The following is a 121,896-nucleotide window of genomic DNA, read 5'->3' as shown; positions in this document are numbered from 1 at the left end:
TGCACAACCACTTTGACCTTTAGTAAGCATTGTGAGCTTTTTACCGCGCCCATCACTTTCACTCGTTCGTGGCCTTGCCTTTCAAAAATCCTTTGTAATCATTGGTAAATGCTTTACGTGTGTCCCTTCTTGCAGTGGTTTTCTTACCGCCTTGTTTTCCTCTGGTATTACGACAAATATAGCCTGTAGCAAGAACATATGCATTCAGTTGCTCATGCCTTTGCAAAACATATAAATGCACCGTGTCTTTACAGGTACAAAACTGCCCTGACTTCCAAATGGAGGCCACTTTTTAAGCTATCTTTTTGGCAAATGGAGGCCTCTTTTATTTTGGAGCCCAGGCTCATTTTTCCCTAAGTCAGACCTTGGGTTAAAAGCACTGAGATGGGCGTACTAGGAAATAATTATCCAATAAGTCCTACTGAGTTTGAATCTGGACCGATCTGTTTCTTACTCTCTCCCACGTGTGGGTCTGTGGCATTCATCAGGACCTATCACAGAAACCCTGACCTAAATGGTCAGTTGCCTATTCTTTTCCTTTACTAGTGGGGTCCACAATTATACAGCTGTTTACCAAATCCATATAGTTCTGGTACGGGGTGACATTGAACCTCTATCAATTGTTTAGCACCATATACACTCTGTCCAAGCGATTCTCAGGCCCCCATGGAGAACAAAGACCTGTTACCCTCTTAGTCACACCTCATCTGGAAGGATTCCCGGCTTCTTGCCTAAATATGAGTTCTTTCCCTCCCATGTAGGATTGAGTATAATAGTCGAGAGGAAGTGTGGAGGATTATAAAACCCTCCCTACCCCTTATTGTGTGACATGAATACACATACACCCCAAAATTAAGCAACATTTTAACTAGCAGTTATTAGGAACATGTGTAGACAAGCCCTGAGATTACCGCCTATCAGGAAACGTCCTGGGCTCCTTCTCGGATCATTTAGAGGGCGACTAACTACTGTTTTCTCTCCCTGTTGAATGATAATCTGAAATAACCTGGGGTGTCTGGTTTATTTGACTTTTGTAACTTTGGTGTCGCTTGATGTCATAATGTTCACTCTTCACATATTCTTCATTCTGATTTTGATGTCATTCCTAGTGTCTCACAATTAATCTCGGGCTTAATCTGTCCTGTGGTCCCTTATAAGAAGAATTAAGAAGAATGTAACAGAACAAGGCATGAAAAGCGTTCTCTGAATTATACTTAATTCTATTTTGTTACCGTAACCAATAAAAATGTTTAAAAAATATGAATGTCGGGTGTGTAGTTGAAACTGTTTCCACTGTGTAAATCTCCTACTCTTGATTTGCAAATAAACTCTGAATTTGTTCAATGGCCATGCTTGGAAATCCAATTTCCCCTTCAAAAAATATATTCCCTAACTATGTTCCTGCTTAAACGTGTGGAAACCAAAAGTATTTTAAATCCATGAGCTCACTGGACAGGTTCTTTAGGCTTCACTATAGTACATGATAGGACCTTGCCTACCAAGTGTGTTATGGTTCTTGCCCCACCAGCTCATTGCTCATGTCCACCACGGGAGAGGCACACACGGAGTCTCAATGCTTAAACATGGTGCGGTGCTGTACTGTAAGGTGGAGACTGTACCACAGTCCAAGTGGCTTTCATCCCTTAACAAACATTGTGAAATGAAACCTCTAAAATATGATATTTCTGCATGAATCCCCATAAAAACACAGCAGTAAATTACACAAAGAAATACCATGGCAGATTCCCGAGGTTTGTGGCCTGCCCACAATTATCATAGTAGTCCCTGGCTCTAGAGTGCAAACTGGCATTAATGAAGGGTTGGCATACCCTGGGATGCACTTGACTGACTGGGATGTAGTGCAGAAGGTACATAATTGATGGGCAGGGCATGATCAGGGTCATTGAAGAAGGGATATGAATGGGCTGTGGCCATCTCTCACTTTGCCATCATTTAATGACTAATATGGGATTACTCTAGTCTGATATTCTTTAAAATACCACACACGTCGTTAAGCAGTGTACTTTTTAGAGTGCATCTTTAATAAATGAATCCCAGCAGGCTCATCAGATCATCCTACTCCTCATTATCCAATGTGAAAATCTTGTCTCCTCTGATCTACCACGACCCTGAGAACAATCTGCCAGTCTCTATCCAGATCTGACTCTGCTCACAACAAAACAATTTTTTAATTTTGTTTTAAGTTCTGGCGTTTGCTAAGGCCTTTTGATTTCACTAAAAATGCATGTGTATTATACTTACTTACAGGGGCTTTCCGTCGGCCTGGTCATCAGTTGGTCTGTTATTGTGTCTTTCGCGTTTGTCTCACACCCAATACAGCGTAGAGCATGGGTTAGTGGGCCAGCCCACTTCAGCCATTGTCTACTTTACTGTGAGTGACTGCATTCTGCACTTTCACGAGGAGCACGTTACCCACAAAGTAGTTCCCTTAAGTGCCAGGGACTACTATGATAATGTGTGGTTTTGTGACGGAAATATTTTTGGATTTAGCCATTTTTTTTAGATTGATGAGGAAACAGTTGCTTCCCCAACAGTAACGTTTTGCAAAAAACATAAAAAAACAACCATGATTGGCAAGCAAAAAGCTGGGGCTAACACCAGATTAATTGCCTTTGCTTGTTAAAATGGTGTGCTGGCATGTTTTGAGGCAAGGTAGCTGCATACTAGAATGCAAATGTACATCTGACAGCTGTACTAGAATATTACACATTAATGAGGATTTGACATCAGCATCCCTTGCATTTCACTTCCAATCTGCCATTTGCATTTACTTCCACCTCGTCTAAAGATGACTTTAGATACTGAAAAAGAACTACAATGTGCACTATTTTTACCTTAGTACATTTTTTATGTAGATTTTTTCTGGAAACACAGGGGATGGTCTTCGAGACTTCCTGGCACTAAGGACTTAGGCAGTGTGCCACCCAGAATCAATTGTACTGCAACCATTCCACAACCCACTGAGCAATATTCGAGCGAGATGTATTTCAGGTAATGATCAATGCCACAGGAATAGTTAGTGGAACCCCAAGCTTTCTTTCATAAATGAACTACACACTGGAGAAGACAAGAAGACAAGGAATACATATATAATATTTATTTAAAATCAGAATCCTCATCTAATGCACATGATGAGAGTTATAACCACAAAAAAAGAGAAATAAAACGGCAGCAGCAACATTTCACAAAAGCATAATTAAGAAGAACCACTCCAACATGGTGGCAGTGGTACCTCTGTCAATCCTACCCTCATTGTGCTACTTCTCGGCGGTCACCTCATTCTAACACAGCAGAAAATAAAACCTATTTTGAGTTTCATGGATGGTACATACCTGCATGCCTGTTTGAACAAGGATCTAATGGTCAATAAAGTTGCAAGGTCTGTGATTCTCCTCTCATGAGGCCAGCTGCACAGATAAATCAGTGAGCGAAGGCTAAATGCATCCGGTCCCCATCACCTTCAACTGGGACCCGAGATTTGATTCTGCTCTGCCTGTTCCAAAGTCGCCTGACAATTAAATACTGCAAATCTATTCACATAGGCTTGATTTCAAAGTTTAGAACACAATAATAAAAATGTTTTTTTTTTCATATTTATCACACACATTAAGCATCACATCATAAGTATTCACTTTTTCACTGATTGGCTATTACATGTAACACAAGCAGGGGAATACCCAGAATAGAAAAGACATAGGGGGTTATTCTAACTTTGGAGGAGGTGTTAATCCGTCCCAAAAGTGACGGTAAAGTGACGGATATACCACCAGCTGTATTACGAGTCCATTATATCCTATGGAACTTGTAATACGGCTGGTGGTACATCCGTCACTTTACCGTCACTTTTGGGATGGATTAACACCTCCTCCAAAGTTGTAATAACCCCCATAATATTCATAACAACCTCTAAAACTAATTTACCACCATCTGTTTCTGTCAGTCTGTTGATGTACTTTAAACAATTGCACACGTAGCCTAGTCCACGTACTTTCAATCATTGTCGGAACCACTGGGCGGCAAGAAAACCAGAGCATCTTGGAAAGTGTGTCCGTAAGCTCGGAGCCGGTAGACCCCATACATCATGACGTGCATGTGTTCGGGTGATATTCCAGTAAAAGAGACGGCTGTATCGGAGCAGCACTCTTCCGACACCTGCTGCGGGTGGCTCTCCATCGCCTCCTGGATAAGAGTTCCAAGAGACTTCGCGTTGAAGACCTCTTTATTTTCGGAGTCTTCTCCGTTCTCTGCGTGTATTCCTCCATACTTCAGACATATCGCCAGCTGTTTATCAGCAGACAGTGTCCAGATCATTCCTGCCTCTTCTGGGCACTTCTCGGGGTCCTTGAAAACCATGTAAAGGTGACGTAATGACTCTATGCTCAAGACAATACCGCCATTCATATCCACGTACTCGAGTTCCCCAGATTTAATAGTATGGCCTACATAAAAAGTTTGTGCCGGATCTTTCGAAACCAAAAAATACTTCAAATTTTCTACAACTGCAAACGTTGTGGGAAGTACCATAAAAAACCAGTTGTAGCTATCTTTGTAATTTTCATATGCATACTGATAGGCCATTCTCATCATTTTCCACGCGTCGTCTGTCTCCAGGGAGATAGACTGGAACACCTTTGCATTTTCAGAACTGAAGAAGTCTGCCTTGTCGCAGTGTTTGCTCCAAGTTTCCTTCACCGCTGCCCAATAAGTGATCTCTCTTGGCTTTACAAGGATAAGGCAGTACACGTGAATGCTGTGGCTCAGTTCAAGGCGTTCGGGCAGTAACAGTTTGGACACTTCTTCCTCGCGGGGTGCGTGGATGTGACGGTGCGTGTGGTGCTTTTTGGGTGAGTGACTTGTACCCATCTGCCCGAGCATCGTCACCACTGCACAGAAGATGCCCCCGAACATGAGGCCTTTCAGAAAAGATCTACATTCAGGATTCATCTTTGTCTGAAATTAGAGGATGAGATTAATGTTAACATACAGATCAATGCACTTCATCAATTTCTTTGGAAAACACAATCCTGTGTAAAGCACAAGTCGCTGTGGCCAACAGATCATAAGAAACATGGGGCCAGATGTATCAACCAATTTTGCATTCGCAAACGGTGCGAATCGCAAAATCCGGCTGTTTGCGAATGCAAAAATGCCTTTCAAGATGTATGAGTAGGAAATTACAAATAGGGAATTCCTATTTGTAGTTTCCAAAGCACATGTACCAAGCATTTCCTAAATGCGAATTGGGCATTTAGGAAATGCATTTACCACCAAATCCAATTTTTAAAAGAGCAGTTTTGAAAAATGCATTATAAATTAATTTTAAAAAATGACATGTAGCGCACACGTGTGTGCTTCACATGTCTGCAAATATTTTTTTAGGGGGGACAGAGGTGGCCTTAGGCCCCCAGCACCTGGGGTTTGCATTACCTAATTTGCGAATTCCTAACTGGAATTTTCAAATTGGGAAATGCAAAACCATTCGCACCTATGGGCCTACAGACCCATAGGGATGAATGGAGTCGCATTCTCTAATTGTGGTTCGGTAATAGCGATTGCGAATTTTAAGAAATCACTACTACCAGATCGCAAATTTCATACATCCCATTTTGCATTTCTTAAGGAGCGATTTCATAAATTTCACTATTTAAAAATGCAAAACGGATCTTTGATGCATCTGGCCCATGATCCATAACGCTACTGCATCATTTAAGGCTGCCTATGGTTAGGAGGCAGTCTCTCTGTCTCTTAAAATAGCGACTGCCCAAATTTAAGGTTATTGTTGGTAGTGTTAGTCTTGCAGACTGGGCACCAAGGTGTAGCCAGAGAGGGGGAACTGGTGGTCAAAATCATATAAAATGTCATGGTGACCGCCACCAAGAGATTTCTCATCCGGGTTCCCGGAGGGCATAATGAGGCACTGGGTGAAGTCTAGTGACAAATGACATTATATGATAGCCGATTTGCACTTGAATAATACCGGTAATGGACAGTATCTGCACTGATGTAAATGAGCAGCTTTGGGCTACTGTGCTTACAACAGTCTAAAAATACGTGACTGAGTGGATGGTACCCTCATTACTTCTGTGCTCCTTCAGATTGTACAAAAACACCACTCGTATAATGGGTCTTCGCAGAGGAGCCAACGATTGAATGGGCACATATTTTTCAGTATGTGAAAAACTAAGCAGCCTGATGCTAGGTGTGCATAGTATAAAAGGTGTGAACTGCATGGGAAAAATACTTAAGTGCTCGTCTCATATATGCAATTTATACCGCCAAATAAAACACATTTGCACTTAATTTGCTACTGTGACCATGAACGTCATTTAGGGGTCGCAGTTGCAACCCCGGCTTGCCATTTACTACTCCTGGCACTGCCTTTGCCACTCCAGGCCTCAGAGGTTGCAACGTCTGTGCCATGAACACGGTGGCATCTCGTCCTTAGGAACACAGTGGCAGCTAGTCCTCGTGGCCACAGTTTTCTGTCAATTTTTTATCACACTAATAGTGAATAATGCAATATTATTCACTATTAGTGCAATGAAAATGGAGTACATTTAGCTGGAATATGCCCTTCCATGGCAGTTGAGGTAAGCCAAAAAAATGCTTTTAAATGTATGTTGTGTGCGTGCTTGCCGGTGAGAGTGTGTCTATGTGAGAGTGTATCCAAGTGTGAATTTGTAAGTATGTGTAGATATGTGTATGTGAGTGAAACTGGAGGTCGAAGGGTGTGTGATGGCACTTCTGCTACCCCTGACATTTCGGTGAATCAACGTCCGTGACTGTGACTCGCATTAGGAGAGGACCATTAAAATTCCTAGAATTTCCCCCTTAGGAATGACCGTTTCTAGGGGTCTTGGTAAATCCTGGGGCGGGGAAATAAATTAAATGTTTGATTTGGGGAAAACCAGTGCAACAATTGGTGTTCCCCGCCGTGTATTTCCGAGTTTCACATGGAGGTTTCAGCTAAATTCAGCGTCCAAAATCTCCATGTAAAACCTCACAAATTATAATCCCGATAGACCCAATAGCTCCGGTTTCTCGCAGTCACAGAATTAACATGTTATAATGACAGTCTGTTGGTGTGTGTTTTTTCATATTTCTCAGTATTTCTTGCTCTGGGACTGCACTTTCATGTTGGTATCAATGGTCTCTTTTTTCCTGCATAAATCTGGATATGTATGCAAGGCCAAAATTTGAAACTTTAAATTGATACTAAACTTGTAGAATTTATATAGAAAACAAATCTAAACAATATTTGAATTAAAGCAATCCACTTCGGCGCCTGGTTACCCTCAAAGCTCCATACAAATCCATCTTAAATTACATTACATTTCCACATCAAAAGTCTGCAAACAAGAAACAATGTATGCAGCACTACACACTTAGCATTTTCAGTAGCTGCACAGTGACCCCATGTCTCATGCAGTCAGGGCTCGCTGCACGTTAAAGGGGCAGGGCTGAGCGTGGGGGGGACAAAATCCTTACAGTAAAAAATATAATAAAAAAATAAAAACGTACCTGCGCGCCGCGCCACTGCTCCTCCATCTCCATAGCAGGCACAGGCTCCTGCCATGCGGCCAATCCTGACGCTGCTCAGAGCAGCGTTAGGATTGGCTGGAGTGCCAAGCCAGGGCGCTCCCAGGCAGACTGGGAACCTGTGCCTGCTCTCTCCAGCCTGGTAACACAGTGCTGGGCCGGAGAGAGCACAGTGCGCATGTGTGTTTGGCTGGCCCGAGACGGACGGCCAAACACACACATGCGCACTGAGGGGAGTGCACAATGCATTCCCCTCGTCCCATTGACCCCTCCCTTTTAACAACGAAAGGGTAATAAACACAGTTTATTATCTTTTCATTAAAGTTTCGCAGCTGTTGTTGCTCGTGCAGGGGGGAGGTTATGCTCCTCCACCATAGCAGAAGAGCCGCCGCTGGTCGCATGTGACCTTAGCCAGTCCTGGCTTTGTAGTCCGCCACCAGGAGATTTAGTTTCATATTTCATGTTGTATTTATGGCCTCGATAATTTGAGCGTGCAAGGCGTTTTGCCCTTTTTTTAGTCGACAAGTAGCTAAATGTGACCCACATGCTGGAGTGCAATCTAGATCTAAACTATGGGAGAGGGGCTAACACGGCAAACAGTGGTGAAGGAGGCATTACCAGAGCTGAGTCAAAACTGTAGTGCGTGGGACTCTCTTTGCTCTTCGTGTGACATGCATAAAATGGAGACTCATTCTTCTTGACTATACCTTACATGATGACTAGGTCATTTTTTCGTTTTGAAAACCATTTTATTGACTTTACAACCAAGGTGGTAAGCGCACTCCACATATCATATGCACAGTACACGGTGCCGCGAGCAGTATTACAGCACTTCATTATGGCAACGATATCCAGTTATGAGACAGAGCAATAATGGGTGTTACACCAGGGCCAGCTGAATAGGCCATTTTAAAGCACAGTGGCTCAGTAAAGTAGTTCTCAGCATGGCCAGTTTTAAGTCATGTTTGGATAGATTTGCTGTAATGAAAACTGAGCACATGGTATTATCTATGGTAACCCTACATCACACATGGACCTTCATTGGAGTTTCTTGGGGCGTGGAAGGTGCTGGCTCTGGTTTGCATTTAGTACTCGTGATAGTGCCCTCACTACTCCTTGTCTCATGGGTCTTGAAGGAAGGGGCAGAATCATAAAATAATGTTCTTTAGTATACACTCCTTTCCTTCCACCTGGCCACTGGACAGGAAAGAATCGACTGGTGAAAGGCTTAGCTTGGGATAGAAGGTGAACTTATAATGCCACTGGCAGTCAGAGGGTTGTGATGTAGCTTCAGTTGTGCCTGCTTTTTAGAAATCAATGTACACCACAGCACACAACCTATACTCCAGTTTGTAGTATACCCATGGGCACTAGTAGGTGCAGATTAATGAATAGGAATCCCTTGCTTGGAAATATTTGCGTACAGCGCATGAAAACTAGCTTAAGCCTATGGAATGGTTTTACAGATAGAATTGTATTTTTCCATCATGTTCGTGGGAGAGGCATGGACTAAAAACTTTTTGGAGGAAGGAATGTTGAGTAGTGGAATAACATGAGACTTTCAGAAAAAATGTTGAATACATGAGGCCAGATTCTAACCGGAGTGAGGGGGCTAAATCAGAACAATTGATTTTGTTTTTGGAAAATCAGGAGTTGTCATATATTGGGAAAAGGCTCTGGTGCAGAGAACGTAGGGCCAAATTTACTAACATTTTGCCACACGGTTGCGCCACTAGTTTGGTGCAGCCACCAATCCAAAATGTTAGTAGATGTCTACAAAACCATGCAAGGGGCGATTTGCGTTTGTAAAGAAATGCAATGCACTGAACTTGCACTGTATTGTGTTATATTTCGTTCTGAGAGGCGCTCTATTGGTAGAGTATAGTCATTCCCATCCAGCCACACATGGATTTCACGCAATCCCAGATTTACAAAGGTTTGTAAACCTGGGATTGCCTGAAATTGCTACTCCTTCCAGAGGATGGTCTAACAAGGAGAACAATCTTTTTTTTTTCTCCTTATTATTTCGTTTTTTTATGTGTGCTAAATTCTGCAGCGCACACAGAAAGAGGAAAATGCATTGAGGGAACTTTTGTGCAGGAAGGTATGCCTTCCGGCACAAAACCAATTCTTATTTTAATGCAGGCATCCTTGCACCAAAGGGTGTCTCCATTGAAGCTGGGTATGCCAGCACTATGAGAGAGCAGAAGTGTGCTATATCTTTGTAGAAATGGCATATTTATGCTCTTTCCCTTTCATGCAACACAGCACTGCAAGTTACCGTGCATTACATGAAAGTTTAGTAAACCTGGCCCCTAATATCTCACACAGTGGCAGGCTCAAAACGGTACAACAGATAGGCCCTGTAAAATAAATCCCAACCCCATTTCATTTTCAGAATTAGAGTTCCCCCCCTTCTGAGCAGAAAGCAATAACTCCAAGACAGAAAATATGTGCTCTTAGTATTATTAACTTTAAGCTCTGTCTCTCCTGCTAATCTATTCCTCTCGCTCCCACCCACTTAAACAACTGTTAAAGACATGCCATATCTAACCCTGATGGTCTCCGTCACCTCAGAAGCCCATCTCTTCTCTTGCTCCCTCTTCAGCTAAAGATAGCTGTGAGGGGAGCTTATGTGAGGTGTTAGAAATGGGGTCTCTGGTTGGCAGTCAGTGTGCACTTTGTCCAAGCAGGGACCCTCACTCTATTTATCTCATTCAAACAAGACCAAAATGACAAAAAATACAACATGGACACGTAAAGTTATGAATTTTTCAATTAAAAAGAGTCTTACTCCAAAGTAAACAATGGATGCATTGATGTTACACAAAGTACCTGGTTTGTGTCAAACATAAAGCCGCACAAAAAATCAGCAATGCATCGATTCCTTACTTGCAAGTGCGTTGCTTCTTCTCGAGTCAGATAGACGATGTGTTGTTTTTTTTTTCTCTCCTGCAAGAGAGCGATGCGTCGATTTCCAAACTGGCACCTCGGGTCCAGGCAGGTTCACATCGATTTTGACACCCATCGACGATGCGTGTGAAATCCAGCTGTATGGTGATGAGGAACTGCGCTGCGTGGGGCTGGAATCAATTTTAGCAGCCGCAAGCGGGTGTTGCGTAATTTCTCCAGCCGCGTTGCAGGTGATGTCGATTTCCCAGCCATGGTGCAGCTGGTGCATTGATATCTCAGCCACGATGCAGAATGTGTGTCATTTTTACAGCCGCGTTACAGGTGGTGCATCAAATTTTTCCCCACACTGCTTCTGTGTGGGGATTTCTGCCTTGGTTCAACCAGCTTCACCTTTCAAGAGTCCATGGACTGGAGTGGGCACCACTTGGCAGGGTAGGAGTTTCAGCAGCGTCTAGTTGCTGGTAGAGGAAGTCTTTGATGGACCTGAGAATTAAAAACAGGAGGCAAGCTCAGTCCAAGCCCTTGGAGACACTTCAAAATCAGGAATATACCACAAAGGCCAGTCTTTGTCCTCTTTCAGGCAGAAGCAGCAACTGCAGGCCAACCAGCAAAGCACAGTCACAGGCAAAGAGGCAGTACTCCTCCTTAAGCTCTTCAGCTCTTCTCCTTGTCAGAGGTTCCTCTTGAATCCAGATGTAATCTGAAAATCTGAAAATCTGGGGTTTTGGGCCCACTAGTTATACCCCTTTCTGCCTTTGAAGTAGGCAAACCTCAAAGGAAATTGTCTGTTGTTGACAAGATCCTGCCTTGCCCAGGTCTGGCACACACACTAAGGGGCTGGAGACTGCACTGTGTGAGGGCTGGTACAGCCCATTGAGGTATAAGTGTCAGCTACTCCCTCCACTCTATCCCAGATGACCTATCAGGATAGGCAGACTACATCTCAGCTCCCTTTGTGTCACTATCTAGTGGAGATTCAAAAACAGCCCAACTGACAGTCTGACCCTGACAGGGAATACACAAGGCGGCAGAGTCACAGAATGGCTTAAGCAAGAAAATGCCCACTTTCAAAAAATGGCATTTCCAAACTGACAATCTAAAAACCAACGTCACCAAAAGATGTATTTTAAAATTGTGATTTCAGAGTCCCCAAACTCCACATTTCAATCTGCTCCCAAATGAAAACTGCACTTAAAAGATATTTAAAGGCAACCCCCATGTTAACCTATGAGAGAGAGATAGGCCTTGCAACAATGAAAACCGAATCTGGTCGTATTGCACTGTCAGGACATGTAAAACACATCAGTACATGTCCTATCTTAAACATACACTGAACCCTGCCTATGGGGCTACCTAGGGCCTACCTTAGGGGTGCCTTACATGTATAAAAAGGGAAAGGTTGTGCCTGGTAAGTGGGTACACTTGCCAGGTCGCATTGGGAGTTTAAAACTGCACACACAGACACTGCACTGGCAGGTCTGAGCCATGTTTACAGGGCTACTCATGTGGGTGGCACAATTAGTGCTGCAGGCCCACTAGCAGCATTTGATTTACTGCCGGTGGGCACTTCTAGTGCACTTTACTAGGGACTTACTAGTAAATCAAAAATGACAATCATGGAAATGCCAATTACACATACAATTTACACAGGGAGCACTTGCACTATAGCAATGGTCAGCAGGGGTAAAGTGCCCAGAGTACCAAAACCAGCAAAAACAAAGTCCAGCACACAGTCACAACATGGGAAGACAGGGGGAGACCACGCCATGAATGCCACATCTACCAGGAGGTCTGCTTTTAGACACTGAAGTGGGTGGGCTGCCTCGCACCTCCCAAGGACTTTCCCTAGTATCTTGAATAGCCCACCCTTATGTCTAATTCTCAGCTATCCCCATCCCTCGCACTGTTATTCATCACCCTGAAATGTGCCTTCTTCCCTCTCTTGATCCCTCCTACCCTCATTATTTCTGAGTTTCTTTCACTCCCCAACTTTTGGGCCGATGCCAGTGACAGGTACATGTAAAACACTGTTGCTCGGCTTGGTGGGATCCTAAATGTTTCAAAAGACCAGCTATACCTCCATCTTCTTCTTCACTCCATCATGTTTTGTGCCTTCCCTTACTCTCTGCTTTCTCTCATATTATATACCCCTCCCTCATTGCTTTAAGGCAGCATTATGTTGATACAAAGAGCTATGCACATAAGAAACATTCCAGCTAACATCTCTTTGAACTACAATTGTAAGTCAACATTTTCTTTAATTTAAAGCACAAAGTACTAATAGGCAGCAGCATTTGAGAATCAGTAGCTCACTCCTCCTCTTGCCTGCACTTCAAACTTAAGTGTAGCGCCAATATCCCAGCAACACAATAAAAGCATTCCTAAAGTGTCACTTCCCATACCAAAATGATTTCTATGTAGACTACAAAATTAATCAACCAAGTACAATAATGGCATGTGTAAGTGACCATTTAGCTCACTCATTTTTGCTCCAGCTCATGCTTGGATGCAATTACATATGTACCACAACAGGAAAGGGACAATGACCACTGTCACTCCATAATACACAACACACCTTTATGTATTATTCAGAAAGAGTTGAAATGCACTAAAAGGGCCAAGATTAACTGATGCATTTCATACTTTTTAGATCTCGTCTAAAAGAAAGATTTTAGGTGTATTGATGCAAAACACCTTTTTTGGCTATAACAGGAACGTACCTTGACCTTAGAGCCCACCCACTGCTTGCATTGGTTGGGTTTACTGGCACTCTTGCTTGCTTCTTATTTCATGTCTTTCCATCATCTTCTTTCCTTTTCTTTTGTTTGTCACTTCTCTGTAACATAACCTTTTTACCATAATTTTGATTAGCTGACTTATATCCTTCCACACATCACTTTTCATTGAGCTCTCCATGAACGCATGAGTTTTTGAGCTCTTTCCCTTGTGTTCTGCTTTCCTGCCAAATATTTGCCCCTCTGCGCTCAGTGTTTGTCTCCCTCATGTTGCAAGCTCTCTCCTGCTTTCCCCCCTGCCAAACTCGTTCTTCCACCCAATGTTGCTTTCTTGCTTGTGTGCTTCTCTCTTACACCTGTGTTGCTCTCCCTTTTGAGCTGCCTTTCACGTGCTCCACCCACTCCGTATTGTTCCGCACTCTCTCAGTCGTCCATTGCCGCTCACACCAAGCACCTTTTCCATTAAAAAAAATATTTTTTATATGTGTTTTGGAGAGGACCAGGAAGCAAATTGTTGCCGACCCTGCTGCACCCCCTAAAAATAGAATTTTTAAATGACTTTTTATCACTTTTATGTCTTTCCTAACAAGCCGTCTAGTTGCGAAAGTCTTATTGTGAACATCACAGTGGACTTATGCCCACCCCTTGCTTACCATTGGTTGGCTTTATTGTCCCTCTTATTTGCTTGCTTCTTATGCAATGGCTTGCTGTCCTCTTTTTCTTTTTTGATTTGCCCATCCCCAGAGCCTCTTTACAATCTTTTTGATTGGCTGACTTGTTTCCTCTCATTGGTCACATTTAGGGAACTACTTATTTCTTTTTCATTCAGCACTTCATCACCCCGCCCCCCCCCCCCCACATTCCAAATCTCTTCCTCTGTTAAAGCACAGCAACTGGGATATTTTTGCTTGGGTCTGACTGAAATGCAAAGTTTGAGTTGTTTATGTCTTATCTCCTCCACATGAAAGTACAAACTTTGACACAAATACTGTTTTGGCTGTGGGGGAAGGGCCATCACGTGCACTCACCTAGCTGGCTTCTGAAGCAAAAGGTGTACTTAGCATGAAACGTCTTTGTGAAGCTGAAAAATCTGCTCCCTGAGCTACTACAGGAAACCAAATTGCTGAATCCTGCGGAAAGTAAATTAGGCTTTGGCAAGCATTTCACTTTACATTCTGACACTTCCTTATTCTTTTTTAATCATGCTCAAAGTTTCCTGAGTGAAAAGTATTTGAAAAATAAACTATCCCATTTCTAAAGATTGAAGAATTGAATTCGATGAACAGTTTTAAGATATCATAAGATATGGGTTTACTTTTTTAAAACAATATTTATGGATAAAGCCAGCAGCTCGGCACTCTCATTATAAATAGTACTCCTGGTTTTATGGTATTTATGTTTTGTGACACATATTTTGTTTTTGCTGATTTTATCTGATCAATTTTATTTCTCAAAATTTATTTTTGGTTTTGTGAAAAGAATGAAGCAGAAACTAGTAGATTTCCTCATTTATTTAATCGATAAATGTATGCTCTTAATTGAATGCCTGACAGGTTTCAATGACATGAACACACATACTGTATATGATAAATCAATACACTTCTAGGAACACATGAACATTTTAGTTTTAACCTAGTGCATATCTGCTTCTGTTTAAGTCGCATTACTAAAATTCCTCAATTTTTTTTTATCCCCGTTACCTGTCAATCTGTACAGTTATTGGCCTGGCAGCCATTTAGAATCACTCAAAAAAAACCAATTTCTATTTCATATTTAAAAATGATTACAAACAGGAAAATGCATTGTGTTCTGTCTGTATGTAGCTGTAAAACTCAGTAAGATGGAGAACTGGGAGCCTTAATTATAAAGGTGCAACCTATTGGCTTTGATAATGCTTGTTTATGTATTGATCTATCTTGGATCGCTAAATGAAGCGTCACCTGCATTACTTTGTAGGCATGTATGAATAACAGCACATGCCATTATGCATGCAGATGCCTCCGAAATTACAAAAGCATCTTTTTCTTTTTTCTTTTTTAGTTTTCGCCCAAACAGCGCACATGCACTGTCTGCGAAATCTATTCTTGACCAAAAACAAAGCTTAAAACAGGCTTACAGCTTGTTCATTACTTACCATTGCCTACTATTGGTTGGCTTCCTCATAATTTTTGTTATGTTGCTTTTGATTGGTCAGTGCCTCCTGCTGATTCTTGCTTCCTCCAGATGCCTCCAGTGTGTGTCCCTTCTGTGAGCAAGGACCTAGTACAGCTTGCTGTCTACGGCAAGTTTCCTTCCACAGGCTGCAGGTCCCTGCAGGTATTTTTTTTCACTTATAAGAATGGGTGGGTCTTCGTTCCCTTCCCCATCCCTCCCACCATCCAAGCTCCTGCCCCACCCTCTATCTGTTGTATTTATGTTCCCTCCCTCCTCCCCTTCACATCCTTCGAATTGCTTGTACCTTCTACAGTCCATGTTTGGTGCTCCCTTCTTCCATGCACCTCCCTTATGTCGTCTTCCCTATGCTCACTCCTCCTGCTGTCCATTATTGCTGCTGCCCCCCGCTGCCCTTGTGTTGCTTTTTTCCCCACTTCCAATTGTTGCTGCTCTGACCCACCTCTCCTGCACCTTCCTCATCTTGCCTCCCGCTGCCAGTTGTTGCTTCTTCCCTTCTCCATGACACCTTAGTTGTGTGGACTGTCCCATTTGGTGCCTTTTTTAACATACTGCACAGCAGCGTGGGCTACTGTGCAATATGGCTTAAAGACTATGACCCAGTCAGCGCAAGCCGTGTCATAGCACTTTTTATCTGTACTTTAAGCAATGTTGTACAGGAGCCTGCTCTGCTGTGCAACATGGCTTAAAGTACAGAAAGAAAAGCATTTGCAAAGCCAATAGCTCTCACATATGTCAGAGCTATTGACTTTTCCAATGTGTTGAAGCTCTATTGTACACCAGCATGGCGAAAAGTTAGGGGACTTGAGTGTGGTAGAGTGGAGTAGTGTTGTGGAGTGGTATAGAGTGGAGTGCTGTAGCATGGAGTAGATATGGTAGAGTGGAGTACATGTCATAGACCAGAGTGCTGTGGAGTGGAGTAGAGTCGTGGGGTGGAGTAGAGTGGCGTAGGGTGGAGTAGAGTGGAATAGAGTTATGGGGTGGAGTAAAGTGGCACAGAGTTGAGTACAGTGTCGTGGAGTGGTGTACAGTGGAGTGGACTAGATTAGAGTGTCTCAGAGTGTAGTGGCATTGAGTGGTGTAAAGTGGCGTAGAGTGTTGAAGAACAGAGTGGTGTGGAGTGACAAAGAGTAGAGTGGTGTGGTGTAGAGAGGAGTAGAGTATCAAAGAGTGAAGTAGAGTGGCATTGTGTGGAGTAGAGTGATTCATGTGATATGTGTCAACTTCAAGCTGCTGTCTATGTGTGTGTGTCAATCAAAAAAAGCTGAAAACAAAATGTGTGTATATGTGAAAGTAAATGACACCCAAATCCTCCCATAGCCATCTGGAGTGAGACAGGCCAACAAACTGTGACCAGCCCAGCTGCCGCTGACCAATGAAGACATAAGAACAGAGAGTGAAGTAAACACCAAACAATGGTAAGTAAAGAGTGGGCTCTAAATCCAAATCCTTTCAGGTTTGTTTAAGATACAACAGCTCTCAGAGAGACAGCTCATGCATGCTGCCTCAGGTGAGACCTAAGAAGTGCTATAATGTGGTCAATGCTGACTGCGTCAGAGCGCTTTTTTTGTTGGCTTATGCCACCTTGTGCTTCTGTGCAAAATGACTGAAAAACATTGACAAAGCCAGGCAATCGTGCATATGGGCAACCTACTGGCTTTGACAATGCTTGATGTTTTTCTTTTGGCAATGTTGCTCAGCATCTTGCCGATGTTGCACAAGACCAAATGTAGGTCCCAAAGGTGTGTTTTTATTATATCCCTCTGGCCAAGCCCTGTTGCTTTCTCAAATCCACTCCTGTCTCCCCACTCCTCGTGGGCACTTGGATTTTGTTTCTTTTACCTTGCATGATTTTTGGAAGGCCGGCAGCTGTCTTTTGCTGGCAGGCACTCTGCTACAAGAGAAGCACTTTCCCCTACTTAAAATTTCATTTTTTTAAAATGTAACATTCCAAGCCGAGTCTGCCATCTTAGATCAATACATTTAGAAAATCCCAAAATACACAATTATGTAGACATATGCACTTGAGTAGTGATGCATGCACGAGCATGCCACAATGCATATGCGTGCATATCCAATAATGCACATGCACATCTACAGAATGAAGCGACTTGTGGCCTTGTCATGCGTCTTTCTTTTTGTTGCGAAAGCTGCACAACATCATCAGAAAGCATTGCCTCTGTTTGTTTTTTTCGTAGGTACTGTCATATGTTACATGCTGTAACCTTAACTTTTCTTGAAACCTATTTTTTTCATTTAGCAAAAATGTTTTGCTCTACATAGAGCTTGCTGTGGGAGACTATATAGTTTTACAGCACTGAGAATGTTCTATAGTGATACCCACATGATCGGTCTCAGAAGTCTAAAAGGCTATCATACACCCTGTTAGAATTCAGACCCATGTACTACGAGTTTTAGATTCCTGGAGTAGGGATCTAGGCCGCCTATTACAAATGTATATTTTTACCATTATTTGCCATTGCATATATATCTTTTCATCCCGCATGATGGAAAATAAAATACAGAACTTTTAATATCTGTGGTTTAATTTCATTCACAGTTCCAATTTCACATATGGAAAATTAATTATCTTTTCTTGTAGTAAGACACACTAAGTGGCATATTTACAAGCCTCTACCCCGTTCCTCCACCCTGGCATAGTTTGTTTTACGCTAAGGCAGCATTAAAGAGGCCTCATTTACAAAGTGGAGCAATGCATGCATTATAATAACGACCGCCATGGTGTGCCATATTGTAAATAATGTGCAATCATGGTGTTGTTAGGAGGGTGCAGGGGGACGCAAGAAAAGTAGCACATCAGGATAGATGCACCACTTTCGAGTGAATATGCCCCCAAGTACGCACCAGGGTCAAGCAGAGCTAAGCTCCATGAAGTTCAGTGGTGAACCAAAACTAAGGGCTATCATGCTTAAATATCTTTGGGAGGGCATGAACACTTTCAGTCCGAGCTGACACCCTCGGCCCAGCCAAGGCACCCACGTCAGCTGATGGTGGTAGGCAGTGGTGTGCCTGCCCACGTGGTATGCTAATACTTGGTAAGTATGACACTTATTTTGTACGTGTGTGTTTTTCAAATAGACCAACAGAGGGTTAACTCAAATAAAACAGATCAGATCTTCACCACTTAGGTAAATCTCTTTTTCATAGGCTGACATTTGGTAACATGTAAAAAGATTACGAGAACGAAAAAGGAGAATGAGAATTTACCAATTTACATGCATTGAAGTTGATGATGGTTTAAGGAAGAGAAAAGCAGAATAACATAGTTCTAGTTTATAAAAAACCTTGGGACTGCCACCAGAATTGGAAGGGTGCCATATTCAATTAAAAAACACAGTAGAGAGCAACGAATGCAAACCAGAAGTGAAGGGATTTACTGGAGATGTTTGGAATTGCACAAACTAAACCACCACTGAAACATAACTAGTTTCTAAATGCACTTTCTATGAGCTCACTGAAATATTCCTTCACTAAAAATGAAATTACAGAAGGGATACTTATCAAACAAACTACCAGAACCGATAGTAAGTCACAAATGGTGGAGCTTTCCAGGCTACACCTTTTCCATAAAATGTTATGAATGGAAAGTTAATGTGAAAGAGCGTAGACCTCAGGGAAGCCCATCTCAGAACCATTTTAATCAGCATTTGTTTTTTTATTGCTGGTTCCTTGCCAGCACAGGCCTCTGCTTGGAAAATAGAAGGTTTATATATTTTAAACAGGTTCTTCACTTCTGAGGCTGGAAATTGATTATAGACCTGTGACCATCAGAGGTGTAGGGCCAGGGCAAAAACAACACCACTACCCCATTCCCTGATTCAGGCACCCCCAGCTAGACCTTACGCTCCGGGTTAGCCATTAGAGACCCTGGTTAGACCCTTAGCCTTCTCCAGCAGGCCCTTAGAATGTCTCTGAAACTCCAAGCTGGCCATCAGACCCAATATTACTATCAGAGACCCTCAGATCTTCAGACTCAACTGGCTGGCTCTTAGAAGCTCTCAGCCTGCCTTTAGATACCTTTAGTCTTCCCTCAAAGAGGTTCAGATGCCCTAAATTGTCCTTGGTTACCTGCAGATATGCCTCTGAGGCAGTCATCACACCTGCAGGGCAGTGGCCCACATCTTTTTTATTTAATACCCCTAACTGATCTGATCCTTCATCATCCCCAGATTGCCATCAGAGACCCTTGATATGCCTTCATAAAATCCCCCAGCAGGCCCTAGATAACCTCAACCAGCTCCTAGAAAGCCTTGTACTCCCTTCAGACATTCCTAGCCCACTCCAAGTCCCTCAGCCATCCATCAGAAATTAGACATCGCCATCTGACACTTAGACAGACCCAGTTTCACCTAAGTCAGCATTCAAACATCACTAGTTGGTATTTAAAAGCCGTTGGGAGACCCTGAGCCTGTCTTTAGTCACCCCCGTCTGGCCCTTACATTCCTTCAGCTGGTCCTTAAAGACCACTGATCTGCCCTTACACACTCTCAAGGAAACCCTACAATAGTTATGTGGCATCCTCTGAGATCTTCAGCCAGCCCTTTGTGCTCATCTCCACACATAACCACCTGATCTTCAGCATCATCCAGCCTTCAGACCACTCCCACCGGTCCTTAGATACCCCTTCATCTAATCTAGACTCAGAGATCTGATTATCACTGACCAATTATGTACTGGTCATCAGTGACTGGAGAGGCAGGTTACCCCTGCCCCCATTGTCCCCCCCACCCACTTGACTGCAGAGCACAAGAAAAGCCACATCTGGAGGCCCGAAAGAGGCATAGAATGTATCTACTCCAGGAAGGAAAGCCTAAGTAAGAACCAGTGAGGTAATGTTTTATGCCTGTCTGAGTGGTTTGGGCTGTGCTGTGGCTAGCTGACTGCATGTGCACAAATGTCTGAAAGGCTTTGGGAGCACAGTACAGAGTCCAAGGCAAAGACAGTCAATGTGTGATTTAAAGTGTAGGAGGTTTCTAAAAGCGGAGGTGGAATGCTACTGCATTATGATGTAATATTCTTGACAGAGGTGTGTCTTTAGCTCTTAAATTAAACAGGGTTGGGATAGCCCTGGTAGATACACGGATACTGTTCCAATGCTAGGTGTATTGCTGGAGAAGTCTTTGCCTTGTTTTTCCTTTGTTGCAGTTCTTTGTCTTCAGTCTGATGGTGTCTTGGCTGTGGGTGTGCTGAGAGCCACTGAAGATGGTGAGCCTATCAGCCAGTTAGGCAAGGCTGTGGTGGCTTTATAGATGTATATATGGTACAGGCTGCCAAGGGGTGCCTGTAGATTTCTATCACGTTGGAGGTGATGTAGTCCTATTTCTACAGAGGTGTGCTGTGGCATGTAGGATGTCCTTTAGAGAAGGCACTGTGAAGACTGAGAGGGTGTGGAGCAGGGCATTGCCTCCACAAGGGCATAAACCATCTCTTTCTGGGTGGAATGATTTCACTTTCTTAAGTAGATAAAGTTGGTACCATATCTTCTTTGTTTCATTTGCGATAAGTTCTTGAGCATATTACGTTACACCATTTCAGTAGGGTAACAAGAGTAGCTGTGCTTGTGAGGACTGCCTCCAAGGCCTCTATCATGCAAAGTCTGGCATGGGTATCACCCCTGAAAGGTGAGAGAATGCTGTGGCCATGGTTCCCCACCTGACAGGAAGGGCCAGACCCTTTAAGGATCCAGGAGGGGGACTTCTGGGCATCACTCCTCATTGAGCCATTGGCGGGAGGATTCCTAGAAGGCTACATATGTAAAGAAGCTAATCTTTACTAGGCATGATGGTTCAGCTGGAAAGACGTTTCTGGATAAAGAGCAAATAGGCTTTGCTTTCGGGGCAGTCAAACACAAAGCCTACTCTGGGAGGGGTGTTACATACACCCACCCAACAGGTTGACTTGCAAATCTACATTCCAAGGGGAGAAGCTCCAAAAAAGCCCACCACCCTTGGTATGCAGATCTGGCTTCCCTCACAAGGGCATTGCCGACCCGCCTCCCACCCCTCTGCCCCAGGGCCTATTTGGCACCTGGACTGGTGGGAAATATCATATTCAGAGAAGTGTGTCCACCCCTCAGGTCAGTCCCACCCCTAAGGTGAGCTCCCTTACTTTTCAGAATCTGCCATCTAAGTGTTGGCAGGTTTAGGAACTCTGGGACAGGGTTATGCCGACTTCCCACAGAAAGTGGTCATATAGGGAGAGTAGTGACCCCAAGGGGCAGTAGCCCATTGTCTACTACTCTACACTCCACAAAAACACCCATAAATCCAGTATTTAGGTGGAGCCCCTGGCACCAGAGAAGCAGATCCTGATAACCTAAGAAGCCTAGGGACCCTGAAGAGCCACGAAAGCAGAAGAGGAGAAAAGGAGCAGCTGACCCGGTACCAACCCCGCCAGCCGGTGTTCATCCCTCGTCAAAATCTTCACCAAAGTCGACTCGACTGTCAGCTGTGTCTCCAGAAACCCGGGAGGACTACCTGCCTTCGAAAAAGATTCAAGACCTCCTTTGAACAGCTGTCCTGTTCTCCAGCAAACTCCAAAGAAGGGACTCTGAATCTTCTGGAACTGCCAGAACCTGACACCCCAAGTCACCACTGCACCCACCATCTCTAACCCGAGTTGAAGTGGCCCCCGGTGCCAACATGCTTCCCCAGCCCCCCAGAGTCTGAGTCCATCATGTTTTCACCCCTCCTGGACTCCTCAATGACGCCTGCAGCCTCTTCACGGATCCCCCTTCTACTGCAACCGCTCCAGTAATAAAAACTCGACAACTGAAGACACCGCTGCACCCGTCGCCCTGAGCCATGGAGAAGATGGGCAAAGGTGCCTATCTGTGCCCGAGTATCGTGAGGCCTGAGCCCTGCAGTGGGTTCAGCCAAACTGGCTTCCTGGACAGAGCCTGCAGCCTCTTTTCGCAGTGACCGATCTCCGTTGAAATGCATTGGGCACCCAATGCTGATTTGCACCCTGCACCTGGCCGCCCCCATGCCGCTGCCGCTGTACTATTGGTGCTGCCTTGGACCTTGCCCACCACTCACATCAACTCCTTGAGGTTGGTGTTGTAAGTCGCTGTACTCTACCTGTTTACAGAACTTGTTTTCCCTCCCACAGGATAACATTTCAGAACTCAGAAATTGCACTGTGTCCACTTTTGAACAAGAAAATAATTTATATTTAAAAACGTACTTACCTGAATGATTTTTCTCTAATCCCTAAACATATATAAAGATACTTGCTATTTTTATAAATTCGTGTGGATTTCCTTCTTGAGTCATGTTAGAAATGGGGTATTTGGTTGGCAGTCAGGTTACCCCCTGTCCAAGCAAGGACCCTCACTCTAGTCAGGGTAAGTCACACACAATCCAAATTACCCTGTGCCCACCCTCTGGTAGCTTGGCACTGAGCAGTCAGGCTTAACTTAGAAGGCAATGTATAAAGTATTTGTGAAATAAATCATACAATAACACAATATAGCACCACAAAAATACACCACACAGCGTTTAGAAAAATATATAATATTTATCTGGATATTTGTAGGTCAAAAACGATCAGAGATGCAATCAGAAAATGTAAAGATATCACTGAAAAGTGATATAAAGTGTCTTAAGTCTTTTAAAAGCAAAAAAGTCTCTTTCAAGCACAAAGTACCTGGTTGGAGTGAAACATCTCTGCAAAGGGCCGCAGAGGAGGAGATACGTGGAAAATGGTGTGTGCGTCGGTTTCGCCCCTTCACACACGGACTTGAGTTGTTATTTTCCACGCAGGGAAGATGTCGCATTGATTTCCGGCACACGGACGGGTCTCCTCTTCGGGTTGCAGGGTTTTCAGACGCCCCGGGGTCTGTGCGTGGAATCCTGGGCTTGTTGACCAGCTCTGCGTTGTTCCGGTGGGCGATGCGGGGAAATTTCTCCCTCACGGCAGGCGCTGTGTCACTTTCCCCTCTGGAAGTCGGGCGCCGTTGTCCCAGGTGGGCCGTGTGTTGAAGTTCCGGTCGCACTGCAGGCGCTGCGTCGATCTTTTCCTTGCGAAGTCAAGCGGCGGCGTCCCGGGTCGGCGTGCGGTGAATTTTTCACTGCAGCACAAGCTGTGCGTCGAATTTTTTACAAGGAGTCCAGTTGCAAGAGAGAAGTCTTTTTGGTCCTGAGACTTCAGAGAACAGAAGGCAAGCTCTATCCAAGCCCCTGCAGAGCACTTCTGCAGCAAAGCAAGAGAGCAGCAAGACAGCAGGGCAACAGCAAGGCAGCAGTCCTCTGTAGAAAGCAGTCAGGTGAGTCCTTCAGGCAGCCAGGTAGTTCTTCTTGTCAGGGTGCAGGTTCTGGCTCAGGTTTATTCTCCCGGAAGTGTCTGAGGTGGTAGGGCAGAGGCCCTATTTTTATACCCAAATGTGCCTTAGAAGTGGGGGAGACTTCAAAGAGTGGCTTAGAAGTGCACCAGGTCCCCTTTCAGTTCAATCCTGTCTGCCAGGGTCCCAGTAGGGGGTGTGGCAGTCCTTTGTGTGAGAGCAGGCCCTCCACCCTCCCAGCATAGGAAGACCCATTCAAAATGCAGATGTATGCAAGTGAGGCTGAGTACCCTGTGTTTGGGGTGTGTCTGAGTGAATGCACAAGGAGCTGTCAACTAAACCCAGTCAGGCGTGGATTGTAAGGAACATAAAGATTTAAGTGCAGAGAAATGCTCACTTTCTAAAAGTGGCATTTCTAAAATAGTAATATTAAATCCAACTTCAACAGTCAGCAGGATTTCGTACTACCATTCTGGCCATACTAAATATGACCTTCCTACTCCTTTCAGATCAGCAGCTACCACTTCAACAATGTATGAGGGCAGCCCCAATGCTAGCCTATGAAGGGAGCAGGCCTCAAAGTAGTGTAAAAACAAATTTAGGAGTTTTACACTACCAGGACATGTAAACTACACAGGTACATGTCCTGCCTCTTACCCACACAGCACCCTGCTCTAGGGGTTACCTAGGGCACACCTGAGGGGTGACTTATTTGTAGAAAAAGGGGAGTTTTTGGCTTGGCAAGTACTTTTAAATGCCAAGTCGAAGTGAAAGTGAAACTGCACACACAGGCCTTGCAATGGCAGGCCTGAGACAAGGTAAAAAGGCTACTTAAGTGGGTGGCACAACCAGTGCTGCAGGCCCACTAGTAGCATTTAATCTACAGGCCCTGGGCACATATAGTGCACTCTAGTAGGGACTTATAAGTAAATCAAATAGTCCAATTTGGTGTGATCCAAGGTTACCATGTTTAAAGGGAGAGAGCATATGCACTTTAGCACTGGTTAGCAGTGGTAAAGTGCGCAGAGTCTTAAAACCAGCAAAAATGAGGTCAGAAAAAGAGAAAGAGGAAGGCAAAAAGTCTGGGGATAACCATGCAGAAGGGCCATTTCCAACAAGTCATATATCTAATTTATTGACTACTGTGTGTATTTGTGGATGTCTTGCACTCCTCTGTGTTAAGGCTAAGGCTGCTCGACCACACTACTTCCAAATAGAGCACTTTGGGATGGCATAGCAAGCCCTGTCCACTCAATGGGGAACCCCTGGACTCTAGTGATTGATATACCACATAAAGAGCCAGCTTCCTACACCAGGGCTTTATATAGATCTCCCTTCAACAGGTCGACATCAGAATGATATATCCTTATGCCTAGGTATTTAAAAGTATCACATTGCCATTGAAGGCATGCCCTAGGGAGATCGTGCCTCTCAGGCTCAAGAATGGGGCAGAGGGAGAACAAGGAGAACTTGGACCAGATGACTTTTAGTCTGGATATTGCCCCGAACTCCTCCAGCAGTGTCATTTCCTTTGGCAGCGAGGATTTGAGGTCTCATAGGTAAATCAGTGTGTTATCTGCATACAGCAAGATTATATGGCTAACACCCTGCGCTATAATGCCCCATTCCTCTGCTGGCATACGCAGCCAGCAGGCTGGTGGACAGCGGCTCTATAGCCAGGTCGAGGAGGAAAGGGGACAGTGGGCAACCCTGTCTACTGCCCCTGCCGATATCAAAAGTGTCAGAGATGTACTGACCAGTCTTGACTTTGGCTCTGGGAGGGTTTTAAGCCACCTTAAATATCCTGGTCCAATCTGCATTGCCTCAAGTGTGACAAATGGATAGTCCCCTTCTAAGGTGTTGAAGGCTTTCTTAACATCAAGCGACATCACCACCGATACATCGGCGGCATCCAAGTCAATTCGTAGAATTCACAGTAGTTGACAGACATAGAGAAAGGTGCAGAGGCCCAGTATGAAGTCTAGATTTAGCATCAAGAGTGGTGTATATTATCTTACCTCCAGAGGGTCTCAGTTTAGCTTTGGGAAGACCTCTATGGCTGCCTCACAAAGCGCAGTGGGAAGGTGCCCAGCACCGCAGCGTAAACCTCCAGGAGCTTGTGGGTCAGAATAGCGGGCGGAGTAATACTCTATTTGGGAGGCTGTCAGTGCCATGCCTTTTACTAGGAGTAATTTGCGAGATAGCCAGATGCAGTTTGTTAAGGTGGAAAGGTGCATCGAGGTCAGCCACCTGAACTGCATTATGGCTAGAGAGGTGGAGCTCTTGAAGGCAATTGCGCAATGTGGCACTGGGGAGGACCCGGTATGTTGCGAAAAGGTAACTATGAAAGCTCACAAAGGCTGCAGTGATGTTGCCCTATGTGCTAAGAATAGTGCCATCATTTGCTCATATCACACCCAAGGGGGAGGGTGTGAGTGCTCGTCATGTATAAGCCACACCAGCATCTTATCTGTGTCGTCTCCTTCCCCGTGTAACCTAGAAAGGTATTTTCTATAGTCATGCCTCCCTAGCCTTTGCTATAGATCAGTGATTCCCAACCTTTTGACCTCTGTGGACCCCCACTTTATCAGTACAGGAACCCGGGGACCCCACTTAATCATTATTGGAATCTGGGGACCCCCCACTGAGTCATTACTGAAAGCTGGGGACTTCATCTGTTACATTTTTTAAGGAGCTGCGGACCACCTGAGGAGGCTTCGTGGACCCCCAGAAGGTCCCTGAACACAGGTTGGGAACCACTGCTCTAGATCCCTGTGTTCCCTACATAACCGTAGTAGGGAATTAAGATCATCAGGAAACCGCAGTTGTTCCGTCTCTAAGGCATCCATGTCCCGTTCTTAACCTGAACAGTAGTTAGCACCACAGACAAGTGCCATCTAATGAGGTAGACATTGCAGTGCAAGACCAAGTTCAGAGTAGTCAATTAAGTGGAAGGCAAAGCTCAGATAAGGTGTAGGATGAAGGCACCTAGAGACCTCTCGTTTTATTTCTGCACGCTCTCCTAAAAAAGAGCTAACAAATTAAATGTAGCTCTTCGAAACCTGCTGAAAACATCATTTAGTCTGATTGATGGACATTTCTTTTGCCTAAGTGCCCTGTCACTCAGGAGTATACTGCCAGAATTCTGACTGTGACCCATGTCTTTAAAACCCTTACAGAGACATTCTTGTTATGTATTGTCATACCTTTTCGTACACACAGACACAAATTCCCCGCAAAAGATGCAAGCAGATGAAGAATCAAGCAAGCGAACAAGGGGGACCTTAAGGGTATGTTCTGCCATCTCCCCTTACGTTTCCGCTGTAATTTCAACCCCCAAATCGTGTCATGCGTGCAGTGGTGTCAAATAAACCTTCACAAATGCTAGCCAGTAAGAACGTACCTCCAATAGGGGACCAGTGCAGCACAAGTTACAAGGAGTTCCCCTAAAGGAAGCGGAGAAGGCAGCATTCTGAGCCAATGCTGGCCTTTGTGTGCTCCATGCAGCATTTCCTCAAAGCTACAAGTAGAAACATTGGAACACTGAAGCAGTCTAATCATTCAGACAAGGCAAGATGAGACACGAGGGACAGAGAGGATGAAAGGACAGCTGGTGGTACCGAAATTCTTTGTCTCTGTTCTCGAGAAGAGTTATTTGAGAATCTTCTCTCCTCCATAGGAGCAGTGTCTATGAGATGGCCACCCTCCATGTCTGCGTCAGAAGTGGCAAGGATGGGGCAAAACATCTAAAGACCATTTTATTGTGATCTGAGGAAAACACTGCACACTATACTAGAGACATCAATGATACACACAGAGGACTCCAAAGACCCAGTATGTAAGATCTCAAGTATCCGATTTCCATTAAATATGTTCCAGAGGATGAACTTTTATCCAACAACAGGTCCACCCACCACTACCCGGCCAATCCAAGCTTGTAAAAATTCCACCATCTAAACATCCAATTAATAGAACGTATATTCATACAGAAAGTGATTTAGAAGAGAACTATACCAAGACAGTGAGAGTAACAGTACCTGATTTCCATCCAAACTTCTACCAGATAAAGGTTTCAGAGTCTAATAATTCAGTGTCAAAAATCGAGGATAAAAAAAGTCTGAATCCCAATAAATGACCAACAAAGTATCATTATCACTAATGTTCCAATAGTAATAAAACATAAGCCAAGGGAATCCAAGCGAAATAAAATTATTTATTGGCTCAGGTCAGTGCTTAATTTGTGCTTTTTGTTCCCTGTGCGGAGCACCGGCACTTATTTTTGGGGGCCGGCATTTATTTTTCTGCCTCAAGCATTTACTGCGAGCAAAAGGCACCCATAGGAAAGACGGAGGAAGAGAAAAACGAAAAAGTGTCACAATGGGAGAAAGCAGAAAGCTGCAAGAGTGAGCTGAAGGGGCAGGGAGTGGCTGTAAATGGATTGAAGAGGCCCGAGATGGCTTTAGGATTACGCTGCTTTAGTATTCCCTGTTCCCACATTTAACTGCAGCAGCCGCGTGTTTAAGAGGAGGGCTTTGGGCACTGGCACATTTTTATTTAAAAATTAAGCACTGGCTCAGGTATATCCGAGTACGTGACCTAAGCAAACTACAAAGAGCCTGCCTCGCAGAGCATGGGCAGAGGAACAACTGAATCTTGATTGGTTGTGAAAAAAAGTTACACTCGCTCTGTGGTGGAACAAATGACTTGAGAGGACAAACCATTGAAAAACACCCTCGTTACCACACACTTTTCATATCCCAACCTTTTGTGTCCTTTGATGTAATCTGAACAGTCCAACTAACTCAACAGAAAGAACTCGACTGCTTTACCCTAATCACTTCCTTTTCCCGTTTTTTTTAAACAGGACCTAATTGCTTGTAATATTAAGAGGCAAATGAGCATATGTGAAACAATACTTAAAAAGGGTACGTAAAAAAAGACACGGTAGAATCATGGACTACAAACAAAGGGAAACATTATGGGCATGCATAATGGGAAAAGGAGATAAGAGATAAATAAATGAGTATACGAATTAATTGCAACTACCAAATGCAAATGTAAAAGGGAAAACTAATTTCTGTCTATTGGCCAATGGCAGATTCGGGGGCAGGCTGTGGGATATGACAAACAGATTTATTAATGTTCATGCGCAGATTTAACCCCCTTCATGGCCTCGCACCTGTTCATGCGTCTTTTCCTCATACTTTTCATCTTCAGAATCTGAGTCGTCACTGTAGTCTTCTTATGAATCCCAGATCACAACTCTCATACTCTGAGCCTGGGCGTTTTGGAAGTACGTTTTATCCTGTGCTTGAAAGGCAGCCGGCTCCCCTTGACCTACAAGATTTTGGCTCCTTCTGGCTTCTCCTTCCTATTATTTCTATAACTCTGCAATTCCTGGGTGTCTCTACCACCTTGCATCTGGAAAGAAGCATGGTAAGGAAGGGTGTTGACCTTCAGCCAGTCTACATTTCTATTTAAACCTTGCCCTTTATAGACCCAGCCGTCCCCTTCAATGCCCCCTTCGATTCTCATTGTTGTAGGAACTTTCCAATACATTCTTGCCAATCATTCCCCCTCCACTAGTGATCATCCTCACATGTAGCTCCGCACCCCCAAAACTCAAGGTCCTGCCCCTTCGCCCCACCAACAGTCCATTCTTTTCTCAGCTTCTTATGTTTCCTTGCTGTAGGATGTATTCAGGGACATCTTAAGAATTTTGGGGACACTGGGCCAAACACATTTCGGGGACCCCCGTTCGGGACAGCTTTGAATTTAGGATCCAATTTCACCTGGCCCTCTTTGGCCAGGTCGCTGACAGTGCACAGGCGCACTCGTCCACATTCGAAATGAGTTTACATCTAATATTCAGGAATAGTGATCTGTTTTCAATATTGTAACACAGCAGCAACTCGCTTATACTACTGCAAATAATCTCTATGACACCCTTCAATTTCTCATATGTGAGGTCCTGTATAAAAGAACCTTAATAGACTCTGACACATCACCCACATTAAAAATAAATAAAAGGAAAAACATATTTAAAACAATCTGTTTAAGAATTATTCAAGGTCATTAGGACAAAACTCTCTTCAGAACAGAGCTGGCTCTAAGGGGAAGGGAGCGGAGCGGGTTTCGGAAAGGTTGGGGACATGGGCCAGAGCCCACTTTGCCCATCCCTTGAAACGTCTCTGGGTTTATTCCTTCTCTCTGAAACCTGTCATTCTCCCTTCTTATGTAAGTGAGTTTGCTGTCCCCATTCTGTTTTCTGGTGAAAGATAATCTTAGCTATTTTGTTGTGGCATTCTACAATTTAGTGTTCTCTATTGTTGATGGTCACCTCCTATCCTAATACGAAGCCCCCTTCCAACAACAGAGGTGTCTGATTTGGAGACTTCTTCTTCCAGAGCTCGGTTCTGGGGGTACCTTACATTTGCTGACTGCAATGACAGTTATTAACAAATGCCTATAATTCTTCATAAATAATGCCTTAACATGAGATTTTCATATCTATATTGGATGTAATCATATCATGAGTATTTCCGGCGGTGGTTCATTTCCACTTTCTTGGGATCAATGAAGTGTCCATGTTTAAAGCTCGAGCTTCAGTCTGCAAACTTAAGCATCAAGAGAATGTCCATGATGAACCAGAAGTCCTTATTCAGATTATTTAATTATATAATGTTTAAATTGAGGACAAATGGCTTATCAGTGCATTTTCTGGACTTGTAAGATGGACCTTGGCTTTCTGAGGTCAGACTTTTGATATGTCTGTTGTCTTTACTTTGCCTTCTCCTTCCTGCATGTAGTCTGTAACTAGTGTCCCTAAGAAAGAATCCTGTCTTTCATCTCGTACTGTTCTAAATGTTGTATTTTATTTTGAATGTGTTTAAAACACTAAGGGGGTCATTACGACCCTGGCGGCCGGCGGAACACTGGCGGTAACACCGCCAACAGGCTGGCGGTGGTCCGCCAGTGTATTATGACCGTGGCGCTTTAGCCACGGCCATACCGCCGGCCCCTCCACTATACCGCCAGACTTCTGCCAGGCGGTCATAATCCCCAGGGAAGCGCTGTAAGCAGCGCTGCCCTGGGGATTATGAGTCCCCAACTGCCAGCCTGTCCATGGCGGTAAACACCGCCATGGAAAGGCTGGCGGTAAGGGGGACTCGGGTTGCCCCGGGGGGCCCATGCACTTGGCATGGGCAGTGCAGGGGGCCCAAGGCACAGCCCCATCACGCATTTCACTGCCCGAACCCACTGCACATCAACATTGTCGCAGGCTCTTTTATGAGCCGGCTGCAATGTTGAAGTGACTTTTCCGCTGGGCCGCTGTTTCTGTCCGCTGGCCCAGCTGAAATGTCAAAATAGGGAACCGCTTTGGCGGTCTTTTTGCAAGTTGTAATGAGGGCCTAAATGCCACTTAGTCGACTTGAGTAAAATAAACATAAACCCAGTGCTTAATTTGTGCTTGTTGTTTCCGGTGATGGGCACGGCACTTATTTTTGAGGGCCGGACCATTTTTTTCTGTCTCAAGCATTTATCGTGAGCAAAAGACACATATGAGAAAGCTGGAGGAAGAGAAAAGTGAAAAGCGTCACAAAAGAAGAAAGCAGAAAGCTGCAAGAGTGATCTGAAGGGGCAGGGAGTGGCTATAAACGCATTAAAGAGACCTGAGATAGCTTCAGGCTTATGCTGCCTCAGTTTTCCGTGCTAGCACATTTAGTTGCAGCAGCCGCGTTTTTCAGAGGACAGCTTTCGGCACCGGCACATTTTTATTACAAATTAAGCACTGCATAAAGCTCAATTTTAAATAGTCTGCTTTAAAATGCTTCTGCTTTCAAACTTGCTTAATAAGTTGTAATTCGTGATGTTCACCATTTTCAGATGATTAGTGTACAGAGGTGTATGAGTGATTTGCATGTTTCTGCACACTTCACCAACTCTGAACAAGGATCGACAGCAATAGTATGCCCGATTTTGAGTAATGAATCGCTTTTGCATGTTGAACATCGTGAGATGTTTTTGCATAGCCGTGGAGTGGCAAAATTATCATTATGTTCGTTACTGGTGGGGGAAACTGCTTAGGTTTACAGCGTTTTCGTCTACGGGTGGTTATGTGGTAGTGGGGACTGTGGTGTTGCAATGTCAATTATAAAATGTATTTCAACACTCTGTTAATCTTTCTGATGACAAAAGGGACTTTAAGGAAAACAAGATAAATAATAATTTCAAAACAACCAAGAAAAGGGAAAAAGGTAGCATACATGGCTATAAGAAAGCAGACATTAGGGACATAATAATAAATGACTTTCAAGACAACATTATTTATGAAGGGAATTAAAACCAGAACAAATTAAAAAATATAAATGGTTTTTTTGACCAGAAGGACAAGGTTAGCGGGACCGAGGGCTATTCATCTGAAATAACGCTGCGATATTGACCCTTTGGTGTTGCCAGGAGGTAACAGAACTGCCTTAGGTCACACCTTCACTGTGTGTACCTTTCAGACTGTTTTCTCACGAAAATGAAGGATAAGTACTGTTGTGTTAAGTGGGACACTGGATGTGTATTGGTGCATGGGGTTCCTTTCATTCTTAAATAAATCTTGGAACTTGCTGAAACCAATCTGCCTTCTTGACGGTTCATTTTCTACTAAAGAACTATACAAACATCTTCCATGAACAATAGATTTTAAGAAACCATAGATTTAAGCTTTCACTAAATTATGGTGCAAATATTATTCCCAGTGCTGGTCAAAGATGACCTTTCAAATCAGAGTTATTGAGCTAGAGTCTTTCCTATTCAACAGAGACCATTAGGTTCTCTGGAGGCCAGTCCTCCTGCATTCTGTTATGATGCAGTAGTCACAGTATGCTAGCCTCAAATCTTTTAATTCTTTTCAAACACTTGATGTCCTGCAGCTTTATAATCCCTGGGCCCTTCCGCTCTCTCAATCAAATTAAGCATTTATTTTCAGGGTTTACCATGATTCTTCATTAGATACTTTAAAAACTTTTGTAATTGAAATAGTTCTCAACTCTTGCATTCTATAATACCAAACTGATGGTAGTGTGTCGTTAGGATTCACTGTGTGATTTCTTCTGTTTCCATGCTTTATCAAAATCTGCGACCCTCGGATTAAACTGGTGATGAAATTCTAGAGGATTTCTTGGAACTGAATCAGTACTCATCGAATGAAAAAGATAAAGGACTAACCTTGTTCTTTGTTTAGTGTTGTGGACCCACCCTTGCTCGTTACTCAAAATTAGTTCAGGTTCTGACAAAGGGAATTTAGGAACTGAGAGGTTGCGAGTACTGGGAGTGGGGAAAGTAGTGTGCATTAACATCTTATTTGGTGAAAGAAGCTGTAAAAAATGACATATTTTAGTATATTGCTAAATTATCAACAAAAACTGTTTAATGATCTAGATATTTTGAGGGTACTTTTCCAATATACACCTGCACTGGTGTATGCTGTGAGAAAGGGAGGATTCTATTCCAGTCTGGTGATACTCCATTGACCCGCCTTCCTTGTTAGCACCAAACACAGTCTAATAATTCTTTAAAATCAAGAAGTAGTAATGCAGCTAGGGACACTCTAAAAATATGGACAATTATTCTTAAAAGGCTGGTTGGAGAGTGGAATTCCTCAGCTGAATACTTAGAACAATAGGTCACTCAGGAAACATGACAAGGCACATCATCCTTTTATGAGCTTCTATACCCAGACAGATATTTCACAAAGAAGAGGAGAAATTCCTTTTAAGAAATTAGTAATGCTTAGAGTCAGAACTCCACAAACAAGGGTGAACTAGGGAATAGCGAAACCTAACTCCACATATTACTCTCAGATCCCGTCTAGTACTAGTACAAGGGTAATTTCATGAACCATAATTTACTGACCACTGCAGGACTGAAATTATACCAACTTTTGAAACACAGGAACCAGGAAGTCGGCTATACAGTACACATTTGCTCAGCCAAAGACAGAAGGTCAGAAACACAAGTTGGGAAACTCCAAAGCAGCGTACACCATGACAAATCTTGTTGACAAAACAAAGGCTGCAACACTACGAAATATGATCTTAAATTGGAAGCGTTAAAAGACAAGCAGCACCATACCTGTTCCACTGTATTATAAATCTTCAAGAAGGTGTCTGTTCCTGATGATGGCATATACGATGAAGGAGTGCAACTTCCTCTTCGATGGAAAAGTAGAGACCATGCCATTGAAACTCCACAGGCACTTCTGGCATCCACATTTAGTAAACCCTAACAGGTGGAGCAGCAAGACCACAATGTTTGTCTTTGGTATGTTCCTTATAATATATGCCATAATTAGCCTATCTTATTTTAGGTTTAAGCCTATAGTAACTGATAAAACCTTGCGAAAAGGGAAGCAGCCCTCAGCAGTTAAAACTTATTGTTCTGTAGCCATTTTAGTTATAGCTTCATGCACGTTATTTTAGCCTACTAGGCCTGCCGCTGTGCACTTTAACCTAGATATATTTTATTCGGCTTTGTTTATTATTTTAACAATAGCCACTTTTGCGGTCTTGTTTTATTTCTTTCCATCTTGCTGTTTTTGCTTATGCCAGCACTACATTCTCAAACAAGACATTCTTGTTAACTCTGTGCTTCTTTCAAGGCTGCAGTAAGATAGGTTGCCGGTGAACGTGGTAAAAGTTTTGTCTCTGGTGTTCATAGAAAAACACACATCCTTACGTAGGGACATTTTCCCAGAACATCAGCTGTTTTATTATATAAACACGTCCCTGTCTCTTACACGTTTGAGAGAGATTTCAGCCAGAGGACTATGACTGTATGCTGATTGCTGAACGCTTCGCTACAGCTGCTTATACAGACTTCAGGCCTTTTCTCAGGTATGGGGGATGGTGTCTTCCCAGGGGAACCTGAAAGGCAGAATTAGAGCTGAACATGCTGTGCTTTATTATACCCTAAGTAGGAATTAATCTATTGACTCTAGTGGCAATATGGTAGCGTTATTCTTATGCTTCACTCTCCTTGTCACAATATTAATTCTGTCATGCTGTAACGTCCTGGTTATTGCAGTACATGCTTTGCTATCTAAGATGCAGTCCTTCATTAAAACCTTATTAACACATATACTGCCTCTTTTTGTCATTGTGTGTGTGAGACTAATGTAACTGAGAGAAAACAGATGAGACCTGAGTCACCACGATTTCCTTGAGGAGTCAATTGTGTCATGCGCTCGGTCCAATTATCCCTGCTCCTTGGTAAAGATGAGGCACTGCTAGTTAGCCGGAGCAAAACCCAGATTGGGGTGACAGGTGTCACCTGCAGTGGGTTAAGACTCAGTCTCCCACACCGCGGGCAATTTTGCAGCACAAATCCAGTAGTTTTAGTAGAATAATGAGAGCCTACGCGACATGGCGCCGCCAACGTTTGGTCAGGCTGTAATTTTCAGGTCCTCCTGAGTATCTCAGTCTCTCTATACACAAGGACACCTCAGTACTATATATGGAGACGTTTGTAGTATTGAGGATTTTCTCCTCAGCTAAGTAGGGAACACCTATCTGACGCTAGAGGTTGTTCAAGCTTGAACTCTAAAAGGATAATCCCCATTTGGTGTGCTTATCTCTGAACACATTTACCATTCAGTATGACGAATACACAACAAGTAGCAATTACTGTCAATATGAGGCCACTCCTTACTGCACATTTATTGGCACATGGCCTAACAGCCCAGGGGGGTGCAGTCACATTTGTTGTAGACGCGCACACAGCCTACAGAACAGAACTCTTTTATTCTTGGGTCACATTTCCAGCAGTTGATGGGAACACAAATACATTTCATCACTATACACCTGCAAACGTACCTTCATAATACAGAGCATATGCATTTTTAGAAATATCTCTAACTTATCCAGAACATAGTAATTAGCTTGATGGCGCCCTACCCCACACAAGTTTTCACATTAGTTTAGGTCCTCTAAGTAATGATGATCCTACCTGGCCTTTATTGGCCACATATACACCTCACCCTGCTGCAGCAAACCTAACGGTAGGTGAAGTCCATCGCTTATACGCTGAGCTGACGGCAATATACAGACGCTTAGTACAGTTTGTATTGCAAACATTAAACACAAACTCAGCACGTGCTGCTCCGGCGCAACCACATGCAGTAACACGAGGCATTAATCCTGCAACTCTACATTCGATCATGTGTAAGGTACCCACCAAACGAGAATAAATTCAGTTTTGGTTAGCTCAAAAAATAAACACACTGGGACCTCAGGATAAACACAGAATATAAAAAATGTGCCTGCCATTTGGGATGGTTCCCACTGTAGATAACTGTAATACATGGGGCATGGTATTTGCCACGCTCTATACTACCGCACACGGTACACCGACACTTGCCAATTTACCGGAAGTGTTGAAACAAATTCAAGAAGAATACAGGGCTATCCCGGCCCTGGATTTGGGGATACAATTAATGGCCAACTTTGTCACAGTATCCTCAATTATTTTAAGTAACCGTAAAGGGGAAGCGGTCGCACTAGCAGTGCGCATGCAGCTCCGGGAGGTTCCTCCACATGATCAAGAATGTGAGCTGCCAAAGATTATCGCTGAGACCTACTCTAGTATTGGTCGAGATAGTCTGGGGGCCAGACCAACAAAACCACATTTTCAAGGTAAATCTAATAAAGATTCTACCAAGCAAGTTCCTGGGGGTAATAAGAACACTGGGATAAAAAACAACGAACACCTAAAAAAGAGAGGGGAGAATCTCCGCATTCGGAGACCTCACAGAATAGATATAAGCTCAGAAATAGAGATAATGTAAAAACGCTTGACAGATATCAATATACTGATAACCGCCAATCTAGTTCCTTTCAGGTCTCATCGGAAAAACGCAATGAGAGGTAAGTGGTCAGAAAGAAGAACTGAGTACGTGAAACCGAGACAGGAATCACTACGCTCATCAGAGGTTCCTATTAAAAAGGAAGAGAAACCTCCCCAACAAAAACCCTAATTTAAGAAGAAAAAGGTGGCAGCAGTTGTGGTTCGACATGCTACTCAAGAAGAGGGTTCTCTTGAAGAACAAGGATTGGGCACTAGCGCTACTAGACAGCACGGCAGAGGTCACAATAGTTTGCTGTAATCTTCCAGAGCATCTGAAGGTGAAAGCAACTGATGACTTCCTACAAGTGGAAACTGCGGACATGCGTCTCTCTGTGCCTGACAGGGTGTACAAAGTAAAGTAACGTTACAGTTAGAAGGGGAAATTGAACACACAATAGACGCAATCTTTTGGGATCGCGTGGTAAACATATATATTTTGTTGGCTGAACAAGATGGGCCACCTGAATTTGTCCGTACCTACCCATAGGGGTTAGATGTTATTAAACCTTCTTTCTCGACCCTTGTTCCCGAGTAACTCTCAGAATCCTACTCCATCGATTAGGCATTGGCGCAGGCACTCGCGTCATATCACAACCACGTAGGATGGGACAAAGATCTCCCTACCATGTAATGCAGATTAAAAATCAACCCCAACCTCAACCCCAATATCCAATAAAACATGATGTTAAAGCACCTGTGAGGGAAATACTCACACAATTGGAGTACCAGGGCGTAATCGAAACCTGTGTCTCACCTATGAATAATCCCTTATTCCCAGTAGCTAAACCGGACCATTCGTACAGAATAGTCTTAGACCTCAGACATTTAAACAGTCCTACACGTACATATGCTATACAAAACTCACATAGCACAGCACTTATAAACAAAATAGTGCGCAAATAATACAAAACAACACTCGATACGGTTTCTTCTGCCAAAATATAGCGCCTACGAGTAGAGACTTAACAAGTTTCAATGTACTAGGCTCCCAGAAAAAATTCTGTTGTTTACCCCAGGGGTATAAGAACAGTCCAGGACTGTTCTCGGCTCGTCTGACTTCAATATTATACAACATTGACCCTGAGGCATTGTCCTATGCGGATGATCTCTATATCAAGGATGATGAACTATTGCAACATTTAAGACGGGTAGCCCACATTGTTGTAGGATTTGCCGAGTTCAACTACAAATTCAATTTGAAAAAAAACAACAGCCTTCCTTAGCGTTCTGTTTCTGGGATATTTGCTATCAAGTGAAGGAAAGAGTCTAGCGCCACAATTCTTGGAAAAATGCGCACAATTACAACCTCCAAATACCATAAAAAATCTCCAATCTATATTGGGTATCCTACATTTTGGCAGAACTTACATTCCTGATTATGCATCACACCTAAAACCCTTATATGATTTGATACGTCCTTGCCTTGGTGGCTAGCAATATCAGTGGTGGTGCAATGCATAGTGCGTAGGCCTGTTCCCTGTGTGTGAGGGTGCTATGTATGCCAACGGTGGTGTTGGTGCAGTCATTGACCCAGTGTATCCTTTGTCTCTCTCCCACCCTTCCTTGTTTTGTCATCCTGTCCTTATGTGCATTAGCATAATCTGGTGAAGAAGTAGAGGCACAGGCGACAGAGCTAGCTGCATCCCACAGGACCCTGGAGGCAAAGTCCACCGACGCTGAGGGCACCAGTGGGAAGGAGGGTGAGGGGAGCACCACGGCGGAGACTGGAGGGGACAATACAGACTCAGATACCTCCTCCGATGGAAGCTCCCTGGTGGTGACGGACACTTCTGTGACCACCCCAGCTACAGGTACTGTCGCTACCCTGTGTGTCAGCACCGCCCTCCCAGCAACCACTCAACGAGTTTGCCGTGCCCGCTCACCCAGGAGTGTGGGCATCTACTTCGCCCCAGGCACTTCAGGCCCAGACCCAGTGAGCCCTGGTTCCCTGAGTGAGGAGGCTCTTGAGCTCCTGAGATCCATCTCTGTAGGGCAGTCAACCATTGTGAATGCCATCCAGGGGCTGGCAGCCCAGATGCAACAATCTAATACATTCCTGGAGGGCATTCACACTGGATTGGCGGCTCAAGAGAGATTGATCCAGGCTCTGGCCTCCTCTCTGATGGCAGCCATTGTCACCGTTCCCACCATCCCACCTCCAACTTCCCAGTCCCATTCTCCTCAACCCCACCCCATCCCAAGCACACAGCCAGATGTGCATGCACACAGGACAACACCCAAGAGTGTCACAGGCAAACACAAGCACCACACTTCATCTCACAGGCACTCACACAAACACCATCCAGTTGCAGACACAGCAACATCCACTATTTCCACTGTCTCCCCCCTTTCACCTCCTCCACCTCCCACCTAGTTACATCCACACTCACACCTGTATGCACTACATCATCATCCACTACCTGCATCATCACCACAACAAGCAGAACACACACCTCACTGGCAGACACCTCCACAACATCCATGCACATGTCCCCTGTGTTCTCTCCCACTGTGTCTGTTCCCCCTCCTAATGTACACAAACGCAAGCACTCAGACACCCAACAGCCATCCACCTCACAACAGTATACAGCCCATGCACCCAAATCCAGCAGACAAACACCTCCAACAACCACTCTCTCATCCTCCACTCCCATTACTCCTCCCTCTTCCCACCTCATGTCCCAAGAAAGCTTTTCCTTTCCACCATTGACCTCTTCCCTACCCCTACCCTCGTCCTGCACTTATGCCCAGGGTATCTAGAACCCAGCCAAGCACCTCAGCCACACAGTCCACGGGCCCAGTTCCCTCCGCACCTACTCATGGTGGAAAGGATTCCAGGCCACAAATACTGAAGGAGAAGGAGCCTGCACCAGCAGGCAAGAAGGGGAAGGAGCCTGCACCAGCAGCTGTCACAGAGCCCCCACCACCAACCGTGGTTGTGCAGACATTGCATGGTGCAGGGGCTGTGCAGGAGCCTCCCACTACCACCACCACAGTGCAGCCATCGGAGGGAGCAGGGGCTATGCAGGAGCCTCCCACTACCACCACCACCACGGTGCAGCCATTAGAGGCTGCAGGGGCTGTGCAGGAGCCTCCCACTACCACCACCACAGTGCAGTCATCGGAGGTTACAGGGGCTGTGCAGGAGCCTCCCACTACCACCACCACCACCACACTGTAGCCGTCACCACCGGTGGATGGAATGTGATCCTGTCTCCATGGGCTGCTGTGCTGCCTGTCCCCTCCTGAACCAGTGGGGAAGACACCCACTCGAGAGACTGTGGCCTATCACTCCCCAGGACAAAGCACTGGGCATGTTGCCCCCTCCAGAACCATTGGGGAAGACACCCACTCGAGAGACTGTGGCTTATCAATCCCAAGGACCAAGCACAGGGCATGTTGCCCCCTCCAGGACCAGTAGTCTTGTTTCCGCCTCCGGCTGAGGCGGGCCCCCTCTCCCCCTGAGGTGCCTGCGTATTTGCCAACTGATGCCCCTGCAGTGTTCTCTCCGTATTGATGCAGGTAACAAGTGGGGCCTTGGACTTTACCCTGTGGCCATATGGCCCACACGAACTGAGGACTGGGCAGTGTCCCTTTTTTGTACATTTGTACATATCTGTAGCATTGGCAAAATTATTATTTATACGGTGTTGATCTTATTACAATCACTTTAGTAAATTCCTGTTGTCCTTGCATTATTCAGCCGAGCTACGGGGATTAACTTGTTTTCTTGGGCAGCTGGTTGTGTGTATGGTGTGTGTGTCTGGGGTGTGTATGGTGCGTGTGTGTGTCACTCTTGTTTTCCTCCCCCCCTCCCTTGTGTGCTAGGTGGCTGTACTCACCGTCGTCATCTTCGCCGGCATTGGTGTTCATGGTGGAGCAGAATATAGAATATCATCGGGAACACTTGCAGTTCTGGTTCCATGGCGGCATGGATCTTCCCTGTGTCTCCAATGGTGAGTCCTTTCACTTCTGTGCAGTGTTTCCGCCAGGCTTTGGAGGTCGTTTGTACCGCCCCGGAAAAGGTGGCGTATTGCGTAGTCATAATATGGTGGGCGAAATTTTGTCTTCCGCCTGGCTGTAGGCGGCTACCGCCGTGGTGCCTGTTGTTTCCGCCCTGGTGGTCGGTGTGGTACATTGGCTGTCTTTTGGAGATCTTTCCACCATGGTCATAATTTGGCGGTAGTTACCGCCAGCCTGTTGGCGGTATTACAGCCACTTTATCACCGACCGCCAGCGTCATAATGAGGGCCTCAGTTACACTCATGGTCATTTTCCCTCACTCACTCACATTCATTCTCACACGTACTGTTCCTTACTATCACTCATTCTCACTCACTCCTTCACTGAGTCTCTCTTGCTTTAACTCACACACATAGTCACACAGACATGCACTCAGTGCTGGGGTTTCACCAGCTCTGAACATTCTCACTGATGGCAGACACAGGCATCTTCAGTCACCTGTGTCAGCAATCAAATAATGTCGCTAGCTGCATCAGTTTGTTGCTGAAACCGAAGTGGGTCTGCATGTCATTTTTATTATACCAAAAGTGAATAACCATTCACTCTTGACTTAATAAAGATTAACCAGAAAACAAGGAGGGTATAATGTAGCTGTTGAACTCTTAAAAAAGAGCCACCCCTGGCCCAGGGGCACCTATGTATCAAATTCATGGGCCCAGCACCTGATGCAATAAACACACATCTGATACAATAAGAGACCCAAGTTTACGGAAATTATTGGGATTTGAGTTATCCCTTTGACAATTGGGCATAATATGCAGATTTTGGTACTTTAGAACTAAACCAAGACAATCAGGTGATGACCTTTAGTAACATCAGTAACACTAAGAGAGAGGGAGACCGCGTGCAAGGTATGTGTGCGCTTGTCCAGCCTGCAGCAAGGCGGGGATGTTTTGTTTACCAGTCAAGCAAAGGATCTCATTTGTGTGAGTCAGTGTATTCCCACTACATACTCACCTCTACAGAGTAATATGAAATAGTCCTTATTTACACAGCATAAACTGCCTGGAAATAGAATCAACAATATGTTGTACTCAAACCTGAGAACCAAAAAACATCAGCTTGATAAATGTATTTTCACAAGTCATTCACTGTTATTTTTACTTAAACATTACTTGACATCAACTGTACTAAGGTTGTCGGACAGATCTCTATGAGTGTATGATTAAGGCGGGCATTTGAGCTTTTCATTAACCTGAGACATATACAGCCCAAAGGGTTAGCTCTAGGATGCTCTGCTGTGAGTGGTAAAGCTTGTTAGCCAGTAACAAAGAGAGCAGGGATGGGCACTGAAGCACTGCCACCCGCAACTGTCTATCGAAGACAATCTACCGAAATGACAGCATGCAAGCAAGAAACAGAAGTGGCTCTCTAGGAGGTTCGAGCAAGGAGATCAGACAGCACAGGGCACTCTTTGCCTACACCCAATAGGCAGTGAAAAAATCTGGTTGCTGTATAGGGAAAACAGTGCATGCCTAATTGCCAATAGACTGTCCCCAGTAAAGAGTCCTGGACAGGAGAGAGAATGCATCTGCTCCATTACTCAAGTCCACCAGACAACAACAAATGACATATAAATCAGCAGCTGGGGTGTCCAAGGTTCAATGCCTCTCAGTGATTACCACAATATACTAACACTGACCTATTTTCAGGGACTGATGGAGGCTCCCTAGACCTGCCATTACCTGCTGAGCCTTGACTGCAAGTCAGTGAGCCTGAGGAGTTGCAGTGAATGGAGGATGGTGCCGTTTTCAATTATAGACAAGGCTACAATTCACATTTATGATTCACACATGTGAAGGCTCTTTACCACACCTAACTTACCTTCATTATTTTGCATGTCTCTTGCTTAGTATTTTTTTGTTAATGTTTTATATCCAGGATACTGACACCGGTTGTATTACCAAAACCCTTGTCCTTTTGTACCTGGCGAATGTGGCCAGTAATTGGTTTGCTTCCTTTCTGATCGTCGTACGAATTACAATCTTCAGTGATTTATGTCAAAACAGTAGAACATCTACAAAAAGCAGCGCAGTGCGTTTTACTTTAACAACTTTTTAGAGCGCTGGTATGAAAGCACTGAACAGAGTGTGATAAGATACAAAAAGAAGAGGCAAAAGGAAACTGCATCAGGATTATTATGAATGTGAATCAGGAGCAAGTAGGTGCTTGTTAGCAGTAGTGTAGCACCAAGCCATGGGCCCTGGTGCAAGCAAGGAATAGCCCCTTTGACTGCTGTTGTGGTAGTAAAATACAGCGATTGTCTGGGTTCAGGGAGGCCCTCAGGTCCTTGGTGTAACTGCATCTGCTGCACCAATGGTAGCGATGTCCCAGCTTGCTAGAAGGAAGCAAAAGAATGTAAAGAAGAAACAATGCGGTCGGAGAGAAGGGGGTGCTTATGGGCAAGGCCTGAGAAGTCCATGAAGCAAAAGTGAGTGAAGGGAGAATGAGTAGGGAGTGCCTAAATGAGGAGGTGGGATTTTGCTGGCACCTCCGAAAAATGTTGTAAAGTAATACATAAAAAACAAAAAGAGACAAATGAGCATAATGAAAGCCAGCATAGAGAAGAACTGGATGGAGAACTAGGAGCAATTGTTAGGAAAAGACTAATGAATAATTGAAAGTAGGCTGCAAGGGTGCTTGAAGTTTAAGAAAGAGGAAAGAGAATTAGTGTAGGCAACATAGCTCAAGAGTGGAGATAAAGTGAAAGGCCAGCCAGTCAGCCACTTTCTCAATATTGTCCATGCCTCTCTTTCCCTGCAGGGAGAGGAATGAAAATGCTTGTGAAGAGAGGGCTTCTAAATCATCCTGCAACCCCATCATGCACAGGTCAGGGCTTATGACAGCTTTAAAAGAGGCAAAAAATGCCTCACCGCGTTTCTTCACCAAAAATGGCTCTTTCATCAGCAAAATGCAGAACAGGGGAGTAGCCAGAAAATTACAGTACTCCCCAATTCGAATAAAAGCTCTTATGGCACCAAGAAAACAAAGCAAGTCATTGTGACCCACCCCAGAAGAGCTTGCTTGTCTTTTCCATCTAAGCATCTATCCATTCATTCCTTTATCCTTTCATCCACCTCCTGATATTCACCATTCCACCTTTGCAATCTGTCATCCATTCAATCTTTCATCCATCATCCAGTCTGTCACCATTCCATCTGTCCACCCTTCCATAGCCAAACCTATCTATCCATCTACAAACCGATCCATCACACTTATCCGTCCACTCAATCATACATCCTTTCACTCATACATTCTCCATTTCAGCCATCCATTTATCCAACCTTTCAACCATCCATTCATACATCCTTTGACTCATCCATCCACCCTTTCGATCCATCTAACCATCCTTTTACTCCATCCATCCATCATACTTACTTTGGCTCATCGATCTATCCACCCTTTCAGTCAGCCGTACATGCATCAATCCACCCTTCGTCCCATCCTTCCCTCCATTTACCTTTCACTCAGCTATCCACTTGTAACTCACGCATCCATCTATTCACCCGTCCATCAATTCATCCTTTCGCTCATCTATCCATCCTTTCATTCAGACATCCATCTACCTTGCCTTTCGCTCAGCCATACATTGTTTTACTCATCCATCTTTACATACATCCTTTGACTCATCCATCCATCCATACTTTCACTCCATCCATTCATCCGCTAATCCATCCATTTGCCCTTCCACTCATCCATCCTTTCACTCACTCTTCCATCCATCCATCCTTTCTCTAATCATCCTTCGATTCATCCTTTTACTCCTCCATCCATTCACCCTTTCACTCATCCATCCATCCACCCTTCCTTTCCTCATACACCCTCTCTCCTTTTCAGTCATCCATTCTTACCTCCATCCTTTCACTCATTCAACCATGCATCCACCTTTCCTTCCTTTCACTCACTCACCCTGCCAAATTAGTTATGAGCCTTTGACGGCTGAGCTGCAGACAGAAGAGGCCCACCAAGAACCCCAGCGCTGTAGTGATGCCGGGGATGCAGGCAGAAGCTTAACTGCATAATTACCTTTTAATCCATTTGTGCCATTGTAGCAGCTGATTCCTTCCGTCTCTTGTGCTGATAAGGAGCACGCTGTGTGCTCAGTTTAATAATGTGTTTTCAAAGTAAAACCAAATATAGTACTAAACATGTTACTGTAAAGGAGAGCAGCCCCCTAAACCCCTCATACAGGCGGCCCCTCTGTGATAAACAACAAGTTGTTGCCACCCACTCATTCCTTCTCCCCATCAGCCTGGCCCAACCCCAGCCACTGAAGTGAATGGAGCTTTGCTAACTCCTCCCAGACCCCAAAAGCAACTGTATCAATTGCTTTCTAATTCAGCACTTCCTCTCCTATGATGTCACTGCTGTAGCTTGTGCCTGAAGGTCGAAGAAAACCTCACCCCGCTGGCACTTGCACAGCAGGACATCTGCAAAGTTCACTAGAGTTCACTCAAGCGATTTGCACACTGTCTCGGAGAAGTAATTTCTTTTCAGCTCTCTTTGTTTATTTGCCTGTTCTTACTTCTCCGTCTAGGGTGGCAGGGCAAAGCCCCTTGTGCCTATTAAATCCACTCTTTGCTGGTCTTCAGCTGTTTGCAGAGCTAGAGTAGGGTGAGTGCCTCTCAGATCTGTACAAGTATGTCTTTGCAGATTATAGGGCACAGGCATTGGTGTATTTAAATTTGAGGAGGCCTCCTTGCAAAGTACATGGAGGGGACCAAGTCAGGAGCTCTCAGGCCAGAGGCCCACCACCTGTACAAAGTGTACTGTCCTGACAAGCCCCACTGGAGTTCAGGAGCCCCCTGCACTGCAGGGGCTAATGTTTCACCACTGGGCACTGGAGGAGAAGGTCTACTGTCTGCTCTTCTTTTTGGTGCACATCTTGGTCTTTAGTTTTGCAGTTTTCCTGCTTGAGATCTTATCTTGGTTGCACAGTTTGAAGGGGTCTTCTTGTTGATTGCCTTGTAGAAATTGCAGGAGGTCTTGTGATGGGGGCTCGAAGCGGGAGGCACTGGAGTATTGTTTGAGGGAGGGTGTGATACTGTTGAATTTCTGAAGTTCTTTGAACATGTGGGTGGCAGAATGGAGGATGTACTTCTATGTGATGAAGAGGGGTCAAAGTATAACTGTCAATAAGGTATTGATTCTGTCTAAGTGAAACAGAACTAGGGGTTGTATAGCTGATTGGAAGTCTGTTTCAGGAAAGAAGGCCTTCAATTATCAGAACAGAGACAGTTGTTGCCAAGTGGTTTTTGTCTAGTGTTTGAATTGTTTCTTGAAGTTGAGATTAGTGTACAAGTGAAAGCAATCAGTCAGTGTAGCTAACCAGGTTTGAATTGGTTGTGCTTTGGTTTTGAGTGTAATAAGGACAAATTGTGTTTTGTTGGGTTGAGTATGAAGTAGGTTCTTGAAATCCATGTTTGGATGTTGGGGAGGTAACTTCTTAAGTTTGGAACAAATTTTCATGTTGATTTGTGTCATCTGATCAGCATAATGGTGGAGTCTGATGTCTTTTTTCTTCAGTGGGGCGCCAATTACAGGTTGAAGTATACAGGTCTATAAATACAGAGGCATTTAGGATGCCTCAATGTATGAGAATGTCCTTGGAGTGGGATGACTTCACCTTGTCAAACTAGGCTGTACTTGACAGAACGCAGGAGAACCACTGAAGCATGCAGCCTTTGTAACCCATCCTCGAGCATAGGGTGTTGATACTTAATAGTATCAAAGGCTTCTGTGAGGTTGAGTAGAAGTATTGCCACTGCCAGTGACTTCTAGAGTGTCACCAGTCACTTGAATTGTGGCGGTCTCTGTTGAACCCTGACCTGAGGCTTGGTTCATGACCTGAAGAGAGCTCATTGCTGGCAATACATTTATATGTGGATGCAGGGATAAGGCCATTTTATAAGTAGTGCCGGTTAGGGATTGGAGGAGGTCTATCCATGTAGAGGATGTCAAAGGTAGCCCATTTAGGTAAGTTAGAAGGTGGAATAGCAGTATTAATGATAACGGATTCTATGCCATCTGCTGCCTTCTTTCTTGTTACTGAAAAATGAAATTATAGTTCTACCTTTGTCCTTTAAATGGCTGGATGGGGGAAATATATCTTGGGTGCATGAAGAGTTTGATGTGAGGCGGTCTTCCTTGCATTGAAGGTTTCATTGATGAAACTGGTATAGGATGTGATCTTATTCTCTGTGATGAGCCACTTACGAGTGGTGCAGAAGATTTTCTGTATTGGTATTTCTTCTAATAGCTTGGATTAATGTCATTTTATGTCTTGTCAACATATGGTATGCTTGTTGTTAGTGAGATCTTGGTTGTACCAGGGCTTTTGAGAGCCGAGGTTTGGTGTGGTGATGGTTTCTGTTGTTACCTTGAAAAAGAGACTGAAGTTGTGGAGGGATGCTTTGACAATATGTCTTGACTGGATGCCTTCTGATGGGAAGGGGAAGCTACTGCTACCAATGCTAGCTGCACCAAGGAGGTATGAGCTCTGAGTGTGATTTTTTTTTTTAATATGTTTTTATTGTAATATCAACCAACAAGTAACACAAAAGAAAGATACAGGTGATTACAATGTGTTCCAGGGTGTAGTACAATACAGTCTTCCATGGTTTGCCACATTTGCTATTCCCATGCAGAAGCCTCCTCACCCATGCATACACGGCTACGCGGGAGCCCCCGCGCACGTGAGTGAGAGGCTGAGAAGGTAGTGTTCATTTGGAGCGCAATGTTAGCAAACCATGCAAAATAGTAATTGAGAGATTGAAAGTACAGAGGAAGGGCACAATGAAAAGATCAGGGTCAGGCCGAGCGAGCGCTGGGGGAATGGGGGAGGGGAGAAGGCAGGGGAGGAGACAGAGGGACAGGAGGACCCAGCCGACCACTCTTGGTCCAGCGATCCTGCCTCCGAGCCAAAGCCGCGCAGCCACGCCCGCCGCACGGGAGCGAGTCGGGGCGAGCCGGGGACCAGGTCCCCAAGCGGGGAGAGACCGATGGTGGAGAAGCCCAATGGGAAGAGGGGGCGGCCACGGCAGCGGGACCAGCCAGGGCGGACGATGTAACCAAGTGCTTTACCTCCCTCAATTAGCTCGCCATTGGTGAACCACTGTGATTAATTATTTTTTTTAATTATTTATTTTGGCGATATGACTGGGCGCCACCCTGTGAGCGTGTCGCAATTATGTATGCTGGTTTACAACTTTGTGGTATTTGTGAAGATAACCGATTGTGTTGGTGTATTAGATGCATCTTTTAAGCGCCGGGCGTTGCCTGGTAAACCATATGTTCAGGGAGGTCGCTTGTCATCTTTGCTTTCTACAGCTATCACGAAGGAATTCCAAGTGTCCAGGCCCTTGACCAGGATCCCTTTTTCCAAGAGGAGCTGCAGCGTTTGAGCCTCAGCCTTAGCCCATCGCAACAGCTCAGCACGCCATTGATCAATGCCCGCGGCACCTGGTGCTTTCCAGTGCATAGCTATGAGGCGTCTATACATCACCAGTGCTAGGGCAATACATCTGAGTGTTTGTTTCTGATTTTTGGGACTCGGACCTATTCCCCGTAAGCATAATTCAGGATTGGGAGACAGTGTAATGTCTGTCCACTCGGCTAGCAAGGTTATTATGTCGGTCCATGCGTGTCGGATTGGGGGGCAGTCCCATGTCATGTGGAAGAAGGTGGCCTCTGTGGTTCCGCATCTGTGGCACGTCTGTGGCGATTGAGGGAACATACGCGTTATGCGGTGGGGTGATAGGTATGTTTGGTGCACATAATTGAACTGGGTGTAGCGGAAATTAGGGTTAAGTGATACTTCATAAATCATTTTCATAGCTTTGCTCCATGCGCGTTGTGATAGGGGTTCTCATAGCACACAATCCCATCTATTTTTTGCTTGTTCCTGTCTATGTTCAATATGAATGGTGAGGATTTTATATGTTCTCAATACGTTTATTGGGACAGCTATGCTTTCTAACAAGTCATGAAGTGTAGAGGAAACATTAGGTTCTGAGTTACCGCATTTCCAACAAGATCGTATTACTTGTCGTACTGCTCCAAAAGCTATAAAACTACCTTGTCCCAGATTATATTTGTCGGCCAGTGCCTCATATGTTAGGAGCAGTTAGTGCGAATCGGCCCCAGACCCAGTACGCAGTGGTCAATAAAATGAATGTTTAGGGCACTCGCAGTTCATGAGGTAGAGCAATACCTCGGTATTGCCAAGATCCGAGAGAATCGTCTGTGTTCCTGCGACGACAGGGTTTCCGAGCCAGACAGATATCCATTGCAATTCAGCAGCTGCATAATATAGTTCGAATCTGGAAGCCCCTAATCCACCCAGTGTAAGTGGTTGATATATTTTGGATAACGCTACGCGCCGACGGCCACTGCCCCATACCAGGGCTATTAGTAAGCTATTCAGGGGGTTGAAAAAGGAGGTGGGCAGTGCCAATGGAAGGGCCATGAAGAAGCACAAAAGGCGTGGTAATATTATCATCTTTGCTATGGCGACTCTGCCCATAGGCGACAGTGGGAGCGAGCACCAAAAGGGCAAGGAGCCTCTCATGGATCTGATCGCTTGACCGAGGTTGCCGTCCCTGAGGTCCTGGTCATTGTGGTATATATTTATTCCCAGGTACCTAAAAGTGGTGTGGCACCACTTCAAGTAGCCCGGATTAGAGGACATCCTGTGTATTTCAGGAATCGGGTGCATGGGAAATATGCATGATTTTGACCAGTTCACCCTCATCCCGGCCACCAAGCCGAATTGATGCAGCAGCTTCAGCAAGTCGGGCAGGGATTCCGTGTTCCGTGTAATTACGGAGGAAAATTAGTGCATCGTCTGCGTACAAGGACACTATCCGGTGTGCGTGGCCGTCACAGACGCCCCACGACAGGGCCAACGCCCGGAGACGAGAGGCCAATGGCTCAATGGCCAGAGCAAACAAGAGTGGGGATAATGGGCATCCCTGCCTGGTTCCTCTTTCTATATTGAACGACTCAGAGATAGTGTCGCCTGTCTTGACCCTCGCCGATGGACTAGCATAAAGCACCTTTACCCAATCAATATATGTCTGTCCGAAGCCCATGCGACGGAGAGTTTCAATCAGAAAAGGCCATCCTAGGGTGTCAAACACTTTTTCTATGTCTAGTGACACTGCTACTTGGTGATAATTGCCCTCTGGCGAGTTTGCCATTAGGCGTAATAAATTCCATATGTTACTAAAAGTATTGTGGCCAGTTATGAAGCCGGATTGGTCTTGATGAACCAGTTCTGATATCCATGGGAGCAAGCGGTTGGCTAAGATTTTACAGAGTAATTTGCAGTCTGTGTTCAGCAACGATAATTGCCTGTATGAGCGTACATCTAGTGGATCGCGGCCAGCTTCAGGTAGTACCGCTATCAGCGCCTCGCGGCAAGTGTCAGGTAGCTGGCCTCGTTTAGGGCCTCCGTTAACATTGCTAGATATGGGGTTAATGTTTGACCTGGGAATGTGCTGTAATATTCAATGGGAATGCCATCACTACCGGGTGCTTTGCCATGTGTTAATTGTTGTAGAGCCCGTTGTATTTCTGTGAGATCTATCGGTCTATCTAGATCCGCCACCTGAGTGGCAGTTAGGCGGTTTAAGCTAATACCGTTAAAGAACACGCTTAATTGTGCTGCGGAGGGTGGGGGTGGAGCCTTGTATAGTGAGCCATAATACTCTCTGAAGGCACTGTTTATATCTGCTTGGGTATTTACTATTAATCCTGTGTCAAGGCGGATGGCAACTATGGGGGAATTCCGACGTTCGTTACTTATAAGCCATGCCAGGAGTTTGCCTGATCTGTCCCCTTCTGCATGTGTACGGGCCATGTAATGGCGATAATCACAGTGTCTGAGCCGACTATCTGTCTCGATCCATTGAGTACGTATGCTAGAGAGCTCCGCTTGTGTGATCGTGCCCTTTGCAAAGTTGCACTCTGAGGAGTGAACCTCTTGTTCTAGTTTGCGGAGCTCTTGTGTCAGTGTTTGACGTACTCCCACTGTCATTGATATGCATGCCCCCCTTATGACTACCTTGTGTACATCCCACTCAATAGCTCTGGAACTCGTTGTCCCATCATTTTGGGTAAAGTACGAAGAAATGTGTGTGGCTATCACTTTTCTGAACGGAGGGTTATAAAGTAGCTGGGTTTGAAGACGCCAGGTTGGAATACAAGCGCATGGTCTACCCCATCTAATATGTACAATGAGTGGGCAGTGATCCGAGATTACCCTGGCAGTGTAGCCCACGCCTGTTATTCTATGCGTTAAGTCCTGTGAAGTGAGAATGAGGTCTATACAGGTGTGGAGGAGATGCACTGGGGAATAATAGGAGTACTCCCTGTCGTGTGGGTATAGATGTATCGAGCTCTGAGTGTGATATCAAACTTACTGGGGCATTCTGCCTTCTTCCTGTAACTGTGCTTACTGTTAAGCTGAGGGGATTAGTAGACCCGTGGACTTCTGTAGGAAATGTTGTTACTAGTTGCGGGGACTGAAACCCTACTTAAGTAGCAACCACAATTTCTATTAGGGTGAAGTTACAAGCAACCCCAAATTAACCTGTTTTCAACCCTGTGGTAGCTTGGCACAAAAGCAGTCAAGCTTAACCTTACTAGGCTGATAGGCCCTCTGACCAGGTACCCATGCAGAAGTTCTAAAGGGCTGAATCCAACCCCCTTCTGCTGCACATCCCTGTAAGCAAAGAACAGGCATGTCAAGAGGATGTCCCACTTCCACTGCAAGGGCTCAGAGAGGCCAATGATCATGCTTTTGAGGGTCTTGTTAAACCTTCCAACAAGCCTATTGGTTTGGGGATGATAGAGTGTGGAGAACTTGTAGGCTGCCCCACACCCATCACACATGGACTTCATGTATGCAGCCATGAAGTTGGTACCTCAGTCAGATTCTACCTCCTTAGGGATCCCTACATGAGTAAAGATTCTAATCAGTGCTCTGGACACTGCAGGCATAGTCCCTGTCCACAGATGTATAGCCTCCATGGCTGCCCGAGAGAGTAGTCAGGATGAACCTGTTGACTAGGGCTGTCTTGAGGTCCAGATGTCCAACAGTGTTGATGCCCACCCTTTCAAAGGGAAAGGGGGTACCAAGAACTGGAAGGGGAACAAGGGGAGCCATGCACTTCCCTTTTGACTTCCCACTGGCCAGACAGGTGGTACATTACCTGCAGAACACACGTGAAGTCTTCTTCATTTGGGGCCCATAGAAGTGGGTGACAAGCCTGCCAAAGGTCTTGTCTTATCCCAGATGACCTGCCAGGGGGGAATCATGAGTCAACTCCAGTAGGAAGGCCCTAGGAAGGCCCTGTAGCACTGGGGGACCACCAGCACATGGGTTGCACCAGGCTGAAGAATCTTAGTCTTGCTGTACAGGAGACCATCTTCCCAGTAATTCAGGTGATCACCAGGGGTGTCGCCAGCTGCCTGGGCCTTGGCCTACCATCATAAGCCCTCCAGAATAGGGCACACCTTATGTGCTCTGCAGAACGACTTCGTGGTGGGTCCTCCTTCCCTCTGTCAATTGGTCATTTCAGGTAGGTTTCCCAGTGCAACTATGTCCTCCTTTGTGCGTTCCGGGGTGTCGTCCTTAGGTTTAGCCTCCTCCTTGACTGCCGGAATATCTGGGTTTACCATGACCCTTGTCCTTCCATTTGTTTGGAAGTTACCTAGGCCACTGTTACATGCTGCAGGCCCTCCTTGCTACCCTCATGGGTGATCATGGGCTGTGTGTTCAGGCACACCCACTCAGGCAACCCCAGCATCTCCAGGAGGAACTGGTGTTCCACTTCTTTCCAGATGGGGGCTCCAGGTCATTACTGAGCAGACACTCCACAGGCCTGGATGGACTCACAGCTACCCTCAATGAACCTGAGGCCCGCCCCCTCATTCAAAGGGAATCAGAGCCATTGTGTAGTGACACTCATGGTTGTCAGCTACTACAACCTGGTGGGGTGCACCAGGGATTACCTGCTCTGAGAACCTCAGATGACACTTGACGAGAGTCATGCTGGATCCTGTGTCTCTCAGAGCCTTCACCCTGTATCCACTGATAGTGACCCACTGCCTGTTCTTCTTAGTGTTGTTAGCCATGTGGGCCCTTGGCACCATCTCTTCGTCACTCAGTGGCACAAGGGCAACCTCTGCTCTTCTCCATACTGACTGAGGGAACCTCCTCCCAAAGTGCTACACTAGCCATCCCTGGTTTTTGCCCACCAGTAGGGGCTGTGCCCGATTGGGACACTTGCTACCACCTTCGCAGTGCCCAACCTGATGGCATTCATAGCACTTAGCGGTGAATGCCCTGAGGATGTATGATCAGGGAACACATTCTTCTTCTTCTCAGGTGAGTATTGGGAATCCTGTCCCAGGGAACTATGTTGTGGTCCTTTAGAGAATTCCTTGTTTTTAATTATATCTGCCCCTCCTTTTTCTGGTGGGGACCATGCCCAGCCTTGTGGTGATCCTCCATACTTTCTTATGGACCCTGGAGCTGAGCCAGCAGTCCATCTCCTTAGCAAGCTCCCTGGGGGCACTGAGCTTACTATCAATCAGGCGTTGGTGCAGCTTTCTTAAACAAAGAGTGAACATGTGCTCTCTTGCCACCAAATTGTAACGTTCATGGTAATCTTTCACTTCGCTGCTCTTTACCCAACCATCCAGTGCCTTACACAAGGAATCTACACAATTCACCCAGGACAATGGGGCAGCTTCTGGCTGTCCCTAAACCTCTGCCTGTACCTTTCTGGGCTGAAGCCATACTTCCTGACATGGGTATTGTTAGACCTGTCAGCTCTTGGTGTGGTTTCCCCTGTACTTTTTGCTTCTGACCTCCTGGTTTTGATCCTGTGCTGAATTTATATTTTGCTTGCATTAAGACTCTGGGCACTTTACCTCTGCTGACCAGTGCTAAAGTGCAAGTACAAGTGCTCTCTGTCTAAATTGGATTGGTGATTGGTTTCTCCATGACTGGCATATTCGATTTATTAGTAAGTCCCTAGTAAGCTGCATTGTGTGTGCCCAGGGCCTGTAAATAAAATGCTACTAGTGGGCCTGCAGCGCTGACTGTGCTACCCACATAAGTAGCCCTGTAAACATGTGTCAGATCTGCCACTGCAGTGTCCTTGTGTGCAGTTCTGTACTGCCAGGTCGTCTTGGCAAAGGTACCCACTTTCCAGGTCCAAGCCTTACCTTTTACTACATGTAAGTCACCCCGAAGGTAGGCCCGAGGCAGCCCAAGGGCAGGCTGCAGTGTATTTAAAAGGTAGGACATGTACTGGTATGTGTGTGTGTTTACAAGTCCTGATACTGAAATACTGCTAAAATAGTTTTTCACTATTGCAAGGCCTATCTCTCACATGGGATAACATAGAGGTTGCCTTAAAATATCCTTTAAGTGTAATTTCCCATTGGGAGCAGGTAGAGATATGGGGTTTGTGGCCTCTGAACTCACAATTTGCAAATACATCTTTTGGTAAAGTTGTTTTTTAGATTGTAAGTTTGAAAATGTCACTTTTAGAAAGTGGGCTTTTTCTTGTTTAACCATTCTGTGCCTTTGCCTGGCTGCTGAATACACATCTGCGTCAGCCTGACAGTTAGGCTGTTTGTGAATTCACTCTAGACAGACACACAAAGGGAGCTGAGGCGTGTCCTGCATATCCTGATGTGTCTTCCTGTGCTGAGTGGTGGGAGGAGCTGACATCTGAACTTGAATAGGGCTGTGCCTGTCCTCACACAATGCAGTCTCCAAACGCCTGGAGTGTGTGTGAGGCTAGGACAGGGAGAGACAGGGTCTTGCGCACTACAAAGACTTTCTTTTGAAGTTTGTCTACTTCAAAGGTGAAATGAGTATAAGTAGTAGACTGCTGACCCCACAACTTCAGAACACTTCTGGAAGGAGGACATTCTGCCAGGGAGAAGAGCTAGATGCTTGAGGAGGACCTGCCACTCTGCCTGTTGCTTTGCTGTGCTGGCCTGCTGCTGCTACGTCTGCACTGGGAGTGAAAGGACTGGACTTTGCTTTCTACATCCTGCTTTCCAAGGTTCTCCAAGGGCTTGAACTACGTTTGCCTCTTGTTGTGAAGTCTCAGGGACATCAAATACTTCATTTGCCAGTGCCTGGGCTCTTCTGTCGAGAGTCGTGACTGACCAATTGGTGCCATATCCAGTCCCCGGGCCCCTGGAAGTGGAAGCTTGTGAACCTGAAGAAAAACCCATGCACCGAGCCGTTGCAGCAGAAAAATTGAAGCAGCGCCTGCACTGCGGCTGAAAAATTGGTGCAGAGCCCATGAAATTGATGCCTCGCCTGCTTAAGATGCAGATCCATTGTTGTGTGTATCTGGATTTTCCACGCATCGTCCCTGGGTGTCAAATCTGCACATCCACGCAAGGAACTGAGGCTGCGTGTCCAGAAATTGACGCATCGTTCTCCTGCAGGGAAAAGAATCAAAGCATCGCCTACCTGCCGAGGAAAGAACTAATGCACCGCTTCACTTGCGAGTAAGGAATCAACGCATTGCTTGCTTTTCTGATGCATCACCCCTCCTGTGGCTTTATTTCTGATGCATACCAGGCACTTTGTGCCAAAAAAACGCATCCATTGGTTTCTATAGAGGAAGACTTTTTTAACTTTAAAAAATTATATCTCTACTTGTGCATGTTGGATTTTAGTCGTTTTGGTCTTGTTTTAATTCAGATAATTATTTGATTTTTTCTAAACTGGTGTGAAGTACTTTTATGTTTTTTTCATTGTGTTACTGTGTGTGGGTAAAAATACTTTACACATTGCCTCTGAGATTAGCCTGTTTGAGCCAAGCTACCAAGGGGGTGAGCAGGGGTTATCTTAGGTGTGTGATTCCTTTACCCTGACTAGAGTGAGGGTAACCTACTTGGACAGAGTGTAAACTGACTGCCAACTAGAGACACCATTTCTAACAGGTTTCCTTCAAGGGGGGAGGTATCTCATCCTGTCTCGCTTCTCCAGGGACAGCAGGGGTACTCCCTTCCTTCACTATGTATGTGCCTCCAGAGACTGGCTCCTCAATCCTTCTCAGGGACTCTATACATCTTATGAGCAAACGTAAAGGCTTCAAACCACTTGTCAATCTTATCTCCCCCTCCCCCACAACGAAGTTAGCCTCCAGATCTTTTGGAATGTGGCCCTCTTGTCTCCAAAGGGCACTGCATGTATGCAAAATGTAAACATAGAAGATGCTAATGGCCATTCAGTTAAATATTACTGAGCGATCTTAGGATCACACTGCAGGTTCCACTGAAAACTCTCAGGCTCTAACTATTACGCAGTAGTTCAGGACACAAGTGCTGATACCAGGTAACACCTGCAAAAACATTCCTTGCTTCATTGATGGAGGGGAAACAATTGTTACTTGCATGTTAGCATCTAGCTGCTTTTTTCCTTGTAACTGAGGCATCTTTGGTCCTCCATTGGTATTTCTGCTGTTACAGGACCTCCGTTGCGTCAGATGACCTCCAGAAGCTTGTCTCCACTGCTCGGCAGTATTCTAAGCCACAACCATGGCTTCTGGGGCTGGTAGTGCAGTGCTGTAGGGTGATGATGCAGTCATGGAAATCAGTTCAACAAAATATGAGGAGTAGTGAAAGTGACATCATACACCCTTTGATTGATTACTGGGGAGGAAGCCTTCTTCCATGCACTCTTATATACTCCTGATGGGCTAGTAAAAGGGCAAGGAGCATAAGCTAGTTCTTGCTGCTACCTACGTGACCCAAATGGTAAGGTTTGCAGCTGCTTCTTCTGGTTAAGTGGCGGGAATAGTGGTGCATTGATGATGGGAGCATAGCATGCCAGGTGTAGGGGGTTGGGGCAGTGCAGGAGAAATTGTGCTGACTCAGCTATCCTGGGGTCAGACCTATAAACGAGAAAATGTCTGCTCTGCTGCATACCTGACTGTCTCTGTGCCTGCCCCCAGCATAGCTAGCACATTGTGAACTGACTTCTTCTGTGTGATGGACACATTCAGGGTGAATTTCAATCTCCCCAATAAGAAAGATACAATTCGATTGACCAGTTAAGATGCTAATGAGCTTTGCTGAGCCACAGATTGCTTGTACATGGATAATCACTTTGGGAGAGTTAAACATTTAATAAGGTGCAGGATGATGATGCTGTAGTGCCGGGGAAGGGAGCTGCAGTATTTGTGTGATTGTAAAAGTGCTTGGTTGGCATCTGTAGCAAATGGATTTCACCTATTTAGTCCCCCTGGACTTTTCTCTTTTGACTGCTCGCTTTTTAGATTTTACCGTGAACAGTTTCACCACTTGAGTCTTGTGGTACATTCAGAGTAACTCGACTGAGAGTGCTAACCACTCGTGTCTGCCTCTTAAGATAGTGTAGCTGGGGTAGGAGGCTCTGGGCTGGTTTCATATGAACATGATCACACACCTGTGAGGGCTGAGCATGTGTGACTACCATCTTGCTTAGCCTGGTACCTGCACAAGGTAGCCTGTTGCAAAAGGGACTCTTCAAGGATTGGTACTGACCTGCGGTAGGTCTTATAATGTGAATGGGCATTCATAGAGTAGGTCTGTAGTGCTTACTAAAGGTCTGTTCTGCCTACGTTGTATTACACATTATACGCAAAATCTGCACTAAAGAACTGTTTTGCCCCACTTAGGCCTAGAGGGTCCAGCGGGGTATCAATCTAGGGGTAAACATGTACCCCGAGTATAGGTATACAGTCCCTAACATCAAACATGGAAGCCTTACGGCACTTTAAGATTTGACTCAAGTCCCTGGTTCATCACATAATCAGATTCCTCCTGCTGTGGATCTGAGTAATTAACCGATCCCTAGCAGAAGAATCAAAGACCTCTCCACACAACAGAACCATTAATAGTGTAAACAGACTAGAGAGGATATCTGCTAATTAGCTTGCAGCACTGCACCTGGACAGAAACAGCACAGGCCTACAGAAACAAAGGAGGAGGGCCAGACCTGGAGCTAACACACAGTAGGGGCTCACCTGGATATTTTGGAAGGAAGGGATTCGGAACCTGTGTCAGGTAGGGGCAGAAATGAAACTCTCATGGGATCTCCTTGCACAGACATCTTGAAGTCACCATACTGGATTAACCCAGAATGCTTTGTAGGAGGGTTTAAACTGGGGTGCAGTGATGATGCTACACCCTAGGATTAGCCAGGAGTGCCTGCCTCTAGAGCTTAAAACCCCCACATAAAACCTGCAGGAGACTGACAGATGAGAGAATACTGGACCTGGGAGAAACAATGATAAAAGAATATCTAGCTGGAAAGAGAAGCCACCTGATGCCCTGTGAGGATGGACTAAAAGCTTTGACTCCAGCTCACTCCCATGTATCTCTTTGGGGCCAGTAGTGCTGCCCCCCCCACCCCCCATGCCCCTAAAGGATCAGTTAGAGGAATGGACCTGCTGGGTGACCCTCAAGTGTTCATCTGCCAATCCCTGGACATGGACACAACACCAAAAAGCCCCTTTTACCCAACATCAAAGAGAGGAGAAAGGCAAAGACTGCTTTACAAGTGCTGTTCACACAAGTGGTGACTGCCTGGTGAGCACATGCTCTCATTGTACCCATCATTTGTTTTTTCATCCTTGGAGACCTCCTGAATCGCTTATATTATAGGGAGGACCTGGTTTGGCAGTTCAGGCTGGGCTGTTGCCATAATGAACAGGGTCAAGACTAATTTGGATATGGCTGGGTCCAAACTGAGATGGCATGGTAGGCAAAAAAGGATGGATTGCGATGCAGCCCTAAGTGATTGCCAGTGGCTAAGATTAAGTCAAGCATTCTATCCATCACCTTGTTGTTTTTGCATTTGATGACCTAAGTGCGCCAAGTAAGCCCAGACATGGGTTCTGGGCTCACTGTGCCACTGAACCAAACTATACCTGGCTGAAGAGACCATAACAAAGGCAAAACCGGTCCTGGGTTGCCTGTGTTCCAGTTCAGGGAGGACCTGGATTGGCAGTTCAAGCTGGACTGTTCCCATGAGGGTCAAGACTGATTTGCATATGGCTGGGTCCAAACTGAGGTGGCATGGTGGATGAAAAACGATAGATTGGGATGTGGCCCGAAAGATTGCCAGTGACTGAGATTAAGTCAAGCATTCCATCGATCACGTTGTTTTTTTGCATTTATCAACAGATCAAACATTATCTCAGTACCCACTATATCCTTACCTCGACACCTTACGACATAAGGGCAGAAGTATTTCAAGGCTCAATCATTTTTCTCTTCTTTAATGTTTATGTTAGCCCACTCTTATAACTCATCACATTTTTTCACCTCTAATGTTATAACCACACCGATGATACTCAGATTATCCTAAAAGTGGAAGAACCTAATGACCTTAAAGTCTCAAATCTGGATGACTGCTTCAAAGCCTTTGAACAATGGATGATAACAAATTTTAGGTTAATGCATCAGAAACTGAGATTCTGACATGAGGATATTGGAAAAACTATGATTCATAGACAATCAGGTCTGATTAACTGGAAGCACTACTAACAACTTTGAATTAAGTAAGTAAGTAGATGTTATCATGGACTTTTACCTATGAAGCCTGAGGTTAATCAAGTAACTAAATCTAAAACAGATGCCATATGAACATTATGGAACATTTCCCTGCATCTGGAGTTCTCACAGAAAACCCAGGCAACTGCCTCACTAGTCATATAACGGCTGGACTATGCTAAGGACCTGTACCATGCAGTTTCAGTCTCAGGTATGAGAACTGGCAGGACATTACCACCTTTTGCGTGGTTTACCAATAGATGTAATTTAAGGGTTGCCAGGGGTCCCAGTTGCAGTCCCTAGCTTGCCTTTTACAATTTCTGGCACTGCTTTTGCGATCCCTGGCATCAGAGGTGTGAGAGGTGACAATTTCCGCCCTCCTTTTCGGCCCATTTTGTATTATTCTAGTAGTGAATACTGCTGACATTCTGGAAGAAACGAGCACCAGAGGTACGTACACCTTGTGCCAGGTCCAGTTATCCCTTATTAGTGTAGAAGAGGTGTTTCTAGCAGCTTAGGCTGATAAAAGGTAGCTATGGCAAAGCAGCTTAGGCTGAACTAGGAGCCATGTAAAGCTCCTACTATACCACTGGTGTCACTGCACACAGATCACTACCTATGTACAGCGTCACAATGGTAACTCCGAACATGGCCATGTAACATGTCTAAGATCATGGAATTGTCACACCCATAGGTATAGGGGCAACACAAACCATATACTCCAAAAGTGGAATGCGAACCACGAATGGACCCCAAACCTATGTGAGCGTGTAGAGGGTTGCTGGGACTGTAAGAAAACAGTGAGGGTTAGAAAAATAGCCCACCCCAAGACCCTGAAAGGTAAGTGTAAAGTGCACCTACTACCCCCAAAGAGCACAGAAGTTGTGATAGTGGGATTCTGCAGGAAGAACAAACACCAGCAATGCAACAACAGTTGATTTCCGGACCTGAGTACCTGTAAGACAAGGGGACCAAGTCCAATAGTCGCAACAGTGTCGAGAGTGGGCAGGAGCCCAGGCAATGCCAGCTGAGTGTGCAAGGAAGCTGCCACCTGTTGGAAGAAGCAAGAAAGAAGAGAGCTTGGAACTTCTCCTTTGGAGGATGGATGTCCCACGTTGCGATGAAGCTTGCAGAGGTGTTCCCACGCAGAAAGACCGCAAACAAGCCTTGCTAGCTGCAAGGGTCGTAGTAGAGGTTTTTGGGTGCTGTTGTGGCCCAGGAGGGACCAGGATGTCGCCACTTGGAGGAAGAGACAGAGGGGGGGTAGGGGGCAGCAAGTCAGGGAGCCCTCACAGAAGCAGGCAGCACCCGCAGAAGTACCTGAACAGGCACTTGGAAGAAGAGTGAACCGGAGTCCATGCAAAGTCACAAAAGGGTGTCCCACAATGCCGGAGGACAACTCAGAAGGTTGTGCACTGCAGGTTAGAGTGTCGGGGACCCAGGCTTGGCTGTGCACGAAGAAAATCCTGGAAGAGTGCACAGGAGCCGGAACAGCTGCAAATCACGCGGTACCCAGCAATGCAGTCTAGTGTAGGGAGGCAAGGACTTACCTCCACCAAACTTGGACTGAAGAGTCACTGGACTGTGGGAGTCACTTGGACAGAGTCGCTGAGTTCCAGGGACCACGCTGGTCGTGCTGAGAGGGGACCCAGAGAACCAGTGATGCAGTCTTTTGGTGCCTGCGGTTGCAGGGGGAAGATTCCGTTGACCCACAGGAGATTTCTTCAGGGCTCCTGGTGCAGGGAGGAGGCAGGCTACCCCCAGAGCATGCACCACCTGGAAACAGTCGAGAAAGCCAGCAGGATGAAGCAATACAAGGTTGCTAGTAGTCGTCTTGCTACTTTGTTGCAGTTTTGCAGGCGTCCTGAGCAGTCAGCGGTCGATCCTTTGGCAGAAGGTGAAGAGGGAGATGCAGAGGAACTCTGATGAGCTCTTGCATTCATTATCTGGTGAGATCCCCAAAGCAGAGACCCTAAATAGCCAGAAAAAGAGGTTTGGCTACCTAGGAAGGAGGATTGGCTACCAAGAGAGGTAAGAGCCTATCAGAAGGAGCCTCTGACGTCACCTGCTGGCACTGGCCACTCAGAGCAGTCCAGTGTGCCACAGACACCTCTGTTTCCAAGATGGCAGAGGTCTGGGACACACTGGAGAAGCTCTGGGCACCTCCCCTGGGAGGTGCAGGTCAGGGAAGTGGTCACTCCCCTTTCCTTTGTCCTGTTTAGTGCCAGAGCAGGGCTGGGGATCCCTGAACCGGTGTAGACTGGCTTCTGCAGAGATGGGCACCATCTGTGCCCATCAAAGCATTTCCAGAGGCTGGGGGAGGCCACTCCTCCCCAGCCTTCACACCTATTTCCAAAGGGAGAGGGTGTTGCACCCTCTCTCAGAGGAAGTCCTATGTTCTGCCTTCCTGGGCCAGGGCTGTCTGGACCCCAGGAGGGCAGAAACCTGTCTGAGGGGTTGGCAGCAGCAGCAGCTGCAGTGGAGACCCCGGAAAGGCAGTTTGGCAGTAACCGGGTTCTGTGCTAGAGACCCGGGGGATCATGGAATTGTCACCCCAATGCCAGAATGGCATTGGGGTGACAATTCCATGATCTTAGACATGTTACATGGCCATGTTCGGAGTTACCATTGTGATGCTGTACATAGGTAGTGACCTATGTGCAGTGCACGCGTGTAATGGTGGCCCCGCACTCACAAAGTTTTCTTTTTCTGGTGGGGACCATGCCCAGCCTTGTGGTGATCCTCCATACTTTCTTATGGACCCTGGAGCTGAGCCAGCAGTCCATCTCCTTAGCAAGCTCCCTGGGGGCACTGAGCTTACTATCAATCAGGCGTTGGTGCAGCTTTCTTAAACAAAGAGTGAACATGTGCTCTCTTGCCACCAAATTGTAACGTTCATGGTAATCTTTCACTTCGCTGCTCTTTACCCAACCATCCAGTGCCTTACACAAGGAATCTACACAATTCACCCAGGACAATGGGGCAGCTTCTGGCTGTCCCTAAACCTCTGCCTGTACCTTTCTGGGCTGAAGCCATACTTCCTGACATGGGTATTGTTAGACCTGTCAGCTCTTGGTGTGGTTTCCCCTGTACTTTTTGCTTCTGACCTCCTGGTTTTGATCCTGTGCTGAATTTATATTTTGCTTGCATTAAGACTCTGGGCACTTTACCTCTGCTGACCAGTGCTAAAGTGCAAGTACAAGTGCTCTCTGTCTAAATTGGATTGGTGATTGGTTTCTCCATGACTGGCATATTCGATTTACTAGTAAGTCCCTAGTAAGCTGCATTGTGTGTGCCCAGGGCCTGTAAATAAAATGCTACTAGTGGGCCTGCAGCGCTGACTGTGCTACCCACATAAGTAGCCCTGTAAACATGTGTCAGATCTGCCACTGCAGTGTCCTTGTGTTCAGTTCTGTACTGCCAGGTCGTCTTGGCAAAGGTACCCACTTTCCAGGTCCAAGCCTTACCTTTTACTACATGTAAGTCACCCCTAAGGTAGGCCCGAGGCAGCCCAAGGGCAGGCTGCAGTGTATTTAAAAGGTAGGACATGTACTGGTATGTGTGTGTGTTTACAAGTCCTGATACTGAAATACTGCTAAAATAGTTTTTCACTATTGCAAGGCCTATCTCTCACATGGGATAACATAGAGGTTGCCTTAAAATATCCTTTAAGTGTAATTTCCCATTGGGAGCAGGTAGAGATATGGGGTTTGTGGCCTCTGAACTCACAATTTGCAAATACATCTTTTGGTAAAGTTGTTTTTTAGATTGTAAGTTTGAAAATGTCACTTTTAGAAAGTGGGCTTTTTCTTGTTTAACCATTCTGTGCCTTTGCCTGGCTGCTGAATACACATCTGCGTCAGCCTGACAGTTAGGCTGTTTGTGAATTCACTCTAGACAGACACACAAAGGGAGCTGAGGCGTGTCCTGCATATCCTGATGTGTCTTCCTGTGCTGAGTGGTGGGAGGAGCTGACATCTGAACTTGAATAGGGCTGTGCCTGTCCTCACACAATGCAGTCTCCAAACGCCTGGAGTGTGTGTGAGGCTAGGACAGGGAGAGACAGGGTCTTGCGCACTACAAAGACTTTCTTTTGAAGTTTGTCTACTTCAAAGGTGAAATGAGTATAAGTAGTAGACTGCTGACCCCACAACTTCAGAACACTTCTGGAAGGAGGACATTCTGCCAGGGAGAAGAGCTAGATGCTTGAGGAGGACCTGCCACTCTGCCTGTTGCTTTGCTGTGCTGGCCTGCTGCTGCTACGTCTGCACTGGGAGTGAAAGGACTGGACTTTGCTTTCTACATCCTGCTTTCCAAGGTTCTCCAAGGGCTTGAACTACGTTTGCCTCTTGTTGTGAAGTCTCAGGGACATCAAATACTTCATTTGCCAGTGCCTGGGCTCTTCTGTCGAGAGTCGTGACTGACCAATTGGTGCCATATCCAGTCCCCGGGCCCCTGGAAGTGGAAGCTTGTGAACCTGAAGAAAAACCCATGCACCGAGCCGTTGCAGCAGAAAAATTGAAGCAGCGCCTGCACTGCGGCTGAAAAATTGGTGCAGAGCCCATGAAATTGATGCCTCGCCTGCTTAAGATGCAGATCCATTGTTGTGTGTATCTGGATTTTCCACGCATCGTCCCTGGGTGTCAAATCTGCACATCCACGCAAGGAACTGAGGCTGCGTGTCCAGAAATTGACGCATCGTTCTCCTGCAGGGAAAAGAATCAAAGCATCGCCTACCTGCCGAGGAAAGAACTAATGCACCGCTTCACTTGCGAGTAAGGAATCAACGCATTGCTTGCTTTTCTGATGCATCACCCCTCCTGTGGCTTTATTTCTGATGCATACCAGGCACTTTGTGCCAAAAAAACGCATCCATTGGTTTCTATAGAGGAAGACTTTTTTAACTTTAAAAAATTATATCTCTACTTGTGCATGTTGGATTTTAGTCGTTTTGGTCTTGTTTTAATTCAGATAATTATTTGATTTTTTCTAAACTGGTGTGAAGTACTTTTATGTTTTTTTCATTGTGTTACTGTGTGTGGGTAAAAATACTTTACACATTGCCTCTGAGATTAGCCTGTTTGAGCCAAGCTACCAAGGGGGTGAGCAGGGGTTATCTTAGGTGTGTGATTCCTTTACCCTGACTAGAGTGAGGGTAACCTACTTGGACAGAGTGTAAACTGACTGCCAACTAGAGACACCATTTCTAACAGGTTTCCTTCAAGGGGGGAGGTATCTCATCCTGTCTCGCTTCTCCAGGGACAGCAGGGGTACTCCCTTCCTTCACTATGTATGTGCCTCCAGAGACTGGCTCCTCAATCCTTCTCAGGGACTCTATACATCTTATGAGCAAACGTAAAGGCTTCAAACCACTTGTCAATCTTATCTCCCCCTCCCCCACAACGAAGTTAGCCTCCAGATCTTTTGGAATGTGGCCCTCTTGTCTCCAAAGGGCACTGCATGTATGCAAAATGTAAACATAGAAGATGCTAATGGCCATTCAGTTAAATATTACTGAGCGATCTTAGGATCACACTGCAGGTTCCACTGAAAACTCTCAGGCTCTAACTATTACGCAGTAGTTCAGGACACAAGTGCTGATACCAGGTAACACCTGCAAAAACATTCCTTGCTTCATTGATGGAGGGGAAACAATTGTTACTTGCATGTTAGCATCTAGCTGCTTTTTTCCTTGTAACTGAGGCATCTTTGGTCCTCCATTGGTATTTCTGCTGTTACAGGACCTCCGTTGCGTCAGATGACCTCCAGAAGCTTGTCTCCACTGCTCGGCAGTATTCTAAGCCACAACCATGGCTTCTGGGGCTGGTAGTGCAGTGCTGTAGGGTGATGATGCAGTCATGGAAATCAGTTCAACAAAATATGAGGAGTAGTGAAAGTGACATCATACACCCTTTGATTGATTACTGGGGAGGAAGCCTTCTTCCATGCACTCTTATATACTCCTGATGGGCTAGTAAAAGGGCAAGGAGCATAAGCTAGTTCTTGCTGCTACCTACGTGACCCAAATGGTAAGGTTTGCAGCTGCTTCTTCTGGTTAAGTGGCGGGAATAGTGGTGCATTGATGATGGGAGCATAGCATGCCAGGTGTAGGGGGTTGGGGCAGTGCAGGAGAAATTGTGCTGACTCAGCTATCCTGGGGTCAGACCTATAAACGAGAAAATGTCTGCTCTGCTGCATACCTGACTGTCTCTGTGCCTGCCCCCAGCATAGCTAGCACATTGTGAACTGACTTCTTCTGTGTGATGGACACATTCAGGGTGAATTTCAATCTCCCCAATAAGAAAGATACAATTCGATTGACCAGTTAAGATGCTAATGAGCTTTGCTGAGCCACAGATTGCTTGTACATGGATAATCACTTTGGGAGAGTTAAACATTTAATAAGGTGCAGGATGATGATGCTGTAGTGCCGGGGAAGGGAGCTGCAGTATTTGTGTGATTGTAAAAGTGCTTGGTTGGCATCTGTAGCAAATGGATTTCACCTATTTAGTCCCCCTGGACTTTTCTCTTTTGACTGCTCGCTTTTTAGATTTTACCGTGAACAGTTTCACCACTTGAGTCTTGTGGTACATTCAGAGTAACTCGACTGAGAGTGCTAACCACTCGTGTCTGCCTCTTAAGATAGTGTAGCTGGGGTAGGAGGCTCTGGGCTGGTTTCATATGAACATGATCACACACCTGTGAGGGCTGAGCATGTGTGACTACCATCTTGCTTAGCCTGGTACCTGCACAAGGTAGCCTGTTGCAAAAGGGACTCTTCAAGGATTGGTACTGACCTGCGGTAGGTCTTATAATGTGAATGGGCATTCATAGAGTAGGTCTGTAGTGCTTACTAAAGGTCTGTTCTGCCTACGTTGTATTACACATTATACGCAAAATCTGCACTAAAGAACTGTTTTGCCCCACTTAGGCCTAGAGGGTCCAGCGGGGTATCAATCTAGGGGTAAACATGTACCCCGAGTATAGGTATACAGTCCCTAACATCAAACATGGAAGCCTTACGGCACTTTAAGATTTGACTCAAGTCCCTGGTTCATCACATAATCAGATTCCTCCTGCTGTGGATCTGAGTAATTAACCGATCCCTAGCAGAAGAATCAAAGACCTCTCCACACAACAGAACCATTAATAGTGTAAACAGACTAGAGAGGATATCTGCTAATTAGCTTGCAGCACTGCACCTGGACAGAAACAGCACAGGCCTACAGAAACAAAGGAGGAGGGCCAGACCTGGAGCTAACACACAGTAGGGGCTCACCTGGATATTTTGGAAGGAAGGGATTCGGAACCTGTGTCAGGTAGGGGCAGAAATGAAACTCTCATGGGATCTCCTTGCACAGACATCTTGAAGTCACCATACTGGATTAACCCAGAATGCTTTGTAGGAGGGTTTAAACTGGGGTGCAGTGATGATGCTACACCCTAGGATTAGCCAGGAGTGCCTGCCTCTAGAGCTTAAAACCCCCACATAAAACCTGCAGGAGACTGACAGATGAGAGAATACTGGACCTGGGAGAAACAATGATAAAAGAATATCTAGCTGGAAAGAGAAGCCACCTGATGCCCTGTGAGGATGGACTAAAAGCTTTGACTCCAGCTCACTCCCATGTATCTCTTTGGGGCCAGTAGTGCTGCCCCCCCCACCCCCCATGCCCCTAAAGGATCAGTTAGAGGAATGGACCTGCTGGGTGACCCTCAAGTGTTCATCTGCCAATCCCTGGACATGGACACAACACCAAAAAGCCCCTTTTACCCAACATCAAAGAGAGGAGAAAGGCAAAGACTGCTTTACAAGTGCTGTTCACACAAGTGGTGACTGCCTGGTGAGCACATGCTCTCATTGTACCCATCATTTGTTTTTTCATCCTTGGAGACCTCCTGAATCGCTTATATTATAGGGAGGACCTGGTTTGGCAGTTCAGGCTGGGCTGTTGCCATAATGAACAGGGTCAAGACTAATTTGGATATGGCTGGGTCCAAACTGAGATGGCATGGTAGGCAAAAAAGGATGGATTGCGATGCAGCCCTAAGTGATTGCCAGTGGCTAAGATTAAGTCAAGCATTCTATCCATCACCTTGTTGTTTTTGCATTTGATGACCTAAGTGCGCCAAGTAAGCCCAGACATGGGTTCTGGGCTCACTGTGCCACTGAACCAAACTATACCTGGCTGAAGAGACCATAACAAAGGCAAAACCGGTCCTGGGTTGCCTGTGTTCCAGTTCAGGGAGGACCTGGATTGGCAGTTCAAGCTGGACTGTTCCCATGAGGGTCAAGACTGATTTGCATATGGCTGGGTCCAAACTGAGGTGGCATGGTGGATGAAAAACGATAGATTGGGATGTGGCCCGAAAGATTGCCAGTGACTGAGATTAAGTCAAGCATTCCATCGATCACGTTGTTTTTTTGCATTTATCAACAGATCAAACATTATCTCAGTACCCACTATATCCTTACCTCGACACCTTACGACATAAGGGCAGAAGTATTTCAAGGCTCAATCATTTTTCTCTTCTTTAATGTTTATGTTAGCCCACTCTTATAACTCATCACATTTTTTCACCTCTAATGTTATAACCACACCGATGATACTCAGATTATCCTAAAAGTGGAAGAACCTAATGACCTTAAAGTCTCAAATCTGGATGACTGCTTCAAAGCCTTTGAACAATGGATGATAACAAATTTTAGGTTAATGCATCAGAAACTGAGATTCTGACATGAGGATATTGGAAAAACTATGATTCATAGACAATCAGGTCTGATTAACTGGAAGCACTACTAACAACTTTGAATTAAGTAAGTAAGTAGATGTTATCATGGACTTTTACCTATGAAGCCTGAGGTTAATCAAGTAACTAAATCTAAAACAGATGCCATATGAACATTATGGAACATTTCCCTGCATCTGGAGTTCTCACAGAAAACCCAGGCAACTGCCTCACTAGTCATATAACGGCTGGACTATGCTAAGGACCTGTACCATGCAGTTTCAGTCTCAGGTATGAGAACTGGCAGGACATTACCACCTTTTGCGTGGTTTACCAATAGATGTAATTTAAGGGTTGCCAGGGGTCCCAGTTGCAGTCCCTAGCTTGCCTTTTACAATTTCTGGCACTGCTTTTGCGATCCCTGGCATCAGAGGTGTGAGAGGTGACAATTTCCGCCCTCCTTTTCGGCCCATTTTGTATTATTCTAGTAGTGAATACTGCTGACATTCTGGAAGAAACGAGCACCAGAGGTACGTACACCTTGTGCCAGGTCCAGTTATCCCTTATTAGTGTAGAAGAGGTGTTTCTAGCAGCTTAGGCTGATAAAAGGTAGCTATGGCAAAGCAGCTTAGGCTGAACTAGGAGCCATGTAAAGCTCCTACTATACCACTGGTGTCACTGCACACAGATCACTACCTATGTACAGCGTCACAATGGTAACTCCGAACATGGCCATGTAACATGTCTAAGATCATGGAATTGTCACACCCATAGGTATAGGGGCAACACAAACCATATACTCCAAAAGTGGAATGCGAACCACGAATGGACCCCAAACCTATGTGAGCGTGTAGAGGGTTGCTGGGACTGTAAGAAAACAGTGAGGGTTAGAAAAATAGCCCACCCCAAGACCCTGAAAGGTAAGTGTAAAGTGCACCTACTACCCCCAAAGAGCACAGAAGTTGTGATAGTGGGATTCTGCAGGAAGAACAAACACCAGCAATGCAACAACAGTTGATTTCCGGACCTGAGTACCTGTAAGACAAGGGGACCAAGTCCAATAGTCGCAACAGTGTCGAGAGTGGGCAGGAGCCCAGGCAATGCCAGCTGAGTGTGCAAGGAAGCTGCCACCTGTTGGAAGAAGCAAGAAAGAAGAGAGCTTGGAACTTCTCCTTTGGAGGATGGATGTCCCACGTTGCGATGAAGCTTGCAGAGGTGTTCCCACGCAGAAAGACCGCAAACAAGCCTTGCTAGCTGCAAGGGTCGTAGTAGAGGTTTTTGGGTGCTGTTGTGGCCCAGGAGGGACCAGGATGTCGCCACTTGGAGGAAGAGACAGAGGGGGGGTAGGGGGCAGCAAGTCAGGGAGCCCTCACAGAAGCAGGCAGCACCCGCAGAAGTACCTGAACAGGCACTTGGAAGAAGAGTGAACCGGAGTCCATGCAAAGTCACAAAAGGGTGTCCCACAATGCCGGAGGACAACTCAGAAGGTTGTGCACTGCAGGTTAGAGTGTCGGGGACCCAGGCTTGGCTGTGCACGAAGAAAATCCTGGAAGAGTGCACAGGAGCCGGAACAGCTGCAAATCACGCGGTACCCAGCAATGCAGTCTAGTGTAGGGAGGCAAGGACTTACCTCCACCAAACTTGGACTGAAGAGTCACTGGACTGTGGGAGTCACTTGGACAGAGTCGCTGAGTTCCAGGGACCACGCTGGTCGTGCTGAGAGGGGACCCAGAGAACCAGTGATGCAGTCTTTTGGTGCCTGCGGTTGCAGGGGGAAGATTCCGTTGACCCACAGGAGATTTCTTCAGGGCTCCTGGTGCAGGGAGGAGGCAGGCTACCCCCAGAGCATGCACCACCTGGAAACAGTCGAGAAAGCCAGCAGGATGAAGCAATACAAGGTTGCTAGTAGTCGTCTTGCTACTTTGTTGCAGTTTTGCAGGCGTCCTGAGCAGTCAGCGGTCGATCCTTTGGCAGAAGGTGAAGAGGGAGATGCAGAGGAACTCTGATGAGCTCTTGCATTCATTATCTGGTGAGATCCCCAAAGCAGAGACCCTAAATAGCCAGAAAAAGAGGTTTGGCTACCTAGGAAGGAGGATTGGCTAAGAGCCTATCAGAAGGAGCCTCTGACGTCACCTGCTGGCACTGGCCACTCAGAGCAGTCCAGTGTGCCACAGACACCTCTGTTTCCAAGATGGCAGAGGTCTGGGACACACTGGAGAAGCTCTGGGCACCTCCCCTGGGAGGTGCAGGTCAGGGAAGTGGTCACTCCCCTTTCCTTTGTCCTGTTTAGTGCCAGAGCAGGGCTGGGGATCCCTGAACCGGTGTAGACTGGCTTCTGCAGAGATGGGCACCATCTGTGCCCATCAAAGCATTTCCAGAGGCTGGGGGAGGCCACTCCTCCCCAGCCTTCACACCTATTTCCAAAGGGAGAGGGTGTTGCACCCTCTCTCAGAGGAAGTCCTTTGTTCTGCCTTCCTGGGCCAGGGCTGTCTGGACCCCAGGAGGGCAGAAACCTGTCTGAGGGGTTGGCAGCAGCAGCAGCTGCAGTGGAGACCCCGGAAAGGCAGTTTGGCAGTAACCGGGTTCTGTGCTAGAGACCCGGGGGATCATGGAATTGTCACCCCAATGCCAGAATGGCATTGGGGTGACAATTCCATGATCTTAGACATGTTACATGGCCATGTTCGGAGTTACCATTGTGATGCTGTACATAGGTAGTGACCTATGTGCAGTGCACGCGTGTAATGGTGGCCCCGCACTCACAAAGTCCGGGGAATTTGCCCTGAATGATGTGGGGGCACCTTGGCTAGTGCCAAGGTGCCCACACACTAAGTAACTTTGCACCCAACCTTCACCAGGTGAAGGTTAGACATATAGGTGACTTATAAGTTACTTAAGTGCAGTGGTAAATGGCTGTGAAATAACGTGGACGTTATTTCACGCAGGCTGCAATGGCAGGCCTGTGTAAGAATTGTCAGAGCTTCCTATGGGTGGCAAAAGAAATGCTGCAGCCCATAGGGATCTCCTGGAACCCCAATACCCTGGGTACCTCAGTACCATATACTAGGGAATTATATGGGTGTATCAATATGCCAATGTGAATTGGTAAATTTAGTCACTAGCCTGTTAGTGACAAATTTGGAAAGCAGAGAGAGCATAACCACTGAGGTTCTGGTTAGCAGAGCCTCAGTGAGACAGTTAGGCATCACACAGGGAACACATACAGGGCACATACTTATGAGCACTGGGGACCTGCCTGGCAGGGTCCCAGTGACACATAGACTAAAACAACATATTTACAGTGAAATATGCTAGGCAAGATGGTACTTTCCTACACAACCCCCCCCCACCAACGAAGGACAATAAGACTAGCCATGACCTGATGAGTCTTCATTGTCTAAGTGGAAATATCTGGAGAGTCCATCTGCATTGGAGTGGGTACTCCCAGGTCTATGTTCCATTGTATAGTTCAATGATTCCCAACCTTTTGATTTCTGTGGACCCCCACTTTAACATTAATGGAACCCAGGGACCCCCACTGAAGCATCTTTGGAATCCGGGGACCCCCCGCCTGAGTCATTACTGGCAGCTGGGGACCTAATTTGTCAATATTTGTTAATATTTCTTAATGTTCTAAGCAGTCGCGGACCCCCTGAGAAGGCTTCACAGACCCCCAGGGGTCCCCGGACCACAGGTTGGGAACCACTGGTATAGTCTATTCCCTGTAGAGATATGGACCACCTCAACAATTTAGGATTTTCACCTTTCATTTGTTTTAGCCAAAGTAGAGGTTTGTGGTCTGTCTGAACAATAAAGTGAGTGCCACACAGGTATGGCCTCAACTTTTTCAGTGCCCAGACCACAGCAAAGGCCTCCCTGTCAATGGCATACCAACGCTTTTCTCTAGGGGTCAACCTTCTGCTGATAAAAGCAACTGGTTGATCCTAGCCCTCAGAATTCAGTTGTGATAAGACTGCCCCTACCCCTAATTCAGATGCATCAGTTTGAACAATTAATTTCTTGGAGTAACATGGGCTTTTTAGGACAGGTGTAGAGCACATGGCCTGTTTGAGCTCCTTAAAAGCTTTCTGACAGCTAGCTGTCCACAATACCTTTTTAGGCATCTTCTTACTAGTGAGATCATTAAGAGGGGCTGCTATGGAGCCATAGTTTTTAATGAATCTCCTGTAATAACCAGTGAGGCCTAAGAAGGCTCTCACCTTGGTCTGAGTTGTAGGGGGAACCCAATCCATGATTGTCTGGATTTTCCTCTGAAGTGGTGCAATCTGTTCTCCACCTACCAGGTGTTCCAGATAAACCACCTTTCCCTGCCCTATCTGGCACTTTGAGGCCTTGATAGTGAGGCCTGCCTTTTGCAGGGCCTCCAAAACTTTCCAAAGGTGGACCAGGTGCTCATCCCAGGTGGAGCTAAAGACAGCTATATCATCTAGATATGCTGCACTAAAAGCCTTCAACCCTTGCAGGACTGTGTTCACCAACCTCTGAAAAGTGGCAGGTGCATTTTTCAAACCAAAGGGCATCACTGTAAATTGGTAGTGCCCTCCTATAGTTGAAAATGCAGTTTTAGGTTTAGCATCCTCAGCCAATTTGATCTGCCAATACCCTGCAGTCAAATCAAAGGTGCTTAGATACTTGGCAGATGCCAGTGTATCTATAAGCTCATCTGCCCTGGGTATAGGGTGAGCATCAGTTTTTGTTACCTGATTGAGACCTCTGTAGTCTACACAAAACCTAATCTCCCTTTTTCCATCTTTTGAGTGAGGCTTTGGTAGAAAGCACCACAGGACTCGCCCATGGGCTTTCAGAAGGTTCAACCACTCCAAGATCAAGCATTTTCTGAACCTCTTGTTTTATGCAGTCCCTGACATGGTCAGGCTGCCTATAGATTTTACCTTTGACAGGCAACCTGTCTCCAGTATCAATTGTGTGTTATCACCAAGATGTGGTGCCTGGCACAGTTGAAAAGAGTTCAGAAAATTGTCCAAGGAGATTTATGCAGTTGTCTTTCTGTTCTGCAGTCAGACAATCTGCCAAAACTACTCCCTCCACTAAAGCATCATTTTCAGTGGTGGAAAAGTGATCAGGGAGAGGGTCACTCTCTTCTTCCTGTCCCTCATCTGTTGCCATGAGCAGGGTGAGATCAGCCCTGTCATAGTAGGGTTTTAGGCGGTTGACATGAATCACCCTAAGGGGACTCCTGGCAGTGCCCAGGTCTACCAGATAGGCAACCTCACCCTTTTTCTCAACAATTAGATGGGGTCCACTCCATTTGACCTGGAGTGCTCTTGGGGCCACAGGCTCCAATACCCACACCTTCTGTCCTGGTTGGTACTGGATTAGAACAGCCTTCTGGTCATGCCACTGCTTTTGTAGCTCTTGGCTGGCCTGAAGGATTTTACTGGCCTTTTTCATGTACTCAGCCATTCTGGATCTTAGGCCAAGTACATAGTCCACTATGTCCTGTTTAGGAGCTTTTAAAGGTTGCTCCCAACCCACCTTCACAGGTGTTAGTGGACCTCTTACAGGGTGTCCAAAGAGGAGTTCAAAGGGGCTGAAGCCCACTCCTTTCTGGGGTACCTCCCTGTAAGCAAAAAGGAGGCAAGGTAACAGGACATCCCATCTCCTCCTGAGTTTTTCAGGGAGTCCAATTATCATACCTTTGAGAGTTTTATTAAACCTTCCTACCAGTCCATTAGTCTGTGGATGATAAGGAGTGGTGAATTTGTAGGTTACACCACATTCCTTCCACATTGCTTTCAAGTATGTAGACATGAAGTTGCTACCCCTGACTGATACAACCTCTTTTGGGAAACCCACCCTGGAAAAGATTCCCAGGAGGGCCTTTGCCACTGCAGGAGCTGTAGTGGTCCTTAGAGGAATTGCTTCAGGATATCTTGTGGCATGGTCCACAACCACCAAGATAAACCTATTGCCTGAAGCAGTAGGAGGGTCAAGGGGGCCAACTATGTCAACCCTTACCCTTTCAAAGGGAACCCCAACCACAGGTAGTGGAATAAGGGGAGCCTTTGGTGTGCCACCAGTCTTGCCACTGGCTTGGCAGGTCACACAAGACTTGCAAAAATCTTTAGTGTCCTCTGACATCCTAGGCCAGTGAAACAGGGGGACAAGCCTTTCCCATGTTTTGATCTGGCCCAAATGCCCAGCCAAAGGAATGTCATGTGCAAGAGTTAGGAGGAACTCTCTGTACTGCAGGGGAATGACCAAACTCCTGTCTGCTCCAGGTTTTGGGTCCCTTGCCTCTGTGTACAAGAGGTTGTCCTCCCAGTAAACTCTATGTGAGTCACTGACATCCCCATTTTGCTGTTTGACAGATTGGTGTCTGAGACCCTCTAATGTGGAACAGGTTTGCTGTGCCACACTCAGCTCTTCCCTGGGAGGCCTCCCTCCACCCAGAAGCTCAGCAGTGTCTGCTGCCAGCTCATCTGGTGGAGGTTCTGCACAGGGAGGAAATTCTTCTTCCTCAGAAGGAGAATCATCTGTAGAGGGAGGGATAGTGGGTAGGGATTTACCCTTACTACCCCTAGCTTTAGGGAGCACTTGGTCTATTGTTCCAGGATCCAAGTTACCCTGTCCTTTTTGCTTTTTGGCCTGAGCCCTTGTCAAAGCACAAATATGCCCAGGAATGCCCAGCATTGCTGCATGAGCCTCCAACTCCACTTCTGCCCAAGCTGATGTCTCTAAATCGTTCCCTAGTAGACAGTCTACAGGTAAATCTGAGGTAACCACAACTTTCTTTGGACCAGTAACCCACCCCCCCCCCAGTTGAGATTCACAACAGCCATGGGGTGGCTAAGAGTGTTGTTATAAGCATCTGTCACTTGGTACTGCTGACCAAGTAGGTGTTGTTCAGGGTGCACCAGTTTCTCTATCACCATGGTATCACTGGCACCTGTGTCCCTGTAGGCCTGAACCTCAACACCATTTATTAGGGGAAGTTGCTTGTACTTATCCATATTAAGGGGACAAGCAACCAAGGTGGCCAAATCAATGGCACCTTCAGAGACTAACACAGCCTCTGTGGTCTCCCTAACAAGACCAACCCCAACTAAATTACCAATAGTGAGCCCAGCTACTCCCTTGGATTGGCTATTAGTAGGTTTGCTCCCACCACCACTGCTATTACTAGGGGCACTAGAATTTGCAGTAGGGGTTGTGGTAGTGGGAAGTTTGGTGATTTTCTTTGGACAACTGGCATCAGTTGTCCAATGGCCTTTGACTTTACACAAATAACACCAAGGCTTTTTAGGTTGATTATTGGAAGAGGATTTGGACCCACCACCCCACCAGAGGATTTTTGTGGGCCTGATGAAGACTCAGTTTTTCTTTTGTCCCCACCCTTGTCAGAAGACTTACCATCCTTCTTTTTGCCATCCTTGTCACCCCCTGTATGAACTTTTCTGTTCATTCTTGTTCTGACCCATTTGTCTGCCTTCTTTCCCAATTCTTGGGGAGAGGTCAGATCTGAGTCCACTAGATATTGGTGTAACAAGTCAGACACACATTTATTCAGAATATGCTCCCTCAGAATAAGATTATACAGACTTTCATAGTCAGAAACTTTACTGCCATGTAACCACCCCTCCTAGGCCTTCACTGAACAGTCAACAAAGTCTATCCAGTCTTGTGAGGACTCTTTTCTGGTGTCTCTGAACTTAATCTTGTATTGTTCAGTGGTTATGCCAAATCCATTCAAGAGTGCAGCCTTCAAAACCGCAAAATTGTTAGCATCACTTTCTCTAACAGTAAGGAGCCTATCCCTACCCTTTCCATTGAAAGATAGCCACAATATAGCAGCCCACTGCCTTGAGGGCCCCCCTGTACCATACAGGCCCTCTCAAGTGCAGCAAACCACTTGTTGATGTCACCCCCCTCCTTGTAATGGGGGTCTATCTTGTGCAGATTCCTGGAATCATGCTCTCTAACAGGATTACTATCAGGAATACTGCTACTGCCACCATGGGGTCCTAACTCCAATCTCTGTCTCTCCTTCTCCAGGTCTAGGGATTCCCTATCTAAGGCCAGCTGTTGCTGTTTAAGCTTCAGTCTGGTCTCTTCAACCCTCAACTATTTGAGTTCACTTTCTAACATGTTGTCTTCAGGGTGGGTGGGCTGGGAATGCTTGGACACAGAAGATAAATTGGAAACCACAGAGGGGGATCTGTCTCTAACTGACTGAACCCTAGCAACTTGGCCTCCAGGAATAAAGACTCCCCTACTGTGATGGAAACCTCCATTACTACCAACATTACTAGGTGTCCTGCTAGGGGGCAGATCTGGTACAGAGCTCTCCCCACCTCCCTCAAGGAGATCCCCTGAGTCAGAATGGGAACCTTCTATTAACCTCTCATTTGAAGTGCCTGCTTGGGACTCATCATTCACAATAAGCATGTTAAATAGAAACTCTTTGGTAGGGTTCTTTCCTATCACTAAACCTCCATCTAAGCAGAGACTTCTTAGGCTCTTGTAACTCAAATTGTCATAAGTAGTATTGACCATTTTAAGAGTAGAGTCTTCTACATACATGATAGTAAAAGGTTTAGAAATAGAGAGAAGAAAGAAAAAGTTTCAGAACTTTTTAAAGAACAGAGAAAAAAACTTTTTCTAACTTTTGAGAAACTTTAGAAGTTTTTAGAATACTTTTCAGCACTTTGTAAAAAATTTGAGAGAAGAAAAGCAAAACTTTTTGGTTAGGTTTACATACACTGAATTGTATTGTATATTATTCTCCTATGAAAAGTACATACTGACAAAGTAGTAAGTAGTTACAAGTACTTATCCCACCACTGCACAACCAATGTAGGAGGCTGGCCTGACTTGTAGTGAGTACCAGAGGTACTTACACCTTGTGCCAGGTCCAGTTATCCCTTATTAGTGTAGAAGAGGTGTTTCTTGCAGCTTAGGCTGATAAAAGGTAGCTATGGCAAAGCAGCTTAGGCTGAACTAGGAGCCATGTAAAGCTCCTACTATACCACTGGTGTCACTGCACACAGATCACTACCTATGTACAGCGTCACAATGGTAACTCCGAACATGGCCATGTAACATGTCTAAGATCATGGAATTGTCACACCCATAGGTATAGGGGCAACACAAACCATATACTCCAAAAGTGGAATGCGAACCACAAATGGACCCCAAACCTATGTGAGCTTGTAGAGGGTTGCTGGGACTGTAAGAAAACAGTGAGGGTTAGAAAAATAGCCCACCCCAAGACCCTGAAAGGTAAGTGTAAAGTGCACCTACTACCCTCAAAGAGCACAGAAGTTGTGATAGTGGGATTCTGCAGGAAGAACAAACACCAGCAATGCAACAACAGTTGATTTCCGGACCTGAGTACCTGTAAGACAAGGGGACCAAGTCCAATAGTCGCGACAGTGTCGAGAGTGGGCAGGAGCCCAGGCAATGCCAGCTGAGTGTGCAAGGAAGCTGCCACCTGTTGGAAGAAGCAAGAAAGAAGAGAGCTTGGAACTTCTCCTTTGGAGGATGGATGTCCCACATCGCGATGAAGCTTGCAGAGGTGTTCCCATGCAGAAAGACCGCAAACAAGCCTTGCTAGCTGCAAGGGTCGCAGTAGAGGTTTTTGGGTGCTGCTGTGGCCACGGAGGGACCAGGATGTCGCCACTTGGGGAGGAAACAGAGGAGGGGGCCCAGCAAGTCAGGGAGCCCTCACAGAAGCAGACAGCACCTGCAGAAGTACCTGAACAGGCACTTGGAAGAAGAGTGAACCGGAGTCCACGCAAAGTCACAAAAGGGAGTCCCACGACGCCGGAGGACAACTCAGAAGGTTGTGCACTGCAGGTTAGAGTGTCGGGGACCCAGGCTTGGCTGTGCAGGAAGGAAATCCTGGAAGAGTGCGCAGGAGCCGGAGCAGCTGCAAATCATGCAGTACTCAGCAATGCGGTCTAGCGTGGGGAGGCAAGGACTTGGACTGAAGAGTCACTGGACTGTGGGAGTCACTTGGACAGAGTTGCTGAGTTCCAGGGACCACGCTCATCGTGCTGAGAGGGGACCCAGAGGACCAGTGATTTATCAACCCATTTCTCATTTCAGCATACAGTTGGGGTACTATTAAATCATGACAGTTAGTGGTATCAAAATGTAGGTTCCCAGCACTATTGTGTGTTTTTGGCACGGTATGCTCTTCAAATGAACACATAATTTTACATGTAATACCCGGAGAACTGATTCATGATCCCCTTGCTTATCATGTTGGCACCATCATACAAGTGGTATCTAAAACAGACACTTCTCTACGCTGTGTTTTTATAATAATTATGTGTTTATTATGGAACTTCATCTTTGTCAATTAACCACAAGTCTTCAGGGTTAAGGACTTGTGTCATCACTTCCTGGGAAAACAGAGGGTCCAAGGTCATATTAAGTCACTGCCTGTGATGTCATTAAGGTCAAGGGTGTATGATGTCACTTTCACTACCCCCTAGCATTTTGGTAAGTTGACTTCCAAGGGTATACCCCAATATTTTTGCCCTGTCTGTTTTTACTGGCTATAGAGCTCACTGCACGTTACCCTTGCCAACCAGTGGTAAAGTGCCTGTGCTCCCCCTTTCAACATGAAGAAATTGGCATACCCCTGATTAGCATATTTAACTTACCTATGAGTCCCCAATATATGGTACAAAGTGTACCAGGACCTGTACGTTAAATGTCATTAGTGGGCTGTAACACCCATTGTGTCATCCACCACAGCGACAGGGCAAACCTAGGTGCAGCCCTACCATTTTTAGCCTGGCCATTTCAGTTTTAAACTGCAAATTAAAATTGTCATAATAACCCTATTGAAAGGCCGAAACCTTCCATTTAAATATTAATACCCCTGAGTAGGCCTTACTGCCCATAAGGCAGGGTGTATGGAATTCAAAAGTAGGACATGTAAATGTTTAATGTTTAACACGTCCTTAAAGTGAAAAAGCCTTAAAGTTATTTTCACTGTAGCAAGGCTGGCTGTTCCACAGGAAATAATTGGAATGAAATATTACTTTAAATTATGTTATCTCCAGCTAGGAAACTACTATAAATGTAATTCTCTGACTTTTTAAAATATTTCTTAAAAAGCCCAATTCACTGGTGAATTTGTATTTTTATTAAATATTTTGGCAAGGGTACTTTTAGAACGTTACCTTTCCCTGTCTTAAGCCTCTGGCGGGCCGTTTGCTTGAGCTCCATCTGTGACCTGGCAGCTGAGTACCCCCCTTGATAAAGTGTAAAAACTGCTCCCAGAGCAGGACAAAGACTTGGGTGTGGGGAGGTGTTTTTGTTCCTCTGGCAGGATGATGATCTGGGCTGTGACCAGAAACTTAATTAAATTCAGAGGCCTAACCTCTCACATGCTAATTTTATCTGACACCTAGGCAGACCATTCCTTTGTTCCCCAAGCCAGGCGGGCACCTATCCCAAAGGGACAGAAGCTGCCCCCTGAACTGATGTAAAGTGACCAAGGGGAAGGGGTTGCTCATATTTATTGCCACATCTCTGGTGTGGTAACACAGGCTGAGCACAAGGGGATAGTTTAGCCTTAGATGGACACTGTGGATTGGTTGCAGTATGGCACTTATGAAGTGCTGCAAAAGTAGGTAGGGTAACCCCTGGAAAATCCCAGGTTCAACATCTTCCAGCATGGTGTTCTCCAAGCCTGCTGCCACACATGTACTAAGCACAGAACAGCATATCGCTGTGGTTGGACACGGGCATTAAGACTACGGACCACATGGAAGATAAGATACATACTGAGCATGACGTATCAAGACGCACCACTTGTCAACATAGTAAATGCTTCCACTCTTTGGTCCACACATGGTCCACACATGGCCCGTTGGTAAGCCTTTAACTTGCATCCCAGCCTAGATGTAACAGGCGGTAATAGAGGTTCTGTCAAAAAAAAGATGGATTGCCCCACCCTTGCCTTTGTCAGCCTAGCTGCCCTATTTTTAGCTTGCACCTGGAGAATGCCCCATTGTTGGAGCCACCTTCCTCTTCACTATCTGTTCCACAAAAGGTTGTTACAAAGGCTCTTGGCTGCAAACAAAAAGGTGGTGGAGCTGCCACTTAATCTAGGATGACAATTCCATAACCTGATTTATGTGCCTCACCTCTACTAAAGACAGCTCGCCTAAGTTCACAAAAAAATATGTCTAGTGTCCCGTAGAGCCCCAGTGTCGGATAATATAGGTTATTCCCGGCACCAGAGGTAAAAATTAAACAGAATTTCCACCACCGGTATGGTGCACTGAAATTCTGCCGGCAGCACTCAGAATCAAAGTAGTTTACACGTTTGTTACAAATTAAAATTACCTAACAGTCAGTGCATCAGTGTCATGCTTCAACTGACGAATGAATTATGTTATATAAAAATACATTTTTTTTAGCATTGCTTGTTTTAAAACGGCCCTCAATAGTTCTTTGTCGTGCGCCTACCTCACCCACCCAGCTGACTGAGCGGATAGACTGACGCAGTAACGCGGGACTTGTTTTGATCTTCTGAATGGACTTTATCTAGGTACACAGTAATCCATAAACAGCAGCCACTTACCTCGCGCTGCCACAAGCACGCGATGTGTGCAGGTCCATGAGCAGTTAGCTGTCTGCTTTCAGTCGGAGCACCTGGATCCTGCTCCCGCCCCCGCCCACCTCCCTCTCCCGGAATCAAAGGTGATTTTCCTTAACTTTTCATACATCCGCCTCTCCCGGAATCGAAGGTGATTTTTTTTAACACTTTCTACATTCGCGTTATAGCAGTCCCTTTGTTCAGAAAGGCAGCACGCGCGCGTGTACGCACCGTTGCTGTAGCTGGTATGGAAGACACTGGGGAGTAGGTCTGTGTGGAGGGCAGACAGGATTTTAAGGGACAGATTTAAGGAAAGTGGTGCTGCGCCGGTGCAGCACCACTTTCCTTGCGCCCCTTAGCGCCCCCACAACCGCCACCATGTGTGTGTCATATTTAAAATAAGGCGCACCATGGCGCAGGGTAGGGGGCAATACCGTCATTTTTTTACGCTATTGATGTACTCTGCAGGAGTAGTGCCAACATTTTGGCACTACTCATTCAGAGTAGATAGTGGTCCATTATAAATAATGGTATGTTCCCTTTAAACGTGGCTGCTCAGGTGTTAAAAGTGCTGAAAAAAATGGAGCAAGGAAATCTCCTAGATTTCCTTGCACCATTTTTTCGGCCCCCTAACTGGGGAACGACCCCTTGCATACAATATTACTGGTGCAGGCATAACGTGACACAAGGGTTTACAAATATGGCAGGGGGAAAATGCCTCTTTAGCGCTGCCTTACCGTAAAAAAAATGATGCTATGGCGGCACTAAGGTGGCGCTAGGGGCTCTTTAATATGCCCCAAAGTGCGCTGGGTCTCAGACGCAGTAGAAGGGTCGACCTTTAGCATGGGCAAGCTGGGCTCCAATATTCTGAGGAGTGCATGGATCTGTGTGCATTAAGGTTATGCATATAGCAGCGCCCTTCTCATCTTGCTCCAGGCTTGGCCTTGTCCCTGCTTTTTAGTTTCTGTCTGCTTTGCCAGTTTAAAGTGGGTTTAGTACTTCAATATCATACCATGGGTGAACTTTTAACATCCCTCTAGCCTCCTTCTTTTCCTTTCCATCACTCTATGACCCCTGCTGACACAGATAAACAAAACCATCATCTGGGTGAGGCAGCTAAGCCATTGGGGATTTTGAAGCGTTGGGGGAGGTCCTGGGATGTTTGGGTTCAGTGCTCATCCAGGTACTGGCCAGTGAACACTAAAGGGACCCCCTGCTACCTCATTTAATTCACTACCAACAAAAAGGGTGCCAAATTTCTCTCAACCCATACCCCGGGCACTATCTTAGCGAAGGCTGGCTCAGCCCAGTCGTATTTACAAGGGACATTGAAAGAGTATTCCTGTCCTTAACTTTACTGGGCAACACTGACGATTTCTAAAAAAATTATGTAATACATGTACAGCAGTGCTTTATATGTGCCGGTACTGCACAGTACTGAGTACCAGCACCTTTTTTTTGAGAGGGAGAGTACCTGCACTTCTCAAGATAAACGTAATACTTTTAATTGGACAGTACCAGCACTTCTCAGAAACAAGCAGGTACTCTGATACAGAGCATCTGCACTTCTATTTTTCCATTTCAAAAACTGACGTACAGGTCATCCATGTCAGTGATTTAGTTCCTGTTTATATTTCCCACGTTTACTCCTTAATATTGTTAACTATTACTAAGATAATGTGCTTTTGTTTTTTGTTTTTCCGTGTAGCATATCCTTACTCTTGTATAGAGCATACTTTCAGCTGACTCGCCGTTAGGTGTCTCAGGCCACGATTAAGAGCTTTGGAGTGCACACTGAGGTAGTGGGTCAAAAAAGTGTTCAGACTACATGGTCATGTAAGCCTCCAGCTTGAGAGCTCAGTAACAACTGACTAACCTGCAGTTGAAACCGGAACCTCCAGACGAGAGTTCGGTGAGGAAGAACGTGGAATGCAAAATAGGAGTAAACAATGCAATCTACACAATGGTAAACAGAGAAAACGTTACAAATAACCTCACACACTATGGGGGTCATTATGACCCTTGCCGACAGCGGTAAAATGGAGAAAAGTACTGCCAACAGGCTGGCAGTACTTTTCCCCATATTAAGACATTGGCGGTTTGGCTCCAGCCAAACTGCCAATGTGCCACACTGTCCGCCACGTCGGTATTATGACCCCGCCTACCACCATGGTTTTCGTGGCTCCCTTTCCACCACGAAAACCATGGCGGTAAGCACTATCAGTGACAGGGAATCCCTACCCTATCATTGATAGAGGTCTTCCCTGCCCCCCTCCCCACATTTCCCTCCCAACCCCTCCTCTCCAGACCCCCCAGCACATACACGCACTTTCATGCACACACGAACACACGCATACACTCTCATACCCACATCCATCCACGCATTTATACATCCATTCACACACACACACACACACACACACTGATATACATTCAAACACACACAAATTCACACACCACATACATGCACTCATACATGCACACATATACAACATGCATCACACACCTGCATACACGCACGCACAGACATACACACCCCCCCACACACACACACCAATACTCCACCTCCCGCCCCTGTCGGAGCATCCACTTACCTGTGTGCAGGTGGTCCTCCGGCAGGAGATGGGATGGGGCGCTGCGTCTAGCAGCAGCGTCCGCCAGCAGAACACCGCCAGGCTGTATCATGGGTCATGATACGGTCTACAGCGGTCTAATGGCGTGGCTCTGCTGCTGCTGGTAGCAGCGCCACCTTACCGCCATCCGCCAGAATGGCCGCAGCCGGATTTCTGCCATCCTTCTGGTGGAAATCCAGCTGTGGTCATAATACGGCTGATGGATGGTAGCCGTGGCGACGGTCTTTTGGTGGCCGCTGCCGTGGTGGTAGGCGGTTTTTACGGCAAATGTCATAATGGGGGCCAATATCTTCTTCCCACTTATAAAATAAACAAAAATACATTGAAAATTAAATTATAACAAATTAAATTAAACTGTAACATAAAAATCCTTAAACTTATTAGGTGCCATAACCGGGTGCCCAGGTGACACTCTGAAAGTAGGTGTAGTCGACACTTGTAGCTAAATATCAGTTACAGCCTCTTGCCATGCAACATCAGAGACTTGAGGGTTTTAAAGTAAGGAAGACAGGGGCGGCTCCTCCGTTACGGCAGAGGAGCGTTGCCCCCGCCAGCAGCGCTATCAGAAACAGTGTCCTGGGGCGTAATATCAGAATGTAAAGTTCTATTTACATCTCCTCTACATTTACAAGTACTGGAATCCCCAACAGAAACCATATGAAAGCCCCTTGGGAAAATGCATTCCTAAAATCAGAAATTGTTTTTGCCTGCTCCTGTGTTACCTTGACTAGACTCCTTTTACTTAACCAGCCTTTCTATCAACAGGACATCACCTTTAGAGACTCCCTCAACTCTGATAGGAGCTGTAAGTTTGTATTTGCCTTTGCTTCCTTGGTAAAATTTTTTTAATCAAACAAAATCTCCTACTTTAAATTTATGATCTTTAGTCCTGGTTTTCCGGTCAAAGTACAATTTGTGATTTCCATATATCTATTTAACCTTTTCTTTAAACTTTTTTATTGATTTTTGATAATGAAAAAGCACAACAAGAACAGACAAGCAGTGCATAAAGACATTTCAATAGGAGGATGATTTCTAGTCTTAAATCATAGCAGTACATTCAGGAGTGACAGAACGTACATCTGAGTTGCGATATCAACTGAGCAAGGCACCCAGAGGTCCAGGGTGCCCTGAGGCCAAGTTTGCTAGTCAGGTGCAACACAGAGTTACACATTTGGCTATCATAGTTTAATTGTTGTTATATAGAGGGTCCCACATCACCCCTCATCACCAGAACCCCCCATTAAATCATTTTCATCCTTATCAACAAAGTTATTAAGAAGAGACCCCCACAACATGATCGCATCTAAAGCACCCCTGTCCATATGAGTGGTATGCATATGTACCTTTGCCGCCACCGCCTGCTCAAGTAGGTCCCTCTGCCATGAAGACATTAGGGATGCTCAGGTACCCATCCAGCCAAGGGCCACTCTTCTCTTGGCCAGCAACAGCGCCAGCTGGGCCATCTTGTGATGCATCTTTCATCCCCTGGGCTGCCCCACTACTCCAAAGAGGCAGGCTAACGGGGGTCAAAGGAATCTCAATGTCTGTTGCTTCTATTATTTTTGGCACCTCTTCCACCAGATCCCCAGAATCCTTGGGCATGTCCAAAGAAAAAAGCTGGCACCCAGCTCCCCACATCGTGTGCACTGCACCCCCTATTGGGAGTTATTCTATTTAAGTGTTTGGGAGTCACATAGGCACGATGCAAAAAGTTGAAATGGAGCAACTTACATCTATGGTTGCAAGATACTTTCCTCACTAATGTGCATGTGCGTGCCCATTCGACACCTATAACAGGTTCCCCCAGCTCCTTTTCCCAGGCTCCCCCTAAAGCATATAGGGGCCAATACCATATTGTTTCTAATTGCCTTATAGAATAATGGGATGAGGTGCCTCCCCCTCTCCCATCGGAGCATGCAGCCCAGCACGTGGGATGGCCGCGGGGCAGCAGGGATCCCAGCCCAGACCTCCTGGGCAACTCTTTCCAGTTTGGCATAATGTAGGAATTGGCCCGGTCCCTCCTCAAAGGTTTCCTGAGCCTCCTGGAATGTGAAGAACACCTCCCAGGGTTTAGGTACCCCACAGTGTGGCACCCCCCTGCCCTATAACATTCCATGGACATGTCAGTATTGATTGCCTGAATGGTGCATAGACCCAAATACGTAGCTCTGTATTGAATGGTGCCCTGTGTAGCACCCTTCCCGCAACTGCCTCCCAGATTGCCTCAGTCTGTTTCACCAGATATGGGACTACCTCCCCAGACCGACCCCCGCATCAGTAAATGCACCAGCATGTCGTTCCTCAGCATACCTAAGAACAGCCTCTTTTCCTAGTTGTCTGTCTCTGTAAGCCACCTCACAGCATGTTGTTAAGTGGCTGCGTAATAGTAATGTTGCATGTCAGGTATAGCGAGATCGCCTTCTTCCATATCACGTTTGAGAACTGATAAGGCCACTCTACTTCGACATCCTGCCCAGACAAGTGAGATAAGCAAACTATCCTGTTTGCAAACAAATGGGGAATGGAGCTGGAACACAGCATTCTGATCCAGGTAAAGGCAGCATGGAAGAAAAAACATCTTGGCCACTGCAGCCCTACCTATCACAGACAGCGGAAGTCTACTTCAGAATGCCATGGAACCCTCAAGATTTGCCATGACTCTGTCCTCATTTAAGCGTTGATACTTGTCCTCGGTGTGGGCCACCCACATACCGAAGTATCTAAAGCCCTCTGTTTCCCAGCAGAGGCCAAGTTCAGGCAATCGGTCAGCAGGCACACCTACCAGATTGCCAAGTGGGAACATGAGTGACTTCCTGAGGTTGATTCGAAGGCCAGAAACCCTGCCAAAGGCATCCCGAAGCCCCATCAAGATTTGCACCACCCAGCACGAGGTATGAACATATACCAGTGTGTTGTCCGCATATAGAGAAATAACATGTGTGGAGTCCCCGACCTAAATCCACCACAACTCTAGTTCCCCATGCAGGAGGATTGCCAAGGGCTCAATGGTGAGAGCAAACAGTAGCGGTGAGAGAGGATAACCTTGCCTGGTACCCCTCTCCACTTCTCATTCCTCAGAGAGGTCAACCCCAATCCTAACACAAACCATGGGGCTAGTGTACAGGAGTCGCACCCCGCAACACAGCTTTAAGGAATAAACACTCCACCATGTTGAATGCCTTTACCAGGTCAAGTGAGACCAAGGCTAACTCACGGTCACTAGCTATTGTTTCATGCAACATGTGTGAGTCTCAGGAGATTGTGAGTAGGTCTGCATGCCGGCATAAAGCCACATTGGTCTTCATGTACCAGTTTGCGGATCACTGCCGTCAAACGCAACACCAACAGTTCACTCACTATTTTGATATCCGTATTGAGCATTGTGAGTGGCCTGTACGATGAGGGGTCAGTAGTATTTACCCCAGGTTTTGGCAAGAGTCAGATGATAACCTCCTTCATACTGAGTGGCAATATCTTGCTGTCTCGGACCTCCCGAAGGACCTCCAACAATTTTTCCCTCAGTGTAACGGAATAAGCCTGATAAATTCTGCAGGCAATCCATCCCCGCCTGGAGCCTTGGATGTATTGAGGGTCCGAGTAGCCGCTCCCAATTCCTCCGTGTCAATCTCACTCTTCAACTCCTACATAAGTGCTGGGTCCAGAGTAGGCACCCCACACCCCCCAAAAATGCCCCAGTCTGCTCCGGAGGACCCGCCTCTCCGGCACGGTATACACCCTGGAGATGCTCCATAAAGGCCCCCAAGATATCCTGGTGACCAGTCCCCAGTGCCACACCAGGAGTATGAACATGAAGCATGGGAGGAAGTTCCTGATCCCGTTGTAATATCTATGCTAGGAGTCTCCTCAATTTGTCCCCCTTTGTAGGAAGGTAGCCTCTTTCTAGCCTTGTTACCCCCACTTTTGGCCTGTTTGTGAGTATATGTCAGGATGTTTTTCCTGTCTCACTGGGATCCTGCTAGCCAGGGCCCAGTGCTCATAGTGAAAACCCTATGTTGTCAGTGTGTTTGATATGTGTCACTGGGATCCTGCTAGCCAGGACCCCAGTGCTCATAAGTTTGTGGCCTATATGTGTTTCCTGTGTGGTGCCTAACTGTATCACTGAGGCTCTGCTAACCAGAACCTCTGTGTTTATGCTCTCTCTGCTTTTAAAATTGTCATTGCAGGCTAGTGACTAATTTGACCAATTCTTATTGGCACACTGGAATACCCTTATAATTCCCTAGAATATGGTACCTAGGTACCCAGGGTATTGGGGTTCCAGGAGACCCCTATGGGCTGCAGCATTTCTTTTGCCACCCATAGGAAGCTCAGACAATTCTTACACAGGACTGCCACTGCAGCCTGAGTGAAATAACGTCCATGTTATTTCAGAGCCATTTTACACTGCACTTAAGTAACTTATAAGTCACCTATATGTCTAACCTTCACTTAGTGAAGGTTAGGTGCAAAGCTACTTAGTGTGAGGGCACCCTGACACTAGCCAAGGAACCCCCACATTTTTCAGGGCAAATTCCCCAGACTTTGTGAGTGCGGGGACACCATTACACGCGTGCACTACATATAGGTCAAATACATATATGTAGTGTCACCATGGTAACTCCTAACATGGCCATGTAACATGTCTAGGATCATGGCATTGTCACCCCAATAACATTCTGGTATTGGGGGGACAATTCCATGCATCCCCGGGGCTCCAGCATAGAGCCCGGGTACTGCCAAACTAGCTCTCTGGGGTTTTCTCTGCAGCTACCGCTGCTGCCAACCCTCAGACAGGTTTCTGCCCCCCTGGGGCCTGGGCAGCCCAGTCCCAGGAAGGCAGAACAAAGGATTTACTCTGAGAGAGGGTGTTACACCCTCGTCCTTTGGAAATAGGTGTGAAGGGCCTGGGAGGAGTAGCCTCTCCTGGCCTCTGGAAATGCTTTGAAGGGCACAGATGGTGCCCTCCTTGCATAAGCCAGTCTACACTGGTTCAGGGACTCCCCCAGCCCTGCTCTGGCGCAAAACTGGACAATGGAAAGGGGAGTGACCACTCCCTTGACCAGCACCTCCCAGGGGAGGTGCGCAGAGCTCCTCCAGTGTGTCCCAGACCTCTGCCATCTTGGATGCAGAGGTGTGAGGGCACAATGGACAGCTCTGAGTGGCCAGTGCCAGCAGGTGACGTCAGAGACCCCTCCTGATAGGTGCTTACCTTTCTCTGTAGCCAATCCTCCTCTGAGGGCTATTTAGGGTCTCTCCTATGGACATCTCACCAAAAAACAAATGCAAGAGCTCACCAGAGTTCCTCTGCACTTCCCTCTTCGACTTCCGCCAAGGATCGACCGCTGACTGCTCCAGGACGCCTGCAAAACCGCAACAAAGTAGCAAGAAGACTACCAGCAACATTGTAGCGCCTCATCCTGACGGCTTTCTCAACTGTTTCCTGGTGGTGCATGCTCTGAGGGCTGCGTCCTCCAGCACGCCGTGGGACATCTTCTGACCAAAGGAGAAGTTCCTGGCATCTTCCGTTGTTGCAGAATCTTCGGCTTCTTCCACCCTTTTGCACCTTCATCCGGGGTTTAGTGGGCTCCTGCCCCCCCTGAACACTTGTGTGACTCTTGGACTTGGTCCCCTTCCTTTACAGGTCCTCAGGTCCAGGAATCCATCTTCAGTGCTTTGCAGTCAGTTGTTGTCCTTGCAGAATCCCCTATCTTGACTTTACTGTCTTTCTGGGGTAGTAGGATAACTTTACTCCTACTTTTCAGGGTATTGCGGTGGGGTATCTTGGACACCCTTAGTGTTTTCTTACACTCCTAGCGACCCTCTACACACTACACTAGGCCTGGCGTCCATTCTTGGTTCGCATTCCTTTTTTGGAGTATATGGTTTGTGTTGCCCCTAGGCCTATTTTTCCTTATTACATTCTATTGTGCGCTACAGTGTTTGCACTACTTGTCTAACTGTTTACTTACCTGATTTTGGTGTGTGTGTGTATATTTTGTGTATATTACTTATCTCCTAAGGGAGTATATCCTCTGAGATACTTTTGGCATATTGTCACTAAAATAAAGTACCTTTATTTTTGGTAACTCTGGAGTATTGTGTTTCTTATGATATAGTGCTAAGTGATATAAGTGGTATAGTAGGAGCTTTGCATGTCTCCTAGTTCAGCCTAAGCTGCTCTGCTATAGCTACCTCTATCAGCCTAAGCTGCTAGAACACCTCTAATCTACTAATAAGGGATAACTGGACCTGGCACAAGGTGTAAGTACCACAAGGTACCCACTATAAGCCAGGCCAGCCTCCTACACCCTTCCAGTGAAGTTGCTGGGGATACACCCTGAGTGTGCACTTATCTAGTGAGTCCTAAGTTGACTGTACCTCCGTTTGAACCCTAAGCAACTCCTACGGCACCCCCCGTGATGACACCTCAGAGCCCTGTACAACAGCCAATTGGTGCTCCTTCACCCCCAGAGTGGCCTCTAAATTTCATCGTACTCCATACATGGTACCCTTGGTTCCGTGCATGACTGCCTTAAGGGCCTCCCAATTGAGTGTCCTGGTAGTAGCAGACCCCCAAATGACAGTCAGAAAGTCTGTAAGGGTTGTTGCTAATTTGTCAAAACACACGGTGTCTGTTAATAGATAGGAGGCATGCACCAGCTACGCATTCGTTGCACACTCGGACCCCATTGTAATCTAAGTAGTACTGGTGCATGGTCAGAGAGGAAACGCCCCAAATGTGTCATCCCTGCCAGGTGCTGCATATCTATGTTACTCGCTAGTATGCGGTCCAGGCGACTATAAGTATTGTGAGTCAGCAAATGCCATGTGTACTCACGACCATCTGGATGCAGATCCAGCAGCTATCTGGGAACCCCAGATTACATATGCCAGCTACAAGAGAGCACACCATCAGCGGTTAATTACCTGGTCTGGGTGGATGGCGCCATCTCCCCATCTAGGATACAATTGTGATCCCCCTCCCAGATCACCAAGGTTCCAAGACTGTCCTCCAAAAGATACTGGACATGTATGAAAAATAATTTATCATCTACATTGGGTGCATAAGTATTAAGGAGTGTGACAGCCCTGCCATATAGCATACCCTGAACCAGTATATAGCGTTCTTCTATATCTGCCTAATTGTATATATGTCGGAAGGGTACTCCAGGTGCAATCCAAATGGCAATTCCCTGCGCATATGAGGAGTAAATGGCTGAAAACAGTTGCCCCCTCCATTTCTTCCCCAGCCGCTGAGCCTCATCCCCCAGGAAATGGGTTTCCTGCAGGTAGGCTATCTGTATCCTATGGCGGTGAAGGAATGAATGAACCATGTATCTATTTAACTTTACTTGCAACCATGACATTAAAAATATTCTCCTCACCAAACATACATTGTTCCTTTTTCAACCACTGAGGACATAACCTTGTATTGGGGTCTCTTAAAAGGGAAACCCAGAGGGTGCTATGGGGAGTTTTAAGGTAAGGCCACAATTTACATCTCAAGAACTCTTTAATGGGAATACCAGCAGCACAAGCAGTCTGCTTTTGTGGGCTCTATTAGCTCTTTCTAGTAAGCCATTAGAAGTGGGTAAGTAAAGTGCTAAGTAAAGATGTTTAATACCAAAGTCCTAAATTTAAGTGTTTCTTTTACAAAGAAGTGAAATGTGTACCATTGTCAGTTACTAATCCCTATGCTGCACCCTCACTGGTAAAATTCTAGTTAAAAACTTAGGGTCTCATTTAGATATTGGTGGAGGGGGTTAATTCATCACAATGGTGAGCGATATCCCATTCGCCGAAATCTAACTCCTATTAAGTATAATGGGGATAGAGTAACCCCTCCACCAATATCTAAATCAGGACCATAATCAGAAAAGAAGTGCTGGCAAAAAGACAGTAAAAATAAATCTACTTCAAATGATAGTGAATTAAAACTATCATGAATTCTTTGATCCATAGGCATTATCTCGAAAGGGCCTGCAAAATCCAAGGCTACTCACACCCAGACTTCAACTGGCAAAGGCAAAAGATGGAGTGTTGTCTCAGCAGTCTTCCAAAGCTTATCAAAAAGTAAACATTCTCTACATGAGTTAATTCAGCTTTGTACAGCTCTAGCCATGTCAGGCCACTGGTAAAATTGGTTACGTTTTTTACAAATACTAGTTATACCTAGATAACTTTTATGAGGAATTTGAATTAATCCATTTCTGAGTGACACTGGTGGTATAAAAGGGCCATGATCATGGTGTGGACAATGTTAAGTTTACTTGCTACTTGAGCAAACAGGTCTAAGATGCACATCCAAGCTCCTAAAGAAGCTTTCACACATTCAACATCATCCTTTTCCTGATCCAACACACCACAGACCAAAGGCATTCTAGACAGTCATCTCTATAGTTCCTACCACTACAAAAGTTTTTAATATGAAAATTATACTCTTGAAGTCGAGCTGTAAGTCTAACTAACATGGCTGATGTGTTGCCAGCCCCATTAACAATTAGTAAATAAAATAAAGGTTTATAGTCGGTGAAGATATCAAATCGCAAATCCCAAAGATAGGTCTTAAATCTCTTGACAGCCCATGTATAGGCTAATGCTTCAAGTTCAGTCACACAGTAATTCAATTCTGCATTGCTTAGACATTAAGAAGCAAAAGGAACGGTCTGTTCCTTTCCTCCAGTCCATTGAGCCCAAACTGCTTCCAACCCATATTGACTGGCCTCAACTGTCATATATTTACTTCCAGCATCCAATGGTTTAAGTGCAGGTGGCTATATAATGAGTTCCTTGAATAGAATAAATGTATTCTTAGCCTCCTCAGTCCAGATAAAAATCTCACTCTTTTAACCCTTCGATAAAACATGCATAAAAGCCAACAGTGAACGTAATGCATCTTTCTCTTTGGGCAGAACTGCTTCCTCAATGGTTTTTATAAGAGACCATTTTGGCTTGATTCCATTTACAATTACAGTGTGCCCTAAAAAAATCAACTTTTTGAGGTAGAAGACTGCACTTGTCCTACCTAATAGTGATTCCATTGGCTTCAAAAATGTTTACAATGCTCTAAATAAATCTCATTATGTTCCGCTGAGAATTCTGCAAATATGAGCATATCGCCCTGAAATGCTTGCGCATTAGGTACATATGCTAAAATTGTGTCAAAGACACATGCTGCGGAAGCAAGCCCAAAAGACATGAATAGGAATTTAAAACCGCCAAATAGAGTGATAAAGGCAGATACATCGTGAAAATCTTATGAATGTGGAACTTGGTGGAATACAGAGCATAAATACAGAAGGGAAAAATACCTGGTCTGACCTAAATTGACAAGCAGTTCTTGTATGCTGTGTAGTGTTTGGCAATCCACAGCAATACTTTTGTTCATAGTGCTTAGATCCGCACATAGAAGAATCACCCTAGACTTCTTTAGTATTATCACCACTGGACCGACGCATTCGGTTGAGGGATTTTGTACTATTGTGCCTTCGAAACACATTTTTGCCAAAAAGTGCTTTCATTAATCCCTTATGCTGAGTGTAACGAGAGTGACCTTATGGAAAACAGGAACTGCATTGGCTTTAAATTATTTCTGTGCTGAAATTTAGTAATTGTACCTACTTTTTCTTGAAAAACATCAGGAAATGTCATTAACACTTCTTCTACCAAATTAATTTCTGACTCTAGTACATTAGAAACCGAACAAATTACCATGCTAGATCTATAATAGGATTTTCAGAATAAGGCTTTAACAGAAGACTAATCTTAGCTAGTTCTTGCCAGCCAATGATAGTTCTGTCCCTAATAGTTACATAGATTTTTTTATGTTGTTCTCTCTAAATCTTTAAAGTAATCATGGAAATAGAATACCATATCGATATACTGTTCTCCAAGTGCTTTAGGATGCATATCAATATCCTTGAGTTTGACGTAAAAAGATAATGGGGGTCATTCCGACCCTGGCGGTCATGGACCGCCAGGGCCGGGGACCGCGGATGCACCGCCAACAGGCTGGCGGTGCATCCAGGCCAATTCTGACCGCGGCGGTAAAGCCGCGGTCAGAAAAGGGAAACCGGCGGTTTCCCGCCGGTTTTCCCCTGGCCTGAGGAATCCTCCATGGCGGCGCTGCAGGCAGCGCCGCCATGGGGATTCCGACCCCCTTACCGCCAGCCTGGTCCTGGCGGTTTTGACCGCCAGAACCTGGCTGGCGGTAATGGGTGTCTTGGGGCCCCTGCAGTGCCCATGCCAATGGCATGGGCACTGCAGGGGCCCCCTAACAGGGCCCCACAAAGATTTTCAGTGTCTGCATAGCAGACACTGAAAATCGCGACGGGTGCAACTGCACCCGTCGCACCCTTTCCACTCCGCCGGCTCCATTCGGAGCCGGCATCCTCGTGGAAGGGGGTTTCCCGCTGGGCGGGCGGGCGGCCTTCTGGCGGTCGCCCGCCAGCCCAGCGGCTGCCCGCCAAAGTCAGAATGACCCCCAATGTTTCCAAAACTGCAAGTCCTTCCAATGATACAACAAATTATATCACTGCAATCATTGCAATGCTAAAACGAAGAAATTAACACTCCGTAGGTCGCTGTTGAAATTACATCACCAATTTGATGGCTGCCGAAGTTCGGTATTGTGTGTGTGTGTGTAGCACATGTGCAGTAGTAGGATTCTGTGTCTCTCAGTCTGGGTACTGAAGCCAGTGGGGTCCATTTTGGATGCCCGTTGAGTAGCATGGCACAAGATGGAGGATGAGACTAGCATCCTAAGACAGAGCAAGTGTATGGGCTGCATTTCTATAGCTGGAGGGTGGAGATACACACACTGAAGTGAGGAGCTAGAACTGATGGCTACCTTTAGATAATCCATGAAGACGTTTGTTCACAAGGGCCTGCTGATTAGTTGTTCCACAGCACTGCTATCATGGTTAACGATACGAATGAGGGGTGGGAGTTCAGTTCCTATTTTGTAAGGTGAGGAAGTTTCTAAGTCAGACTTGCCTCTTGTCTTTTCCCAATTACTGCTTCAGAGAGCCTGATGAGAGTCAGGCACAGAAACCTCACACTTCTTTGTGGTGGTTCAATTTGGCAACATCTCCAGGGCTACCTGCTATAAAAAGCATTAGTCTACAAAAAGGCTGTGTCTGAAGAGAAGTAGAGAAGGACATCTGAAAAACGAACCACCTGAATCCAGTTCTGGAGGCTGAGCCTGTCTAGAAAGTGTGTATAAAAGCGGGACCCAAACCACCTCACTTTGTACAAAATCGAAGTCCAAGGAGTGCTCTGCACAAAACATACAGGACTGCTGTCTTCCGAGGGCTGGTGCTTGCTTGGCAGCAAGTCTCCCATAGGTGAGGCGACATCACTTGAAGTCTGCACTTTCTGCTGGAGATGATGATCTGCCTATTAGCTGGCCCTCTGAGAGAGGGAACACGTCTACTTGGCCCGGCAGGAAGAAACACGGTCCATTGGAAGAAGGCTAGCAGGATGGAGGGACACCCAGAGAAAGCTGGCTACCTGAGAGCAAAGCCAGGCACAATCTCTGCATAGGATCACGTTGTATCTCGAAAGGTTCTTGATCACAACTGTGAAAAGCTTATGTTTATACAATGACCCAGTCAGGTATGTAACTGCTATATTCGTTGCGACGGGCCAGTTGGTGCCGTAACTGCCCTAATGAACATCTTGGCCAGTTGAGGCTGCAAATGCTGTGGTGAATGTACAGACCCAGTCAAGGCTCGAACAACCTTTGTGAACAAATCAGCCCAGCCGGGCTTTGACTTCCCCAGTGTTTGTATTAGCCCAATTGGAGCTCATACCTGTGCTTGCTAACAGCAAAGTGACGCTGCATCCATCTCACTGGATGGGCAGGGCCACAACAGCTGGACCGATGCCTATGCAAATGCCTTTGGGTCACTGTTCGACACTGGAATTAACTCAACTAGCCATGTGAGAAGAGATGCAGACTATGCACAGTCTCTGCAGCTGGTTCAGAAGACTGCCTCCAGCTACTGTGGGCCTCCACTTTCAGGGGGAGGGGGATAAGTTGCTGGATCCACACTTGTTGAGAATCAGAGACTAACTTTCTATCCACTACATCGCTAGGGATAAGAACATGTGGTACGCATGAACTGATTGCCCATTTGACTTCTGCTGCACCAGAATCTGCACATGAGGCTGATTCATGCTTGTTTTATAATTGCTCAGGGGAAAACTTATCAAAGGTTACATGGGTGGCAGACAGCAGCACATGTTGCATCAGAAGGCAAAATCATGGCCAGGATCACTACTTTGTGTAATGGATTTAATTGTGTGGTAATTAGTACCGATGTGAGCTTAATAAGTAGTTTCATTTCTGTACATTGAATCTATTGTATCTGTTTGCTGACTGTTCAGTTCTGAACTTGTGACCCTCAGGCTACCTCCCTGAGAAGCCTGGTACCGACTGCCTTTGATACCCTGAGAGGCAAGTGCATCAGAAAAACATTTGCAAATTATGTCAACCATCACAGGTCTGCACTGTGGCCCCTGCTGGAGAATTTTCATCCTTTGCAGGAATCAGTGCTCATTGAGGTCAACGTACCTTTGGACCCTGCATAGGATGTGGTAGAACCAAACAACAAAACGTCAATACAATCTCATAAAATTACACTGTATGACCGGTATAGCCATACAAGGAAAACTCCAGTAAGAAATAAAGTTAAGGCGTTTATTACAAACAAACTCAGAGTTGTAGACAATTTACAAGACAAAGTTATGAAGATACAGAGTCACCAAGGGATGATCAAGGAGACAAAATAAGTTCAAACTAACTAACATTAGAAGAACTAGGCACTCAAACAAGACTACACAAAACATCACTAAGATACTTTGATGTATGGAAACAACCGTTGCTCAGTTTTAACAATTATTAAGTGAGTTCAAATCATTACTGTTCAATGTAGCTGGGTAAGGGAAACCCTACAGTTTAGCCAATTATGGAATAATATGTACGGTGTGGAACACATGCAGGCAAATGTGAAAAAAAACAAAGAGCAAAAATAATTTTGAAAAATGGTAATCTCGGGTAACAGGTTACTAACTAAAGTATGCAAAAAGTAAGTAAAAAGGGAAAGGTCAGCATATAAGAAACTTGGTCAAGAGTCTTCTTTGGGCTATGGAGAATCTCTAAGTTACAGCAAGGCATTTCAAAGGGGAAAAGGCAGAGAGAAAGATACCTTTGCAAGGTGCTCAGCATTAAGGGTACAGGGCAAAAAGGATTCTTCTCGGAGCTCCAGGGATTCACTTGGAATTCTACAACTGTTCTAAAAAGAATCTGGTCTGAGTCCAACTGGATTATTGGCATATTAAAGTTCAGATGGCACTTTGATTTGTCGAAGCAACAGCTCATTTGATGTTGAAGGAGCAACGTCCGACAAAAATTTATCATACGACTCCAACTTGAAATTTTTTTATGTTTTTCCAGGTTTGTCTTGAGAACAGCATCCATCCATATACTTCCATGCAAGGTTGAAACAAATGTTTGAATTGCTAGTCCACAGTCCAGGATGTTCTACATCCAAAGTCAGTTTCTCAAAACTCTCTATGTGTGAAACAATAGACATCAATTACCAAACTAGCCTTCTCATGGGAACAAAGTCTGAAAGAAAAGTTCACATTAGCAAGATGACTTGACATTTTTTGCACAGTCATGAAATACAGGGCCTAGTAGGCCTCACTTAGACTAATGCAAGTGAATTGAACTGCATATTAATACATTCAAATAAAACACATTTTTATAAGGCAAACTATAAATTATGCGTTAGTAAGTGTTCATTAGTGTTCATGTTACAGTAACTTTAAACAAAATTACTTTGTTAATACATTCCAGTCAGCGTGGCACAGAACTACATTTCTCTATTTTTGCACACCTTTTTAAACCATTTAATATAAGAATTTTAATATTGCTTCAATACAGACTATTCATTTAGACCCTAGACTATAACATAAGGAAATTATTCAAACATTTAATTAAACCTCGATACCACTTATGTTTCAATCATTAGTCTAAACAAATGCACACTGAATGGCTTCTCAGTGATCACTCTACAGTCAAACTATTAGTACTTTGGTTATCATAATGCACAAAATCTTACATATAAATTATCTCTGAGACATGAGGGACATTACTAAAGTTTCTGCTACATCAGTCCCACCTCTGATGGCAAATCAAGCCACCACAAAATACTCCAATTCTCATTTTTAGTAAGACAGCTCAACGTTTCAGAGGCTTATTCAGGTAGGATCTTCTGAAGTCATTTAACTGCTTGCTGTTACTATAGTATATGCTCCTTGTAGTCTCAATTTGAATCTCCTTCTTTTTCTGTTTACTCTTTGCTAATTTTTCCTTCAGCTTCTTCAACAATTTGTAAAGACCAACTGCAAATAGGGGCACACAAAGCTAAATCATAAAGGGTCTCAAAATGGTTCCAACAATTCCTTTCCCTAGATTTCCAAACCACTTTCCAATTGCTGAAAACCATCAGCTATTGCTTCCTATGCACTTGACACATGTAACTCTTTTAGGTCCTGTTTCAAGTCTGTCATGTTTTGAAAGTATTTTCTTATCTCCTTAATATTATCAGGAATGTAAGTGCAAAACTGTTGGGCTTCAAAAAAATTTTGAACTAAATTCCACCTTAATTTGGGAGAAGATTGTCTAACGCAAGGTGATTTTGTAAAACCGTTGATCTTACAACAACCATTTCTGTGTCCATTAATAAAATGGCACCTGCAGTATCTGTAGACAGCTTATATATTATGGTTGAGAACTTCGGAATCTTGAGAACCTTTAAGATGGCACCTACTGGTGAAATTATGGCACCAAAAATATCTCCTACAATCTCTGGAGCACTAGCACCTCTCTTAACTCTGGTGTTTGATTTTTCATCCCAAACTGGATCATTCAAATGATCCACATGATATATCTTTGGGAAAAAATAGTTCCAGGTAACATGTTTCATACCGACCTTACGGCAAATTGTTAATAGGCATTCTTTCCGCATATGAAATAAGCACCTGGTATGTGAGATCTTTCCATTCAACATAAAGATCCAAACACTCGTAAACAAAACACATCTTCATTCACTAGTTCCTACAAAATGTGTATCAGTCTTTGATCTGGGTCTATATTCATATAACATCGCTACATGTTGCCAATCTAAAGCCAGGAATCATTGGTTTCCAGCTACTGATTGTATTTAATATTTTTCCCAATTTTGTAAAACTACTCCCTTTTCTATCTTAGTCTTCATAACGCTTCTCCTTTACTCAAATTGTCCAATAAATTTCTTCTCTACTGGGGTGAGAATACAGCAGAAGATAACTCCTCAGTCCCGACCCGAGCTACTCACAACGAATATTAATCCTTCGTGCTGAGTACCCCGGAGGGGGAAAGGGGAATGGGATGGTAGAGAGACTGCCACAGAGATGATGAACGCCAGTACTCAGTCTGCCTCTTCACATCTAAGATTGGATACAGCACCTGCAAGAGTCACAGTCGCAATTACTAGGGACATACAACATCAGTTTTTCACTTTCTACTCTCAACACTTAATTCTCTTTAATTCTATTATTTCTTCACTCACCCTGAGTTCTCTGTAGCCTTGCTTCTCTCTATAACCAATAGCTCTTCTTAATAAAATGCTTATTACTGATTCTGGAAGAACTTCTCAACCTTTGTTAGAGATTGGTTTTATGTTGCTATATATATATATATATATATATATATATATATATATATATATATATATATATATATAGTTGGTGATAATGCATTCTTCAAATCAGCTGATGTTATTTAATTTGTCCTGTCTTATTGTGACTTCTGTTAATACTTGTATTTGTAAATGCTTGTTTATTAAAGTTCGTTTCTCCTTTCTTACTTCGACATTTGTTGATCACTTGTATTTGTAAATGCTTGTTTATTTAAGTTCGTTTCTCTTTTAAACTCTATTTTGGTTTATTACCATTGAATTTGTAAATGCTTATTTGTTAACAGTTCTTTTCTCCTTTAAACTTGGCCTTCGTTTATAACCTTGACATTTGTAGATACTTGCTCTTTTCAAGTTCGTTTTTTCTTTGACTTTAATATCTTAAACAAGAACCTTGTAAACATAAGGTTAATTCATACATTAACTCTTTAGCCTTGCCGACTTCCACGGGAACGGTTTACTATCAAACTCTTCGAATAAACCTTAACAATATTTATCAGTTTTCTGTAATATAATCTTCAAATGTAATTTTACCTCACAGGAGTTTCTGTTCTGAAGCGCGCTCTCTCTCCACACAGCTGATTCCTGTCAGACCTCAGTTGAAGTGCAAGGCTTCCAGCTGGAGAGCTCGTAACCTAGCAACCAACCGATTGCAAGACTAGAACTGTAACTAACCTTCAGGACTCACAGCGGCCATCTTGGATCTTCTCTTCTTGATTCTTCCTTTGAAATAAGCGCAAGATTACTCTGCAAACCTTCTTCCAGTTTGGGCTTTGCTGTCTCCACTGAGGATATCTCTTTGCTTTTCTCATGCACTTCTTTGATTTGACTTGGCAAGTTTGTGTGGTCATGACAGTACTCCCCCTCAAGGAACAGTTCTCCAATTTAGGTTTGCTTGGGTAGGTTCTATGAAAGTTTCTCACTAATCTTGAAGCATGTACATACTCGTGCGGCTCCCAGGATCGTTCCTCTGGACCATAACCTTTCCAATCAATTAGATAATAAAGCTGGCCATTACGGATTTTGGAATCTAAGATTTGATTGACCTCATACTCTTCTGCAGAGCTAATCTGGATAGGAATTGGAGGGGAGTTTTGACGTAAATTTGGAGGACTGTTCTTTAACAAGGAGACATGGAAAACAAGATGTATCTTTAGATGAGCTGGCAACTGCAATTTAACTGCCACTGGATTGATCATCTTGTCAACTTTGAATGGGCCTATAAATCGTGGCGGAAATTTGCGATTTCCTTTGAGACGTAAATGACAAGTAGATAACCAAACTTTGTCTCCTTTCGAATAAATGGGGCTCTCTCTTCTTTTTCTATCAGCCTGAGTCTTATATGAGTCTTTTGCTTGAATGATGTTTTTTCTAGCCCTAACTAACGTGGTCTGCAAATCCCTCACCATTTCTTCTACTGCAGGCACTGAATCATCTTCTTTACCCAACATTACATTAGGATGTCTACCATGGTTCAGATAAAAGGGGGTGGACCCAGTGGTGGAATGAACAGCATTATTTTAAGCAAATTCAGCTGCCCACATCAACTCGGGCCATTCCTTCTCTTTATCGAATAAATTGAGTCTTAAATACTGTTCTAACTCTTGATTCACTCTCTCTGTTTGCCCATCGGTTTCAGGATGGTAACTGGTAGAGTAACGAGAATCAATCCCTAATCTTTTACTAAAGGCCTTCCAAAAGCGAGAAACAAATTGGGACCCCCTGTCTGAAACTAGAATTTTTGGGATACCATGGGCGCGTACTATGTGTTGTGTAAACAACTGTGCAACCTGTGGGGCTCGAGGGATTTCTTTCAAAGGAATGAAATGCGCCATTTTAGTGAAAGTGTCTACAAAAACTAGGATAGTGTTAAAACTTTGGCTACTAGGGAGGTCCACTATAAGATCCATAGTAACAGTATGCCAGGCATGGGGTGCAGTGGGCAAAGGTCTTAACAGACCTTGTGAAGCTGTTCTATTTGATTTCCCTCTTTGACATTTGTCACAAGTTGACACATATTGTCTTATCTGAGTTTTCATTTTTGGCCACCAAAATTCTCGTTGTATTAGATTTTGAGTCTTTTGAATTCCTTTGTGTCCAGCCAATTGATCGTCATGATAAGCCTGAAGAATTTTTTCTTGCAGCTCCACAGTCGGAACATACAGTGCACCTTTAAAGTATGGCAAACCTTTTTTGATTTCTCTTCCTTGGCCTTCTTTGGACCACTTCAGCATTCCTTCAAATGTTAAGTTTTCTTGAATTTCTTTGGTTACATTTTCATACAATATGGCAGATATGAACTTCTCTTGTGGAATAATCAATTATTTTTCTGGAGGCTCTTTAACTGCACCGGTATCAATTTGAGATAGAGCATCTGCCTTCCCATTTACTTTTCCTGGTCTGAAAGTGATAACAAAATCAAAGTCTGCAAAATATAGGGACCAACGCAGTTGTCTAGCTGTTAGAGTTCGAGCTGATTTTAAAAACTGTAAATTTCGGTGGTCCGTGTAAACGGTCACTTTATGCTTAGCTCCCAAAATGTAATGCCTCCACTCATGAAAAGTTTCTTTGACTGCCAATAGCTCCTTATCCGCAATTGAATAATTTATCTCTGGTGGTGTTAATTTTCGAGAGAAATAGGCCACTGGATGTAATTGTCCTGTATCTTTATGACGCTGGGAAAGGATACCTCCTATGGCAACATCTGAAGCATCTGCCTCCACATAATATGGCTCATCTGGATTGGGGTGGAGCAAGATTGGAGCTGAGATGAAGGAATTCTTCAAAAAATTAAAAGCATTTTCAGTTTCTTTTGTCCACTCAAACTTCACTCCTTTCTTCAACAATCGAGTAATGGGTGTAACTGTTTGAGAAAAATTGGATATGAATCTTCAATAAAAATTAGCGAACCCCAAGAAACTCTGGATCTCTTTGACATTGCAAGGAGAAGGCCAATGTTGCACTGTCTTTATCTTGGCAGGGTCCATACTAACTCCTTCTGGTGACAAAATGAATCCTAAGAACTCAACTCGTTCCACATGAAATGCACACTTCTCCAATTTTACATAGAGATGGTTTTCTTGCAACCTTGTGAGGATGGATCGAACATGGGAAATGTGCTCCTGTAGATTGTCGGGAAAGATTAAAATGTCATCTATATAAACCACGGCAATCCGGTCGAGGAATTCTCGTAATATATCATTAACGAAATGCTGGAAGGCAGCGGGAGCATTGCATAACCCATAAGGCATCACTTGATATTCAAATAATCCGTATCGAGTCCGAAAAGTGGTTTTCCATTCATCCCCTGAAGCCACTCGAATCAAATGATATGCTCCTCGCAGGTCCAATTTGGTGTAGATTCTAGCATTCTTTACTTGATCTAATAAAACTGACACTAAAGGCAGTGGGTATCGATTCTTGATGGTAACCTGATTGAGGGCTCGATAATCAATGCAAGCTCGAAGACTCCCATCCTTCTTTGGTATGAAAAATAGTGGGGATGACACTGGAGATTCAGAAGGACGAATAAAACCATTAGCAAGATATTGATCCAAATACTCCTTTAAATGTTGATTCTCTGCTTCGGTCAATGCGTATATTCTGCTACATGGCAATATCGCACCTGGCTCCAGTTCAATTTTGCAGTCATAGGGTCAATGTGGTGGCAATTTCTCAGCCTCCTTTTCATCAAAAACAGCGACTAAATCCTCATATTCTTTTGGGATTTCTGCTGTCTTTAGTGCACAGATCACTGAAGAGTGTGATGATAAACAGGCCGCTTTGGACTTGGTGGACACTTCCACTCCATCATGAAAGCAATTCTCTTTGCAGTAAGAGGAATTCATCTTGATCGTTCTTTTGCTCCAGTCAATTTGTGGATTATGTTCTGTAAGCCAGGGCAGACCCAAAATGAGTTGAAATTGTGGAGCATCTATCAAATTAAAGATTATCTGCTCCTGATGTCCACCAAAACCTTGCATCTGAATTGGTTCGGTCTCATGGGAAATGGGTCCTGAAGAAAGATTGGTTCCATCCACAGCTCTTACTACTTCCAAAGTAGATTTCTTGATAAATCGAATATCCATTTTACGAGCGTATTTCATATCACAGAAGTTGCCCGTAGCTCCAGAGTCTATCATAACTGAGATCCCTTGAATTTCCTTCTCAAGGGTCTTAACTGATACTGTTTGTACCAAATGTGGCGCTGCGGTTTGTAAGGTATTCGCCACTCGTGGATCTAAAGGAGTTGTCTTGGGTTCTGCTTTCATCAGGGCAACTCCCTCTACTGATGAAGCTGGCCTTTTCCTGACTGAAGAGCTTTGGGTTTCTTGGGACAGTGTTTAACAAAATGCCCAGATGTACCGCAATATAAACATAGTTGATTCACTCTTCTTTTCTCTTTTTCTTCCTTAGATAAAGGACCTCGGATGGAACCAATTTGCATTGGTTCTTCTATCGTTATCCCTTCTCTGGCTCTCGTATGATCATTTCTTACACAATCAATTCTCAGGGGAAATGGACGATACTCTCTTCTCTTTTCTGCTCTTCGTTCAGTTAACCAGTGTTCAATCTGTAACACAAGATCAATTAACTCCGAAATTTCAGTGGGTCTATTTGGAACTTGTGCTAAGGCATCTTTCAATTAATCTCTCAGTCCACGATAAAATATGGCGGCTCTTTTTGACTCCGGCCAGGCAGTCTCTACAATGAGTTTATTGAAATGAGCCAGATAGGCTACTAGATCTTTATTACCTTGCCTGATTTTCAGTAGTTCATTGTCAGTGGCTTGAGCTGCAGTTCGCCGTTAAAATATTCTCAAGAACTCTTCCTTGAAATTTTGGAATTTATATAAAACAGGATAATTTCTGGAAATTATTGGCATGGACCATGCGGCCGCATCTCCTGTCAGATAAGGCAATATAAATGCCACTTTGGACTGGTCTTCGGAAAAAATGACTGGTCTACATAAAAAATGCAATGAGCATTGGGTCAGAAAAATCTGCGCCTTATTTGGATCCCCACCAAAGCGCTCGGGTTGAGCCAAAGGAATAATAGGGGAAACTGCATGAATTACTTGAGTGGATATACCTGCAGACTGTGAAGGGCTAGGGATTTGTGAAAACACAGATTCATTTGATTTAGCAGTGTTCCCTAACTCATTTATTCGCTGTTTTATTTGGACTGTTTCTTCTATGGTGTTATTTAATTGTTTCTGTAACCCTTCCAAAACGGTGGCTAATGCTTTTATATCAATTCCTTCTGCCATTCTGCTCAGGAGGAAATCTGTTTTTTCCCTAAAATTAGGGTGACGGCACTTCAATCTGTCAGGATACTTCAATTCGATTTCCTCAGAAGCAGAAGATAACTCCTCAGTCCCGACCCGAGCTACTCACAACGAATATTAATCCTTCGTGCTGAGTACCCCGGAGGGGGAAAGGGGAATGGGATGGTAGAGAGACTGCCACAGAGATGATGAACGCCAGTACTCAGTCTGCCTCTTCACATCTAAGATTGGATACAGCACCTGCAAGAGTCACAGTCGCAATTACTAGGGACATACAACATCAGTTTTTCACTTTCTACTCTCAACACTTAATTCTCTTTTATTCTATTATTTCTTCACTCACCCTGAGTTCTCTGTAGCCTTGCTTCTCTCCATAAATGATAGCTCTTCTTAAAAAAATGCTTATTACTGATTCTGGAAGAACTTCTCAACCTTTGTTAGAGATTGGTTTTATGTTGCTATATAGATATAGTTGGTGATAATGCGTTCTTCAAATCAGCTGATGTTATTTAATTTCTCCTGTCTTATTGTGACTTCTGTCAATACTTGTATTTGTAAATGCTTGTTTATTAAAGTTTGTTTCTCCTTTCTCACTTCGACATTTGTTGATCACTTGTATTTGTAAATGCTTGTTTATTACAGTTAGTTTCTCCTTCCTTACTTCGACATCTGTCGATAAATTGTAGTTGTAAATGCTTGTTTATTTAAGTTCGTTTCTCTTATAAACTCTATTTTGGTTTATTACCATTGAATTTGTAAATGCTTATTTGTTAACAGTTCTTTTCTCCTTTAAACTTGGCCTTCGTTTATAACCTTGACATTTGTAGATACTTGCTCTTTTAAAGTTCGTTTTTCTTTGACTTTAATATGTTAAACAAGAACCTTGTAAACATAAGGTTAATTCATACATTAACTCTGTAGCCTTGCCGACTTCCACGGGAACGGTTTACTATCAAACTCTTTGAATAAACCTTGACAATATTTATCCGTTTTCTGTAATATAATCTTCAAATGTAATTTTACCTCACAGGAGTTTCTGTTCTGAAGCGCGCTCTCTCTCCACACAGCTAATTCCTGTCAGACCTCAGTTGAAGTGCAAGGCTTCCAGCTGGAGAGCTCGTAACCTAGCAACCAACCGATTGCAAGACTAGAACTGTAACTAACCTTCAGGACTCACAGCGGCCATCTTGGATCTTCTCTTCTTGATTCTTCCTTTGAAATAAGCGCAAGATTACTCTGCAAACCTTCTACCAGTTTGGGCTTTGCTGTCTCCACTGAGGATATCTCTTTGCTTTTCTCATGCACTTCTTTGATTTGACTTGGCAAGTTTGTGTGGTCATGACAGTGGCACAGCCCTGCGTAACCATTACGTCCTGGCACTGACCCCCAGGAGGAGCACTAGCACTTCCCTTGTAGGCCACCCACCTACACACCCAGGCAGGGATTGCCATACTCCCAACCCAAATAAATGGGGACAAAGTCATTCTGCCCACCGGGGGTGGGGAGGATGGGCTAATTACCCTCGATCTACCCTCTGGTGGTGGGGGGGAGCCCACTAGATGCCATGGAATAAAAAAAATAGAGGGGTGGGGACTGACCACCATATGGGCATGGTTATCCCCCCCACCTCAACTGAAGGGGATAACTGTCATTCAGCCCCCCTGCAAACTAAGCATCTCATTCCAATGGCCAGCAAGAGGACATTTGACTCTTTTGGGTTTTAGTTTTACATATGGGCCAAGACAGGGTGGCTAACTCCCAATATCGTCCCATTTGGAATGGTGAGTGGCTGCACTTTTTGGTACGCTGCCACATAGAAAAACCTACCAGACCTAGGCACATCTGAAAACTAAACATCTGGGTGAGTCCAGGATGGTGTGCATCATATGCACCCCACACCATTTTTTACCCACAATGCCCAGGCAAAGCTCCAACTTTGCTTGGTCATACATTTTCCCTACATTTTTGTGATGAAACCTTCTGGAATCCACAAAATTCATACCACCAAGCTTTGTTACATCTATACCGATAAAAATTCTGCCCCACTTGTCAGCCTAAAAACATTTGAAAAAATCCTGCCTATTTGGACCCGCTTTGGTTCCCCCTCAATTTCTGCATGTTTTTGGCCCTTCCCTGTCTGTCACAAGCACTTGACCCACTTGCACAAGTGAGGTATCATTTTTATCGGGAGACCGAGGGGAATGCTGGGTGGTAGAAAATGTGTACCGGTGCGGTAATCCCAAACAGAAATGTGAGAAAAATATGATTTTGTTTTAGCTAAATTTGAGGTTTGTAGGGGATTCTGGGTAAGAAAACGCTGGGAGATCCACGCAAGTCACACCTCACTGGACTCCCTCAGGTGTCTAGTTTCAGAAATGTCTGGATTTGGTAGGTTTCCCTAGATGGCTGCTGAGCCCAGGACTAAAAACACACGTGTCCCCCTGCAAAAACAAGTAGATTTGTAATAGATAATTTTGATGTGTCCATGTTGTGATTTGGGCCCTTTCCTGTCCCCGGCACTAGGCCTACCCACACAAGTGAGTTACCATTTTCATTTGGAGACTTAGGGGAATGCTGGGTAGAAGGAAGTTTGTGGCTTCCCTCAGATTCAAGAACTTTGCAGCACTGAAATTTGAGGAAAAGGAGTTTTTTAGCCACATTTTGAGGTTTGCAAAGGGTTCTGGGTAACAAAACCCAGTAAGAGCCCCACAAGACTGACCCTCCTGGATTCATCTAGGTGTCTAGTTTCCAAAAATGTACAGGTTTGCTAGGTTTCCATAGGTGCCGACTGAGCCAGAGGCCAAGATCCACAGCTAGGAACTTTGCAAAAAACATGTCCGTATTTATTGGAAAAATGTGATGTGTCCATGTTGTGCTTTGGGGCATTTCCCGTTGCGGGCACTAGTCTTACCCACACAACTGAGGCACCATTTTTGTCAGAATACTTGGGGAAATGCTGGGTCAAAGGAAGTTTGTGGCTCCCCTCAGATTGCAGAACTTTGCAGCACCAAAATGTGAGGAAAATTGTTTTTTAGCCACATTTTGAGGTTTGCAAAGGATTCTGGGTAACAGAACCCAGTGAGAGCCACATCCCGGATTCCCCTTGGTGTCTAGTTTCCAAAAATGTATAGGTTTGCTAGGTTCCCCTAAGTGCCAGCTGAGTTAGAGGCCAAAATCCACAGCTGGGCACTTTGCAAAATACACGTCAGTTTTCATTGGAAAAATGGGATGTGTTCACGTTGTGTTTTGGGGCATTTCCTGTCGCGGGCACTAGGCCTACCCTCACAAGTGAGGTAATATTTTTATTGGGTGACTTAGGGAATGCTGGGTGGAAGGAAGTTTGTGGCTCCTGATAGCGTGTTCAGTCTTTATAAATTACTTGTACTTGGACACGCCGGAGGTCGGTGAACCTTTTGACCGAGTTGGGTTCTCCTCATCCAAGAATAGTCGGATCACTCAAATCAATCATCAATAACCATTTATAATCAATACCCAAGACTCAATTATTAATCAAACAACAAATTTGTTAAACAGAAAATCAGTAATTAGACACACCATGACCTTTCAGTCATGAATAACCAAACCTGTTTATTAAAGGTTAATGAGTTTATTTTCCTATATTAACAAAGCTAGCACAATGTAAGTAAGTCTCAAAATCAAATGATATACGTATACGAACATTACTAGCTGTCCATAGCGATGGAAGAAACGCAATCTACGCAAAATCTGGATTATAATGCACTCGGTTATAGCAATACAAATCACTAATATAAGTACCTGAATTGACTAATTGCATACATCGGTCAGCATAACAAGATTTCAGTTCAGCACAGTGCATCAAATGAATACATCAACTAACCTCTGATTAGCATTGACATGTGGGGCTTCATGCAAAATGAATTTAGTCAACATAATTTTAGAAAACTTCTAGCTTGGGCTCTGTCAAAATAAGCAGTTGGTACCTAAGAAGGAAAACACAATGCATAATACAATTATCCTTTTATAATTACCAAATTCAATCAGCATTCAAGGAAAAGTCTTCGTCCTTCAGGTACCGGTTCGATCAGCATGGGGCAGATTTCAAGGGGCAAAGTTAAAGCAAGTTTCCTTGCGGCAGCAAGGAATTTGGGGCAAAAGTTATTGCATGGACAAGACGGGGCAAAATTAAAATTAAAGTCTCTAGGGTGAGAATTCTTAAAGTCTCTTTCTCTAGGACAGAGAAAAGGCATCAAAGTGTAATTTAAAATGGTGTCTTGAATCTGGCTTCAAAATGGCATCAAAGAAAATGGCTGACTTCTCTTTGTCCGGTGGGTTTAAGTAAGAAACGTTCCAAATTCTTCAGGGTCTTCCATTGGAGGTTCATAGGGTGGCTTCTTTTTGACCAATGAATAGTGTCTTTCTCTTAGTACTCATTTATGCATAAGGTGTCCTTGGAGTTTTGGAACACAAGTAGCAACAAAGTTTGCCAATTATTTCTGTATCAGTGTCTTTATTGTCTGCACCTGCAGAAACTGACCTTGCTTCAAAGGGGATGAAACTTGCCTAGCACAAAACCTTGAGATAAGTGTATTAGTCATTCTACTGGAAAAATACAGCCTTAAAGTTAAAATGCGTTTTTGTTAATACAAGTGAAAACCACGCAGTTAAATATGAGACCAGGCAAACTAGGCCAAAGCCTCTGCTAAATTTAAGCTAAGCATATAACAGTTTCAACAAGAAAATCATAGAATATATTTGCAATTATGACAGATTACTACATTGTCGATTCTTCATGATTAATTAACTCATTTATAATAATGGCAAACTACCTCGTGGGTACATTTTCCCATATACATTATTTTCCTTTGCTAAAATCACACTACCTTATACGATTTTGTTGCATGATATATGAATATTTGTTAGTCTTTCTTTTTCTGCTTCATCAATCCCTCCTCCGATGACTAATTATGTCATCACATTAAATCCTCCATCACAAATGTTATTCCATTAAAATTCTGTTTTAGTAATTTGGCATTTCAGTCAATTCCCTCTTCCTTTTTGTTCCCTTTGATTTTTCCCTGTAAATTTCTATTATTGTATTTTGTTCTTTCTCTTCTCTTCTCCTCTTGCTCCTTGATTTCAATATTTTAATAGCTTTCCATATTCCCCAAATACCTATTAAGCAAATTAATATTATTAATATTCCTTTTACTATTTTCAGTATTATACCGTTCCAAATGTTGCTGAGCCAATTTCCCACAGAAGCAAGTCCTTTTCCAACCTTTTCCCATACTCCTGGTTCTTTCAATTCTTTCAAATCTGCACTCTCGTTAGTTAAATTTGTAAGCATTTTCCTAATTTGCCCACTGTTGTCTGGTATATAAGAACAACAGTGACGTGCACTAAGCATTTTGCAAATGCCGCCATTCTTTGCTAAAAGAATGTCTAAAGCAAGCCGGTTTTGAAGAGTCATAGCTCTTTCTGCAGCAAGTTCAGCATCAATCAGGATCATGGCTCCTGAGAATTTTTTCAGCATGTTATCCACAATAGTAGACAACTTTCGTATCTTGATTGAATTCAATATAACTCCTACAGAAGGAATCATTGCTCCAAATATATCTCTTACCACACCAGAAGCTGTCTCCTTTCTCTGAATACGATGTAATTCAGACAGCTTTAGAAATTTCTTTAAGTCGTCTGGTTGAAAAATCTTTGGAAATACTATTCCCAAATAATATCTCCCATACCATCCTTTTGGAAGGCGATAATAGGCGTTGAGTCCACAAATATAGCATACTCCTGGAGTAGCTGGATCTAGGCCTTTTAACATGAACGTTCATTTAGCCTGAAACAAAAACACGTGTTTACATTCACTCGTTCCTACAAAGATTGTGTCATAGTATGATTTAGGTCTATATATACAAAGCTTCCCTACGTGTAGTGCATCTAAAGATAATTTCCCTTGTGTCTTTATTGCGGCAAAAGCATAGCTATCTACAGATGTCCTTTTGTGTAATTCATTTTCTAATTTCTCCTTTACCACTTTCCTTCTATCTTCAGTGTGATCTAAAAAGCTTTTCTCTACCGGTGAAAGCAAGCATGTAAGGTTTTCTCTATGAGCTTGAGCTGTGGAAAAAGGTGATAGTGGTTCAAAGAAACCCCTAACTATTTTTATATAATAATCTCTTGCTACAAGTACTCTATTATGGGGACATATGAAAACATGACATCATGACTGGAATAGAAGTATTGAATAGACTCCTGGCCATAAAATCTGGTCAGTAACAAACTACATGATATTCCATACGTAAGAGGCATGCTATGATATGTCACCCCTTCTATTACTGAGGTAGGTATTTGTGTGCATACATAACAATCTTTTGCATCCATTGTTTCAACATACTCGTTCAGCAAGCAATAGACGACGTTAGAAGAAAGTTCTTTCTTGTCGTGTAAATATTTCTCGTCTTGTTCGAGTTTCTGCAAAGGAGTTAATTCAGTAGTAGTTTTTAAAATAGAAGCATCATTCGCATCTCTTTCATTCTCTCCATGCATTCCAAGAATTATTGCCATAATTATTAGTACACATGCAGTTATTAGACCTATACACATGTATTTACAATATTTCATTTTATGTCCCTTTGTAATACTGCCTGGCATGATCTATATAGAATCAGAAAGTTGAAGACACTTTATCAAATCAGATTTGCAGATATATATAAAGCTGAACGAGTTCAATAGTCACACGGTTTTCTTTAGCAGCTTAGTCTCTTATCGGTTTAGTAGCTTTGTCTCAAATCGGTTTCAAAGTCAATCAAGTTATCAATGTCTTATTCGGTTCAAAAGTCAATCAGGTTATCAATGTCTTATTCGGTAATGTTCATGAAATTTCACTTTTCAAGTACCAAAGTGATGTTCTGCTTCTTCGTTTTCAAGACTGAGAGATAGAAATTCGTCTGACCAATCGTTAGTGGCTGTGTATGCCCACTCTGGACCAGAATATCTTCTGCTCGATATTCTTTTCCTTTTCAATTTTGCATCTCCTTTCAATTCTCTTTCGCTTATGTCTTGTTCTTTGGCTGTGTCTTTTTCTTCATTCGATGTTGTTATTGCAATAGACACTTCTTTTCTTTTCTCCTTCAACTTTGGGCCTTCATTTTCTTTTAATGATTCTTTAGTCTTTGATTTCACTGGCGATATGCTTTGTCTCCGTTTTGCGCTATTTTCACCTGATGGACCTGCAACCGGTTCTGGAAGAATTTGAACAATTTCACTCTGCTCTGTCTTGTCTCCTTCCCCTAGGAGGTCAATCGGGGTTTCTCCTTCTTTTCCTGTGTCGTCTGCTTCTGGGAAAGCCCTCCTCTTATTAGGCTCTCCTTCTTCTTCACCTGAGATAGGATCTTTGTCACCTCCAGGATCTTTGTCACTTCCTGAGGCTTCTTCTCTGTTGTCCTCAAAAGGATCGTCTGCGTCTTCCTCAGAAAATATTTCTTCTGTCTCGATTTGTTCTTGTTCGCTTTCAGGCTTTCTTTGTTCTGTCCCAGTGCCTGGTACTTTCCTGTCAGTTGCTGGTGATTTCAGCGCTTCAATTTCCTCTTCTGTGGGACACGTCACCCTTTTCGTGTGACTGGCGTGAGTCCAGTTGGGAACTCCCGCACACTTCACAGCGGTGGTAGTTGTCAGAATCACTTGAAAAGGTCCTTTCCAACGGGGTTCCAGACACGACTTCCTCACGTGCTTCTTTATCACGACCCAGTCACCTGCTTTCAGGGTGTGTCCTGGACCTTGGATCGGTGGCAAGGTGGTTGCCTCCACCTGGTGAGAAAAAGAGCGGACCACATCAGTCAGACCTTTGCAGTAGTCTAATACCATATCATCTGTAATATTTACAAGAGCATTTGCAGGAACTGCTGGAAGTCTCATGGCTCTGCCCATGAGGATTTCATGCGGTGATAGTCCAATTTTTCTATCAGGTGTGTTTCTCATTGACATTAACACCAAGGGCAATGCATCACGCCATTTCAAGTTTGTGGATGCGCATATTTTCGCCATCCTTGATTTCAGTGTTCCATTAATTTGCTCCACTAGTCCTGATGCTTCAGGGCGATAGCTACAATTCAATTTTTGTTCAATGTTCAGTGCTGCACACAATAATTTGATAAGTGACTTCCCCTATCTGATTCTAAAGAGATCGGAAATCCGAAACGTGGTATTAGTTCTCTCAAGAGTAGTTTTGCAACTGTGAGACTGTCATTTCTGCGTGTAGGCTATGCTTCAATCCAGTGACTAAAAATGCACACAATCACCAACACATATTTCAAGCCTGCATGCATAGGCATCTCAATGAAATCCATTTGTATCCTGCTGAATGGCCCACCTGCTCTTCCAATGTGGCTCAAATTTCCTAATGTTCCCTTCCCTGCGTTCATTTGTTGGCAAATGACGCAACAATGGCAAACTGCTTCAGCAACTTGGCGGAATTTGGGATTAAACCAATCAATTTTGAACAGTCTAATCATGGCATCCCTTCCAAGGTGGGCTTGTCCATGATACAACCTGGCTAATTGTGTCAAAAGACTGACCAGCAAAGCCAATCTTCATTCACTTGAAACCCATAAATCATCTGGTTTCTTTACGCATTGTAATTTGCTCCAGGAGAGTTTCTGATCCTTACTGAGATTATTTTGTAGGAATTTCAATTCTTCGATTGTGTCTACAACGTTTAGAGCAAAGGCTTCACTTGGTTCAAGTTCTGGCTCATTGATCAAGTTCAATTCGTCTCTGAGCAATAAACAGTTCAATGCGCAAAACCTTGCGACTTGATCTGCATATCCGTTTCCCAAAGAAACGAAGTCTTGTGATTTCGAGTGTGCACTGCATTTTACCACTGCTACTTCTCCTGGTAACTAGATGGTATGGAACAATTCTCTTATTCTTTCACCATTTTTCACTGGTGATCCTGAAGAGGTCATGAAGCCTCTCTGTGACCACCATTGTCCAAAATCATGCACTATTCCAAATCCGTACTGACTGTCAGTGTAAATGGTGACTTTCAATAATGCGGAAAGTTGGCAAGCTCTAGTAAGGGCTACTAGTTCCGCTACCTGTGCAGAGTAAACTCCCTGAAGCCAAGATGCTTCCAGAACACCAGTTATTGTACATACAGCATATCCTGCTTTCAATAATCCTAGTGCATCTCTTAAACATGAACCATCAACAAAAATAATTTGATCATTTTCTTCCAATCGGGTGTCTTTAATATCAGGTCTTGGTTTAGTACAAAATTGAGTCACCTGAAGACAGTCGTGCTCGATGTCTTCAGCGTTCTCAATTTCAACATTTTCACTGGGAAACAAAGGGGCATATTTATACTCCGTTTGCGCTGAATGTGCATCAAAATTTTTGACGCACAATCAGCGCAAACATTGCCCCATATTTAAACCCTGACGCCCGAGCCCGCGGACGATAAAAATCCACAGTGTGCGTCATTTTCTGCAAGCGGCAACCCGCCCTGCGTTAATGATATGCAGGGTAGGCGTTCCCGTCCAAAAAACGACGCACACGCCGTGTGTCGTATTTATGCTTCCGGGCAAAAATGACTCTCGGCCGGGAGGCGGAGCAAAAAAATGACGCAAAGCCCGATGTGCGTCAAAATTTAACGCCTGGGTCAGGGCAGGCGTTAAAATGGGGCAAACACACCTGTATTTAATCAGAACACACAGAACAAACAACAGAGAAGCAGAGCAATAGAGCAGCAACAGGGAGACATGGAGGTGATTTTTATCCAGCGTGCACGTAGACGCAGAGCCCTGCAGCAACAACAGCAGCTACAACAACAACACAGGGACCCCAAAGGCAGCGCAGAAGGCAGGAGAGGATATTCCGCCCAAGAACAACCCTGCATGGCCTCAGGGAACACAACATCATACAGAGGTACCGGTTGAACTGGCAGGCCATTCAGCAGCTGCTGCACAACATTGAACAGCAGATGGCCCCAACTTTAGTGACACCCCACACCATCCCAACAGAAACAAAGCTGCTTGCCGTACTTCACCTGCTGGCAAGTGGGTCGTTTCAGACAACTGGTGCCCTGGTTGGCGGAATATCACAACCATCATTCTCCGCATTTCTGCCAAAAGTACTGGATGCCATCATTCGCCTGACACCCCTCCACATCTGCTTCCCTAACACACTGCAGAAGCAGCAGGAAACAAAACAGGGGTTCTACGCCATCAGTGGCTTCCCACACGTCCTTGGTGCAATCGACTGCACACACGTACGCCTTGTGCCACCTGCTGCAACAGAACACCTCTACCGCAACAGGAAGCACACACATTCAATCAACGTGCAGGCCATAGTCGATCACCAAGGATTGATCAGCAACATCATGGCTAAATATCCTGGGAGTGTACATGACTCCTTCATCTTCCGTCACTCTACCATCAACCAACACTTCCAGGATGGACGGTATGGCAATGGACTACTTGTTGGTAAGTACAGAAACCTACTTATATACACACTGCATAGCAACCCTCTAGGACACACAACACATACACCACAACAGCAACACCTAGAGAGGAACACACTGAGGTCCTCACATCACTAGCCATGTTTCTTAAGTCACCATTGAACCTGTCACACATTGGAATTTACTGTACAGCTTAATGTGAAGACATTAATGAGTGTGGTTGCCTAAATGTCACCTTGCAAATTGTAAGTGTCACAATAACCTGTACATTAATACATTGCATAAGTCTTAAGATATGGGATGACAAGGGTACTTTGATATGAACGTGTTAACAACACTTTCAATTTTAACTCTGCATGGAACTATCATGTCACCCCCAGTGAAGACACACGGACACCTGTATCACAAGTCACAATGCTAGGGAGGACACACTCTATTGCAATTCCCAAAACATACTGCTGACAAACGGTTAGCTAACAAACACTTGCTCAGCCAAGGAAACAACACAATGCAAAAGTTTTAGCCTTCAAGTATAGGTTGTCACATTAGTACACAAAAGAGTCACAGACAACACAAGACAACTACTGCCATTAAAGGTCTTTTCAATAGTGCCAGCTACATCAACATGATCCCATTCTGTGTTTTTCTTTCAGCTGATCAGGGGTATGGCATCCTGCCTTGGCTAATGACACCATTTGGGAACCCGACTACTGCTGCAGAGCGGGCATACAACGACGCCCACGCAGCATTGTTGAGCGGACCTTTGGGATCCTAAAGTCAAGGTTCCGCTGCCTTGACATCACTGGCGGTAGCCTACTATATTCCCCAGAGATGATCTGTAGGATCATACTCACTTGTGCCATATTGCACAACATTTGTGTAAAAAGGAACATTCCCCTCCTCGAACCAGACCCAGACATGCCTGAAGACGACAAAGAGGAGGATGCTGGCCTGCAACAGGAGGGGAAACAACCAAACACGGCTGCTGGAGTGCGTAGGCGCCAACAGATTGTAAATAATTTATTTTCATAATTTTTATATCACCATTAATGCACAATTGTAAATAAACACAGATAACAAACACCACATCATGGTTTGGCCTATTCATTTCTGACCACCTTTAGTTTGAAATTGCTGAAGAAGAATGTCGTCTCATTGAGCAATAATGACATAACAATCATCACACAAAAAATATACACCACAAATGTCTGCACAGAGGCTATGATGTTTCATGATACATTACCATCCACAGAGGCCAACAGGAGTACAAATGTGGCAATGACACATGCCTGATCCAGACACCTGAGACATTCTCTCACTCAGCACAAAAATGTAGCTCATTTGAAAGTCTCATTACATGTGTTCAGTGAAGGGGTGGGACCATTCATGTGTAGGTGACCATGTCCTCAATGGCTTCTCTCCATGTTTGCTACAAACAATGCCCAGTTGGAACAAGATTAGCTGCCACTAACTCATGAGGAGACCTTGAAGTTACAGTGACAACATACACCCAGACAGTTGATAGTGGATCTACATTGGACCACACATATAAACATATGCCATCCAATCAACCAAATATTTGCAAGCAGCCGATCACAGTAGTGTCCCAGTTGGAACCTAGCAGGAAGAATGAAACATGCCACTAAACCAGGTAATGCATAAAGGGCCACATACATCAATAACAACCTATTTGTCATCAGCACATGAGGAACGCCGAGATTTAGCTAAAAATTTCAATGCTAAATGGTATGTCAGATTGTTCCAAATAATCAATAGGGCAAACGTCAAATGGGCAAATGGGATTATTGAATGGCTAACAGTGAATCATACCCTATGGCCTTCCATGAGCCTGCTGCTGCAGGTTTAGCATAACAGAATAAATGAAACCCGTGGATAAATTAGCAAATCTGGAAGGGCAAACCCTAGGGTGCTGGGGGCCTAAGTCCACCTCTACCGCCCCCCAAATATACAAGAAATATGTACACGTGAAGTACACACATGCATAAGGCGCATGTGTGGCCTACATGTCAAATGTAAAACACATATAAGATACACAAAATCATTATTAGGACATGGTTAGCCCCATAAAAAGTGTAAGTGACAATTGCACTACCTGTTTGGACTATAGATAATTGGATTACCGTGATAAATGTGCACACATTGTTGCTAAGGAATACATCCTGGTATCCCATTCATCATTAGAAATTAGCTATCAGCAATTACCCAAAATATGTGTACAATTATTGCTAATATCCATTTTGAGCAATCATTACTATTACACTGTGAATGCCTTCTATACATCCAATAAGGGACATGTGTCATAGCTAACCCCAAATGGGTATCACTTAGCACCGTTTGGTCATGACAAAATTCCTTTCACAATTTGACAAAATTAAGACATATTTGTCAAAATGCGTCATATTTCCACGCATACAGCTTGGGCGTCATATTTTTTGACGTATAGGAGTGCACAGAATGCAGAGTCAAAAAATATCATTTTAAAAATAATATATTAATAAGCTGCATTACTTGGCTAACATATTTTCTATGATGCGTCATATTTCCACGCATACAGCTTGGGCGTCATAATTGTTTGACGTACAGGAGTGCACAGAATGCAGAGTCACAATTAATTTTCATATTTGGTTCTCATATTTGCCAGCTGATTACATTTCAACTCTAGAACTGTAAAATAAGCCTCACACAAATGTAAGGGAACAATGTTGAATTTTTTTTTGACTCTGCATTATGTGCACTGTTATGCGTAAAAAAATATGACGCACAATCTGTATGCATGAAAATATGACGCACAACGGAAAAATAAAAACGGCGGCCATTTTATGCAGGATGTGATGTAATAGGATATCCTGTTTACAGATTCTGTACTGTGAGTGTACTTTCACTTTCTGTAAGGAAATGCCTCCTTGGCATGGTTGCCCCCTGACTTTTTGCCTTTGCTGATGCTATGTTTACAATTGAAAGTGTGCTGAGGCCTGCTAACCAGGCCCCAGCACCAGTGTTCTTTCCCTAACCTGTACTTTTGTATCCACAATTGGCAGACCCTGGCATCCAGATAAGTCCCTTGTAACTGGTACTTCTAGTACCAAGGGCCCTGATGCCAAGGAAGGTCTCTAAGGGCTGCAGCATGTCTTATGCCACCCTGGAGACCTCTCACTCAGCACAGACACACTGCTTGCCAGCTTGTGTGTGCTAGTGAGGACAAAACGAGTAAGTCGACATGGCACTCCCCTCAGGGTGCCATGCCAGCCTCTCACTGCCTATGCAGTATAGGTAAGACACCCCTCTAGCAGGCCTTACAGCCCTAAGGCAGGGTGCACTATACCATAGGTGAGGGTACCAGTGCATGAGCATGGTACCCCTACAGTGTCTAAACAAAACCTTAGACATTGTAAGTGCAGGGTAGCCATAAGAGTATATGGTCTGGGAGTCTGTCAAACACGAACTCCACAGCACCATAATGGCTACACTGAAAACTGGGAAGTTTGGTATCAAACTTCTCAGCACAATAAATGCACACTGATGCCAGTGTACATTTTATTGTAGAATACACCACAGAGGGCACCTTAGAGGTGCCCCCTGAAACTTAACCGACTGTCTGTGTAGGCTGACTAGTTCCAGCAGCCTGCCACACCAGAGACATGTTGCTGGCCCCATGGGGAGAGTGCCTTTGTCACTCTGAGGCCAGTAACAAAGCCTGCACTGGGTGGAGATGCTAACACCTCCCCCAGGCAGGAGCTGTGACACCTGGCGGTGAGCCTCAAAGGCTCACCCCTTTGTCACAGCCCAGCAGGGCACTCCAGCTTAGTGGAGTTGCCCGCCCCCTCCGGCCACGGCCCCCACTTTTGGCGGCAAGGCTGGAGGGAACAAAGAAAGCAACAAGGAGGAGTCACTGGCCAGTCAGGACAGCCCCTAAGGTGTCCTGAGCTGAGGTGACTCTGACTTTTAGAAATCCTCCATCTTGCAGATGGAGGATTCCCCCAATAGGGTTAGGATTGTGACCCCCTCCCCTTGGGAGGAGGCACAAAGAGGGTGTACCCACCCTCAGGGCTAGTAGCCATTGGCTACTAACCCCCCAGACCTAAACACGCCCTTAAATTTAGTATTTAAGGGCTACCCTGAACCCTAGAAAATTAGATTCCTGCAACTACAAGAAGAAGGACTGCCTAGCTGAAAACCCCTGCAGAGGAAGACCAGAAGACGACAACTGCCTTGGCTCCAGAAACTCACCGGCCTGTCTCCTGCCTTCCAAAGATCCTGCTCCAGCGACGCCTTCCAAAGGGACCAGCGACCTCGACATCCTCTGAGGACTGCCCCTGCTTCGAAAAGACAAGAAACTCCCGAGGACAGCGGACCTGCTCCAAGAAAAGCTGCAACTTTGTTTCCAGCAGCTTTAAAGAACCCTGCAAGCTCCCCGCAAGAAGCGTGAGACTTGCAACACTGCACCCAGCGACCCCGACTCGGCTGGTGGCGATCCAACACCTCAGGAGGGACCCCAGGACTACTCTAAGACTGTGAGTACAAAAACCTGTCCCCCCTGAGCCCCCACAGCGCCGCCTGCAGAGGGAATCCCGAGGCTTCCCCTGACCGCGACTCTTTGAATCCTAAGTCCCGACACCTGGGAGAGACCCTGCACCCGCAGCCCCCAGGACCTGAAGGACCGGACTTTCACTGGAGGAGTGACCCCCAGGAGTCCCTCTCCCTTGATCAAGTGGAGGTTTCCCCGAGGAACCCCCCCCTTGCCTGCCTGCAGCGCTGAAGAGATCCCTAGATCTCCCATTGACTTCCATTACAAACCCGACGCTTGTTTCTACACTGCACCCGGCCGCCCCCGCGCTGCTGAGGGTGAAATTTCTGTGTGGGCTTGTGTCCCCCCCGGTGCCCTACAAAACCCCCCTGGTCTGCCCTCCGAAGACGCGGGTACTTACCTGCAAGCAGACCGGAACCGGGGCACCCCCTTCTCTCCATTCTAGCCTATGTGTTTTGGGCACCACTTTGAACTCTGCACCTGACCGGCCCTGAGCTGCTGGTGTGGTGACTTTGGGGTTGCTCTGAACCCCCAACGGTGGGCTACCTTGGACCAAGAACTGAACCCTGTAAGTGTCTTACTTACCTGGTAAAACTAACCAAAACTTACCTCCCCTAGGAACTGTGAAAATTGCACTGTGTCCACTTTTAAAACAGCTATTTGTCAATAACTTGAAAAGTATACATGCAATTTTTATGATTTAAAGTTCCTAAAGTACTTACCTGCAATACCTTTCAAATGAGATATTACATGTAGAATTTGAACCTGTGGTTCTTAAAATAAACTAAGAAAAGATATTTTTCTATACAAAAACCTATTGGCTGGATTTGTCTCTGAGTGTGTGTACCTCATTTATTGTCTATGTGTATGTACAACAAATGCTTAACACTGCTCCTTGGATAAGCCTACTGCTCGACCACACTACCACAAAATAGAGCATTAGTATTATCTATTTTTACCACTATTTTACCTCTAAGGGGAACCCTTGGACTCTGTGCATGCTATTCCTTACTTTGAAATAGCACATACAGAGCCAACTTCCTACACTTTCACTTTGCAGTCTCAGATTATTCTAGACTGTGTGGCTGTGTGGAAAGTGTTGTCCTGTGTTTTAGTGCTTTTTGTGTCCAATGTACCTTCTCTATTGTGCTTTTGTGATCATTGTCTTCTTGTTCAATATTGTCTGAGTCTGTTTTGTATACTTTTGTCAAATCCAGTGTTTCTTTTATTGTCTGTGGGAGTCTGTTCTGGGTAGTTTAAATTTGGGGTTAGTTGGGCTCTTTTGCTTAAGTTTTCTTTTTTCTTCACTACTCTACCTTTCCCCATTTCCCACTTTTCCATTTTTTTTCAATTTTTTCACCTTTGTAATTGTAAGGATGTCAGTTAGGCCACGGCTTGCCAGGATGGGTGAGGAGGAATTGGGAGGATTTATATGGCTTGTTTGCCATTTCCTCCCACTCATGCTGGAGGCTGGGGGCCGTGTGATACAGGGGTATCACACGGAGGCACGTAAAGTCCAGTGGGGGAAGGTGCGCCATCACTTGGTCCGGGTCTACGGTAGCCTGAGGAATGACCATCAACTCAAGCACCGCTGGGCTGATCTGATATCCAGGGAGCAGGATCTGCTGGACCACCTGGGAATCAGGATTGGTGGCCATGTTGGTGAGTACAAATCAATTACATGTGAATAATTGAAAGCTGTGTGGGGACATGTGATGATTGTTACCCAATCTGCTAGATAAGTAGCTGACTGTGTGTAATGCTAGGGAAACCTACTGGGTAATTGTTGCACAATGTGTAGGAAGACAAATGCTAGCAGTCAGATAGCTCATGTTTTCGACACATACCGGATGCCTGTAGCTGTATGCAATGTAGTGTTGCCTTTGTGTCAGACAAGCAACACGTTAATGCCTCTATTTGAACTCTACAGGTCATAATTGCCAGTGAAAAATGGATGTTGAAACATCATACCTACATATGTAGATGCCATAGCTAGACAGAAATTTGTAAACCCATTATGATGCTATAAATGAGTGGTGCCTTCACGTCAATTGAAGTTAGCTATGTTGTCCACACATATGTCACATGTGTGTCTGGTTGGTGTGTGTTGAAAATGACCGCATAGCCTGTTTGAGTTTGAGGGGTCATGCAGTCCTCAAGTAACCAGCTTTTGGATGTCTCTCTGGGATGCAGATGATGAGATGAATGCACCCCGATATTGTTGGGGCATACTAATGGAGGTGTATCTTTGACACCACATGACCGTCCTGGCCACTGCATGTGTGTAGTAGGATGTGTAACTGTAGCAGGAGACTCATCCAATGTAAATGTTGATTAAGAATTCTTCCATGCAGTATGAGCATGTGTGAAAGTGTTTCATTACGCATGTCATATTCTCACATTGTCATTGTAACTGCAATTGTTTGTCAGTGCACGGAGTCTGAGTATATTCTTCCATCCATGCTTTACAGATGGACCTGCACTGTACACCGTGGGAGAGGTGGCTCATTTTGAGGACCCCGACACCTACAGTGAGTGTGGCATGAGTGCTATTTTTATTGTTTGCTAGTGATGCATGATGGACTACTGTGTGTTCAACAGAATTCAAGGTTGATGCGCTGCCCGTTCATTGGTATTGTTGCATTAGTGGGATTTCAAATATCACTTCAGTTTCAGTAGACCAATGCTTATCCATCTCTCAGATTTAGGGGCTGTAGGT

General features: G+C 44.9%; 1 protein-coding gene across 1 annotated transcript; it reads right to left on the bottom strand.

The window, feature by feature from the left end:
• Window positions 1–3,886: 3,886 nt before the first annotated feature.
• On the bottom strand, window positions 3,887–80,562 carry LOC138258580 (C1GALT1-specific chaperone 1-like). Its single transcript, XM_069205945.1, has 2 exons — window positions 80,501–80,562; window positions 3,887–4,971 (listed from the first exon to the last, which is right to left on the bottom strand). The coding sequence occupies exon 2, from the start codon at window positions 4,963–4,965 to the stop codon at window positions 4,012–4,014; it is 954 nt and encodes a 317-aa protein (XP_069062046.1). The 5' UTR covers window positions 4,966–4,971; window positions 80,501–80,562; the 3' UTR covers window positions 3,887–4,011.
• Between the last annotated feature and the right edge of the window lie 41,334 nt (window positions 80,563–121,896).

The sequence above is a fragment of the Pleurodeles waltl genome, chromosome 2_1, assembly GCF_031143425.1.
Source record: "Pleurodeles waltl isolate 20211129_DDA chromosome 2_1, aPleWal1.hap1.20221129, whole genome shotgun sequence".
NCBI classification, from domain to species: Eukaryota; Metazoa; Chordata; class Amphibia; order Caudata; family Salamandridae; genus Pleurodeles; species Pleurodeles waltl.
Note: the sequence above shows the minus strand (reverse complement) of the source record. Positions and strands in the feature narration are given on the sequence as shown.

What these genes read in the sequence shown, in the direction of transcription:
- LOC138258580 (XM_069205945.1), bottom strand. Translation starts at nt 4,965, where the DNA reads ATGAATCCTGAATGTAGATCTTTTCTGAAAGGCCTCATGTTCGGGGGC.